The 125,572-nt window shown below is 44.1% G+C and overlaps 1 protein-coding gene across 7 annotated transcripts; it reads right to left on the bottom strand.

Moving 5' to 3' along the window:
* Nucleotides 1–19,801: 19,801 nt before the first annotated feature.
* Nucleotides 19,802–122,061, bottom strand: PRDM1 (PR/SET domain 1). 7 transcript variants are annotated; one of them, XM_049818069.1, is made up of 9 exons: nucleotides 85,043–85,118; nucleotides 84,356–84,472; nucleotides 82,225–82,297; nucleotides 43,184–43,432; nucleotides 36,208–36,327; nucleotides 32,763–33,015; nucleotides 23,803–24,911; nucleotides 23,367–23,495; nucleotides 19,802–22,951 (listed from the first exon to the last, which is right to left on the bottom strand). In XM_049818069.1, exons 4-9 carry the CDS (start codon nucleotides 43,364–43,366, stop codon nucleotides 22,376–22,378), a joined length of 2,370 nt encoding a protein of 789 aa, XP_049674026.1. In that variant the 5' UTR covers nucleotides 43,367–43,432; nucleotides 82,225–82,297; nucleotides 84,356–84,472; nucleotides 85,043–85,118; the 3' UTR covers nucleotides 19,802–22,375. The 7 variants fall into 7 exon arrangements, with proteins under 7 accessions (XP_049674026.1, XP_049674028.1, XP_049674024.1 ...); XM_049818071.1 differs by lacking the exons at nucleotides 82,225–82,297; nucleotides 84,356–84,472; nucleotides 85,043–85,118 and adding exons at nucleotides 121,180–121,218; nucleotides 121,974–122,061; XM_049818067.1 differs by lacking the exons at nucleotides 82,225–82,297; nucleotides 84,356–84,472 and having other exon boundaries at nucleotides 85,043–85,139.
* Between the last annotated feature and the right edge of the window lie 3,511 nt (nucleotides 122,062–125,572).

Here is a 125,572-nt window from a genome sequence, read left to right as displayed (position 1 = left end):
TGGTACTCCATTAACATTAGAAGTATTGTTTTCATTATCTCAGCTGATGTTCTTCTGAAACTGCTCAGTGGGTAATTTTAATGGACACGGTATGGAAATCATTGCACCAGCAGGTACAATATCTGTTCATCTTATTTGCTTACAAATGTTCCAAGCAATCACATATGACACCTTCCTGCAAATGAGGTAATTCCCACTTGGCACTTAGGCCTCTAAAGAAGAAAACTTTTATATTGTAACATTAAAGGCAGACACTTTGTTTTAATCACTTGCCAAAACAGCTGAAAACAATTATTAATTAATAGGAAACATTGACTTTTAACTTCGCAAGCTCTCCAAAGAAGTGTCTGTGACAACTTGCATCTGGATTTATGGATTATTTGGATATAGTGAAACTGGGCATCGTACTGCAAAGGTTGACTGCTTTAAATTCATTTTAAGTGTACACATAGCGCTCTTAAAATTAATATGTTTATAAACGTAAATTGGTTCAGCTGAATGCCTTTTGTTCTCTTTCTGGCTTCATTTGAAGCAGCAACAAAAAGCTGTGCTTGTTTGTGTGTTTAACCAAAATGTTAAATGCAATTAATCTACCAAAAGCACACAAATATTTTTTGAATAATAGAGGCGCCCCTTTCACAGTGTCTTTGGTATTTAGCACTATGGTTTGGAGAGTAGAAGGCAACTTTTTCACATCTCATAAATAAAATCTTTAAAATCTTTTGCTTGGCGTGTTTAATTTGAACCAACACAATGCAGCACCCTCAGATTTTCTTGACTGCTTTGATAAGGATGAGGTTAGTATGTATGGTTAGGGGGAAGCGGCATTCCTAGTATTTTAGATTCTGGATCTCACTTTTGCTTCTGGAAAATGTTGTGTCTGGCAAATGCAGCTCCCAGTAAATAAGGGGCGGGGGGGGGGGGAGAGGTGAATATTGCAGTCTGAGACAAAGCTCCTCTTTGATCTGACTTGGAGGGTGATTATATGGGGATTCATCATGCAGATCTACTGGTTTTGCCTCTTTTGTCAAACAAAATAATAGAATTCCTTGGACTGTCAGAAACAGAGAATATCCAAAATATTTCAACAAGATCAGACCACAAGAGTTGGTTTGTTATCTTAATTGACAATCTTGAGACATCCCAATTATTTTAACAATGGGAGAGTGCCTGCCTAGCCTGTCTGCTTCTAGCCAGTCCACTTCTCAGTTATTGAGAAATTCATGGCCAATACTGTGACAAGTTTAGTAACTGCAGATTTTTCATCAGTTAAAATCTCTTTTCTAGCAAACATGAGAGCTTTGCTTTATGTGTTTGCTACTGAGACTCTTCTCTTAAAAAAAGTGTGTGATCTCATCTTCTATTTAAAATTCTGCTAGTCCTGCTAAACCAGCAACTTGCTCTTTGCCAGGTAACTCGATCTGAGCTCATCTTTTGGGCATGGGACTGAGTCTTAACTGCTGAGGATTGGCTGGTCACACCATGTAGCTTGGGTGACTGACAATTTGGGTGCATCCAGAGTCTATGCCTGGCTAGAGAGAGCCAGGTACCAGACTTCATTCATGTCATTTGAAGAAAGGTCATCTGTTTCCCTCTTCAGCATGCTTACTTCTCAAGGGTTTATAATGATTGGGAATCCGCTTAGTTGTCCTTTTAATCAAGATACAACATTCATAGCTAATCGCCAAGCTATGGAAGACAGAGATGGTTCTATGTAGTCCTATATTTATGGTTAAGAAAATTGTTACGCTGTTCAAAGGTTAAGTTGTGCCTTCAGGTAATAACGCTTTGCTTTTCCTGGAGTGTTTTGCAGAAGTTGATCATAAAGAGATTGAACTTGTCCTGGTTTTATCAAATAGGGCTTAAAAGGCTACAGAAATGTTGCCTACAGCTAGTTTCCCTTTCCCTTCTCCTCCCCGCCCAACACTGTGCTCCTCTTGGAAGTGGGGGTGGATAGTGCAGACCTGTGGATGCAGCAGCTTTAAAGTCAGATGTATAGGAATGAGGGGGGGTGCTGGTGCATTGATGGAGTGACATCTCTGCTCTTGTCCATAGTGGTCAATAATCTCAATATCGGTGACTGGATAAACATCTGGGGATTTTGTGGGCTGAACTATGGCAACTGCCCTACTTGAATTGATGTTTGTACCTACTGAAGTCCTACATGTTTATCCTGAAATTACTTTTTATTACACACAGTGGCTGTTTGCACAAAGAACTTCATAATCTTAAAGCAGTTGTCTTTCTGCAAGTAGTTAATTGGGTCACTACCAGCTTTTCCTCAAAAGAAGGGGGAAAATTGACTAGTCTAATACTTTTCAACTGCAGACTGAAAGGAAAGAGTAATTTCTACAATGGGTCAGCGTTTTATGTACTTCTGCTCTCTACCACCTGTTGCTTGATATGCTAGGCAGTCTGGAGACCAGGACTGAACATTCACCCTACGAGGCATAGCAGAACAGTGAACTGCACTTTTGGCATCTCAAGAACATTGTGACCATTCACAAAAGCAAGCAGTAGGTTGCTTCTGGCTACTCACTGATATATTAGATTTCTACTAGCAGAAAAATTTCAGGTTCCTGGGTTGTGTGTGGCAGATGGAAATAATTGCTTTCAGTATGCTCTGGGGTATTGCTATGTGAACAAGAAAAAGACAGTGTGGCTTCCCTCTCCCAACACCCAGGGTTTAGGATATGCCTGGTTGGAGTGCAAAGAGGATCTGGGTTGATTCCAGAGTTTAATTTTGGTGTTCTTGATTATTTCCACAGAAGCAGTTGAGGGATAAATGTAAATGTCAAATGTCAGTTCTCAAGGAAGGTGTGGATCTAATCTGTGATGGCACTTGTTGGGAATGAACTCAGAGTACTTTTACCTATAATGCTTGGTTTTTTCATGGGCTGCAATGTTTCGGGATTTGTCCAGACCAGTGAGGTTCCTTTACACCAGCATTGGTTTGTTCCTTTTGAGCAATGTACTTTCCAAAGGCTGTGCCTCAGTGCCTAATCCCAGGCATAAGACCTACGAAGCAGAAACCTCCCCCAGCTCTTGAGTTTCCTAAACACATTCTGGGATTGCGGCATCCTCTGATGCTTCTGCTTGTAAGAAGTTATTTTGATTTGGTCTGTTCCTCTCCAACTCTTTTTGGATCTGCCAGCTCTGTGAAAATAATGGGATGATAAAATTTTAAAATTAAAAAACAAAACATGAGGAAATTATTAGATATGCCAACTTCGGAAGACAACTGCTGATTACAGTACACCTTTCTGTACTGCCCTCTTTTTGACTGCTGTTTTCTCTTACTGTGGTAGAATAAAGTTTGTGTTACCCTCAGCATTATCCTATGCTTATGAGAAATGGCAACCAGCAGATATTTAGGTATATAAATCCAGCATTAAACAAACGATTTGTTCATTTTCTGCAGTTGTCCGGAAGGTAAAATGCATTGTACTACTGCAGAGGAGTACAGCACTCCTTTAAATCAACAAGCTGTTTCTTTTTGTTTGGCTGTCTCGCTAAAGATGCAAAAGTGACCTCTGAGTCTCATTCATGGCTTTTGTCTGTATTTGTGGAGTATCTTGCAAATGAAAGCTGGGGGTTTTGCCATTCTTGTAAACAGTATTGCAAACCCCAATTCCAGAGCAGAGAAATGCCTCCCTGTCCACACAGGCAGAATTCAACAGATGCTGAATTTTGCAGTTGTTCTATGTCTCACAGCATAAAAGCCACAGTACAAACATCGAAGAAAGGCCTTTTTCCCATCAAAACTCTCAAGCAATCTTACCAGCGAAGCAAAGCTGCTCCTCCTGTCTTGAAGAGAACATCAGTTAGAGGCAGGGACTTGCAGCAATGAATGAGGAGGTTTGGTCTAACTGGTCTTTTTCTTTCCGTAAATTCAGCAGAATACTCTTTGCCACGGCATGTTGTTGAAATCTTCAGTTGTTATGAATCAGAGCTAAAAGAAGCACCAATGCTTGTTCTTTTTTTATAAAGAAAGAAAGGCTGATTTGAAAAAAAATCAACGGAAAAGAATGCAGGAAGCTGCTGATGTGGAAAATTTTCACACCATGCCAAGACAACCTTTTTATCAAGTTTTATTCTTTAAGGTGTCACTTTGCAAGACTCTTGCCTGTTGCATGCTGATGATAATGTTTTGCTGCTAAAGCTGGAGGAAATGAGGCTGATGAAAATTTTCTGTGTGAAAACTTGTAGAAGTTGACTTCAAACAGAGAAATGTCCGTACAACGCAAACATGGCAGAGATGTTGCACAGGAATGTTTCAGCTATCAGGAATATGAACTGCATTGTGAGCATTTCCCCTCTCAGATTTGCATAGATGGAGATGCGTTGATTCAAAACAGAAGGATTTTGATCAACAGATATTAGCTTCAGCCATAGCTGAGTAAAGAGGAAAAAAGGTAGGTCACATTCAAAACAACGGAAACTCAACAGCTTAATTACACACTACGAATGGTCCTACTTCTTCACTCAGCAAAGATGGAAAAGTCCTTTGTTAAATGTTATTAGTACACACGAAACTGCGGTCTTTAAGCCAATGCCAACTGCTTCTGAAATCACAACAGCAAACACTGCAAGCTATGCTGCAATTTCTTTTCCTGAAATCATGTGGTTTAGCCTACAAGTGAAACTTAATTAGGTCAAATGAAAAGGTTTGGATTTGATAAATGAGTTGGTATATATTTTGTGAACTTTCATTGCTGTTCTGCCTTTTCAGTCAAGAAATACTAAAAACTTTGGACAAGTTAGTGAAAGTAATGCAACAGCTTAGATAATGTAACTTTCATGGTGGCTAAAGGATGGCTCAACATCAATTATACATGATCAGTAACAAGAGTAAGCTAAAATTATAGCCTGACAGTGCTTAGGAGATGACTTGGAGGATGTGTGTAATATATTTCCCTCCTTCCAAAACTTGTTGGACTACCAACCTGACTACAGGAAAATCATTGTAATTTAGCTTTTGTTGGCAGTATTGGCAGTGGAATCTAGGGCATAAATACATTGCTTTGTATATATCTCAGCCCAGATCTAACATGGGAGTAAGTGAATATGGGAGAGTTTGTGCTGTTGTCTCTTCTCCTTTACTTAAACAGGAACAGTTCAGGTTTGGTCATGCTGGAAAGCAGACGTGTGCTTAAAAACCTTACATCCCAAATATCCTACCGAATGGAGAGATGAGCCCACGTTTTATCCCGTCTAATGCAGGGACGCTCTGGCAGACAGCAGGGCTGCTCTCAAGTTGCCTCGAAGGAGGCACGTGGGGAAACTCACAGTTAAGGTTTCAGGCTGGGCACAGGAAGGCAGCTCCCATTGCATCCAGCCCCTGCCTGGGAGGAAAGCAATAATCGCCGCTCTCCAGACTGTCCCCATGCCTCACGTCTGACACAAACATTCCCATTTCCTTCAGCCCAGTCACTGGGAAACATCTGACGCAGCTCATGAGCTTTGCTTTGTGGTGTGTCTCTGGCAGAATTTGTTTCTTACAGTAGGTAGAAACTACAGACAAGGAGTACTCTGGGTCTTGGGTTTAGATTTTGGAAGAGCAGGGTAGCCAAGCTGTATACTGGATGCATTCAGTTCTGGCTCCTGTGAGCTAAGGAAGCACTCATGGTGACATATTTTGCCAAATAAATTAGCATAAGCAGACTCAGGCCAGCCCCAAGTGTGTCACTGGCTGCTTTGATGGCCCTTTTTGCCCCACTTGTAAGAAACCAAGAAATTGCTGTAATCCGAAGAGCCAATCGTTTGAGTTTGTGCCAGCACGCACCTGTTAACAGGGCTTTGTTGAGGTCTGACCTCCAAGCATAGATAAGCCGCTCTTGTGGGTTAGGAGATTTGAAACTGCTGGGCTGAAATCCAGCACGTTACAACCCAAGCTCTTTAACTTTTCCTTGGTTAATAGGTGCTTGAACTATTTGGCAGGGAGCCAGCGAGGTCTGCTAGGCCTGTGATGGGGCAAGGAGTTACATTAAAGACCCAGTTTCTAATTAATCCAGGGCCTTTGTAACTCTTTAAGTGGCTTGCCCAGAGTCACGCCGGTGCAGGGTCACCCTTTGTCTTTGGAGTGCGAGACAGGGTAGATGAGGCCTCCATTTCTTCTAAACACTGAACTTGGGTACAGATCATTAGCATTTTGAAATTATCCATTAAAAATTGCTAGAAAATTATTTGTGTGATTATATGTTGAGGGGCAGAAGCCAGAGCAGGGGTAACTGGCTGATGTTTCTCTCTTCGACTGGAGTTCAGCATTGCCCCGTGCTCTCTGCTGAGGCTGTTTTTTTAAATAAAACAGAGCTTTGCATGGAGCTGTTCTTGGCGTAGCTTGCATTTAGAGGAGAAGAGTATGAGGGAGAGCTCATAACCACAGTTTAGCCTAATGTTTTTTCTTCTTTCTGCATTTCTGATGGTGGGTACTGGATGTGGCAAAATTGCTTTGCTACGCCAGTCTGGAAGCATTAGTATAGCTTTGTCCAGGATTGCAGGAGATGGTCCTAACTGCAGGTGTGCCTTGGTTTTACTAAGCCATGTGATTGTTTTTGATATGGTCTTAGTTCGTGGCAAGTATCTTTCAAAGGTAATATGTACCCTCTGGCACTGAGGGATGTCGTGAAAATATGGTGACCTGGTAACTCTTAATATACGACAGAGCTTTTTGGTGTAGTAGTATCACAGTGAATACCCCTTTTCAGCAACTGGGATGGGGTTTACTAGCAAAAGGCCTGATTAACATGATACTTGTAGGGTCAACTGATCAACAGATTCAAAGCCGTGATTAGCAGCACAATGCTGGCAGTGCAGATTCCTCTGCTGCTGGTTACAACTGAAATAGTGATCATCTGCAATAAATGGCGATTCAGTGCAGACCCTTGATATACCTGCGCCTTGCTTTAACAATTCACCCTTACAGGGGATTTCAGGTCCCTCCAATTTTACTTGCTCAAAGAGAATTCATTTAAAAAAACCCAAGCCTATAACAAGCCTCACACAGAAAAGCTTGTTTTGTTTATTAATATAGCCTTTGTAAATATAGTGTGTTTGTTAATATGGTATAAGTTGAGTTGAGGTAAAAGATCTAAGAAACGGAACTCGGGTTGCCCAAGTCCTGTGTGGTGTATGTTTAATGAATTTTCACTTAATCATCCATTAATATGTATGATAAAAATAAACATGGTAATTGAACAGCACAGTACTAAATACTGTTCTGAAAGAAAACCACATTGGGTAAACTAAACCAACTGCATTTCTTACTAATCTACACAGTGCATTTCATTTAAGAGGAGAATTTATAGTATTTCAAATATCCTACCACATACTGAAACTTTTAGTGTAAACTGCCACTTTCTGACTATCACATATTGAAATACTTGTGGCGCATAGTGAAATTTATGTTACATAGTGTAAAATATATAGTGAAACCGAACTGATGTATAATGAGACACACATGTGCCTGCAATGACTTATCAGTTCCATTATTTTCTAGCTAACATTATTTTCACGATCAAGTTTTTCTGGGTAAGAGGAAGACAATGGTGAAGGCCAGGACTGGCGCTACAATGGAAAGTGTAGACCCAAACTTGCACAAAAACCCCATCGAGACGAGTTATCCTTTGTCCTTTCCTGAGATAAATTCTAAATGTGAAGTCTGCTAATCGTTACAACATGTCTCTTTTTCTCTGCCAAAGCTTCATTACGAACATCAACATCACCCAGCCAGAGAAATACCGCCAGCCACAAGTGGAGAGGCCGAGTGCCCAATTCTCAGCAGTTTTTACCAGTACGGGGCTGCCACATGAGAGACCCCGGTGAGGTTTGTGGGGCCTTGCAGGAGCACCCAAGCACAGGTTGGGTCGTTCAGACCCATTCAGGTCTTGCAGCCGGGGCAGCCGGGCGTCTCAGACCTGACCTCCTTCATCCACCCATGCCGTGGACCTCCTGTGAAGGCTCAGGGTGGATGGGCAGCACCGGTGGGGGCTGCGACCTGCAAAACTTCCTTCTCTGCTGCTTACATTTGTTTTTCTTACTTAAGCCAGGTCCTGACTATGCAGCCAAGCATCCCTGCCGGGCAGGGCGGGCAGGCTGGCCGCTGGGTGTGCCCTGCTGCCGGCCAAGGAGGGCTGTGGCACCTGGTCCGGCAGCTGGTGGCCTCCCAGCAACCTGGGCTTGCTCCTCTGTGGGGCTGGCATTCGCAACGTGCGCTTGCGCTTCCATCTCGGCGAAGGTTTGGGCTGAGGATGTCGTCTCCTGGGCTGGCTGGCTCAGGAGGCGGTTTTGTCCCTGTCCCGGTGGACTGCAGTCTTGCAGGTCCCGCGCGGCGCAAGGCGGCAGGACTTGTCTGGCCCTGCCAGCTCCCACCCAGAGCTTCCCACTGGACTTGGACCACAAACAAAGCGCTGTCTCTGAGAACTGGCCAAAAAAGAAACCGAGATCCGAATGCTGCTCAACCAAAAGAGGGGGAAATAAACCACAAATCAGAGAGGCCTACTCCAAGCTCCATCAGAGGGGTTTCTTTTATGGGTTATCTTTTACCTGGTTTTGCACCAGTGCCAATATGAGCAAAGCATTTAATGCTTGGAAAATGGTAACAGCAATGAAGTTCCCTCTTGGTGATCTGCCTCGACAGCACTCACGTTGAGGTGTGTTTGTCCCATCGTAGTCATTGGACTACTGGCCTTTTACTAAACCAAAACAATCCAGGCCATACTGAAATTGAAAGAAGACCTTCCTACTTCACAGCTGTTGTGCAATCGATGCTCATCAAGGATGGTTGAAGGCACAAGGCAAAACACACCCTGCATTTGAGGGTAAGGTATATTAACCTTTCCACTTGGAATGCCTAATTGCTCAAATATTGCCAACATTGTTCAAACTGCCAGATATGTTAGGGAACAGGCAGAACTGGAGGGACAACTCTATATAAGGGGTATGACAAATTTGTTGGGTAAATTGTATGGGAGTGCTTAACCCTTCTCTCTGTTCTGTTTTTTGTAAGGACAACTGCCAAGGAGAGTTGATCATGACTAATTCATGTGAGGAAATAGCACAGAGAAGTTAAACAGCAACAACCAGTTTGATTTCACTTGTTACCAATAAGGCCTAACTTAAGTTTCAAAAGGAGATGAAAGGTAAATCTGCCATTTGCTCTCTATGTTTTAAAAGCTGCAAGAGAGCTTGAAGAGAGATGTACTCTGCATTGTTAATGCCACCTCTGTCTTTAGAGCAGGGAGAGGAGACAAACACAATTTAATTCCTATGTGTACCAGGACAAAAGGTCTCCAAAGCATCTCATTTGGCTTTTGTTTTTGTTCTTCCCTGTTCCTGGCTTTTTGAAATCATTCTAGAGAGGGAGGTTAGTTATCCCTGAAACACGGCAGAGCATATACGGGCTCCTACATGTGTCAGTGCCAAAACTGACCAAGATGATACAGGAAGGATAAAGAAGAAATTGCCTTGAGGGAGAAAGAGAAGTAATCAGGAAACATATCTTAAGTATCTGAGCATCAACTCTGGCAAACAACATATTAGGCATGAATATTTCACAGGTGGTACAATCACCTGCTACCTCTTTTTTGACCTATCTTCTTACCTCCCCTGAATCAAAGGTGCGACAATTGTGACAGCAAGTGGATAAGGTACTACGTATTTAGACAACATTGTAGAAGATGATCTGTCAACAGGGAAACGGAAACCTTTCATAATGCTAGGAGGAAAATTCATACAGTAATCCCAGAATAATAGATTTTTAATCCTTGATTGTTTCCTTGTATGATACAAACTACTGAGTGTCCTCCACTCCTTTGAACCCCTCTGCAACTTAATTGAGGTAGACCATTTCCTTTTGAAAGATGCTCGGTCCAGACTGAAACATTTACCGATTCCTTCATCTCTGTGGTTAGATTGGTTTTTTACTAAAGCAGAATAGAGCAAAACCACTGCATCTTTTCAAAGGCAGAATATAGAATTATTATCCTTTTGCACTAACTTCAGTAAGTCAAGCATGTGACTGAGCTTTCATAAGATCATGCTTAAACACAGTTCTCCACATTTAAAATTCTTCTACATAAACCAATCTTGATTTAAATGTCCACTACGTGGGTTGTAGATGAAGACTGTCCAAAATCAGGCTGCCAAACTGGATCTCCCCTCTGCTGACATAGGTGAGTCCCTATGAGGAGGCTGAAGGCAGATGGCTCCTGTATACATTAGTGGCCTAGCAATTTTCTCAGCATCCACGGGAAAGCTGGGGGTGATCACTTGCCAGTAAACGGGATACTTTGCTAGTGTGGGCCCAGTTATTTTCTTCCCTGGCTGCCTGTGTCCAGCCATGGAGATGTCACTGTGCTAACAAGAGCACCAGCTCCACATCACCGGATTTTCAGCTCCAGGGAGAAGTATTAGCAAAGAAAGATGTGTCAAAATAAGGAAAACCCTAAAAAAGGGAGTAATTTGGCAATATCAACCCAGGAAAACACTGAAGATGAGCTTTGGCAGGGTGGCAGCAGGCTTCTGAGGAGCCACAAAGCATTGTGGATGTTATAGTTTGTCAAGTCATGGGTGAAATTTCATGCCTCAGAGTAAAGTCAGAGATGAGAAACTCTGGGCCTTTCAACGTGGGAGAGCTGAATTTATCAAAATAGTTTCACTTTGCATCTACGGACTGTGACAAGATGTTCTTTTTTGTTCTTTTTTTTTTTTTTTTTTCCTCTTAGTGTTTCATCTCACCCTTGCCCTTAATTGCATAGGTCCCCTCACACAGAAGGCACCAAGTTTTCCAAAGAGAAGACAGCGTTTCACTGCTTCCCTCCACCAGACAGTCTCCCTCTGGGGCAGCTGAAGAAGCCAGTGGCCACCTTCCCCTGTGGCCAGCGTTCTGGCAGGGCTGGCAGCAGCAGCAGGGAGCTGGGAGCCCCACAGACACTCACCAAGAAGGCAAGAGGACAGGGCTGAGCACAGGGAAGGGGAGGATGAGAAAGGTAACAGAGATGGAGAGAAAGAGCGTGGGGCTCACCACCTGCCCATGCTAGTCTACATAATGGGTGACAGGCTGCTCCTGGCAGCAGAGCTGGTGGCTTGATTCATGGAAAACGCCGATCCTGCTGCACTGTACTGACGTACCTCAGGCCAGCCATGGAGCAGGACAAATCTTGCCAGTGCATGTGCGTTCCAAAACCCGGGAGCTTGCCCAGGCAGCCTGTGAGAACAGCACCAAGGTGGCAAGATCGGACACTCGGAGGTTGAGAAAAGCCAGAATTAAGGCTGAGTCGGGCCCCTGTGGATGCGCATAACAATGTGGTCTTTACAGGATGCATGCTACCTTTCCCCATGGCCTTTGGCACTGAGAACCAAAGGAGACTCTAATCTCTAAACCCCACACCTTGGTGGTGGTCTCTGTTGAAAGGGGTGGGGTAGAGGGATGGGTCGTCTCAGCCAGGGAGCTGGGTGCTGCTTGGGGGAAACATGTTTTTCACTGGCTGTTACCCAAGGACTTGTGCATAGCATGGAGCAAGTCACTTAATCCGACTTTTCACAGGCTGTGAAGTATAGTACTCTCAGGTTTCAGGTGCTCGGCTTGAAGGTGTTGAGGATCCACAACGACCCCTGATGTTAGGATAAACTATGCTATAGTCAAATTACGCTTCAGTTGGGATAAACTGCCCTGGAAAATCTGGGCACCCAAACAGAATATTTGACTTGCAGCTCCTGAATTTTGTTTCTTTTTCTGTCATGCATAGGGATACCACCTTCCTCCCCCACAAGGATGCTGAGTGACACAGGTGAAGGCTTCAGCCGTCCTTCCGATGGGCCCATCAAAAGCACTGAGGAGCAACTGGCCCCAGCTGGAGAGTGGGGTGGGAGCACAAAGGCCAGAGCCGTGCGGCCAGCAATGGAGTCAGGAGGAGAGGGAGGGCATCCCTGCCCCATCCTGTGCAGGACAGACATCTCCCACCTTGTGTGTTGAGCGAGGTAAAAGTCCCGTGGGAAAACCAGTGTGTGATCCTGCAAGCAAGGACTGCTCCTGAAGCTTACGTGTGGACAAGCTTAATTAATTCTGGCATTTCATAACTTTTTGGTGCTTGACATTGCAACCTTGCTTGCGTTGTATTAATGCAGGGAGAGAGGTGTGCGTATGCGAGCAAGTGAGAGTAGCATCAGTGTTTTGATTAGAACAAGGTTTCCATCAGATACAGACACATGTCCAACCTGATACCTGTTTGTTTCCAGGCAATGTGAAGTGAAGGCCCACTCAGTTTCAGCACACTTCTGGGTCCTGGGCTTTTACTAGCGTGTAATGTTTCTGGCAACAGATGAGAGCTAATACATTGTGTTTAAATCTGGGATGAGTTGTTGACCAGCTGTGGTCTATGTGCAGAGATATCAAATGCTTTTCTTTGGATAATGTCAGTTCTAGCCTGCAACCCACATGTGGGTCAGAGGCAGGACCCAAGACCAGCAAAAACAACCCATCTAATCTCATGAAGCCATGTCTCTCCTGCAGAGTGTTTGGTGCAGTTCTCCTCTAACGATTTAAACATTTCAGAAAGTTCTGGGTGAACTGGCTCCTTTTCAGTGTTGCACATCGGTCGATGCTGGTGGGAGGTTTCTGCCCTTCTGTCTGCACTGGAGAGGTAAATTAGTTAAGCAGAGGCACGAATTATTTGCATGCAGCTGAGGTGGCGAATGTGTTATCTTAACAGCAGAAAAGGAAATGGTTCTCTATAGATTATTAGTTACTGAAAAAGCAAAGGCATGTCTTTTGTTGCCACCACACCACTGGTCTGACTGTTGAGTAGATACGGATCAATATCCCCCCTTCCTCCTCACCCCCCTTGCTCTTCACATTTTCACTTAGGCTGAGGTGAAGAGGTTTCACTTTACTTTATGTCATTCTTGTATTGCCAAATGGCATGCCAGAGCAACTGAACCGGGCGTGATCTGACTCTCTGTTGTGTGCTCTCACATGCAATCCCCTCGTGGGAAAATGCTGAGAGAAAATGGAAATTTAAGCTCTGCACCTAGCCACTGTGGTTTTTTGGGTTTTTAATAGTGCTTCGTTTGTAAGCTCCTTGGGGCAGAGAGAGTTTTTGTTGTGTTCAGGGTAGTCGTAGCCCATAAGTGAGGACTTCTAAATATTACGATATTGCAGATAGGACTACAAACAACTTGTTCTCTCTACGAACAACAAAAATACATGCTGTTACATATCAGAGGATCTCAAAACAAGGTACAAATATTAGTCTTACACCACAACTTGCACCAGTCTTGTACCTATTCTATGAATGAGTTGGGCGTTGTATGGGAAGGTCAACTGACTTGTTCCAGACTTTGCTACCAGTTAGTGGAGGTACCAAAACCAGAACCCAGCTGTCTTGGCTCCTGGGTCCCTGTCCTTGCCGCAAAACTTAGCTCTGGCCTTGAAGTACTGAAATTTCTAGATTAAAAAAAAAAAAAAGTCGTTTTTTTAAGATAAGCTTAAACTTGGATACCTTCCTCTGTGTTGATGCACACCACTGCCTTAGTGTTTAGATCAATCTAAACAATTTCATTGAAAATTAGTTTCAAAAAAGGAAATCCATTAGGAATGGCATCAACAGTCTGGGGGAAATGAGAACCTGTAGCTGAACTCTGTGGCTGGGTCCATCCCTGAGTGTATTTTTGGAGTCAGACCCACATGGGGTTGAGGTGTTCCCTTGCAGCTAACAGGTGCAGAGGGAGTTGGCGGGCAGGAGACCAGTGGCAAAGGGCTGAGATTTGGGATGTTCATATCTGACAAGGCTCTTAGAGTGTTTTGCAGGGGTGCATGCTGCTTCAGGAGGGTGAATTTGAGGGTCAGGGAGGGCCCTTGTTTTCTGGCCTCCTTAATTTGGACAAGTAGCTGAGATTTTGAAGGAGATTGGAAAGCACCGTGCCTCCAGTGTGGTCTGCACCCTTCACTCCTCAGCCTGCCTCTCTGTCGGATGCTTGCTAGCAGAATAGGGATGATCCTGCTCTAGACAGCAGAAGGGCCTCTACTGCGTTGCCCCTGCCCCAGAGGAGCCTGGACCCCTGGTGTGTGGCCGGGCAGAGGGAGCTCTACCTCCAGCCACTGTTCTACCTTGTCTCCTGGGCTCCTTTTTGAGCTCAAGCAAGACAAGTGACTGTGCAGCAAAACAACACAGTCATTCCTGAATGTTGTATCTGGGGGGGGGGATTAAAAACCTCAAGCAGATCTGAGGGAGGGAGGAAATATGCACGTCGCTCTTAGCTGCTATGTAGGTCATAACTTCATTTGAGATATACTCAGTTGTTTTACGAACAAGGGTCCCAGTGAATTGCAGCACGTGGCACCCAAGGAGGGTGAGAGGAACCCGGGTGGCCCTGGGGAACTGAGCTGAACTCCTCACAAATGGCTCCAGATTCGGGGGGGGTCATTTTTCTGCAGATTTCAGCAGTAACTGCTAAGGCTGCTGTAGGGTCTCTCTATGCAGGGAACAGGTTTTTCTCAAGGGTGATGGAACACCAGGGCTGCTGCTGTGGGACCAGTGGCCACACAGGACCCCCAGGCAGGAGGCACAGGGATGGAGGACCTGGAGCACCTCTCAGTCACAGCCCATCTGGGGACAGCAGGACAGGCAGCATGGATATTGGTGTGTAGTCTAAAAGGTGGGCGTTTTTAGCAAACAGATGTAAGGATAGCAGCACTCATTTGGAAATCAGCTGCATGGCTGGGCACAGGGCTTACTGTTGAGGCCATGAGTCTTTGGAGCCAAACTAGAGCCGCTTCCCAAGGGCCGTGGAAGTACCTGCCCTGCCCCACCCTTGCTGCCATCTCTAATTATGGGCACAATTTTGGTCAGTGGCTCGCGGCCAGTCTTGCTCAGGGCCAGCCCAGGGAGGAATGGGGACAGGCAAGCACCTCCTGCACCTGCCCAGTTTGCAGCGGCCAGTCTGGGCCCCCAGTGCTGGGGCATTGGTGCAAAGGGCCGGAGGGGGTTTGCAGGGTTTTTAGGGCAGTGGGGATGTAGGAAAAGAGCCCCAGCCCTGAGGTTCTGGCTCTGCTCCCCGGAGTCCTGGCCGGGGCCTCTCAGGGCGGTGCCGAAGTTGCGGCTCTCGAGGCGGCTTATTGCCCTGCTGATCAGGGCATGAGGGTTTTGTCAGGTTGGGATGCTCTGATGAGAAAAAGCCCTCCGGTCGTCACCTCACTCGCTTTTCTGTGCTTAAAGTGTATTTTCTCAGTTTGCAGTGTCAGGGGGCCAGGCACGCTGTGAAGCTATTTGGATTCTGCATTGATAAGGCTAGTGCAAACTGTCCCTGCAGCTCTCGAGAGCAGAATCAAACTGAAACTTACCACTCAGAGTAGAAAGCACATAACACCCACAGCTACAGACATGCACAAATTGCTGCAATATAGGTTAGAAAAGGAGCCCCATTCTGCACCCTCTGGTCTCATTAAAAACACACACACATGCACACACGCACATACAGAATCTTCTCCGAATGACTATAAGCACCAGCGCGTGTTCCCTCCTAAACACCCAACTAACTTGTAACGGCTTATTAAAAAGGCAAATTTTCACTTTTCATGTATCCTTGCTCCCTTTCGCACCTGGTTGCAGTTTCTACAACATTTTTAACTTTTGGTTTTTCACGACCGGTTGTGAGTAAAGTGAGACCTCTCGAGGACGCCACCCAGCCTGGTTAACTAGGTCCCCGCCTGGGGACATGGCCCCAGCGAGGCCAGAAGGAACCAAGCCTTCCCTGCTTACTAAAGAACTTCTGCACGGGGCTTTGAGGCAGACAAGAAGAGCAGATCTTGTCTGTAAAGACTCACAGGACCTGTCCTTTAAAAAAACAACAGGCCATCTGAATACACAATGTAGACTAAGGACAGGGTAAAGCAAATGTTTCCTGTGGTTCACAGAGGGACAGTCCTCATTCAGAAAGTTTTGCCCTAGGAAAGCTGTAGGGAAGCTGGGAACTGAGACTATAATATCCAAGAAATCCTGTACGGGCTGCTGCCTGCCGCACTCTTCTTCCTGCCCAAAAGCTAATTCTCCACTTTGCTCATTTAAGTTAGGATTTACCATATAAAACTCAACTGGTAAAGGCAGAAACATTGGGGTCTCCCTAACCCTCAGCCTGGTATCACACTGTGACAGCGAAGTCCTCAGCGCGGGCGAACCGGGAAAGAGGTTTTCAGCCTTTGATTTTGCTGTGCGTGGTTTCAATATTGCAGGAATTGCTTCTCTTCCCAGCGCCGTGCAGCCACTTTGGGGCAGGAATGCTGTAAGGAATCTCACTCAGTCCTTGGATAAGGAAATGATCAAGGACTTGCCTATTCACAATTAATGGAAAAAAAAGAGCTGAAGGCCTTTATTAATCATTGCACAATAAGGAAGTCATACTGGTTTGGCTCCCTTCAATAGGACTATTTGGTCACACCTACCTAAGTGGTTTGGCATCCCAACCATCTCCCCGCACGAAGCCAGAGAGGAGGAGGAGGGAAGGCCCACCGCAACCACGTGCCACCAAGGTGCCTGGCCACCAGCTCATGGGGCAGGGAGACCCGAGCGCCCGTCTCCCTTTCCCAGAGGGTCAGGCAGCTCTTTTTGGAGATCTCTGCTCAATGCACACACCAGTGCCACCCATCCCCATGCTCTGGGCACAGGTTTCTGCCCCAAGCCTTGGCACCAGAAAGGAGCAGAAGTCCACACGTGCCCTGTGCTGGAGTTCCCCCCTGCCAGCTGCAGGGGTTCCCTGCTGGGGAGGTTCTCCTCACCCACCCAGTGACTGCAGCTTTTTGCCCCACTGCTGGGCTTCTGCTTTGGGGCGCTGGCTTACCTCTCGTGGCAGCCAGTCGTGTTTAATCCCCAGCTCCAGAAAGCAGTTTGTGGCCAGAAGCGATGGCTGGCGGGTGCCTCTGAAGCACCAGGAGACGGATGTTTGGGCCTTGGGCTTTGGCTGGCACACAGGGCTGCGTCGCCCTGCCCTAGGAGAGGGTGCTAGGCAGAATTTTATAGTGAGTGGTGGGACAACATCAGCACGGGATGAGAGACAACACTTCAGGAGCCCAGGCTAAGTCTCGGGTGCCTTTCCTGGGTGAGCTTGTGCTGGCTGAAGTTTGCAGAGCTGAACGGCGCGAGCCAGCCCTGGAGGTAGAAAGCATCACCTAATCTTCCTTGCGCCAGGTTCTCCTGCACAGAGCGCCATTCGACCTATGACAGCTTGCAGCTTGGCACGGTGGAGGTAAGGAGGCTTGGCTTTGAAGCGGAAGGTGATGTCTGCTTGCATGCATCTCTAAGCAATTGACATCTGACCCCTCTAGCATAGGACAAGAATACAACTTTGTGTCTGAAGTAGGCACCGAGGCAGCAGGGGCTCGGCAAGGATTAGTGGCTCCTCACCCCTTCAGCCTCTACTGTGAATTGCTGGGAAATCTTCCCTGACCTCTTTTAAAAAATGAGGGACAGCAGTGTGTTGGAACCTCTCAAGCCTTCTCCCGTTGACTGCGGTTATTGCCAACATAGCCTCGATGCATGTGCAAATGTGCTATTTGCCAGTACTTCCACACACCGCTTGTGAGAACAGGAATGGCAGCAGCCATGCTGGTTGCAGGATGGCCCTTTTTCAACCCCTGCTGAAAAATTAAGCACCTGTGTTTTTGGGAAGTGTCGCATCTTTGACAAAAAGTTATGTTTTCCCACTGTTCAGGCAGGCCTGGTTAGTGCTGAAGTTGCCAAAATTTCCATCTGTGCCCCTTCACGTCCCGGCGCAGGCAGCTGCCTTTTCCCTGCCAGTCTACCCTCACCCCACGCGGAGGATTGAGACCTCCGTCTCAGTGCCAGGGTGGCTACCTCGATGCCATCGGTGAGTTTTTCTTAGGCCACCATGATGGCTTGTGTTTTGCAGATACCTGCCCCGTGACGGGCACATTCCTCGGCCGCACCGCATCCACTCAGCCCTGGCTCACGCAGTAATTAGCCAAGTGTTTCCTGGCTGCCTTTAATTACAGCCGCAACTATTTCCCTCACTCTAACGTAACACCTCTGAATGACAGCAAAGGTTTTGGGCTGCATCCCGCGCGGAGCGCAGTCCCAGCACGTGTTGGGACGCAGCTGTGCACCGGCAGCCGCCGATTTGAACCTGAAGGGCTCATACCCACTCGGTGAGTCACGTTTTTAGTTTTTGACCTCAAGGTCGTAATTGCCCAGGCTGGGAATTAGCGGTGTCTCCCCCAGCCCGCAGCTGAGAGACATGGGGCTTTCTAAACCAGCCAGAAGGGCAGGATCCTCCTTAAATCTGTGTTTGAGTCTATCTCGGCTGTAATTTGCCCCATGGCAACACAGCTCAGCTGACAAAGCCATGGAAGGAGAGTGCACGTCACCTCCCTGGCCACATCACACTCGGTCCCCCAACGTTTTCACACTGACGGCAGCAAGGTGGGCATCGAGCCCACCTGCCCGCAGACAGCCCATGGCTCTGTGCTGGGGGCACACGGCCTTGCAGGGCTGCGTTCAATGGCAGCACCCAAAAGGGCGAGCTTTTCCCCCACCCGCACCGTGCTAACGCTGTTGCCGTTAGCCGACCTGGTGGTGGTGGTGTTGCCATGGCTGAAACCTGCTGTATTTCTGGTCGCAATACACGCCTTCAGCGGCTTCCAACCAGCTCCGGGGCTGCCAGAAACCAACGCAGCAGCTGCCGGGCTCAGCCTCGCGAGGCTGTGATCTATAACGTGCATTGTCTTTTTATGTAATGTGTTTTATTAAACATCTTCTAAAGCTTACAAGTGTCCCCAGGACATAACTCTCCAGTGCAACGTAACGCTTTGCCAAGTAATGAAGTATGATTTATGGTGGTAACGGTTATCCTATGGTTTTTTTAAAAAAATTATTACAGCAATAGCTCTGTCGAATATAGGAATATAACATGCTGCATTTGGCACGTTTATGACAACAGTGCTCTGGTTTTCTTAACTCCACAGTTCAGTGTTGGCAGTATTTCAAATTCTTGAGACAGATGTTTAAATGAATTTTTTAAGAGGACAGTGAAATACTTTTAAAACATCATACGGCGCTGAGTGTCTCAATATGAGCAGGAACATTATTTCTTTAACGTTCAGGTAGGGCAGGGCAGCACATGGCCTCTCTGGTTTAGATCTCACGGTAAATGATGGAAGTAGCAAATGTTGAATTAGCTTTCTGGGGCATCCTGGCCTGTTGTTAACTTTTTAGCTGGGGGGGGGGACGGGACGGGGGACGGGGGACGGACGGACACACTTGACCGTCTCCTGGATTTAGTTCGTATTCGCATCTCCTTTGTGAGCAGTGAAAACGGATCCACATTTGTTTTGAATGCAGTTCCCACCACACTGATACAGGACTAAGTGGTCTCACGCTGACATTTTGAGTGTGTCATTGTGGTCCCAGTGGTTAGGGTTTCAGGCCAGAAATGACAACCATTTGGAAAAATGTAAATGAGAACCCTGGTCACATATCTGTGAGGCAGATAGATAGCATTCAAGTATTTCCAGCGAAACACTGAAAATTCTTGGGTTTAAAAATAAACAAACAAAAAATTCCTTTTTTAAAGCTATTGGCTAAAAGTGACGAGAGCCCTGTAATTAAAAGCCAGGGTATTCGGCGCTGGCATTGCTGTTTGTGACTTTCAGTCATGGAAAATCGGAGCCCACAAAGGCAGAAGTCGGCATTGTTGGAGACATCATCGCCCTCGGCGTAGCGTGTGTTTGCGGCTGGGAAGGGAAGACGCCCCGCAACGAGGATGCGCACGCAGTCAGTGCAGAGAGATTGAAGACAAGGGAAGCATCAGTAAAGCAATGAACACTTATATTTAATTTACATTTGACAATTTGCACATAAATAATGATGTAAACCAATACGTAAACATATGATAGTTTGTTGTTCTAGCAAAGTAAAAAGCCTGTTAACTTTGGTCAGAGTCTTTCTTAAGAGAGACAAAAAAAAACCCCCAAACACTGTTGATTGTTGCTACATTCACATGTAAAACTTCTAAGGGGAGGGGGAAACAGTAAAGAGAAGTAACAATTCTTAAAGCTGATGCATATAAACTCTTGTAAAATTTGTATCAAATACAAGAAAGCACTACAGGCAAATAATAGGAGAAGTGTGTGTCCAGTGACAGAGTAGTGATACTTTGGTTCATCCTACAAGTAAGTACTATATTTATGAACTATTGCTACATTTAAAAGATGTCAGCCTCACAATTTGCAGGAGTGGAAATGTAATGAACTGTAGTCCTTCAAAAGCTCTGTTGAGAGACTTGTATTTCAGGATTGTTTGTTTTTTTAACAGAAGGCATTAAAATGAAATTTGCTGAAAAAAAATCAATGAATCCTGGATTGCTGGAGTTAAGTAAGTGGGCTATTTTAAAATTTCTAAGAATATAACCAGACAAAAAGATATACATGGAGGAAAGGTGTGTAATAATGCTACTTATGTGAGTTGACCGTGCAACGAGACAAGGGCCTTATCCCAACTAACTTCCATCCTGCCCTTCTGTGTTTTGTGAACACACCATGCACGGGTCACATTTGGCTTCAAGTTCTTTCAGTTACATTTTCTGGCTGTTTGTTCACTGACCACCCACCTTCTTCCCCCCAGGACACACTGCTGGGAGAGCAGGGGTCCGATGACCCCCGCCCTGCAAACAGGGTCATTCCCACCAAATTTGCTGAGACGCCACGTGTGGGTGACGTCATTCACATCAGGTGTTTGCAAGTTCAGGCTTTGCCTGGACAGCTGTGCACGCGTACTTGCAAGTGATAAATGCCTTAGTACAACCTTCTGGTTTTGAGGTCATTGGTAATATGCAAAACTGGATAACATCTGATTTTCACACTTAGATGAAAAATAGGTTTTATTACATGGTTTGGCTCACAACTTAAGTGGTATAAATATATATACATATACATATATAGTATAGTGGTATAAATATATCTATAAATATACATGTATTCTTTGCTACACCTCAAACGTCACCATATCATCTTTGGGCTTAGCAAAACAAAAAGATAAAAGGACGTGCATTCTATCTTTCCCTGTGCACATTTTGGTTTCTTCTCTAAAGTAGCAAAGCATTTAGATAAAACAGCATTGTCTGCACCACTGGACACAAGCACTGAGGTAATTGTTGTTCAACAACTTTGCAATGCCCTTTTCTTCTTTAATTAAATTAACCACAAAATGTACAAACACAAATACTGAGAAAAATCTGAGTCGTACAGGAAGGAAGAAAAAAAATGTATGTGCCAGGAAAGGACTTTGTTCCCCACTTCTACCCACACAAAGTGGGAGACGAAAATACAAGTAAAACCGAACCCCCTTCTTCCTCAGGGAATCTGACTGTGGTTTTTTTTTTTTATCCCTGGAAGGCTCTGGCCAAATTAAAAAAAAGAAAAAAAAAGAAAAAAAAGAGAAGAAAGTCATCTGCCAAAAATCTCCTTTTAGGCAGAATATTAAGAATATGTGTGTTTGCTTTTAAATTGCTTTTGGAAATGAAAGAATGTAAGTGAGATTTATTTTGGAAGAGCCACTTCAAGCCGATGCATTCCTTTGGTCATAAAGTTACATGACAATAATGTGTGGGGCTATAGCTGTTTTCTAGAAACCTGTGGTATTGTCCATGGCAGGTAGGGGTTTGCTGTGCCACATCTGTTTCGGGTAGAGCTGCAGGTAAAAGAATCTCTCTCCTCTCCTCAGAGAGGCAGAGGTAGCAGTTTCTTCCCTGCTTGCTGCTACTCTGGGTTTTTTGGGTTATTTTTCCTTTTCAATTCCCAGTGGGGTGATTTGCACATAAAAGTACACAGCATTTTTTTCAAACCAACAGATCTAGGATTCTGTATGTCAAATGTCCAACTTTGGCAATACGAAAAACCACATTTGTTTAAAAGACATCGGTACATAAAACACATTTACTGAAACCCCAATCTTAGGTTCTTAAAACAGATGTGCAGAAAAAATATCTACAAAGAATGGCCATAAAACAAAAAATAAAAACATTTAAAGTAAAAATTACAATGAATTTTCCAGTCATTGTAAACATTTTCCTAATTATTGCTTTTAGAATGATTAATTGCATAATAAATTATGAAGTACTATCATTGAAAAAATAATTATGGATAGATGATTGTCTTTTAGTAACTGGCGAGGCAATGCACAGTCCTTTGCCCCTTTTTATGCCCTGAGAAAAAGTAACTTTGGAGTTCCTTCTTTCAGCTGGAGAGCGTAGGGAAACTACTGTAAGCCAAGATTGCTTTGCAGCATTGAAACTATGTACAAGCAACTGCTACAGGCACCCTGACTTGCCAAGTCATAAATAAAAAAAAAAATCATTTTGCCAAAAAGTCTTAAGGGTCCATTGGTTCAACTGTTTCTTGCTTGACCTTTACAGGTAACAGAGGTAGTGGGTGACCGTGAGGCAACTTCATAATTGACATATCTGACGACTCGTAAAGGTTGCATCCTGAGGAGATAAGTCCATTTCCCAGGTTCCTCTGCAGAGATACTTTCAGATTAGCTCCTTCCATTTCCCTCCTGAGCATGGTCAGTATATCCTTCTCCACGATCGATGTTAAGTCGATATTGTCCTCCACTTCTTCCAACTTGTCGGCATTGTCACTGATGTCAAACTTCTCGATCTCCTCGTTGATTCGATTCAGGTCCTCCATGGAGAGGCCGGAGGCAGGGGCGACGGGGCAGTTGCCCTTCAGGTGGACCTGGAGGCTGCAGAGGTGAATGTAGCTCTTGTGGCAGTGGATGCATTTATGGGGACGTTCCCGGGTGTGGAGACGCTTGTGCAGCTTCAGGTGCACAAATTGGGTGAATTTGGCTGGGCAGAGCTTGCACTGGTAAGGCTTCTCTCCAGAGTGGAGCCGCAGGTGGGTTTTGAGATTGCTGGTGCTGCTGAACCGCTTGTGACAAACCTAATGTGGGGGGTGGCAGAGAAACAGTGAATGAGTGGGAGGGGATTTTATGGTTTAAATCGCAGACGCCTAGGAGGAGATGGCAGGATGAAGCGGCAGCTTTTTTGTGTCTTCACACTTTCTCACAGAGGGAAAAAAATCCCCACCTTTTTTATTTAAATATTGCTGAACAGCAATCTGTATACGGTCGATGGCAAAACTGTACCGGGCAGACGTTGCTCTAGCAGGCTAAAGGCAACCCTGCTGTCTCACAGACGCTGCTGCACCAGGGCTGGAAACGACTGTGATACGGACTCCAGCCCTGAGCAGCCACGGGTTTGTCACACAGCCCTCCCCGCATGCCGTACGGGGAGTGCACGAGCCCTGCCGTCCCTTCAGCCTCCAAGGGAAGTTGTCTCTGTGGTGTGTTACATACCTGACACTCGTGGGGTTTTTCTCCCGTGTGTACCAGATAGTGCTTCTGGAGGTGAGCCAGCTGCGTGAAGCCTTTATTGCAAGTCTGGCATTTAAATGGTCTCTCTCCACTGTGTACTCGGAGGTGCACCTAGGGAGAAACAAAGCAATTAACAATTTGCAGTTTTCAGTACTGTAACAGAAGTTCTTTCAGATGTTTCCTAAAGTTAGCGGAAGACTCCCATTGCCAAAAGACAATGTTATCTAGTTAATTAGGTGGCGTCAGCATTAAAACACTCTCTTTACAACCATGCTTTCTTGCCGGGGGGTGCCATATTAAGCCCAGACTGATAAATAGCCTAAAAGCAAGGGAGGCCTGTCCCTACTTTTCCTAGATAACCTACAGGGAGAAACCAGAGCCTTCCAAGAAGGCTCGTGTCTTATTCTCCACTGCCTACCTTCAGATTGGAGAGCTGGCCAAAGGTCTTGGAGCAAACATTGCATTCATACTTGATCTTCCCGTTCTGCTTCTTCAGTGGGTATGGGAGCGTTTTGTAACCGGTCACATTCCTCTTACTTTTAATGAGATTCATGGCTTCTTCACTGCCAGTGGCAGCCAACACCACTGAGGTAGGTTTAGGTTGCATTATGTGTTCTGAACTGGCTGCTGTACCAGCTGTGGGTGACCCGCTGGTAGGGCTGCATGGCTTGTCCTTCATGCTGGCAGCAGCGCCCGTGATAGAGAAGGCACTGTTAGGTGCTGGTATGAGGAAGTCTCTCGGATGATCAGGCTGCAGCAATCGACGGCCTCCTTCACTGGGCAACGAACTGGGGAGCGTGGTGGGGTTCAACATGTGGTGGGAAAGGCTACCTCCGCTGAGCAGGTTGCCATAAAGAGGATACATCCTTGGGAAGAGATTGAAATTGTTGATGCCATTGATATTGTTCAAAGCGCTCAGGTTATTACAGCTCATATTGAATGGAGGTAACAGGAATTTGGGGTAGTGGGGGTTATAGGATGGTAGAAAGGCAGGTGGGAGGTGGCCAGGGGGTGTATATCCAGGATAAGACCCCAATCCTTCTGAGCTGTACGATCCATTCAAGTAAGAGTAGGGCTCTCTGTGCTCTTGGGAAGTAGGTGCCAGAGGTGAAACCGTGACCCCTGGACTGCTGTGAGGGCTTGAACTTTTTAAACTTTGGTCTGGGCTGCTCCTCCCGGAAGGACTTGGCGTAGTAGAAGTCTGGATGGGCGAGTGAGTAATGTAGCTGGGTCTGTCCATCCCGTATGCTAAGGAAGCTTTCAGATAGTCTTCTGGAATGTGAGGTCGGATCGGGTAGACAACTCGAGGGAAGAAACACCTCTCCGGGCTATAGTTCTTACGTAAATCATCCAAATCTTTTTCTGGAGTAACTGGTGAAATGTTGGTCTGGAAGAAGTCTTTTCCTTTTGGGGGATTGGATTCCATTTTCAGGATTTCTTTCACACTGTGCTCCTTCTTTGGGATGCTTTTCTGATAGAGCTCATCTTTATCAGCACTGTGCTGCTTTGGATTAGCATGGGTTTGTGCTGAAATACAAAGACAAGGTAATGATTATTTAGATATGCCACTAGCATTATCTCTTTTCAAAACACAATCTAACTCCTCCAAGTTTAGTGGGAAGGAAGGGCCACTCTCAGATACGAGCAATTATTTAACTCGCCAAAAAACTAATTTCTGTGTGAAGAAATGCCTGCTGGTATTAAGTGTTAATAAAACGCATTGTTAATTTAAGGGATACCAGCCAGTAAACACAGATCTGGATGATGATTCATTTGCAGAGTGCTAGTCTGCACTTTGCAAACTCCTTTCACCTTCCTTTCCCCTTAAATTTGACTAGCTTTGCTGTTGAATGTCTATTTAAGCAGTATTTCTAATAAATGCAGTAACAAGCGTTTGTTCACAGTATAGGTTTAACAGAAGGACTTTGCAGAACGTAAGCTCCCAGAAATGTTCCTCAGTAAAATAACAAGGCATGACAAATCGGCTTTTGCCAAACCACAGCAGTCACTTCACCAGCCAGTTCAATTACTTACAGTACCAAAAAAACCATGGCTGGCTAGGATGAAAGCCGCCTTCAAAGAGAAGGTATTCTCCATCAGTAAACAGATCATTACTCATTAAATATACTGCTTAGGAACATCTACAACAAAGCAGACTATTTACTGCAGATTTCTGTGGCATTCAGTCTATGCAAAACTCCTCTGCTTACAGCTGTACTTTATAAAAAAAAAAAAAAAAAATGCTGAAGCAAAGCAAAAGAAAGCAAGACTAGTTGGCTCCAGCTTAAGTTGAAATGTACTTTAAAAAAAAAAGGAAAGGAAAAAGAAGTATGTATTTAGAAGGAAATACAAGCTAGCATCCATTCAGCTCAGTTCAGCGCATACACTGTTTATTTGTATTCAAAGACACTATCTTGTTATCTGGACGTAATACAATATAAACCGTATAATGAATGATGTCCCCAATAGAAAAAGAAATCTGCTTTTATCTAATCTCCCAAAGTTAATAGTTATATAATCTTGAAATGATGACTTGCAAGATATTTTATTATAGGGGGAAAAACTACAAGAAGGTTTCATATTTATGGTTAGTTATGTGCAAGGTTTTCCATCAAAAGGTACAAGTCAACGCCGATAGGTAAGTGACTCGAAAGTATTGCAGCCCTTTAGCCAAGTTTCTACTTTTGTGACTGACTGTTCTTACGTCACTAACTGAGGTGAGAAACAGTTACTTCTGATTTTTGGAGGACCAGATGAACCCAGTGAGGAAGATGGGAACAGGCAATGACCACGCCATTTTCAACACGGATTCTTTGCTATGCTATTCACTGCCCTGATGGAATCTATTATTTGGCAACATTACCCTATAAGGCAAAGAAACAGCCATTTATTAAACGTATCCAAGAAAACGGCTTCTTTCAAAGCACGCTCCTCCTCACAGCAACCCCCTTTTACAGTAGCATCCTTTTTCAAATGGCATTAGACTAGTAGCAAGCAAATTTAGTTTGAGATATGCAAGCAGTTTGTGTATTTTCAAGTTGCAATGAAACGCAATTGAACGCAGTTATGTTCAATTAAAATACTTATGATAAAACATAGGGTGTGATGCACAGCAAGCACGTACACATGTAAGTGCACAGATAGCTTCGCAATTACTTCTCTCAATGTTAAAAGTTTAATGCAGAGCTGTTTCAAAAATAAATTAGTAGCGTGTCATGTTGTCTGGCATTAAAAAGCATCTACTTTCTTTGGTCATTTTGTCTGTACTCGTGGACTGGTAACTCATTTTCTAAATGTCCACCCAGATTTTGGGGTATAACATAGCCTACTAGGTTCATGAAGCTCCACAATGGCACTGTGGAGAATATTATCTACATCTTCTTATCAGCTGCCTGTCACCACACCAGCATCTCAGAGCAAACATTCCTGGTGACACTATCAGCATCGGGAAGTATCGAGACCGGGAAGTACTGAAAGCTGGGGGGAGGAACCTGGACTTGTGAAGCCTCGCAGCAGAAAAAATAAATAAATACCACCTTATCAGCCCCATATCAGTTTCTCAGCGGGGTCGGTCGAGCAGGAAGTTCAAATTGACACTTTTCTCTTTTAAAGAAAAAAAATCCGGGGGGGGGGAGGGGAAGAGGAAGGAGAAGTGCTGGCGCTGCTGGAAAAGCAATAGAAAAAACCAGGGCCACTTCAGCTGGAGGAACAGCTCCTACTGTCACAAGGTTAAACATCAGGGTGGGGGCGTACGTGCCTTATGTGCCAGAGCAAGCCCTTGAGTGACGGAAAGGAAGCTCACACCGAGGACGTAACTTTTTTTGTGCAACAGGCCCATATCCCCACTTGACAGACTAAAGATAATTGCTCTTTCCTCCCCTTCAAAGTTTTCCCAGTAAAGCCTTCCCTCCTACTAATTTCCATGTGTAGACAGAAGTTGCAATATTTAAAGATTATTTTTCAAGTCCAACTGTGACAGCTCTCTTTAGTTTGCAAGCTATCTTTGGTCCATAAATCCCTTCTTGGCTTTTTCCCCTATTACCTGAGCACAAGGGACACTTGGGAACACCAGAGAGATCAAAACATAAACAAGTGTGTCAGCACTGTGTAAAATAAGAGAAGGTAATGTCGGGGGCCAAGAAGAGGTTCTTATGTTTTATACTGAACATGGATTTAAACCAGGGCTGAAACTGATTGCGAGGTTTACAGCGTTTCTTGTTGCTCTTGAAGGAGCCATACTTCAAAGTTAGAGAGATATATTTCTTATAAATGAATTTTTTTTTAAACTTGTGATTTTAGATTTAAGTTCTTACCTATCACAATGTCTCCCTCTTGATCTTGAAATGCGTTTCTCCCTCCCACCCCCATATACATATATATATATATACACTAAATATAGGCACATACTCTTCCAAGATCTGTCTAGTTTCTGTGGTCAGAGACACACACAGAAAAGAGGTTCATGACAAAACAAGAACACTGCAGCTGCATTTGTAAGTTACTGATCTGAGGGGAGGGGGAGGAATAAGAAAGAAAAAAACCCAGACGTGCCTCTTTAGGAGACTGATCCACTTTTAACCAAGGTCAACAGATTATTTGCTCAGATCTGAGATTAGTGAGTGTGTGCAAGAGGAAAATGGACAAAACTCTGTTACTTTTAAGTATTAATAAAACTTGAGTGGAGGGGCTGCCTGAAGTCACTCCAATGTGGGTGTTCCAGCTACAGACTGCTGCATAGCCGTAGGCTTTGCTCTCATTTCTTGTGCTCCAAGCTGTAGCCTGAGAAAGACTTCATAAAAACAATGATTTGGTTTTTCTAAAAACTTGAAAAACGGTTGTAGGCAGACAGTAATTTCAATAGTAATTTCAGGAGTGACATGGTACTGAACACTTCGAGTGGTGGAGCTTAATTATGCCGATTCACATTTTCGATCTAAATTAAGCACCTCTTTTGCTAGTAGAAAGAGAACCTCGAAGTTGTGAAGCAGGCAAAACAAAGAATGTTTCCACTCAAAATGAGAACGGAGACCAACATTTAGAAGTATATAATTTGATCATCTGTTTTCTAAATGTGTCCAAGGCAAGGTGACATGCCTTTGAAAACATTTTGCTCAGAGAAGGTCTTTAAGGGAGCCTTCAAATAATCCTCAATATTAAGTCAACTTTATCCCCCAAATTCTGGTTTTGTGAAGACAACCTTTCATATAATTTCAAAACTATTTTCCTGAACCCTTTTGAAGATTCCAGGAGGCATTTTTTTTAAGCAAGTGCAGATGTTTCCTCTCAACCCAAACAGAAAAGCTTCAAAACCTGAAAGTGAAACTGCCCATAAACAAAAGGGAAAGCGAGCAGCAGGGCTTAGCTAATGGCCAGCGTTGTCAGGGCCAGCAGGAAGAAGAAAAGAATCAATCACATTTAAGAAACAAGCATTAAGAAGTTAATCTTCACAGAATCCGTAAGATTTTAAATAATACCGCGTTAAACCTGTTAATGAAACAAAAGGATTGCCAAATGTTTTTATAAATATGCAAATTGTCTTCCCCCAACTCAGACTTTTTTTCTGAAGCTTGACCAAAAGAAGCTGTCACCTGCCCATACTTGACTGAGGAGACAAACACGACATGAGCAGCAGGAAGTTGCATCATATGATTGCAATACATGAACATTATTATCAAGTAGTCATGTCCTGAGTCAATGCAATTGTTTGGGGTTCTTGTTTTTTGGTTTTTTTGGTTTTGGTGGTTTTGTTTTTTTTTTCAAACTGTTACCCTCTCCACCCTCCATCCCAAAAATCCTCCTGCGATGAGGTAGGAATGAAATGTTAAATGATGTGGGACCCCCAAAGCAAATTCCCTCAGTCTGTTCACTAGTCAAAAAAAAAACCAAACCACCACAGACTAACCGACAATCTGAGGGCCCAGTTGAATGAGGGTAAGCACATTTAACAAATTACTGAAAATTGATTTTTTTTTGGCCAGCAGAATATAGAAATCTTGTGCCATCGCACTTAAAACTATTTCCTGGACAACAGCACGATCTGAAGTTGACGTATCTCGAATCTCAACAGAAAACAACATCAATGGCCTCAAAACAGGCAGAAAGGAAAACGGGATCGTTTGAAAAAAAGAGTGAGTTTCCACCACTGGGATAACGCAGTCTTGCGTCTACCACTGTTGTGCAATTCCTTGCAGGCACTTCAACATCCACTCAAAATTACGTAGCTCCACTCAGAGCTAATCATGGCCGTGAACGTAGGTGTGTGCTTCAGCGTCTCAAGGACTGGGTCAAAGGCCCCAATTCAAGAAAACACAGAGGACAGGGTTAAACCCATAACTAAGTACACGCCTAATTGCTGTCTTGAATCTGGATGCTTTCCTTCTATGGCACAAATGAACTAACGCTAGAGAAGTTACCTTTAATTTGAAAGTTTGCTGTTACAGAGGCAAGTAGATGTTATATGTGGATGTGTAAATATATTTATGCTCTAAAGTGGTAGTTCTCTCATTTTTGAGGTCACTAATTATGGGAAATAAAGCCAGAGAAATTCTCTGATACATTTTTCCTGGAGGCCCATCCTGCTCGGGTGCTTAAAGAGGAACTGATGTGCTGAACTCCGAAGACCATGATCCCCAAACCCCTAAGGCACCTAAAGCAGTTGCCTATATTTTAAGTTGGCAAGACTGGAAGCTTTCCTTAGGTGTGTGTCCCAGGTGGCCTCTCCTGTGCTGGGCTGGGCAGCCAGCCAAGACACAGCTCTTCCAAAGCCTCCTGCGGGCACCAGCATGCTTTGCACACCCAAGACGCAGTGGAGGGAGGGAACTGGGCACAACACACCATGGCCATGGGCTGGCACTGCTGCTGCACCACACTCGCACCAACATGTGTCCCAGCAGGAGGAGCCCTGACTTCAGCCTGTGGTGGGACCTGGACCCCAACTTTCCCTCCCTCTTCCTCAAAGGGTGACAAAACCAGCAGCCAGGAACTGGGAGAAGCAGCAATGCTTGCCTGCTCCTCTGAGGGAAGCCATGCCACTTTTAACACCAAATTATTAGTGATCCTTTTGGCCAGAGATGGCTTTCCTGACTTTCTAGGAGGTGTAGGAGGTGACCAGTGGGGGGTCTCCCCAAGCAAGATTGTGTTAAGATGTTCTGATGGGGCAAAGCCCCACATCTGCAGCAGGTGCAGGATAGTAGCAATTTGGGGACATGCCTTCTGCACTTTATTCGTAGACGAACGCAGTGCAAGGGCACCTTGGCCAGGCTTGCAATAGAGAGAGGTTGGCAAGGCAGCAGGATGCTCGCTAATTTTAGATTTTACTAGAAGTGGCCTGGGAGGAAGGGGAAGAAGAAAACTGAACGGTGCTGACATTCACTTTCAACTCATCTGGTTCCAGTACTAACGCTGGAAAAACCATCCCTGCTTGCACTGTTACTACAGGACCTTCAGCAAATAAGCATCTTTGGGAGACCTCTGGATTTTTTTCCGTACTTTTCAAAAAAGGGCACTGAAACATTAGAAAACCTCAATCCTTATGGTACCTGTAGGTTTCTGGCCCAACTGCAAGCTTTAAGCCTGAATGTGTGTGTTTGTCACAAAGATAAGGGGAAAAAAAGAAAAAAGTGAGAACATTTTCTCATTTTTCTGAACTGCTGTTTTCTTTAGGTGGAGGGGGCTAACATAAAATTTCTAAATGGTTTAAACAGAATTATCTTTACAAAGAAGAAAGGATATTTCAATCTCAGCATCCGGAAAGATTGCTCTTTCAAATGTTAAGGCTGAACTACACAATTGTTGCTCAAGATCCCATCTCTCTAAATTCATACATTGATCCTACTTTTACTAAAATGGATTATTCTGTACATGTCCAGAGACCCCTAGTTTTAACCTGAGTAACCAGGTAATTAGTTGACACGTTACAAGTACATTCCTCACTACTTCTGCAAGGCAACCTGAGATGCCTGCAGATGCAGGAAACTGAGGCTACGTTTGTGTATGCTCCTAGCTAGTGGCCAAATGTGTTCTGGCTGGATCTTTGCAAACTCCTCATCCACAGGAACCCTTAATGCTATTGTCTCATCCTACCTGCAGGTTCAACTGCAAAGCCAACAGTTCATCATATCAGGAAATAAAACTGCACAGTGAGTGCTGAAATGACATATGTGCAAAGATGACAGAATCAGTGAGATATTTTTTTAAGAGGGAATATAGCAGCATAGGATATCCCCTCCCTCTCCTCCCTCTGCCATTAACAGAAAGCAAATTTTCTTCTATAATTTGTAGGGAAAGACCAAAAACTGGTGAAAGGATGACATCCATGGAGGACAGATATACTTTTGATTAATCTGAATGTGTGACATCATTTTCATGATTCGGGGTTACATTTTAGCTCTAATGATCCCCGAAGTAACACTGATATTTTATAATCCATTATTTGTTGCCAAATAACAGCAAATAGTCCTTTTCATAAAAAAACCTGCTTGCATTTTTTCCTTCACATTTCAGTGTAGGTGCTGGCAGAAGGACAAAAGAATGCTCTGCTCTATCTCAGAGCAGCTAGCAGGAGGGGAGACAGCCTAAGAGTCGAATCAGAAGTCAGCAAGAATCTCTCCCTCTCTTCAAGGGGCCCTGAGTGAGGTGCTAGGCAGTGATTAAACTATGAGTAAAGCGCTGAGGCTGGAAATGGTCAGAAACCACAGAGGAGCGCAGAGATAAACTCCTGGAAATACCTCTTTCCCCTGCTACCAGTGCTATTATTTTTGAACAGAAAACGAAAGTTGCGATATACAGCCAAGAAACGGGGACAAAATACACTGAGCTTAAAAAACAAGTAACCAGATGAGAAGACCACAGGAGGTTTGCTCCCATAAGATAAGTAAGCGTAGATGCAAGGCTCAAAGAGCATTATGTAGTCAACATATATTTTGTCAGACACCTAGACAGTCATGGCACATGGCTACTTCCTTGTACAGTGAGGACAGCCCTTTGGGGGCATGACTGGACAGCCTTTAGTTATATGCTATCAAAGCAGACTTTTGCTCAACACGCTACAACATCTGGACTTGGAAAGCCTGAGAGTGAACCGACATCTATGGCTCTGAAGGCATAGGATAGATTCAGGTTGTCTGTCCAGAATTTCATCAGATAAGACTCAGATTGTAAACCACTAACTGTTCAGATTTTTTATAATCTGTTTACATTTGAACGGGCACAGGGAACTCGTTCTGTTGTGTTGGGTTTTTTAATTCCCCTTTTCCACTCCGAGCTACCTACTGTGACACAACAAGATGATGCAGCTGTGTAATTATACAACTTATTATTAGATCATATAGGCAGAAGAAACATTGCTAGCATTCCTTGTTTATACTGTAATCCACTTACTGAGGTTCATCATTGTCAGCTCTCTGGAGGATGGATAGTGCAGCCTCTCTGCAAAGTCTCGGCAATACCACACAAGCAGCTCTTGGTTGGCAGGGATAGGCTTGATGGTGTAGAAGTAGATGTTCATTCCATTCTGACAAGCAGCCAAGTTCTGTTCCTGAACAGAGTAGCCAGGGTTTACATAACGCATCCAGTTGCTCTTGTCCTCGTTAAATCCATCAATGAAGTGGTGAAGCTCACCACTTGAATAGATCTGGAATAGAGAGGAAGTGCTTATGAATATATATATATATGCACAATACACCCATATATATGCACAATACACCCACAGAGTCCAGAGGAGAAAAATGATAAGCTTTTTTTTTTTTTTTTTTTTTAAACAAGCAGATATTACTGAAGTAAGAATCCAAGCTGGGTTCCCCCCTTTCCAACTATGATATCCTCTGTGTTAAGAAAAGACATGCTTATTCAAAGGTAAGTCCACAGTCACCTTTTCCATTTCTGCTTACTGTGTCTCTGCTAGTATGGACAAACCAGACCCAAAATCTGAAATGCAGAGTACTCTACTTGCATGAACAGTCTACCTTAGAGTCCTTTTCCTGGTGCTATGATCAAGAAGTGGGTGATGCTAATGACTGCAGGTCTGAGTGCATGCTTGCCTTAATGCTTTGAGTCACCTGTGTATAAGACTGACTGGCTGTGCTACGTCAGTCTTTCTCGACTTTTTCTATGGCCTCTGTACTTGCAGTTTCCTACCACCTCCACCCAAAGGTTTAAACTATGCAAACATCCTCCACCTCCCCAGAGTCCTAAAGCAACACTTGCTCATAGTTGGACTGTAACCCTTTTGTAGAAAGGCTGGGTGAGGCAAAGATGAACTTCACCTGCCATAACTTAACGAAGACCTGGAGAGGGGCCAGCTGATGAGAAGTCACTTTTCCTATTGAGGGACATGTTCTGGCTTGCCCACAGAGGGGAAAGAAAGCATGAATCTGAAAACTGCTCAGCGGCTTGGGGGGAAAGAAGTCCCAATCACTGACAGAAGCTACTGTTTCTTAAAGTGGTGAATAAGAGAATTATTTAAAAAAAAAAAAAAAAAAATTAAAAAAATCAAGAAAAATCCAGGAGACACATTTCTTAAAGACACATCCCTTACTCTCAGGGGGAACTAGCTCCATGCTGGATAAAATGGGGTTCCTGGGTTTTGCAGAACAGATGACCAGCCAAAAGCCAGACCTTGAAGCAGGAGCAGCTTGCACCAGTGACGCACCTCGCTGAGCAGGAAATGCCTTTTCGAAGGGGAGACCGAGCTTATCTCAGGGGGAAAACACTCCACTGCCTTTGTGTTCACGCCACTGTCATTCCCACCTACCTGGCCGGGCAGCGCGTCCTGCGAGCGCCTGCCGGCCGGCTGGAACCTCTCCTCTTCTCCCAGAAAGAGCCGCCAGCGGAGGGGCGAGACAGCCTGGCCCTTTAACGCGGGCCGTAAACACCAGAATCACTTTCTTTAAGAGTAACTTCCTGTAAACTGAGAAGGGGGAAATACATGTGGCCTCATCAAAGCAGCTTGCGAGAGATTTTGCGGTGTGTTTGTTATGAGAAAATGGAAGGGAGCCGGGCGAGTTGTGCTGCATCAATAGGAGCCTTTGGGTTTCTCTGCTCACCCCGGCTCGCAAACTTCCAGGAATGCGGGGCTCCGGCCCTCGACCCCTGCCACTGCTTCCCAAACTGGCCCTCCACCACTCCCATGGCAGGGCCACGGATGCTGCAGGTCACCATGCTCCGGGTCCAGGGTGAAGGCGCCCCACGGGGCTCCCACCTCTTCTGGGGAAGGCGAGACCAGATGTGCTGAGTCACGGCACGGTTCCCAGAAATGACGTTGGCCCCGGGCGGCCCTACTCCCCTCGTGCGGGCAAGGAGCAGGCAGCATCCCCCTGCGCGCATAGCAGATGTTCCCGCTCCTGCCAGCAAGCCCAGGATGCCTTTAATAACATGTGGGAAGTTATCTGCCACAATTTCCTTCGCATATGCAAGCCTGTGTCAGACCCCTAGGAAGGAATTCATTTTTGGTGCAGCAGCCTGTCTTGAATGAATCAAGAGATTATAACAGGGAATTTAACGATGCTTAGATGGCTCCTAGGATATTATTTCTGAGGATCCCTCCACATTAAGGCTTAAAATCACATCACAAGAATGATGTCATCTTTCTCGCTGCAATATACAAACAAAGTCCTGCAAGATGGTTAGCAGCCCCTCTTCCCAACGTTTGCTGTCTTATTAACAACTGGCAGGGCTAAGGGTGGTGTACCAGTCTCTTCCTCTGCTGGACACAAGCTCCTGAAAAACTCAGCTAGAAGAAACATTTTGTAGCTTTGTGAATGGGAAAACAGTTGCCTGCTTTGTAAAAATGCTCATGCAAAATAACTGCCTGTGCAATGCTGTATTACATCGCATGAAGACAATCTGAGAAAACCAAAATGATGCCATTAGGTAGGAAGAAAGGGGTGTGGGTTCGGAACGCTAGTGCTTGCCCTGGGTTTCACCTGGATATGAGGTCGGGATATTGCTAAGGCAGGCAGGCACCTGGGCACAGAGGCTTGGATATACTCCCAAATCCACTGATTTAGACACAACCTAAATGGCTAGAAGGCAGCAAAACAAATCCATGGAAGGAAATGGGGCTGAAGGAATGTTCTCTAACCATTAATAATGGGTCTGCAAAGAAAACTGAGGATTATTTCAATTGATAAACTGGAAGCACAGACTTCCTAAGCCAAAACAAATTGGCTGGTGCTCCCTTCCAGCTTATAGTACGGAGTACAAATTAGGCATCGCCTCTAGTGTTTGTCTGCCATTAATGGATTTTTCCCTTCACTAAGATCCGTGGGCTGCTCTTTTAGCACTTTCTGAAGTGGACTAGAAAAGCTTATGACTTGAATGACATATGCTGAAGACCACCACCACTGTGTTATAGCAGTTCTATTCAAAACCCAGGAAAAATGTCACAAAATGTATCATAATTCCAGAGTAAAAGATTATGCAGTACTTTCACAGCTTCTTCATAGCTGGAAAAATCAAGGATATGTGACATTTGCGTAAATAAGAATGACTTTCCACTGTGAAGAAATGCAAAACAACCTGCCCCTACAGCAAGCAGCAGAACTATTTCTTTACACAGTCAAGCACTGATCCATTTCGGAAGACAAGAGCTGGGAAGGGCTGTGCATCTCCCCCGCTCTCTCCACCCACACAGTCCCTACATCCAAGACAGCCAGGCTTCTGCTCAGCTTAGTTCATCCCACTGGCTCTGTTCATGCCTGGCAACATACAGAAATTGCCCCCTGCATTCACACAGGTCTGAAGCAGGAAGTGACCCAGCTTCTCAGCCGTACTCATTTAGCAATCTGCTTACTGCAACAACATGGTGCTGTTTTTTCCTGCTTACCCGCCAAAAGTATTTTCTGTTTGCATTCTTGGGAACCGTATCGCTGGTATAGATCTCTCCTACCAGGGGTCCAAAGCGCGTTCCTTTTGGGATGTACTCTTTGCTTATAACTCCAGTGACCTACAAGAAGAGCAGCACAGGATCAGTCCATCACCAACAGAAATCAAGAAGTCTTCCTTCCTCTCCCTTGTCCCCCAAACTTAACAAGGTAAAGCAACTGATGCAAGAAATTTGTAGTGACAGCTCAGCAAAACAGAAATAAATTAATAACCGTGCTGGATACGATACAACCAACTTTGCTAGATACTAGCATCTTACTGAGACATATGGAAGCCAAAGAAGAACACCACCTGAAAAATGGGTTTTGTGGAAATATATTTACATGAAGGAACAGCAAGCGAAATGTACAGAGACTGTCAAATATCTTCAGAAGTTCTTTCTCCTATCAAAGGCAACCCCCAAAAGTCTAGTTCCAGCAAACAAAAATATTCAATAGCTATCAATCACTTCACTGCTACAGAGCTTGCTTTTCTACTAAGTTAGGAACTGGAATGACAGCTCCTCCAGATCAAAATGAAACCTTCCCCCCCACCCCCACCCACCCCCACCTTCTTCGCTCTATACCCATCCTGATAGCTAAAATGACAACAACAAAAAAAAAGACAATCTACAATTCTCTCACCAGCACACAGTGGCATACAAAACAGAATATGAAATGGCTTTGGGACATGTACTCACAGATCACCCTCTTTTATAAAAAGGAGGCAACAGTTCCGGTAACATATGTCAAGTGGGTTTGGTCAAAAAGGCGTAAGGGTTTTGATGAAAATGCTCCACTATGCTAGGTCTAAAAAATGTACTCTAGTTGTTCAGCTTCCTTCTTGACAGTAATTATACCAAAAAAAGTCACTGACCACAAATCAGGAAGCAATTCATCATTATTCAGAAGAACGTGCCTTGGAGTAACCCTTTGCAAAACACTGCTGAGTTATTGGTTTTGTCTCTCTCTGTTCCTCACCAATCTTCTTAAATTTAATGTATCCAAACAATGTTAGAAAACCAACAATTTTGTAAAACAAAACCCCCAAGCTTTTGCAAGATTGATCCTGCTGCTCAGATAGTGGGAAAAAAAGAAGGTAAAAAACCCCATTAATTTTATATTATAACCAAATTTTCATGGCAAAATGTATTAATTGTATCCCCTTCATACATCCTGCCACTTGTCTTTTTGCTCACCAGGACTTCAGAACAATACAGGAACAGCAGAAGTGGTTGACAACACTGAGAGTTGGGATTACTGCTGTCTGTATCCTGCAAGGAATCAATGTTCGTACCAAAGCATATTAGCACTCATCAGACCCTGCAGATAGCTCACTTCAGTGAGCATTTCTTTGTAACAGTCCTTCACAGCAAAGGATGGTAAAAACCTGGACTGTGGACAGCACTTAAAACTACCTAAGCCTTGTAACTTTCTCATGCTACATTTTCTTCTGTTTTATCACCCATGGTGTGAGAGAGGGAGACAGACAGACAAATACTTGCTTGTGTATTGGTCAAGATTAAAAATCCCAGCAAACAACCAACACCTAGCATAATTTCATGTTAAATGTCAAAATAAAGGGGACAAATAACAGCCACAGAATCAAGCAGGTAATCCACCCGGAAACAGATTGCTGGGTGTATGTGGTGGGTGTTTGCGCTCATCTGTGTTTCAACATGTGTTTCAGCACACTACAAAAAAAATTAAACATCAACAGTAGAGGTAGTTAAATGCTCCATTGATCTGTGCATCTGGACTGAAGAGAGAGAAAAGGGACTTCCAGAAATTTTCCTACACCTACCACAAGCTGAAACAAGCTCAGTGGCTCAGTTTTATTTTTGTCTTGCTTGTACATTTCTCATAGAGAGCTGAAAAAGGCAGATGTTCTTCTCATCTTCCCCATATATCTTCATTTACATCCATCTGCCCTCTCATGAAAAGTTCACAACCAAGCTACAGCACACCCTACCAGTTTTACTGCATGATAGCTTGAGTTTTTTCACGGTTTTAAAATATTTTGGCCTTAATTAAAATGACTTTAATGAAATTCTCCGAATCTCTAGAAATCACTCCTCGAACTAGTCAACTTGAAACACTCACTCAAGTGGTGTCTGACACAGCAGATACTTTTTGATATCTACCTTACATGCAGTGTTTGCTTCTCCCCTGGCACAGCTGAACATGAAGACGATTTCTCACCCTGCACCCATCAGAAGGTTATTTCGGCAGAGGATGTTTTGCACATCCGTGTGTGCCCACTGAAGTTTTGCTACACCAGACTAAAGCTGTCCAGACGACTTTTAACCGAGGGTGGCCTTCTGGTCAGCAATTCCTGGCCTCCGTTGTGCCCCCACGAGCTCAGCTGCTGTGGTTCAGGAGGGGTACCCCCCACGAGAGGGGTTCCAGCAGTGCCAGGACAGGCTGGCTCCAGGCTGTCCGCAGCCCCCCCCCCCCCCTCCCCGCTGCAGCCAAAAGGGGCTCCTGCCCTGCCGTAGCTTACTTAAGTGGGGGGCAGCTTAACAAGAGGCCACGAAGCACAGAGCTGCGGAGGGCTTGTAGGTGAAAGAGCGAAGGAACTCCACATCCAGAGCTGAGGGGAAGCCGTCTCCAGGCTGCCGAAAAGCTGTGGCAGAGAGGCATTTCAGACTTGTGTCCACCAGGTGTCCTTCAGCACGCTGCTGCATCTCGGCGATGAGACCTTCCGAAACAGCCTCGTGGCAGGGAACCACAGCGGAGCATGACCTGAGCTCGCCCCCCACAAATAAAAGCCTAACTGCCCTTGCGCAGCCTTCGGGGTCTGAAGCATGCCGTAAGGGAGCAACGTGCTATTTTCAGAACAATTTCCTCTCTACAGACACTTACCCCCTCTCCCTTCAAAGCTCCAACTTTAAACGCTCCTGCAAGCCGGCTGCTACCACATTTCTCCTTTCAGTAAAAGAGCATTTCCAGCACGAAGTCCAACGTTAGCCTGAAGCCGCGAGGAGGGTTCTCGGCCCTGCGGGCAAGATGTGCGGCTCCTGCCGAGGCCGGGCTGAGCTAACCCGCTCTCCCCTCGGTCGGAGCGGGACAGGACGGGACGGGACGGGACGGGACGCGCCGAGAGGAGCCGGCCGGCGAGCGGGGGCCAGCCGCAACCTGGCGGCGCTGCAGCGGCGGCGCCCAGCCGGGCTGGCGGGGAGAGCCCGGCCGCCCGCGGGCTGGCACGGCGCGGGGAGCCCGGGGCCGGGCCCGGGCCCGGGAGCAGCCCGGGACGACGGCGGCGGCGGCTGCCCTGGAACTGACCAGGGTCCTAATGCGGCGCCGGGGGCCGGCGGCGGCCAGGAGCTGGGCGGCGGGCACGGGCACGCCCGGAGCCCGCCAGGCCTGGTCGGCAGTCCGGGTGGCAGAGCGCATCCCGCCCTGCCCGCGGCCCCCGGACAGGAGACGGAGGGGCTCGGCTTCCAAACCTGGTATTCCAAGGCGCTTTCAAAGAAAGACCGACGCGCTTGCACCTTTGTGTGGGGAGGGAGGGGGCACTGGAGGTAAACAATGACCCTGGCTAATTCTGCAAGGGGAGGGTATTCTGCAATGGGACCTCCAAACTGCTTTAAAAATAATAATAATTAAAAAAAAAATAAATCCACCAGACTCTTACTGGCTTCAATGACATAACAGGAGTCTCCAAACGCAAACAGGGAAGGCCATCATGTGTCCTGGAATAACACTGATTTTTTTTTTTATATTTTTTTTTTAACTACTAGTTCTACAGTTACACAAGCCCCCATAAATTTTACCCCTTCATTCAGTGACCAGTTTTCTAAAAGAGATGCCATGAAATAAAATGCTTTCTGACCACTTCCTCGGTGATCGCATATAAAAGAAATAAAATAAAAGGAGCAGGGAAGAGCAAGTGTCTGAGGTCAGTGAGACACACTTCGTAACAGCTCAATATCACTGCTTGATTCAGGGCCTGTCTCTAAGAAACTGCCTTATCAGAGAAATGCAACAAGTAATGGCTTTCCTGAGGTACATTTCTCTCTGTCAAGCCCACAGACCAAGGTGAGGCACTAGTCATGTTCAAGACAGCAGAATAACTGGCACTTTGTATCAAGAAGGGCTGCTCGGGCTTTAAGGACTAAGACCAAGGGAAAAATTATTGAAAAATATGTTTTTAAACATCTGCATGAAAAAGATTATTCACATATGGCCTTCTAGAGCATGATTTTGGCACTACATTTCACCATTTTTGTCAATTGCTAAACCTGGAAGAAAGGATAAATAATTCACGCATAGAAATAAATAAATGACTTCATGTAAATCTAGCAGCCTAAAATGTTACGAGCAGTAGTAATTCATTTTTTAAAATGCTGACACATACTGTGAACTCATAATGAAAAATGTGTCCTTCAGAAAAATCCCCGATCAAGATCCAAGAATAAACAAGAGTATGACGTGTCATGGACTCCCTTGCAAATTCAATAAACCTTTAAAGAGGAGCTACTCACTTCACAAAGCATGCAAGGAAAAGAAACACAAAAAACCAACTCTCCCCAAACAACAGCGGTTGTACTTCCTCCCTCCTAAGCAGGCACGCAGTACTTTTCCTACTCCAAGTGGAGATATAAGACTAATCATGACAGCACTAGGATTTAATGATCTAATCATGACAGTATTAGCATTTCACAAGCGATGTATTATGTATGTTTTTGTCAATAAACTGACTCAGCATTTAAAACTCTCAACCAGATGAAGCCACAGCTCTCCCCAAAGTTAACAATGAAGACAGCTCACATCTGAAACCCACTGGCAAACACGCATGCATGCATCCCCCGAAGTCTTACCTCATCCTTTCGCAAGTGAAAAAAACCCACCCTATCGAGCTGTCAGGACTCCAGTGGTTTTCCATGAGGTTCAAACCAGAATCAGACTCCCTCGCTGACCCCACAAACACTGATGTGCAAGAGCAACACACACGCGGTCCTGACCCCAATGAACAAAATCAAACTTGGAAGGCAGACAGAAAAAAATGTTTCATGTCAGAAGTTGCTAGAATGCAAGCGGATTATGCCATTTACAACTATCTCACCCTGCAGACAAGCAGCAAAGGAGTGACCTGTCCGTACATTCACAGGACTGTAGCTTTCACAGAACATGGGGAAAAAAAGGAACAGATCGGCCCTTTCTTTCAGAGCTACCTTCGAAATACTCAGGGTTCGAAAGTTCCTATTGCTCCTTACGGTAGGTGCTATTCAGTGCAAATAAAAGACCGGGGGAACTTTGGAGAACAAAAGGAGGATGTCCTATATTCAGACTCCCACTAGCAGGGAGCTGCACGGGTCACATTTTACAAGGAAGAACCAGGAATCTTTCAACAACTTCACTCTCCCCACACCTCTTACACAGAGATGGCAGCAATCCTCCTATCCTGATTCACTGACCTGAGCTATAGCGTAAGGAAATTACACCTCGCTGTTTCCAAACACAGCGCTGGGAATTCTGAAAGCTCTTTGGACGTCTCCTACCACGGCAGCAGGACTAAACAGGGGCAGAGAGAGCAAGCAGCCTGAGCAGCCCATCAGTCACCAGCCGGCTGCTGAGGATCTGCCCGAGCTGTTGCGCTCTAAGTTCATCCTTCAACCAAGAAATCCTCCTGTATCACACAGTGGAGTCGCAGCTTTACCTCCCCCCTCCCGCCAAAGTAAGACCTACCTAACAATGCAATAACACAAAGCAAGGTTTCACACTTTTTTTTCTGGAGTGTGTCCTTTCTCTGCCAAAGTTCTGCAGGGCAGGGCAGGGCATATGGGAAGAGAAGAGTGATTTTAAGGAGAATTTTGCTTTAACCTCTTACCAAACCTACTAGGCACTGTATTAGGCACTGCCAAGTTAAATTCCACGGTGCCAATACCCTCCAGCTGGGGGTCCAGCCCCATTTCTGTATGCAGGATTAAACAAGTACCTACTTTGGAAGGAAATATTTGATAGGCACAGATGAGTGTACCTCTTCTTTTCAGCTCTGTGGTCAGTATGTTTAGCCAAAGTAGAAGCACAGGTAATAGCTGCTATACCACAAGTCTCAGCACAAGGAGAAATGAAGGGTTGTCCCTTGGTTATTACCCTGCCGAACATCACACCTAGCTATAATAGCTACTCTATATGAAGGAGTAAACACAAAACCAAATTGCTCATCCGGGCTCATTTCTTTCCAGCCCTTCTGAAACAACAACAAAGAATGTACCCACTCCAGGGACAAGGATAGGACAGACTCGCACGGCTAGCTACCAGTGAAGATACTGTCCCAGATAAACAAAAGTTAATTTAAGCTACGGCCACCCTTCTGTCAAGCTTGCTACAGTTCTACCATCACTTCCTTAACCGACATGCCGGAGTTTTTAAGAATTTAGGAAGTCAGGAATACAGCAAGCTCGCGAAAAGAATAAAGCAATTTCATAACCAAAGGGAAAACAAAAAGAAATAATTAAACACATTTCCAGGAATTTGTTGGGGTTTTTTTTTCCCCTCTACTTTTTTTAAAGCTATTTATTGGACAACCGAGGCACTTTAATCTCTGAGCCAGAGGCAATGAATGGTCCTGGCAAACAGCAGTCTAGAAATTGGCACAGAGAACTACCCCACAGTTTAAATATGCTTATTCAGATGCTGTTCAAATTGTGTGAAAATTTAACTGTTTGCGAATTGGTACAGAACCAGTTTCAGGGATAGGCTGGCTACGATTTCCAGTGAAAATATTACATGACAGATGACCAGCTCACAGTTTTTTAAAAGAGCTATTAGGGTCCCATCTTAAAAGCCAGGAGGCAGCATTTGTTGTTGTTGGGGTGTGTGTGTGTGTGTGTGTGTGTGTCAAAGAATGGAAGCCAGGGTGAGCACACACTTTCCAAAGCGCTGTGATTTGGCTTGCCTGACTCCAACCTTCCCCAGAGCGTTGCCGCTTACCTCTTTGCAGTTAGATGCGTATTTGAAAGTCAAGTTCCTTGGCAAGGAAGCCTCTGCCTGAGTTAAGGTGCCTCCATCGGCACTGGGATCCAACGGGTGATCGTTTACAATGTATGTGCACTTCTCTTCAAAATCGGCTTCCGTCCACAGAGTCATGTCAGCATCCTCCATGTCCATTTTCATTGTCCACTCTCTCCCTTTCACCAGATTCTTGAAACTCACAGCGTCCGAGCTACACTGTGTAGCAGCCTGGAAAATAAGAAAACAGCCTTTAATCCTCATTGTCCTTCAGTGTTGTGGTTTCCGTTGAGACAGCGTGACTAATACAGTAGTCTGTGACACTTTAAAAGCGTATGCAGGATAGTTGGTACAGTTGAGTAATAGCCAAAAAGGAGTGTAAACGAAGCTGCTCTGACTGAAGCAGCGCCTTAAAACGCCTGCCTCAGTAATAATGAGGAGGGAACAAAAACAAAGAGGAAAAAATCCCTAGGCTGACAACCGCTTTACCTTTTTCAGACCCTTTCCTTAATTCCTCAGAGAGAAAAAAAATATTCTATGCCGAAGAAAATGTGGGGTCATGGCCGTGAGACCATTTAGTTGCCTGTGGAAAAGCTGCCTCAGAAAAGTGTCACAAACAAGGAGAGGAAGAGGAAAGGAGCTGCTGTCTGCGTCTGAATGAAGCTAAAAATGGAAAGCGCATGTTGGAAGAGCGGAACCCAGCCTTGCCTCTTCCAAATGGGGAAGCCTGAACTTTCCCACCGGCTTTCAACACACAAACAACTTTCAAAACAACCTGCCCCCCCCGCCTCCTCCTGACGTCCCCTTATCCTTTGGCATGGAAGGCTGAGAAAGCCGACATCCTGCCAGCATCACTGCAGCGGCAGCAGCAGCAGCCCTTCACAAAGCACTGCAACACGTTCTCGGGGCCAAAAAAGAAAAGGCGCAGGGGAAAGAAAGAAAGAAATAATAATAAAAAAGTTTTCCTATCCCTTCTGATGTTGATGGTACGTCCAAGAGTTACTGTCTCAAAGCACTGGATAGGAGCCTCGCAGGACAATTCCACCAAGTCCTTCAGCCCCTCTATTCAGGGCAGAAGCACTGTTATCAAACCTATCCCCACACAGGTACTACTAGGTCAGGCTCTTCCCATAAGGTTCATTAGGGGCCAAAATCTGTGCCTACACCGGTAGATGGGATTGACGTTCAAGCCCGGCGTAAAATCCCTTCATTTTTCCATTTCGGATACGCAGCTACCGTGAAATTCACACCCCTCCTCCGGGAAAAGCGAAACGCGAAGACTGAAAGAGCACGATCCTCCGAGGAAGAGGTTAAGGGCTGACTGACTCCGGGTTAAGAGGAGACCCCCGGCGCCCCCCCCGGGACCGCCCCGCCCGCGCCGGGGGCGGGGGGGGGGGGGGGGGGGCACGGCCGGGCCGCCCGCAGCCGCCGGCAACCGCTCGGGGAGGCTGAGGCGGGGGGTCGCGGCGGGCAGCTCCCCCTCAGCCGCCTCGGGGCCAGCCCCCGCGCCCCGTCCCGTCCCGGCGGCAGTCGAGGCCGGCGGTGCGGCAGCTGCCGACTCCCGGTATTCGAAGGGGCAGAGGAGACTTCGCAGCGAAACTCGGGGCGGTGGCAGTTGCGCGGCGGAGCGAAAGGGTTAACGCCGATCAGAGGAGCGCTCCCGACCCGGGAGAGGCGACGAGGAGAACTTTTGCCGCGTCCTCCGGGCGCCGGGGCCGGCGAGAAAGACGGAGCCGGGGAGGTGGGTGAGGGGAGGGGTGCGGGGGGGGGTCATCGCGCCGCTTACCGGGGCAGAGTCCGCGCGCGTTTCCACAGCGAAGCCCACCGTCGTCGGCAAACTTGGCTCATCTCTACCGAGTAAACATTTCTCCTTCCTTCCAGCGGCTGGGTCCCCGGGAGACTGACTCACACCTCCAGCCGCCGCTCCCCTCCCGCTCCTCCCCCGCTGTCAGACAGGTGCTGCCGCGCGCCCTTGCTCTTGCCGCTGGGAAACGCTGGGGGGCCGCCTGCCACAGCCGCGCGCTCGCTCGGGCCGCCCGCCCGCCGCTCGCGCGCAGCCCGCCCGCCGCTCGCGCTCGCCCACCGGCCCGGCCCCTCCCTCCCTCCCTCTCCTCACAGAGCGGGAGGTGGGGCTCTACCTGCCGGTGTCTGCCCTGCGCCGAGCCCCCACGCCACCCACCGGGGGGGGGAGGGGGGGGAAGGGGGCTTTTTGGGTTTATTTTTTATTATGATTGTTAATTTTTTCCTCCCCTGTCGACCAAGATGGGACGGCCTCTGCGTAAGCGAGGGAGAGCCGCGGCGCTGCCCAGCCGCCTGGGTCTGGCGGGCGGGGGCAGGCACCTCCGCGCTTCAGGAGAAGTACGCGTGAGACAGCTTTTACTAGAAATCTGCCTTCCGTGCTATTTTAAGCCCCAGAGGTCTACACGTACCCACTTTCGTTCTCCCTCGATTTGACTAGATAGAACAGTATATAAATAACAATTAAAGTGACTCACGGGTCCCAGAAAATCGATTAAAACCCGATTTAAAGTGCTTACTCCCAAACCTTAACCGCTGTACCGCTTTACTTGATAGGACCAATATCGGGAGTTGCGGAGTTGTGATTTTATCCCTTGCCAGAGTCTCCTCCTAATCGGCGCTTGTAAAGGGAATAATCGGAAACACTCTTCTGTTTCCTCCTTCACATAAAATCTTCCCCTTCTCCCTAAGTAAGAGCAGGGAAGCTCACAAGAGCAGGGCAAGGCAGGCAGCGTTCCCTAACTCGATTCGCAGCGCGGTAAGAAAACGGGCGCTGATCTTGCGCTGGGCGACCATCCAGGAGCACACTGGTTGATGGAAGGAGGATTGTTGGTATAGCAATTAGCGGACCCTGCACCCCATTTTTTTTTTCTTCGGATCCAAGTCAGCATGCTGGCTGAAGGAAGGACATCCTGTGATGATGGCATACAATGTCCTGTTTGTTTATTATTAAGAGCATTCCTGCTTCTCATTACAAAACAACCAGATGCCTTACTTCCTTCAGTGGTCCTGTCTCTTCAGCGAGGCGTCCTCGGGCTCAGAGGAACAGTGATGCACAATTCCATTTATAGCCATCTACAGCCCAGCGCGAACGCTAGCTGCTTCACTGCGAAGCCACTCTACTACTTTTCCTTCTTCTCACACGTCTGCAAGCGTATTTCTCATCGCTTTCCCAGCACTTCACGTGGCAGCTAGTTTCACATTCTTATTCTAAACACACACACACAGTTATAGTTTGGGGTGATCTGGGTGTTACACAGTTCTTCACAGGAAAAAGGGAGGAAGAAAAAAAGCATGGTTTATGCAATTGGGTGCCTGTCTCTGACACACATCCCTTTCCCTTAACCTGCTCCTCCGCGCTCTGATAAAAAGATGTGTGGAAAGGATTACTTGCCATTTTCAGTCTGAGATGCTCAGAATAGTTTATCTCTGTAAAGACCTTCCGTATGCGCTAACACAGGAGGGCTTGTGGCAGCAGACATAAGTAGGGCAACTGCTTGCAAGTGAGTGTCCTGGCTTAACTTCCACCACAGCATAATTCCACACGAGAGGTGGCCCGAGCACCGGGCTGAAGGATATAAATGTAATTGGATATACCCAGTAAAACTGAGGCACATCCAAAATGAGGTCTAGGAAGGCTCTGAAGTAGGAAGAACCATTCATTAAAGGAGAGAAATCCGGCCTACTTGATTGGGTTAATTAAGTGATGCTGAGTCACACCGCATAGAACAGAAAAACAATGTAGTCATACTGAAGGTGATTATTTTACCGAAAAATAGTCTCACTCTGAGAGGCAGCTGTTTTAGAGCTTTTCACTTCCCTGTTAGCTTGAAAGTAAAAAAAAAAAAAAAAAAAAGAAAAGAAAAAAAAAGGTCAGGGGGAGGGGGAGACAAGAAAAAAGGGTTGATATGTTTCCTTCAGGGGCTGGTCGTCTTAATGTGAAGGAGACCAGAAGAAAAGCAAATCTGCCTTTCAAGGAACTGAGAATGCTTTTGGGCTGGAGAAGAAGAAGCAGCAGCAGCAGAGATTAGATTAGATCGGATCGGATGAGGTGAAATATTTGTCAGGACAACAGGAGGATGCCAATATCCCAGATCAGGGCAGCTCTCTCCCTGGAGCCTGGGGAGGCAAGTACAGCCTATGAAGCCTACAGACTTCAAATAACTTCGTGGCACACTCCGAGGCTATCCTGAAATTAGCTCCAGGTGTCTCAGTGAAGCTGAGCCCAGCACTACTGTAGCGCAGGAGAAGGGATTTCAGTGGTGTGCAGGTCTAGCCTAACGGTGCCTGATCTGGAATAAAACTAAGTTTATCAAGAAAGAAGAGACAGAAACAAATTGTTAAGAATGTGTACTAAAGTAAGAATCACAAAGGAAACTCTGCCATTAAAGAAATATATAGACTGACCTTCTGACCTTCCTCCTTAATAGAGAAACATAAAAAGATGCCCTGTTCAACCAGAAGTTTTCTGCTCTTTTATAGAAATCTTTCATACCAGTAGCCACTATTGTCTGGAATGTGCAATCTCAAAATGTTGTTCATTTCAAAAAGAACATTTTTAGTCATATTTTCATTTTTTCCTTCTCGCTCATAGAAAACCTCAATTACTGTATTAATCAGCATTTCTCAGGCAGCTCTCTCTGCAGCAGCTTTCAGCCTGGCAACAAATCATGAATGGCCCTAACAGCTCTGATCTCAGAAATCCCCATCCATTTCCTTTGATGCTATCGCCACTTCAGCTCAACAACAAGCCTGTGCAACTCGGCCTCAGCTGCCGCTGCCGCTGCTGCTGTTCTCCCTGTGCCTGCTGTAATTCTAAGGGGAAGAAGGAGGGAAGGGAGCTGGCTCTAATAGATGAAACTTCTTTAGAAAGTTGGAGGGGAGATAAAATGCACAAGAGATTAAAGCAGAGTCTCATTTTCACATCCTCCCCTTCCCCTTACCCAAACAAGGTCAGTGGCAGATTGACCACATCAAGAGTAACTACCAGACCCACCCCCATTTCCCACTTCCTGCATGTAGGCATCCTTGTGCTGGTAAACATTTGGGGACCAGTTGTGGTCATTACTCGGAGAAGGTACATGATGTAGTTGCACGACTGCACATCTTTTAAAAGCCAACTGAGAAATCAAACTCAAAGAAGAACTTGCTTTCAAGTTCTGCTGAGATACACTCCTGTTTTGGGGCCATGTTTCTGAAAACGTGGTTGCTGTCAGATTCAAGGGAAAGAGGGAGATCCAGCACGCTCTAGTGACTGTGCAACAGGAAAAGTTACAGCCGCCTTCTCACAGACTGGCCTGACCTTTGCAAAGCACAGCCTATAGGCTTCAGATACGATCTCAGAGGCTTTGTATGCCCTGGACGACTTCAGCATGGTATTGCCTATAAGGAGAGAAATTAAAATTGCACTTGAATCTACATGAAGGTTTTTGGAAGGGCATTTGGGGTGGTGTATGTTGTAGCCAGGAGGCTTTTGAATTAACACATGCAGCTTTCAGGGACTGCCTTTAATTACAGAGCACCCTGGTCACTGCCTCGTAGCACTTCCAAATGCCTTTACGTTTATTTTTGTCTCAGCTGTGCAATACCAAGAGCAGATCTTTTGGCTGCACTCTCAGCTACTGCCTAGTGCAAGCCTTAACATCTCTTTTGATTTCTGTTGTTTTATCCTCTCAAGAAATTTTCCTTAAAAAGAGAAAAAAGGAGTCAAACTAAAATACCATATCCCTTTTTGTTTCCAGCTAGGCCTTATTAAAATACTGCTCAGATGACTTATGAATAAGCCAAAACCAACCCTCCTCCAATGGAAAAAACATTCTTGCAGCACACAGAAGCAAGAACTAAGCTTCAGCCGTTTCCTCTTGTTGAGGCTTGAGTTTGAGAAGGAGCCGAGGCTGTGTGGGTCTGCTATCAGGAGGGCAAGAAGTCACTGTGAGAAGTTAGGCTTCTCTTCGCTGTGAAAGCAGCTGAGCAGCAAAGGCGAAACAGGCTGAAGCCACTCGCTCTTGTTTCCCAGGAAGCAAGCTGGGGTGAAGGTATTGAGAAAGCAGCAGCAGCAGCAGAGGCTTTGTCACTACACTTCTTTTCATTGTGGGAAAAGGCAGCAGACTTCAGGGTCTGGACTAAACGTACAGAGTCATCTCCTCCTCTCTTATGAGAAGGGAAGTGCCTCACAGTGAAGACCACAGCTGTTCCCCCCTTGGCTACCATCAGCCTTCCCATCACACTTTTGAGCGATGGTGGTCTTGGGAAAGGTTGGGATGATAGCCAGGAGCCCATACAACAGCGCTTGTATTGTCTTTGCATGTTTCTGCCAACCCAAGTTTATACCGGACAAGAAAACCTGAGCACAAAAATCAGCCTGCCACATCTCAAACACAGACTTTTGCATATTCTGACCATAGCAACTGAGTCTGAGGAAAAATGAACGAAAACCAGGCCAACCCATTCCAACCTTACTGGTGACAGAGGACTGACAAAAGGGTGTTCTTTGGGAAATCTTCCTTTAAAATAGGCTGATTTGCAGATTGTTATGGAGGAGGGATGGGACGGTATACATATGTTAGAAGGCTGACTCCTGTTAATATTTCAAAGACATCGGCCCCACAACAAGCTCACAACAATCTGAAATAATGAAGCCACCTCAGAATTAATTGCATTAATTCAACTTTCATGTCTCTTCCCAACTTGGCAGTCATGACACTTTTTTGGGGTATTCTCTCCTCAGCCTGCCTGGTTAAGTCACAGTGATATGAACCATGGTGGAACTTCGGACTCTGTTCCTGTACAATTCAGTTTTCATTTCAGATACTCTCCAGGCCACCCAATCTCGTGGAGCTGATGAACACAGCAGAAGGAGGATGAGACCCATGGGTGGAACCACGCCACTTTTCTCAAAGAACTGGCCACAGAGTGCATTTCAAAACAGATTAACAAAAACAACAGCTACACACCATGACAAAGCGCATATGGTGGAAACGAAAATATTTACCCACAGATTATCACAGATGCAGCAATGCACTACCGTGCATCTAGGACCACAGGATTCGAAACAGTGACTGTATGTTTAGAGCTGATTAGGCAATCTGGCAGGGGAGGGCCGAAGGACCACTTTTTAAGCTTCTAAGAGTAGAGTTGTCATTTCTCCACCTTTCCTACTCCAGGGTGGTGAAATAACAGTCTTTTCATACCTGTGTGTTGGCTGGGGGAGGGAAGAATTCCTCTGCTATTAAACACAACTTCTCATTAAATAGTTGACACCTTATCCTTCTTTAAATGTTGTAATGTTTACTTTGCAAAACCCAGGAAAGCTTTTAAAATAAAGATAGTTGAGAGATTCTTAAGCCGGGTGTCCTTCCTTATCTGCTCTTTATCAACCAGCTATTGTTTCTGGAGGAGCTCGTTGGGGAAGGTGGAGCAAAGGGGGTTAATGTTCAATAGGTATCTATCAGTTCCCCTGAAGGAATAGCGCTGCTGACAGAATGGCAACACTGGGCTCTCAGCTACTTCCTGCAGAATGTGACAAACCAGAGAAAAAAAACGAGGGCTGCAGCTACTACTTTTTTTTTTTTTTCCTCCTTTTTTTTTCTCCCTCTCCCAAAACAACTAGTTTTAAGAAAGACATTGTCCTTAGGAGAGATAATCCCACAATAGAGAGTCCATTAGAGGTATTAAAGCATTGGCAGCGCCTGATCTACAAGAAGGGCTCTGTCCTGACAATAGACAATTAAAGCTGATAAATCTGCACTACTTGTTGCCGTTCTAATTCCTCGTAATTGTATGCTACTTGTCCCTGCCTCCTGCGTCCAGGGATGAAGCATGCTTCTTTAATCTCCAGAGTACCTGACCTAGTTCCTATATGGTCTTTTCAGGACCTGTTTTCTTCCCATCTGGACTTCTTCCCTCCTACTCTCCTTTCCTGCTTCCCTCCCCTAAGCATTAAGAAGAGGTTACGATAGAGGGCACGGAAAACACCAGAGCACAGCACCCGGATCAATAATTCTGGAGCCCCAGACAATGCACTAATCTGCAATAACAGCTAATCATGGTCAATTTGGCACACCAGTGATTAAACTGTACTTTTCATTAGGCTCAACAAGTAGAGCAGACGCACGCTGACAATTCACATTGCCCTATCAGTAAGAGCTGCCAAACTCGTGTGCACTTCTGCATTTGTAGCTGCTGCATCACCAGTCTTGCCAGACTAGGTGCTTTGTGGGGGCTTGTCTTTTTTCTTTTGACATTTTACAGACTGGGACTCTTAGTTGTGTTTTCTGTAAAAAGCAAGCCCCTGCCTCACTTTACTACCATGAGTTCTCCTAGTTAAAGGGCTCAGTGGGTGAAATTGTGATGTGCTGTGCAGGACACTGAAAAACAATCATTGCAATTACATGTTCCTGGTGCTGACAATATTCTTGGTTTTATTTTACATCTCAAAAGATATTTGGTGTTTTTCCTCAAATTTCTTTTTTTTTTTTTTTTTTTAAGAAAACTTGGAAGCCTGGTGACAGAGCAGAAGCATGAAAATGCGCATCACAGGACTTAAAAGATGGAAAACAAGTAAAAATTACCTTTTATCTGTATTTTTCAAACTGAACTGTTCAGCCAACCTCACAAAACATCTGGAGACTGAAGAATGATTTGGGTTTTCTTTTTTCACCCCTGAACTTGTGAACAAGCCGCTGCTTTGTCCACCTTAGAAATCTACACGGTTATTAACCCCTTCATGCCATTTTGATAGTGACCTTCCCATCACCCTCATAGAACAATTTCTTCCGACAAGAATTTCTTCTGGTTACAATCGCACCTAGCGGACCCGTTTTGCAAACTGCCCTGAAAGCCTCACCCAAGAGTTTACCACAATCTTTCTCTAAAGCACAGCACCAAATTCCAGGACTCCTAGAGACCGACCCCACACACTCAGGGTCTCCTTCTGTTTAACTTTAGCTTATCATCCTTGTATTAACTTGAATAAATGTTAAAACTGCACTCCAGGTTACTCTTAAAAAAAAAAAAAAAAAGGAAAAAAAAACAGCGTGGAAGATGTCAGACAAATGCAGGAAATGTCTATTCTACTATTAATATTAATGAATCCCTAATGCATTTGCAACCCACTTGAGGTAAGTCAGTAGAGTTCTTCTCCTGACAGCTATTCCTCATCAAACTACCACTGCTAAAGATGTTGATGCTTTCCCTTTTGCTTTGTAATCTTTAAACCAACTTTAAATCACACCAGAGCCTACCACAATATAATGTATTTTATGCTAAGTGAACACAAAGCCCTGGAGACAGAGGTTTAAAACAGCGCACATGTCCGCTCAATTTATCATTTTAAGATAGGAAGCTGCCGCAACAAACAAAACACCTCCTTGAAAGTGGGACAGCAGCAGATTGCAGTGCAGAAAGCTCTGGGATCTTTTGTTTTCCTGGAGAGCAACAACGGGGCTTTGCAGAGAAACACAACAGCCTCCCCTTGCTGAAATCTACATCAGTTCATATAGGAAAGCCTGCCAACTGCTAGTTAGATGGTAACAAAATATTGCAGATAATTCACTTTTCACGATAAAGCAGAAACAAGCAGGCATGCAGCACCCAGCAGGGGCTCAACTGATAAAACGGTGTCAAACTCAAACCATTTGTCAATTGGGAGGGAAGAGAGCAAGCTGAAAGATGGACTCAGGAAGTAGATTTATCTAGTGCGACACATTAACTAGTATAAATACTAAGGAAAAAGTAAACACATTTACCCAGCAGTATCTCCAGCCAGCAAAGAAAAGGCTTCTGAGCCTCAGACCCATGCTGGCCATCTAACTCGGCTGTCAGCTACAACAGCAGTAGCATTTTTCTTCTTGTGCAGGATTGCAATGCCATTTAATTCATGGCACTAAAAGGTCTTATTAAAAGCGTACATTATAATTAACCAAAACAAAAGCGTGACTCCTCTGCTGTTCTAGACTCCTCCCTCCACCCAATAGCCAAAACAATAAAACCACCTTGGCAGCAAACAAGTCAGGTAACATACCCCGGAGAAGAGCACAGATTTGTTATATAATCATTTACTTTGCGTCTGGCTTGCTCAAAACTGCCATATCAGAAACTTCTGTCCCGGAGACTCCGGAGGCAACGGAGGGGGCTGACAATGCAGGTCAGGCACAGTAAGTCGCCAGCAGCGTAATGTGGGGCACACAAACAAACTGGAATAACGCAGGGCAGAACGGCTCTTTGGATGTATGCTTTCCATTGGAAAGTCTAAACAAATAACACAGTTCATGGGCAGCACATCTCTGCTGCAAACAGCGGGAAGAAGGAGAACGGTTCAAAGAGATTTAGGATACCAACCCACAGCCACATACACACACCTTGTGCTGGCAACCCGTAGTATCAAAGGATGGCACGTCACATCAGCAAACCATTCTAACACTCAATCTAACACAAATTAACAGCAAAGTAAGTAACCTGCATCATGCCCCCCCAAAAAAGAAAAAGGAGTTAATTCATAAAGCAAAATGCAGCACAGTTCTTTGTTCAGCTGTACCTTCATGTGTCCACACAGCACAGGTCCCCCACCTCCAGCTCATGCATCTCAGGATTTTAGTCCATATGGAAAGTCTGTCACTCACTCTCACACCCTTACACACACACACGCATGCTCGCACACACGCACACCACACCCGCACTCTCGCTCCCCAACACGCACTGCTGGAAGCGCTCCGAGGATTTTAGAATTTCCTCTTGCTAGCAGATTCCTCCCTCCCCTCGCATCCACTCCACCCCGTTCTGTAATTAGGCTTAACAAGAGCAATTAACAAAACAAACTCCTCTCCGCCTGGTGGCCTGATAATTCTGATTGTCATAATGTATTAAGATGTGTAAGCCAGTTTAAAATAAAGGTAAATTACAACATTGCACAAGAGCCATTTTGCACCTATTTTTACTGCTTTTGTCATAGGGATAATGAACATTCAGCCACACCTTCAATTTAAAACACAAAAATGAAAACTCACGTCTGAACAGCAGAACTCAAAATCGTCGCTTTTGGACCAACGAGATATTTTTTTTTCGCTCGTTCATTAAAGGGCAGCTCCCTCCTCCTATGCACAGCAAACTCCACAGAAACGTATTTTTCATTTTGGAATTACTTTGTGACCCTAAAAAAATCTATCTAAAATCAAGTTTAAACGCATCTTCTGGCTTTACAGACATCCATGAATACATGGACTGTAATTGTTCCTTTTGCCCTGCCTAGTGTGTCTAATGGCATGACATGGGAGACAAAAGCCTCAAAAAATTTTTGGATGGTTTGCCCACCCACTTTCAGATCACTTTCCTTCAGCAATCAAATCAAAGAAATTTAGTGTCAGAATCATCAAATCAAAAAACAACAATTGCAAACTAACTGATTTCTGCTGGTCAGTGGAGAAGCTTTGATGTTCTTTGATTTCAGAGAGCTATGGGTCCATCCCACACAGAAAATTTACACAAAGCTTAAATTCACTTGAAAAAGATATCTAGTTCTTCTTCTGCTTACACACTCTGGGACTGTGTAATTAAAACTGTCAACATAAAACTAGTAAACATATTAAAAACATAAGCACACAGAAAATTCATGAGCAGAAGGGAAGACCCCAAAATAAAACCAGTTTGGTACGTGACATGGATTCAGGTTCATATGAACTGAAAAAAACATTCTGCTCCTTCAGATATGTATAGCCTGATTCACAATACCATCTGCCAACTAACCACAAACAATTAAAAAAAAAAGAAGAAAAAAGAAAGGCTGGTGTTGCTAGTGTATGGTTGGAATCCTGCAGTTTCTGATAAGCTACATACATTTTCCTAAGTCAATGATTTCATCTCTGCTGGGTGTCAACATTTGCACAAGAATAATTTTGGGGGTCAGAAAGACATCAGCATATGAGATTTCAAAAGGTTTCATAAGAGCACAGATTGCTCAAACACAGGGAAAGGAGGGTTTCGGCTTCCAGAAGTTCACTCTTCTGCTTCTTCATTCCTCCTTCCCTGAAGCTGAGTCAAAGTTCTGTAAAAACCTACAGTGAACCATCAGATTTGCAAGACAACAGCCTCACATAAAAAGCCACGCTTTGCAGCGAGACAAACACTCCAAAATGAGAGTAATTGGAGACTATTATGGTGCAAAATCAGGCACTCTTTCGCATGGTAGGAGATGCCAGATGTAGAATTGCATACAGAAACTCAGTTCTGCACTCTTGGCATAGGATGCACCATCTTTTCTTCCACCAGATCTCTTCTCTATTCAGTGTTTAGAAGGAAGAGTGCTGACTAAAAAAGTCATTTTCCCAGATTTTTTTTCTCTCCTCTTTCTCCTTGAAAGGCCCAGTGCCTTACTTTTACGACAGACCATTCAAATGGAAGACAAACCAATTTTGTCTTGTATTTTTCCACTTTGCTCATCACAACAGCAGCACTTGAATGCCTCACAAATATCAAATAATGACTAATCTGATTTTCACAATACCTCCCCCGTATGCTCATGAAGGTATTACTGCTATTCTCGCTCTGCAGAAGGGGTATGGAGACACAATGACATTAACATCAAAAGCGTACGTTAATTTGGGGATGCAGAGCAGCTGATTTACTCACCATGTCGTATTACTTTCTATGTTCAAAGCATTTATCTTCCTGGCATCTGTGATGGCTCTGTATTTTGCAGAGCTTCACACTGGGCACCCAAGAAGATGTCAAAATTAATGACCACCTGCAAAAGGCTTTGCTGAGGTGAACTGGCATGAGTCTTATTCAGAATCACAGGCAGAAATAATACCTGGCTCCTCAGAGCGGAGCTCACCTACCCTGAGAAGAGCAACACTTCTTCCTATGGCGGCTGTTTTACTTCCTTACACTGCAGCGAATGAGATGGGGAGAAGAGGTGTCTTTAAAGATAATATTTTATTACACCATCCCAATTCATCTCCCCTAGCAAGCTTGTCTGATGCCTGAATGAGGCAAGTAACCAGCATAAAAAACAGTAATTAAATGAGTAATTAAAGACTGTATCATAATGCATAAGGGGATCAAATTGGGGTTAGGCAAACAACCTAAACTCTGGAGAACTTGAGTTTGCAATTTCAGTAATGTATTTCAAGAGTTTTTGTGCTGATTTTTGAAACTGCCAATAGCAAAACCAGAGATCCCAAGACATGGCATCACACTGATGCCCACACGGATCATCAGCAGAGCTGGGATATTCTGATCTGCCACGGGCAGACCTCTGCAGGGAAGCTAGCAGACCTGGCTGAGAGCAACTAGACGGTTGGTTTTGGCAAGATCAGCACAAGCACTGGACGGGATAGGAGGGACACCTCTGCTGGTGGATTTCCCCAGGTGACGTGCTGGAAGCAGAGGCATGACTGCTTTCAGGCGTCTCGGTTTCACACCGGGTTTGGTGTGGAGTTTGTTCCTCCTCTCCTCCTGTCTCAGCCCATCTTCCAGACCTCGTCTCAGACTTCTGACTGGTTTCCTTGCCCAGCAAGTCCTCACCTCGCTCCTCCTGACCCCTCTTGTAGTTTCCCTTTCCAGTCACTCCCATTTTCCACTCCCACACCCAGGCTCCACGTGCCAAGTCTTCTCATCAAGCTGGTTTCAGTCCCTCCTGGTTCCGCATCTGCACTGCGCTTCCTTCCCCTCCTGACTGAAGCAAACATGGCGCACGCTCTCCATCCCCGCGTGCCCCTTCCCGCCGACCAGCCCGCCCGGCCTCCACGGCCCGAAGAGCAGCCTGGTGTGGCCAAGTCTCCGGGCATCTCCCGGTGCTCCTCTGCAGGCACGTAGCGGTGAGCTCAGTCCACGCGTTGAGCAGACATGGTGTCGAGCCAACTGGAAGTCCTGTGACTATGTTCGTATGGCACTGAGCCCGAGCTAATAAGCCCTGGTGAGAAGCCGGATATATTAGCTTGGGCTTAGCACTGTGCTAATGCAGTCAGGCAGCTTTTGGATCAGAGCTGGCTTACATCCCACCCGCTTTTAACACCGAGCTTGCTCGTCTTCGTCTACAATAACCCATAAAGATAAATCCCTCGGTCTTGTACCAACCTTACTCTCAGTTTCCCTCCTCCCTGACACTGCTGACCTCCAGGCACGGTCCGTCTCTCCGCCTTCATAATCCCCTCCAGGTTCAGCTCTTGTCCACAGGCTTTTGAAAACAGCTCCTTTTGACGACTCTGGCCTCAGGACGGTTTGCAGTAAAGCATGCACCGAACACGCGCTCTTCTGCTCTCAGTTCAGGCGCTCAGTTGTAGACCCAACAGCGTCCACCCACTGAAGCAAGCCGTGATGCCCTCCTACAGCTCCGGGGGGGCTGCCCTGCCAGTCGTCTAGGTTGGCTTCTAGCTCAAAAGCAATTCTCCTGGGCGTGGGGGTCAGGGATGGAGGTGGGGACAGGACTGGTGCGTGTCCTGGTCTTGTTCTGACAGAGACCCGTCATAAACGAAGCACATGTGCAGATCCAGGAACCTGGAAGTGCTCCCGGCAGACGGACGGTGTTTGAGCATCCCCGACAAGAATGGCCACCACCCTGCCCCGCCACATACGCTGTCCCTCCTCAGGCCGCTCAACCTGTCGTTCAAACTTCTGCTCCAAAAAATGGGGACTGTCATGGTGGAGATTGCGTTTCAAAAGAAAAGTCATCACACTCTTAATGTTAGCAACACAATTTTTGACATAGCCAAGTTCTTGGAAACAGCAGAATAGATTTGGGGGAAAAAATATAGCCTGAGGAAAGTAAAACATAAGAAACACTGAGCCACACGTTTAGAATTTGGTAGATTTATGAGCACCTAAATGTGGGATCTCCTAATGCAAATAGTCTGCCTGTCTGAACAACAGGTGATGCTTCCAGCCCTGCTTACATACTAGAGATCAGTTTCCAGAGATTAATTTTAGGGGGATGTTATTGAACGTTCTCCTTTGTATGAGACTGAAAATATTACCATCACACACAAATCATGTGCATAGATTTAAACCCTATTTCCTTAGCCAGCTATTCCTCTTTCAGTGGCTCAGGCCAATGCGTTAGAATTGTATTAATTATACAACATGGCAAGGTTTGATAAAGACAGAGAGGATGCTCCTGTTCCAACAAGTTTACATAAAGTGCTCCTTTTCATATACTAAATCCTAAAGGGCAATGGAGATAACAACAATGCTGATGCTATTTTTCATCACTGTTAAGATTCATAAAATAAACAAGTGACAATCTAATTGCAGTAGTTTGCTCTAATAACACCAGATCCTTAAGTGACTAATCTCATCACCAAAAAAATAATTAAAAGAAAATTTTTTTTTTGAAAGATTGATTTGCACCAGTCTGTCCCGGCATACCCCTCATCTAAAATTATTGGCACTACGTGCACACAAATCAGGCAACAGGGAGTAAGGGAAGCTTGCAATCAGATCTAATGTCTTCCCTTCCTCTCAGCCCCCAGTACAGGACAGCCACTTCCTTTCTACAAACACTTTGCTCAGATCTGTACACAAGACAGGCCACATCTTCCGGGGAGGCTCAAAGTCTTTGCAGACGCACAGTTGCCTTCAAAGCATCACTGGAAATCTGTGTGGGAAGACTCTAAAATATTAAAACCATCCTATACTCTTTTCTTCTAACCAACAACAACCCCCCTCTAAACTTATCTATCGCTCCTCTGTTCAGTTTATTCTGGGCTGCAGAATAAACTTTCTGACTACTGAAAAAGATGCACAAATACATAAGCTGCACCACACGTGGGAAGGAAAACAATAGAGAAAATCTGTATGTTCTTTCCAGAAAGACAGTTCTCTTCCAGAAAATTAAAATTATGCAAAAGCTTTTCCTCTATTACCAAAAGCAGGCATAAAGAAGGCTGGTGTGAAAATACTGTGCTTCAAAATGTAGCTTATCTGTCTTAAACCCGAACTGACTTACCTTTTGGATCAACACCCCATTACCATCTTGCTTGCTTTTCCTCTCCCAAAGCTCACCGCTTGTCCTCTAGCGGATTCACAAGTTATTTAAGCCATGATCTTCAGTCTTAAGAAATCCCCAGCTGAAAGTTTGCTACGGCGCTCGTAACCACAGCCCAGCAGCAAGCAGGACGCGACACTGCTCTTCCTCGCGCAGCACGCAGGCGGCCAGCCCGTGCTTGCTGACTACAGATGAGAGATTGTCATGTTTTCTCAGTTTCCCCATTTCTAACCCGAGAGCTACCTTGTGCAGCAGGATGACTTTCAGAAGACACATCCTTTGTAACCTCTCCTTGCTGCCAGATGTCCTCTGCAGCCAGTTCATAGCTTTTGCTTTGTATTTCACAATAGCTTAACAATTTTGGTAAAAATTCACAGATGACTACTACTACTACTACTACTACTACTACTACTACTACTGAAAAAAGTTATGTATTATTCTTAAAGAAGGTGGAGAGGCCAGAAGATCTGATCTCAGTTAAATCCTCTGAATTTCTCTCATTCCGCATTTCTTTCTGACTGTCAAAGCCAAGCTTTTGCCAGTCCTGTGTATAGATAACTAGATTCCTTTGAAAAATATGGTCAAGCTGACAAGGTGTGGGGCAGTAAGACTGAGATGCTATTTCCTTGAAATACCTGGCATGTTTGCAGTGTGCTAGGACACCAGAAGAGCATAAATTACCACAAGTCACTGCACAGAGAGAAGAGTGCCCTAACAGACCTTCGGAGGCTCATGATCAGTTTCTGAGGATGGATGCTGTAACCCCACAGATAACAGCGAGGGTAGGTAAATTGGTTTAAGTCTAGTGAGGATCTAAAGACAAAGAGGTACCAGAAATTCAGTGTGTGTGCAGACAAGACACATGGAAATATTTTTTCTGATCAATTTACATAAAAACTAAATTTGACTTTTCAATATACAGTAAACATGATTTTGCAAATCACCATGTCGAAGAAATCTAAACAAAATCCATCTGCATGCTTATAAACATGTAAAAGTGTTTAAGGGACACAATATGTTAAAAAAAATCAACAATAATGGCTAGACCATGCTTCCAATTATATTCTTTCTTCAATTAGTCTTGAAGAAACTAACACCTCTATTAATCATTTCAATTAACTCCACGCACCACATGACATCCGCACCAGCAGCCCATATGTTGCGTTCCAATCACCCAAATATTAAAGCCTTTTTAATTGATTGATCTAAAGAACATTCAACAGGCTCAAGGTGGCAGCCAGCCAGGAAATCCCAAAAGAAGATGACAAAAAGGTGGGGGTGCTAAACCAGCTTCCCAATTTGTTTTTCCTCTTCCTCCAGGGTTCACTAAGTTAATCCAATCACAGCCCATAAAGCCCCTTTTTAATAAAATAAATAAATAGATAAGAGAACACACATGTTGGCTTTCCCCCAGAGAAGCCCCCTCCACTAAAGCCGGAGAGCCATCCTGTTAAGAAAGTGCCGCATACGAGGGTGCATTTTTTATCCAGCAGAAATATTTAGCTTGGCCACCCGCCAGGGAATGCTGAAAGAATAGACTGAATTAGGGGATTTACCTTCCACGTGTTTGGCACGCGTCATTAGAGGCTCTGAAGAGCTTGACTCTTTCGCTCTCTCACTCTCTGTTTTTTCTTCCCCCCCCCCCCCCCCCCGAGCTTTGATGCAGAGAATAAAGTATGAGCTATAAGAGCAGTTCATGTGTTGCATTTCTAAGTGTTGGCACGGTGGCTTTTGTTCTGTTGAAGAAAACTGATGTCCAGTTTCTGAAGGTAATTTTTTTTTTTCTTTAAATTCCAGTCACGTATGGGGTGATATGTTTCAAAAGCATTCACTTTAATGCAGAAAAAAAGCATGCTATTTTTCTTCCTCTTTTCCTAAAAAAAAAAAAAAAGTTTTTGAAGTTTTCTGTAGACAGATTTAAACTTGGAGAAAGTGGCTTAAAAGTAAATTCCTTAAGTGAAACTCCAACCACAGAGTATTTTAGGAGCTTATTTGAAAGGTTAGTTTTGTAACAATAATCGTTAATTGCTCTGTCATTTGACTTTTATATGCTGTCATGTGGACTTATGGTATTTTAAAAAACACTTCTTTACATAAGTACTTTTGTCCTGCAAATACCTCTTAAGATCTATAACCAGAACACCTTAGTTGAGATGGTTGGTCCATACCTCAAGTAACCCATGCACCTTCCCAGAGTTTCTAATTTGTGAAGGGAAAGACAATATTGTAAGTTAGCCTCTGCCCCCCTTAACTTACAGAGGGGAAAAAAAAATCCAAGGGAAAAAAAACCCCAACAACAAAACAGTTTCCAGCTGAGTAAAAACATGGAGGTCCTTAAAACAACAGTAAATGCAAATGTCCGCGGCTGGCACACATGCCAACCCTGTTTACAGGGCAGAGTTTTGCAGAACAACTCCCAGTGCCGCTAACACCCATCCACTGAACTGGTGTGAGCACCGGGAGAGCCCTGCTGCAGCTGCCTCTGCCGTACTGTCCCGTCACAGTATAAGATAAATATAGGCCCGATTCATACACGGGTTTTGTCGTTATTGATTCAAGCAAATCCGTTTGTTAACATGCTTACTCAAAGCAAGGTCCAAGCAGAGTTTCTGAACTGATGCTGGCTGTATCTATATCCTGTCTTCGCTTGCAAATAAATCTGGGTCTGACTTTGGTTCGGCTAAACTCATGTCACCAGATGACAGCACGTGATTTTTCATCTCTCCTTCAGTAAAACTAGTTCATTGTGCCTTGCATATCAGGAGATCCTGGGGGCTACAGAAAAGCAACTGAAGGGATGGCTACTGGCTGAAATACAACTGCAAATACAAGAAATTAGCTCCAATGTTGGAAGGATGCTGAGGCCCATCTCCTTGCTGAACGTAAAACACATCAGCTGTAGGGACCTCCTCATAGCTGAAGGGCAGGCCCATAGTTTATCACTTCTTAAATAAATCATTCATAATTCATAGCCAGGTTGAAAACCACACAAATAATGAGCTCTCAGTATTACTCAGCGGAAAGTGAGAACGGGAGTTTTCCACCCAAACCCGTAAAAGCCGACAAGCTCAGACATGTTTTTGTGATCTCTTTCCCGGACCCCACGTTTTTAATTCAATTTAAAGAAAGCTAGGCAGCCACTTCCCCCCTGGCTTTTAGGTAAAGATGTTAACATCCGTGCTAATAATACAACCACCCCTTCTTTCATCAAAGGCTTCAGCAATCGCAGAGGCTTTCTTTTCATCACAAGGAAAAACTGCAAAAATAAAGCCGCCTAGTTCTGCTGCTAACAGGGCAGGTTTGGCTCTAAACACTGCACGGATGCCAGCCGGTGGTTGAAGCACTGCTTTATGCTTCTAGGAGAGCATCTTTGCTGCTAATTGAATCTCCAAACGACTGGCCGTGCAGCACTTGACTACTGCACGCCAGTAGCAGTAGGAACTGCAACAGATAATTCCCCACTGGTTGTTTCCACTTTATCAGAAAATGGAGTAAGTGTTCTGGACTGACAGTCCCAAATGGGATAATTCCTCTGCAGAAAGACCGCAGCTTTAATAGAAAATAATTGGGAATTGAGGTGCGGGTGCTGCAGGCTTGCATTTCACGACGAAGCACCACGGGGCAGCACGTGCTTTTCCGTGCAAACCTGTAAGCGAAGGCGTTCGGTGTTCCCCGCTCCCCCGGACAGGGCTGCCTTCCTGCAAAACGCCTGCCGCCAACACAAAAGGTGCTTTTCTGGCCTCAGTCATGTACAGTCACAGGAATATGCAGGTGTCCGCGCCTGTGACTGGCGACTGCCCGCCTGCTTTGCCTCTTCAGTGGTTGCAGTGAGGACAAGCGTATTTCAGTATTGTGACTGATATTTTGAAACTTAGGTCAAATAACAGAGAGCATTGGCCTGACAATACCAGTTCAGTGGCAAATTGCTTGATGTATTTGTCTTCACTGCAACAAACTTGTGTTTAAACACAGTCTGCTATGCTTATCATATTTACAGATTAAAAATATGACCCTTACAAGTGAAATAAAAGAGCTCTTCCCCCCCCTACATCTCCTCCCTCTGTGTTCTTAATTAAAACCACGAACCAACACATGTATCCACTCTTCTTTCTGTAATAGTTCGGGATTCCACTTTCAAATACTATACAGATAAAATGAACCTTTATGTGTTAGCAATTCGCAATGCAGTAAATTCTCCTTTCCAAACCTGCCGTCTTCATTAAAATCTTATTTGCTTGGTAATCTCCTTTGATCGCTAAAGTTATAAGAAGCCCCCTCCTCTTCTTCTGATACTATCAGTGTAGCTTTTGACCAGAGAGCGTGATGAATTAAATGTATGACAGATATGACAGGTGAGGAGTGCTTGGAGGGGGCTTAAACAGCAGGGATAAGACAAAGCCCCCATTTAAGAACAAAACCCCTACCCGATGGCTAGCCCGTTAATGACCAACCACTCTATTTGTCCTGGTGGATGAGGAGCAAGCTGATACTACAGACAAAGCTTTGTTAGCCACGGCGCTGTTCTTCAATCAGGCCACACAACCCACTAATTGAAATGCCCAGTTTTCCCCCCTCGGGATTTGATATACAAGCTAGACGTTTTGTAGGTATACTCTTCAAACCCCCCCCCCCCCCTTTTTTTTTTCCCCTATAATGTATTAATTCAGCCACCACAAGTTTACAGCTGGACTAAGTGGAATTACAGCATATAAACCTGAAAATCTATCTGCAGGGATCCAGCTAAGCCCTGGAGAGAAACAAGTCCAGCAATACAAATCCAAGGAATTTTGGAAGGCAATCCATTAGGATTACTAGGCCTTTGATTTTGGAAGTTGCAGGCTCAAAATATGGAAGCGATGAACTCTCAATCTTCCTTCATTTTAGCCTCTTTTCAGAGGACTTACTGACCCCATTTTTTTCTATTAAAACACACTGATAAACGTGGACAGAATTATATTGTTTTTCTAGTATATTCACAACGAAGGAAGGCAGGAAAATACCTGCTGTCCTGAATTAATGGTTAACACACCCTTTAAAATTTCATATGTATTTTTGACGTATCTGGAATTGCCACAAGCAAATTCATCACCCTTCTTGTCAACTAAAGACTGCTCTCCCCCTCTTTAAAGTTCATGTCAATTTTCAGCATGCTGTGTCATACCTAAATGAGGAGTTGCAGGGTCTAGTTACTTTAAACTACAGGCTGCCTCCCAGAGGTGAAGAAATCTCTGTGCCCCCTGCAGACCAGGATTATATTCTCAATGGGCAGTCTCTCATTTTAGCCTACTAATCTGTGGTTAGCAGAAGGCCAGCAGTTTCCCGAGGTAGGTGCCAAAGCGATATTCATTGTTAAACCCAACTGTAAATGAAAAGAAAAATTAGATTATAGGGATGCAGCAATGAATCTGATTTTATCATTGCTCTGGATAGAATCGAAAACACTAACTGAAGTGAGTCTTCACTTTCAGAAGAAATTCAATTTTTATCTCTTTGTTCCTTCCTGTACTGCCCTTGCAGCGTGCTGTAGCTGAATCACAGGTGCTGGTATCAGGAAACCTGGGTTCTGTTCTTAGCTCTGCCATGGGCTTCTTACGTGGCTTCTGGCACGCCTTGTACCCTCTCCGTGCCTCAGTTTCCTTATATAAAAATGCAAATATTCCTACCTATTTCAGAAAGAGTGTGGTCTAGTGGTTTAACCACAGAATCAAGACATCCGAATTCTCAAACTGAATACGGTATCAATTTCTGCTGTGGCTTTGAAGCAACTACCCTTACCTTCCCAAGGGGGTCAGCTTCCCCTGGAAAATGTAGAATGGCCAAACCCCAGGCTTCCTGGTAGAATATGCGTGCTACTTTTCAAGCGAGTGGTATTTCTGGCTGGGTGAGAGCTCAGCCTCACCTTGCAGTGAGACCGCTTACCTGGAGCGCAAAAGAAAAGATGCTCCGAGCTACGGCCAGCAAAGCTTTTGGGAGCTGCTCTCACTAGCAGGCTATGGCGAGTGCCTCTCAGAGTGCTTGTCCCCAGGACACCCAGCAGAGCTGGCCTGACCCTGGCCCAGCCATTACGGTCCTAATTCAGCATGTGGAGGCGTAAGGCTCAAGTCCTGAATCTTCACCAGGCAGGACACAGGGCTGAAATGATAGCTTTCGCCTTCCCCAGGGAGCACTCTGTAACTTTTGGTCACTTTGCAGCAGACCCAGTTGGTCTCTCACGCTCTCTCCTCCTCCACTTTTCCTCCATGAAAAAGTCCCCAAAGTTTTGAGGCTGTTCCACTCAGAATAAGTAGCAAATCGAAATGTTCACAAGGCAGAAAAAGCATTTCCTGCCTGGCTCTGTCTCATGGCTGCCTGGACACTTGCAAAGGTTAATTAAATGATGCTTAGATGTTCGTAATATGCAAAGTCCCAGACAAGTGAGAAGTGTTAACCTTATGAAGCACAAAAGGGTCATTCAGAGAAAATAACCTTACAGAAATCTAGAGGAAAATATTGTTAACCTCACAGAAACACGTTTCTTCACTATGGCCTCCAGTAAAGCTAGGCAAAGTTACCAGTATCCTCACTAACCTCATACTGAACAAGACAGACTGATTTTTATTAAGAAAAGACCATAGGACTCAGATCAATAAATTAATTAAGGGGGAGGACGGGGGACCCAAAAAGTGTTAATCTGGGGTGTTCTGTTTTTGAACACGCAGATCTGAACAGAAGCTGTGTTTTTTTAGACAGCTTTCCAATCTCCCTATTAGATATAATGTTATAGTCTTATTACACATGTTGCCTACTAGATGTGCTCTGACTTTTATAGATGTCAACCCCATTTCTTAATTCAAGACATTTGTCTCTTGTGATCTCTGCGCCTCTGGGTTAGAGTTCCAGCCAAAGAGGTGAAGCCAGCTCGTATCTGCAATGCAGCCATAAAATCCTCCAGCGCTACATCCCCGAAAGCTGCTGCTGCCCTGCGAAAAGGCCTGGATTTTGTCTGTCTGCAGCTCAGCACCCAGAAAGGACATTTTGCAGAAGGGCTCGGTGGACATCCAGGAAAACTGCTTTCAGGACCTTATCTGAAGGACAATACTTAACTTTCACCACCTGGGCCTGGCCCCTGAAAGGAAACAGTCACACTCAATTATTGTCTTTTTCTAGACAATTACTATTTAATCAAACCTCCAGCTGATATTAACTGGTGGAAAAAAGGCTATTTTTAGTCAGGACAGTGATTCCCCCTCACTCCTTTCATCTATGAGTAATGTATTTCCTTTTGCTCTCAGTACCACAAACCAGTCCACACCAGATGCTCAGTATTAGGTAAAATTAAAAATGTGGGCATCATACCCTTTGAAAGATGCTTTGAACTCAAATTAATATACCTAAACCCGCTATTTAAATTAAAGATATCCTGTCTCTCCGCTGTGTAGTTTTCCCTTTTATCAGAACTGGAATTTTAGTCCATTTCAAGGTTTTTTGGTTCAGCTCCACAGACCACACTTTGACTTAACAACACATTGTAATTTCCTTTTAGCCACAAGAATAAAGGAAATGTATAGAAGCAACACCATAATCTTGTCAAGCACCCTCCTTTGTTTCCCTGAACAAGCCTGTTCAAGAAAATGTGAAGCCTAAGATTTTTAAGATGTTTAGATCATGGAATACTTTTATTGAAAACAGACACAGTATTTTTATGCATCTACTGATGTACCCACACACATAAAAGATAGGCCTACTAAATTCTTTTATGGACAAGAACAGAGCAGTCTGCAACCTGCAGAGGTTTTGCAGAGTTTGACCCCCTTGCCTCAGCATTTTACCCTTTCCAGACTTTTGCTCAGAATCCACGTGGATACTCGAGAAAGCCCCACCGATTCTCACACCCAGGCAAGTAACAACCAGGGAGCGCCTGCACCCAGACTCACCTGTGAGCAGGGCTCTAACTGCTGTCAGAAGCAAAAACGTGGGAGCAACGTAAAATACACCAATTTCTCATGTACCTCTATGCCTATATAAGAAATGGGTTCCTGCGCTACTTGTGCCATTTAATTGCATCTTTAATCTTTTTTCAAAACACAGTGATTTAAATGCAACTGCCCTGCTCCTGGAGAGCCACAGGACTCGACGCAGTTTGCGGAACGTACTCAGACTTTACATTTTATAAGCAAACACGGTCGACCTTCACATTCAGTCTACCCGCTCTCGATGCCACCACTGACGACACTCCGGGCAGGCAGAGAGAGGTACAAGAGCTGCCTCCTCCCTCCGGCACCGAGCCACGGAGCCGTGAGGGCCACGGCAATGGGGACCTGGCCTTGTTTCAGGTCCCGGGGGACCGTGAGGCGTGCCCCGACGCCCACGCGTGCTCTGGGGGGCACCCACGCGTCCTCGGGGGTCACCCACACGTGCACAGGATGGTGCCGCCTCTGCAGACCCCCCAGGTCTCGCTCGGCCCCTGGCAGCTTTGCCCCGGTGCCGGTGAGGGGCTGGGGGGCAGCCCAGCCCTGGCCGCAGCAGAGGGAGAGGGACCTGCCAGGAGAAAACCCAACCACCGGGCTGGAGAAACCAAGGCTGGACCCGCCGCACTGAGCCAGGGGAGAGGCGTTAGCCGGCGGCGCTAACGATGCCAAGAGAACTTCGTACTTGGGGACGCGGCAAAGGGGCGAGTCAAGCTTCTGCGAGTTCTGTGGGTGCGGGTCGGACGGCGATAGTAAGGCAGTTTATCCCCGAGAGCTTTCTCCTGGCTGGAGGTGTTGAGTTAACGGGCAGTGACCTCCCACTGACCCACCGGCAGCATCTGCAAGCGGTGCGCGGCGGTGGCAGCGGCCAGGAAGCACTTCTCCCAAACGGCGTCCTTTCAAAACACCACTCCGAAAAGCAACAGCTGAGGTGACCCAGGAGTCAGCCGCCCAGCCCCATCCAGCATGGAGGACGTCTCCCTTCACCCTCCTGGGGTTTCATCCATCTTCATTTGCTTTTTCTTGCTGCCATTTCCTCTGACTTTTCAAACTTGGGACACTGGTAGCTATTATTCATTCTCCTGTTTCTTACCAGCCGCACAGCGAAGGGCTGCAGCTTTCTATCAATAAATACCACACCAGTGCTTTAGCCATTTAGCCATTATTTTAATGGCTGATTTTTTTCTGCTCGGGTACCTCTTGAGCAAAAGCAGGTTTTACTGCGTTATTACAGTTTAGACTTCTAAGAGAGAAACATCTCAGTGCAACTATTAAACATCACTCTGGGTAGCCGCAAAATAACTCTCTAATGAACGCTCTGAATAGGAACGAATATCTAACTGAGGCATGAAGAAGCTAGCTGTCCAAACCATTTGAGGATAAGCAACATCTACATTGTGCACCCTTTTTGTCTATAAAATGGGTGAAGAGGTGAGGCAGCAGGACTGATCCCTCCCACCACGAACAATGGTGTAAACACGAGAGGGTCTCCAATTTCCAGCTATAACAAATCATTTAGCTCTGGGTAATTCCAATAACTTTAGTCAGCAACTTGCAAAACTGCTAAACTTGTACTCAGTTGACATCAATTTGAGTAATATTGTTCCCACATCTGGTTAAGAGGAGACTGATAAGAAGTTATTTTGGCTTCACAGTGGGGAGGGGGAAAGCTAGCGCTTCTCTTCCTCTCCACATGTGGGTGGTTCAGGAGGGACGGGGGAGAAGAGGAGGTGCTGGGAGGGGGAGAGTCGGGGGAGAGATGGGAAAGCGAGCAGGAGTCCTGGTAGCAGATTTGGGCGTGGGATCACGTTCTCTGTTCTAAGAATGGACTCCAGAACTCTCATACGTGAACCCTCCTCCCCAAACGCGAGAAGGCAGGCTGTCCAGCTTGCATTAGTGGACAACGATGGCGGGGAAGGCATACAAACACGCAGCCGGTGACAAGAATCTCTCAGCTCAATAGAAAAGACAGAACAAGTCAGAGACTTTGCGTAAGAGGAAGAGATCGAAGGACTTCCCCAAGGTTTCACTGAAAGCAGACAGCAGGGACAGGAGCTGAACCCACACATCCTGAATCACAGCCCTTCGTCTCAATCACAAGATCCTCCTTCCTCTTGTATGTTTTGCACTATTTAGGGTAATCAAGGAAAAGACTGCCCTGCCCTCCTAAATCAGGAATTGAATAGTAAACCTATAAATCACCTAGAAAACTCAGATGTCTTGACGGAAAGGCAATGGGTTCCAAAGAAATGACAAACCTTGCTATTGCTCCAGAAAGAGGGTGTCATTTCCTATGCTGGTCATCCGTGTTGAATCAAGATCAATTTAGATGGCAATAGGCCAGAAAATGCAGGGGCTTTCTTAGAAAAGATGCAAAAGAGCATGTCTACGCCAAGCAGCATGCTCTGCTGCAAAGCCCACGGAGCCAGCTCCAAGCCTGCTGACCGTGGATGACTGTAGTGTTGTGAGGGGCATCACCGCATCAAGACAGCGATGCAGATACATTCACAGCAAAGTTAACAAGCCTTACAGCTCAGAAAGGCACACAAATTTAAGTCCAGGGACACACACTGTTTCTGAGGCTACCTCAATCACTGCTCATACTCTCGAAGGCTGCTGAACCTTGTTCCATTATGCAACACAAGCATCATCTTTCTTGTTTTCTGGCTTTGCCAAGGTTGGGAAAGGTTATGGTTGTGCTCTGTAAATATGTCATGGGGTGAACAGCAAGGAGCTATTTCTTGAGCTTCTTCAGCTGAAGATCTTCACAGAAGAACGAAACTGACCTGAGCAAGTTTGGGCCAGAAGTTCTTCAGTCTGAGAAGGGCTTTTCTGTCACAGGGGAGGGGCAAAAATCCTTGGTAAGACAGACCTAGTTCATTAGTAAAATGATTTTTTTTTATTAATTTGTCTTTCCCGTCAGGGAACTGGGCTGAGTGACCAGGGAGACCTTCTCTAGACCTGTCTTTTCTAGGAAATCTTCCAAGCTATTTCTAAGAAATATCACAGTGGTCTAGGCATTCAGATATTTCCGGAAGGATGAACTAGTAAACCATTACGCATACATTTTTCAGAGCAGACCATACATAATAAACCAAACCAAACCAGAATTTTCCACCTTTGGAGAAAATTCTAGCTGACTGAGCAGTATACATGCATGTGCATGCCCATGAACACACACTATTTTCAGTATCAAGACCATCTTCAACCAATTTCTCACTCTTATAATGCATTTATTTTATGTAGAACAGACGCATGTGTCTTTGGGGTAGGCTTTGTCTTTTAGTCTTATATTGTGAACACCCCTTTTAATTAAAATGGGAAATACGAATTTCCTCATCTAGTTCCAAGCCTGAAGCCCACTAACACAAGCAGCCATCTGCAGATTCATCTGGAACCCTTCCAGCATCCCACAATAAGTCTGCTGGTTGAATTCAGGATCTTCGGACACGTATATATCAGTGCAGCTCCACTGAGCTGTGCCAGTTTACAACAGCCGTAAAGAAGCTTAACTACTAGTCATGTATCCGGCCTGAATTTCTTAAAGTCCTGAAACTCCATCACAGATTGTTACACTAGTACTATCTAATACCTGCACAGCTGATGAGAATGCCACCCTTGGTGGCACCACCTTTTAAAGTCACTGCCATGTGCTGTGCCTAGTGGGATGAAGAACAACTAAATGAAAAAAAGCAGCAAACATTACAAATGGAGATTATCAAACTGCACTAGAAGTGAAGGGGGGGACGGGACACACACACGGAATGATCCTTAATGCAAAATAATTCAGACCTATCTTTCTAATTAAAATATATTTTTTTTAAAAAAGTCGTCCCATTTCTTCCCATACCCAAATGAAGGCAGAAGCAAGTATTTCCCTTCCTGATACTGGCAGTGATGTTAGTATGATGTTAGTATTAAGTGAACTTCCTCCCATCCATTTCTGCTGAGTTAATGTCGTCTGACTCAAATGCGATTAATAAAAGCGGGCTCTTCAGTTCCAACAAACTAAAGCCTTGCAAGTTTATAGACACAATTGCTTCAGGCTCCTCCTACGGTTGATCAGATAGGGTGTCTTTTGAAAGAACTCAAAGAAACACATTTTCACACCTGTCAGGCCTAGATTAATATCCCCGCTAATTGCACTTTAAGAACGGCCAATTAGTTCTAGTTATAGAAGCTTTCATGGGTAAGGGGGTGAAGCTGCTTGTTATGGCCATCAGGACTCATTGTTCCCCTGAGCAGATTTGTGTCCCAAACTGCCTGTGCCTCAGCGGCTTGACTGGAAGCCCTGCTGCACGCCACTGCAACGACGCCTTTATCCTAGCCCCCAACCCACTTCAATGATGATGGAGACGGCAGAGGTGACCATGATCGTAAAAGGAAAATAAACCAGCGCTGCGCTGAGATTACGAAGCCTAACACCCATTTTCAAGCCAGGAACGGTTTGCTGAAATTTCCCCGATTACCCCAATTTATTTTTTGTCTCAGATAAAATCTCCTTTTTGCTCTAAAGGGACAAGTACATGATTTGTAATAAAACACTTGCTCCTGCAAGGAAAAAAAAAAAAAGCCCAATAATGTTGCTGAATTTGCAGAAGGAGGAATAAGTAAAGTTCTGGCCTTGAAGCAGCAGCCCGAAGAGCGACAACCGCAGTGCCAACACCACCGGTGGGATGCTTGAAAACAAGTCAGGGACCAAGGGTTAGTCCAGCCATTCGAACGTGACAGGAAGGCTAGTTAATAAACACCAGCTAACCCCTTCAATTACAGCAATAAATTGTTCAATTGGGTAAATGTCCACAGGTTCTGCCCCAAACACCACTGTGAACTGTTTAATTAGCAAACTCTTGCATCACTGGACAAACAGACCTGGGTGAGCGCGGGGGGACGGACGCCCGGCCCCTGGGGAGCGAGGGGCACTGGTGCCCCGCGCAGCTCGCCTTCATACCACGCAACCCGCAATGGTTTAACAGCTCTGAAGATTATTCATTCGTTGCTGCCTATTTTTTAAAACAGAATTAAGACCGTACGGGCCAACTACAGCTTAATTGCCATTCTTTCCACATCAGTTTTCTGTATTTCGATAAGACGCCCCACAAATTACAACTTCTCACCTGCCGCAAGATTAGATAGCCGTGCACGCGATAGGGGTTGCACAGCACAAGAGATACCGAGTACCTGAAAACTGCATGCTGTACAAAACAGACCTGCAGATTAAACGTCAGTGCGCCTATTCCTTGGAAACATTTATCACGCTAAATTTGGGGTTATTTCACTAAGAGTTAAGAACGTTTGAAGCCTTGTAAAATGACTGAACATCGAGATCACTGCTGGCTGTGAAGACTACTTAGAGTCTACCCACGAGGCATATGCCACCATAACATTAAAAAATTCTGATACAAAAAAAGTTTTTTGTAAAACCTATTTTACGAAACCAAAAAATTTATTTCTGGTGAATAAAGCGACAAGTTGAAGTTGATCACTGAGGATCAATTCAGAGTTAAAGACTCACATAAGTTGCTTTCATTGGACCTCTGATCACTTTGATGAACCACTGATTCTACATGCTCTGTTACTAACTAAAAACCACACACTGATGCAGGGGAAAAAATGTGTGGTTTTTAAAAATTTTTATATTAATTAGATTCATTTACCAGGAATTTCATATCTGAAAAACAATGAGTCAAAGGAGGCAAGTACTATTTGTTACGTTTACACAATGAGGAGAAATTGCATTTCCCTGCTGAAGTTTTCGTAGTGAAGTAAAACAGAGGTAGATTTATCACAGTTGGGAGTAAAATACATACAGTGTTTGCTTGTGGAAAGCTGTAAGTGATCACTCCCTGTCTCTCTAGCAAAAGTATTTCTTAGGAAAAGGGCTTTAGGCAGAAATGTTCATTTGGAACCGAATTTTTTTATAACATTGAGGAAATCTACCATTTTGCACTTATTCCTGAAAGGTCGAGCCTGGATCCTCAAAGGATATCCCAAGCACGGACAGGCAAGTCAGTTTATTGGGGGAGGCTGGGTTGGACTACATCTCATCCTCCACTTCGCAAAAATGCACAAATTATACTGTTGAACTGCACTCAAGATGCTTCTGGCTGAGCTTGCTGGCTCCTGGGAGTCCTCTCCTGAGCACTGTCTTCTCCCAGTGGGCCACCTGGAAAGCCTCAGCACCTAACTCCAGCTTGAGGATTCTCCTCCAGGTACCTACCACAAGGGTCCACATCCACTCTGGGAAACCTGTAGGTTAAGCAGTGTGTTACTGCCTCACGTTTAAGGACATAAATGGTCTTACTTGATTTAGCATGCACATCTTACAGAGCTAAGCAAAGCAAACTCTTCAATTCGGATTCACCAGAAAACTTCTCTTGACTTCAGCAGTCACTGGGTCAATCTTCTACAGAGTATTTTGAATGCAAATTTTAATCTTTGTGTTGCCAGACCCAACAGAGCAAAAATGCTGCAAAGAGACCCTGTACTGCTAACAAATTACATCAGTTACCTCATGTTTGTACGTGGTGCTTGATATTACAAGAAAATAGTTTTGTTAAATCAGTACCATTAAAAGCTGTGTACTCACTTAAAGAGCTTGCTGAACCCTGGGATTTGATGTCTGTGCCTCAGGAGTGGACAATTTAGAACTACTCTTTTTTTTTAGTTTTGTAGTACTAAGCGAATTAACATCTGTGAAAAGTCTCGAGAGTCTCAGGACAGGCTTTCAGTTGACACCGATTAGCATAGCCTCGCTGAATTAAATAGACTGAAGCAATTCAGGCCATTGAGAATCCACAGGGGCAGGGTGGGGAGAAACTGCAAATTAGGAAAAGAATAGAGAACACAATACCAGCACTGATGTCCTGGCACACAGGCTTTTATTCTGGAGATAGTTTACAAGCAGTTCGTAACCTTTGGACTCCAGACAGTCTGTAGAACCAACACGAGGAGGTTCAAGATTTGGTCTGAACTTTCCATCCAGCCCCGGCACTGTCAATATTTGGAAGGTGCACTGGAACTCATAAAGTCTCCAGAAAATGGATGTTAGTGAAACAAAACAACCCCCCCTGAAACTTGCATTCATAAAGTCATTTTAGACTGCATTACTTTAATCCAAAAAGGTACTACGGAGATAAATATTTGTAACTTTGCTATGCTTAAAAGAGGAAATTCCCAGCGAAACAGCTAATGCATTTTTGTTTAACAAACATGGAGTCCAAAACCAGCCTCTCTCCTTCCAGATTCCTAATTTCAGATTCACTTCAAAAATTTTCATTTATAATCTTAAACTTTCTGTAGTTAATAGAATAACTCATAGAAATGGTTCAAGTCTGATTTTTCTGCCTAAGAAAAAAGTGACTGGAGAATTCACAAAACAAAAGCATGTGTGTTTCAGGCCTGTCAATATTTCATTGATCTGTTTAAAATATCTTCACTTTTATTTCATTCTCCATTATAAATCAATTCAGTTATCATTCCAAACCATACTCATGCATGAATAAGTCTGTCAAGAAAAAATTATTTGAACAAAGTAACTTCAGGCTACAAATTAAGGTTTTGTTCTTTGATAGTCATTTTAAAAGACTAAGTAAGAAAAGATTTATGGCTGTGTATTTTATTTTGTGAATGAAAGAGTCTTAAAATAATCATTATGCACTCTAGAAGCTTTCATGACACGTTAACTAGAAAGTGACATTTACTGTTAACTTAATTGACAGAGCTTTTGTGCAACCAAAGTCAAATGAAGTACAGTGTTAATAAACAACACAAAAATACAAGAGAAAGAGTTATCTTTTAATTCTCTCATAATTTTGTTTCTTGTCACTTGTTCAATGCTTTAAGTCACAGGGAACTTCACTGAATTAAATGTACTTACACCAATGTAAGGATAACCTAAATGAAGAGGGAGTTGAATGCCCAACAATGTTTTAACAAAGAATTTTTATCTGGTCAATAAAAATACCTTAAATGCATCAAATTCTAAACTTCTGTCCTGAACAGAGGCTTCTATTGTGAGCAGTAGATGCTATACAGTTATAAAGCCATTACTTTATTCAAAGCTAACAATGTCATTTGTTTGTAGAGGTAGGTCACTTAATTCATCAAGGGAGGAAAAGTTAGTCTGAAAAAATAATCACAAAGAGACAATTTCTTAAGTACTTAATCTATCTCCTACCAGCCACAGTTAAAAAACTGAAATACCAACTTACTCTGCCCATAACTGTGAAAAAACAAAAGACATTGGTTTTGCTCTAGATGGGCTTTTGAAGCCTTCCATGCTGAGTTCTGGGTTTCTACCTGTAGGAATGAATCCTTATGCTCAACAAAACCCTAATTTTCTTATTTCAAATGCATAGAGAGGATTTGTGTTTGCCATTTAAAAAAAAAAAAAAAAAAAAAAAAAGACAATTACAACTCATCCAGAACCATCGTTTTTCTTTTTCTAACAGTTCAAGAACTCTTCAGATTAAAGATACTAACTCAACCCATTTATAAACCAAGATGATTAATCAAGCCGACCATGTAATGCTATCACTGCAAGAACTGTGCTTGGGTGAGAGGTCTCTCCCATATATAAAATGTAAATTTTTGCCTTGGTAAAAGTTCAGAAAACAAGATTGTTATACCACATGCCTTATGACAAGCAATTTCCACAAAGTTTTCAAAGACCCCGGCATACAAGCAAGATCCACAGAGTTTTGACTCACCTGATCTATTAGGTTTTTGGCTTGTACAGAAAGCTCAAAATTTCAGCACTATCTTGCCCCTTCATTCACCGCACAGAGTATTTCCACACAGTAACCTCCTGTGTAAAGCATGATCTTGCTTATTTCTCTTCCCCTTTCTCAAAGCGTGAAAGCAAAGTTACGCCAACTATCCTGAGAAGCTTTATATTGCATCAAGCACCTGTTCAGACAACAGTCAGCCAAAAAATCAAAGTAACAGCTGAGTTGAGGTCAGCCACCCTACGAACTTCAGGACATACTCAAGAGACCCCACTACCCTCATCCCTCCCATCTTTATTTGAAAATAGCAGCTCTAGTAATGTGATGCCTGCCTTCCCTTCCCTGTTTGAGCAGGCAGTGAAAGCCCTCCTGCTGCCTTCTACTCCCAAGAAGAAAGCATTAGTCTCCAACCTGCACTACACTACGTCTGCCTGCAGAAATAAGACAACTCATCCAACACTGATAGCGTTTGTTTAAGGAGCACAGGTTCAACAGAGCCGGTTAACCATTAGCTAGCACCCATACAGATTGTATTACACTCACTACGCATACTTGCTAAGGTATTCTTAAATGAAGTGCAGTTTAAGAGGAGCACTTGGGTCAGTCAGTCTTCTCTGAGGATCGCTAAAGGGTAACACCGACTGCCTGCCTCAACACAGAACGTCATGATGCACACTGAGCCAGCCTTGGGCACGAGCTCCATGTTTGTGGAAACGATGGTCGTCAAATACTTCCCTTAACACAACTCAGATGTTTATTACCGATACAAAAGAAGTGCCTGCTCAGAAGGAATTCACAGGCACTAAAAACTCATACTAGATGTTTGCAGACTTAACGAACGTCCCTAAAACCAGTCCATGCAAACGTTCCCCTACACTCATCCATAAGCTGCTCAACTCGAGGCTGAAAACAGCAGCTGTCTTCCTAGAAAATAGTGGAAAGTTAACCACGCTTCTTCAAATCTTTTCTTCTGGAGTCTCACAAGTTACTCATGCTGGCCAGCAAACTACTTCATGCTGCCTTTTGTTTTGTATTAACCTAAATCTTGACAAAAACTTTAGCTGCAATGATACTGTCACATCACGCGAATTACTTTGTCAAGCCCAAAGCTCAAGATTTATTGTTATGGACTTTTATTATGAAACTATGTAGAAGCCACAAACAAGAGCACTGTGCCAGGCATCATGTAAACACATAGAAAGAAACCTCACCACCTCAAAGAGTTTGCTATCAGATAGAGAAGGGAGACACTAAGTGAAAGAAGGGAAGTGGCATTACCTTCACTTCACAGGACAAACAGAGTATGTATTGAGGCTTAGAAAGATCAAGCCCCTTCTCCTACAACTTTAGACTTAGCATGGCAGCTATTAAAGTTGTAGGGCTTTTTATGCATGCCAGGGCTCACCAGTGCCAGGACTGAAGCACAAGGGATTGTCAATCTCCAGTAATTTAGTCTAAAACAGATGCAGGAACTCAATGTGTATCTCTCGTATGTCCTACCCACAATTTTAACAACCCCTGCTTTACCCCATTTTTACACCTATGCACCCTTCTTGTGACAGTTGGTGCTACCCTGTTCCTGGTTTATATTAATTCAAGATCCAAATCTAGTGCCTAGCTTTTCAATCTTTGTAGCACAAATAAGATTAATTTTTAATTTTAAGGCCCTGATTCAGCAAAACATTCAACTACGTGCTTAATTCTATCCCTATTCAGTAAAGTACTTAAGTATTTGCTTAATTCTCATTTACTCTGCTGAGACTTGAACATGTGCTTAAAGATAAGCCTCTTCTTAAGTACTTTGCTGAACTAGGGCCTAAACTGTGACCTAGGAAAAGAAAGAAAAGAAAAAAAAATAGATCAATAATGTCCAGTGTTATTTCCTCACAACTATTAGGCTAGCTGAAAGGAAAAGATGAAGAAAAATAAAACTAAAAATCACTTTGATTCAAGTATTATATACAGTTAGCACAGTTGTTTTATGAGAAGAGACAAATTTTATAAAATCCTACTAAGAAATAGCTCTTTAAAAATTCCTTCTTGTTGCCCATTTATATCTACAAACACGCACTACAGCTATATGTTGAACCAACCACTCACTCTCAGTTATATGACTTGAAGTTTTTCAAGCCAGGTACCTGATGATTAAGCATAAAATAAAATATAGACCAGAATCCAACTTAATGAGTACAGTTGAATAGAATTCAGTTTTGCATTATCTTAAGACAAAAATAATGGAGCAATTGGGAAGATAACAGGGAAGGGACGCCATGGTAAAAGCAAGAAATAAAAAAAGATAGACTGGTACTCCACTAGGAAGCTTAGTCTAGAGTTAGTCATCATCAACAGAAACCATGTAGACACTGTAATACATTCCCTTGCGAAAAGGTCTCATCATGGGTGGATCCTCGCGCCAGCATGGAGACAATACAAGATCAGGATCAAAGAAGCCCTTGGCAGGTAGGGGAAAATATGTCTACACATCTAAACTTACTAGGCTTAGATAGCAGAGAAGGCAAAATATTACTTTATTTCAAAAAAGACAAATACATTGGCGCTTATTTTCTTAGGTATTTGTCTGCCCTACCCTTGTGACCCTGAATCATTCCAGAAAGCATGCTTCTCCAGTGGTAAGATCCTAAACTGACAAAACATACCCTTTTTACTGCAGGCTCACTGTTCAAACTAAAGCTACCTTGCCTGTTTCAAGGATACCGGTATCAGTTCAACTGACACGGCCAGAAAACATTGGGAAGCTGCAAGACAGGAAAAATATCTGCAGATGAAACTTATGTTCTATTTCTTCCAACAGTGCATCTCTATCATTTCACTGGCAAAAAGTGTGGTCAAGCCCAAGTACTAAAATTGAATACATACTGCTGAACTGTAGAAAGACGCTTTCACTATGTGTGTGCCCATGCAACTGGAACTGGATGCCCCAGATGACTTCCACCCTCGGAGAAAATGGCCCATTAGCATTTTGCCAGGAGAAGGGCCTTTTCACAAATGAAGACCAAACGCGTGTCCCTGGCAGGTCTTCTGTTGGCAAGTCTTTCATGTCAGCTGCTGCTGCTGCTGCTGCTCTTCCTTCAGGAACTGCTGTTCCTCTGTAGCTGGGGTCACTGTTTTCATCTACCTTTTGATTTCCAGCAAACAGGAATGCTGTTTAATCTTTGCAATTCCTAACTTACACATATGCTTAACTTCATGCACTGTGAATGGTTCCACTGAAGCCTGAATACATAAAGCTAAAACATATGCCTAAGCGCCTGCAGGATTGGGGCGTAAAAACCTGAGCATTTACTAGCTATTACCCTTTTGATGGATCCATCCCACAATAACAACGGATAAAAGTGTTTATAAAAAAAGCTTTGAAGATGAGAGATACTCTGTAAGTACACATGTGGGGTAGGGGAAGCGGAAAGGGCTAGAGACACAGATTGCATTGGCTGTCCTGATGTTTGCCATAGAAACCACACATCATTATTATTAGCAGCAGTAGGATTAAGAAGCCTACGTGGCTGAGGTAGTTCCTCACATTTAGGACGAGCACAGCCAGATAGCACCGGGTGCCGTTCCTCAGCTCCCACCTCAGCCTCACGCAGACACACCGGTGGTTCCTTGGAAGGCTCGGTAGTACCCACGCTCACCATCAACATGCACAGCCAACCCTGTCAACGTGGCCTTTGTCTCTCTCCTGCCCGCGAGGCAGTGGTCATGGCCAACGGCTAAGACGGAGGATGGCGAAGGGATGAAAAATGTTTAATCTGTATTCCCGTTGTCAGAAGGGCAGGAAAGGTCACCCGGCGCTCCCCTTCAATCACACGCAGAGCCAGGTACCTGCCGTCCCCTCCTAAGCTGCCAGGGCTGTGGAGGTATAAAATATTTTCTAACAAAAAGAAACTGGATCACTTGCCTGGGGGAGCCGTAACATTTATTCCGATGACAATGAAAGACGGCTTTGATCACTGCGTCGGCCATACGTCTCTGATTGCAGACAGCAAGTCCACCTCAACACAGTTACACCGCGTGTACCGGCCTCCTTCCTCCCGCCAGGCTGGAGGTCAGGCTAATCAGTTTGATCTGACAGATTTTAATTAAATTAATTAAGACCTTTCTGAATGGACTTGATTAGTGTTCCACAGAGGAATCCCTCGTGAAAAGAAACGCTGTCAGGAAAGGCACTAATATTTTTCTCCTCTCACAATGAGAAGTTTCCTGGGTTGTTATTGGGTCTTTTACATCATTAATAAAAGTACTTTATAAATACATAGCGTATGATGGTTTTTGAAGCTTGACACCCAATTATATTATACTAACAATAGCCTTCTACAAATAAACAGATTTTCATGTCCTCCTCCAAGCAATTTTGTTACTCTGCAGTTACTGCCAACTTCAGCATTTCCAATACAAACGCTTACACTGATTTAAACAGAAATACGCAAAATCAAGATGCAAAACAATCCTGATCACTTCCAATCGACCTTCTTGGAGTGGCTTCTTCTACAAATATTGGAAACTCAGCATGTGTAGAAATGCGGTGTTGTTGCCAACACTGTGAGAGGTCACCTTGTTCCCCACATTGGTTTGTGCAAGAACAAAGACCATTTTTGTTCCACAGGACTTGACTGAGATTGTGTTGGCATCATTTTGAAAGGGTTCAACATGGACAACCCCCCGCCCTTGTCGGCACAGATGCAACAGCACAACCGAGTTAGAAGGCATCATCTTGCTTCCCGTACCACATTTGTGATCTGCAAAAGCGCTGAAGCTGGAAATCCCCTGGTGCTGGTAAATGACAAGTGGTCACAGTCAAACTGTCCACAAGAGATGTCCCACCACCCAAGACAGGCACAGCTAGCGCAAGCTAAGTGGCAGGTCCTGCAGCTAGTAATGACCACTGCTGTAACAGAGCTAGTAAAATGGATATGTGCTTCAGAAGCCTATTAAAAAGTGCTGTGAAATCCTAAGTTTGCAAATAGAAAAGCTTGTTGTACTGTATTTACAGTAAGAGCATCCTTGACTAGATGGTAACCACAAAAATCCAGGTAATTCTTAAAGCTAGTTTAAATTAAATGTACTTTAAAAAATAAACTCCCCTCTAAATCTTTAGTTTTTCCTTGTATACCAGGCAGAATGTGGACCCCTCTACCCACTTTTCCTATCTCCCCACTTCGCAGGTTTAATGTAATAATAAATGAAGCTTCCCAAGAGTTGCAAAGGATTTTGAATTCAACCTGAGAGGAAGTACCAGTGACCTTGTTGTGACTGAAAGGATGCTAAGAGCTCAGGTGGTGAAAAAACACTACTTCATCTACCAACACTTCCTTTTCCTCTGAAGCCAGAGTGGTCATTTGGAACACTTGATCTTCAAGTGTCAAATGATGGTGAGCCCTACACATTTTTTTCTGACACAAACTGAACAGGGGGAGGGAACTCTGAGGTGGGAAGATACTGCATTGGAAATGGCAGTCAAAATGAAAGGGGGGGGGGGGGGGGGCGGGAAGGAAGCAATAGGGAAAGGATAGAAAAAGGAGGCAAAAAGGGTGGAGCAATAAGCTAGAGAGAGACAATTAAGACACAAGGTACTCTGAGGGAGAGAGGGAATGAGATAAAACAAGAGGTAAAGCTGATGTCTTCCAAAGAAAGAAAAGACCCTGAAAAAGAGAAAATAGTGTTAACAGGCACTTACTTTATTAAATAAGAAAGAGGAAAGAAGAAAAAGAAAAGGCCATTGTAATTTTTATTCCATGCCCCTCTCTTTGTATTTTTTTCAATGTATCTGTTTTACTACATGTCACAAGAAAACCCTGTGTTTTGCTAAGTCAGCACCCACTTACTATAGTGTTTCAATAAACAATAGCTATTCTAGTTTATCTGCTGGTTAGTCTGAATCCAGCAGACCCAAATGCACTTTCTGGTCCTATTTGGATTAAAGTCTCATGGTTTTCTGAAGTTCACATTCATTTATTCTGAGCTTGCACCAGTAACTAAAGTCTTCTCATAGTACTGAGATTAGATTTACATGTCAATGCACAAATTCCACTCTCAAAAACATACCTGGTTGCAGCATCTGTTGCAGTTTTATTCTCACAACCACACTCAGATAAGAAATATAAATTGGCTAGAGTGTAATTCTGTCTAGTAATTCCAACACAAACATCTATTTTGAGGCTTTTGGGGCTATTTTATAAATGCTTCAAGGAAAGAAAGAAGGCAGATAAACAAAGAGGGATAGATTTGCCTTTGCAGGAAACAAGAAAGGGCTTTGTTTAATAAATTATACAAAGCAAAAGAGGTTGCAATAAAAAAGACACATCCAGGAAGAAAAAAAAAGAATTCAGTACAACTGACCTTCAAGTTCCCTCTACTCTTTCATTAACTGTCCACTGAGGTGATCCCTGGCCAAATACGGGCAATTCAGAGCCTGTCATAGAATTACAAGATGAATTAGGGACTGCTGCCACAAATTTACAGCTACCAAGGCCTCTGCTGATTAAATTTTCCCAGACTTGAAAGTAATTTCACTGGAAACACTCTTAATGTGGCCCCAAGATCAGCATCACGACAAATGAGGAAGGGGAATAACACTTTTCCCTTCCAATTATCAGGTGATTTTTTTCTCCTGTGTGATTTGTAAGCAAATAGACATTATTTAAGCCAGCATGCCATGAAAGTGTCAGATCTAACATGGATTGTTTGCATCCTAAAAAAACTTCCCAGAAAAATCTCAGTTTTCAGTTCCCTTAAGGAAAGGTGACTCCTGTATTTTCTTTTAACTTCTGACTTGCAGAGCTTATTAAATAACTTCAATTATCACACTAAAGGATTACTGACACACCGCGGAATCAATCGAAAAGCTAATGTAGTTGAAACTGTACACAGATATGCTCACTACAGGTGAATAACTTCACATGCATGAGTAGTGTCACTGTACTCGGTGGCATAACTCATGTGCATAACTATTTGCAAAACCAGGGCCTCAGATTGTAAACTCACTGAAGCAGAAACCAGATCTTATCTGCCTGTAAAGCACCTGGCAGTGCACCTATCTTTGCCACTACATAAATTAATTATCATTAGCATCTGAATTTTGTCTGCTCCAGCATTCTCCCCTAACCTCAAACACCAAGTTTCTTCCCAGAGCAGTGTTTGTGCACAGTGGATGATAATACGTACATGGATATTTAACTATTCTGGGATTTAATGTAGAGTTGTTTCAAAAATTTCAATACAAGATAAACATGTGTAAGACATCTGAAAACCTTCTAAGGTCCGAGGTCTGGGTGGGACAAGGGAAAACTTTAAAGGTAAAAAATATACTGCATTGAAATCCTGAAACACTTTGACCTTTAAATGAAACCTTCCTCCCCCCCTGAGGTTTAAGATAAGTTCAGCAAACAAAATTTCACCCTGGGTTTGACACATAATCTGCTAAATTACTGAAGAAATAAACAAACACTTTTTCCTTTAAAAAATCTCAACATAATTTTAGGGCAAAGACAGACCCTACTTCTTATGAGTACTGGTGATGGTTTCTACATACAAGCTTACATACAAGGTAAAGCACTCTTAAGATTTTAACAGGAAATATATAAACTTAGAAAGACAGAAATAGTTGTGAAATAGCAGCTCGAACTCTGAACTCTGAACAGGATGACTTTTGGTCATCTGAAGAAAAGAATAGCCATCTTCCTTAATCATTTCAGGCTGATTGCTTCAGTTTGATAATCTCACATTTCCATAGGTTTTTACTGCTGAACCTACAGAAATGGGGAGGGGGGACGGGAGAGGACGGGACTGCAAGTGCCGGTCCTCAGCTAACATTTTTTAAAAGTTCTCCAGTTCTTCATTCAGAATGCTAGCTGATTTAATCTCCAGTGGCAAAAAAACAACCATGAGCAAGTAAGTCAAAAGGAAAAAAAAATGAACTCTAGTGGTATACAGTTCTTTTTTTTTCCCCTCAGGAAAAAAAAAAAACATATTTGAAGGGAACATTTCCATGTTTGATGATTTGCTGTTAAGCAAATCTTACTCATCAAGACAGCAGATAGCTTTGATGCATTTATGGGAATTCAGTGCCACTCTTTTTCTGCCTCTGCGTTCTCTTCCGAGGTCTAGCCCTTGCTAGTGGACTATTTAGACAGCTCCTTCAAGACGCATAAAATACTCCAGTGAATAGTGAAAACTACTATGTGTTCACCAGACCAAAACTAAACTGAAATAGAGAAAAATAAACAAAAACAGTAAAAAATAAGAAATAGGAGTAAACTCTTCACTCATTCGTTTAGGTAAGACAGAAATCCTAACTTACTAATCACATGCCTGCAAGACGTGAATTTTAACTGTACTCACATAGACTCTGATTAAATTACATAGTACACAAAAAGACTGACTCATTAAAATGAAGGGAGGGTGAAAGCACATTGTTTTTCATTCTTGTCTGAGACCTACTTGGATATGTATGCACACAAGAACTCTTTACCTGCTACCTTATGACACCACTGTCTAAAAGCTATTTTTCTTTTACTGTTCCATAAATCACAAAAGCTCCACAAGTCAGTTTCTGGTAACACATCTTTCTTCAAATTCTTAGCTGGGTCTGTAAAAAAGAACACTTGATTAAGTTTTATTTGTGTTTACCATTTCTGTAGGCAGTGTGATGCCAAGTTCTAAAGTGTAGGGCTATACTACTGCTTCTTAAGCTTTAAGTCAAAGCAAGCAGCATGTTTTTCAAGCCTATGATAAAAAAGAAGGGAATGTCAGGTTAAATCTGCCACAAAAATAATTACAGAAATAACTATGATTAAAATACAAACAACGACCATGAAATCTAAGCTACTCTGAATCTTCACGTCTCTCCCAGCTTGTGCCATGTAACAGAAACCTTGAGTACACTCACAATATCCCACCCCAGAGAGACGAGTCTCTCTTCACACAACACACACCACTTTGCATCTAATAACTAGGTACATTAAAAAAAAAAGAAAAAAAAGTAATTTAACTCAGAAGAGTGACAAAAAGTACATCTGATACTTGAGTACATCAGCACTTCCTTAAGTTGTACATCATCTTGGGCGCTGCGTCCACCTCGAGAAGTAAGCCTTGGTGGCAGCTACTTACTCACAGCTCTTTCTTTCTTCGGATCGAAAACACAAAGTGGAAACCTCACCTTGGATATAGGTCAGAACATAAGGTGCAGTCTGCTGGCCAGTGCCTAGGGCAGGCGTGAACACGGGCCGGCCGACCGCTTTCACACTGAGACCCGCGCCAGCAGTTCAGAGTCTTTATGAAGTGAGAAAGTAGAGCAGAAGCTAAGAGAGTACATCTTTTAAGCAGGATATTTAGGAGCCTCTGCAATCCCTTTACCAGACACACAAATGCAACCTGGCTGCTTTTTTTTCCCCCCCCACCACTCTAAAAATACTAACCCTTCTCCTGAACTAGTTGGAAGGGACTCGTGAAGGGGTGGAGTAAGGGAAATCAGTGCAGCAAGTCACCTTTCAGCCACCTATGACATCAGCCTGCTGCCCTGATTCCTTCATTAATACCTTTGAGCTGAAAACAATGGGCCTGCCATTAAGCACCACACAGTTCGAGATAAGAAAGCCCTAAGCAGATAATAATGGTGCATTTAGCTGGATTTCAAACATTCAGCTGCTTAATCATTTCTTCCTCACTGCATGCTACCCAAACACACGGGGAATGCTTTGGATGCCTTGGGCTAAGGAAGAAGGAGCTGGGGTGTGGGGAAGAGGAGGGAGAGAGCGCAGCCAGAGGACGGGGATTGCGGGGGAGAGGGGGATTTCATTGGCAATCCTCTCCCTGGGAAATGAAAACATTTCTTAATTGCCATTAGGGAAATAGGTTAAATACAGGCTTGGTAAGCTGCTAAGGGCTGGCTAACAGATTAGAGCGGATGGCTGTTGAAGTATACTCATTTCCATTATATGACAGAGCAGGGAATTTTTATTTTCTTAATAGTCTTCAACGACTGTTCCTGTCAGGCACTGGGTGTGAAACTGCTAGTTAGATTTTAACTAGTCACCTTCCAGCTGACGAAACGAGGCCAAATTCGCTGGCCCTGAAGCGACTGCTTTACTGCTTCATCCAAGGAAATAAAAACTGCAGGACGTGCTGCTGAGGAAGGTATCGTGACATCCGCCTGCTTTGCTCACGCGAAATAACAGTAAGTAATTGCAGAATCAGAGAAACTAAAGGCACGATGCAGCATACCTGCCACACCAGGAAAGGAGAGGAAAAAAGCATCTCGGGATCCCCAAACGCTGAACAGACTCACGGACTGAGCTTGGGCTTAACAGCAGTCCTGCCAGGGCTGGGGAACTCCTCACCTCTGAAACCTTGGGGCCCATGTGGGTGGGAGTATGGCCAACCTACGGAACTCAAATGCCCGCCGCTTGTCTGCTCAGATCTTCAAAGCCCTCTCCTTCCCCACATTCACCCAAGGCACCTCCTTCTGGTGGGTGCCCTTCCTCTTCACCTGTAGGTTCCCCAAAAGCCCCACCTCCAGCCTACAAAGAGGATGGTAAAAAAAGTTTCCAGCCAATTGAGCAGGAGCAAACAGAAACCAAGTTTCCCTCTAAATGAGCACAGTCTTACTCATCCACAAAACTTAAAAAGTGGCTACAAGCAGTACACACTGCAAAGCTGAGACACCATCCCGTAATCCTTGGTCATGCAAAACTCCCTGGGGCATGAGCGGGAGTTTTATCTGAGTAAGGTCTGAGTTTTTTGAGGAAAGAAAGCCTTTGTTCTGGGGCTCCCTGAAGCCAATATACTGAGCTATGCAAACGATCATGGATTGGCAGGTAAAGTCAACAGGGGGTCATTTGAAGAGCAAGTTTCTAGCAGCAATGCTGGTTTCAAGCAGTTGCTGCCGCCCCCCCCTTCTTTCTACCTGCAGACACATTTACCTTCCCCCACCCCAGTCTTCCCCAATGATAAAGACAGAAGCATTTGTACAGCTGTATGCAAAATGGATCAAGGAACTGCTTGGGACGTAAACTACCCTGGCTGGGCGTTCTTCCACGAGCTTTAACTTACGGTCATAAACAACTCTGAGGCAGGGAATGCTATGGCCATGATTTAATAAACAAGGAACAGGAACACACAGGCTACAGCCACGGCTGCAACAACTCTACAGCCCTGCAGATCACTCACCCAGAGGGGCCTATGTCCACCCTACCAGCATCTTTTAGCCTCTACAACAAGGCTGCATCCAAGCCACCTACCAGCAAGCACCCCTGGTCTGTCTTTAATACCCGAACTGTGCCCAGGAATTGTCCAAAAAAGTGTTGGCTGAGTCACGCCAAACTGCTAGCAACCATCCCCACCAGTTAGCAGTATAGATTTCCAGCATCTAGGGCTCCTGTGCCCAAGTAGGCTAGCATCATTAACCCAGAGGCTCAGAGAATTTGTCTCCTCAGGGAACAGAGAACAGCCTAGAGTGATCTCCACCATCTTTTGATATGTCCAGCGTGTATCCATCTGCATCATCGGACTTAACGCATTTTAAAATCTGCTGCTAAGTCTTGCTTTCATCTGACTGAATCTAAGCTTCTCCGCTGCAGGTGTCTGAAAGAGATTGACAAACGTGTTGTAAATGTGGGCTGGTTTTCTCCATGGATAGTAAAGGGACCTCTGAGAGAAATTACTCAAAGTCAGGCATGTGAAGCTGGGTGAAAAATAAGCCACACCAGCTCCCTGCCCAGAATCACACTGGAGCCAAAGGCAGACCATGAAATTCAGTTCGGATGTTCTCTCTTCTAAGTCAGTATGCTTGCCACAAGATGAGACTTAAGGCGTGCCTACCTGTGTGTGTATAGACAGGTACAAGATCACTGGGAAACAACCACCTCATTGGTAACAAATGCTGGTGAAGGGTGTTTGCTCAGCTGTTCTGCTATCACAGACAGCCAGCATGAGCAAAAAGCCCATTCATTTACATAGCACTATCCTGTGTTTTTCACTTGGCTAGTAATTCCATGCACTTCATTTGCGTGGAGTGTATTTCCGAAGAACGCACTGGGTCTTGATCTGAAGTCAACAAGAAATGGAAAATCCAGAACTTTCCTTGGTTCTTGCTTCCCTTTATCACCTCTCATTCGGACAAATTCCAGTACGCATAAAGCATCTGTGAACCAACATAAATCCCTGGGCTATGGATAGGTATTCTTCCTGGATGATCCAACAACTGACAGGAATATACAGAGGGCAACTAGGGAACGAAAGTTACAGTATGCTTGTTTTAAAGAGCCTGGGACAGATCCTTTGCATCTGCCAATCACTTCAGGTCAGAAGTTCTTATGCATGTTTTTCCTGTGACCACATACTTAGCCACAGCCAATCTAAACTAGCCACAGCACTGCCAGAAAGACAACTGAGTAACAAAAGTATGCTTTTGCATGGTGGCTGTACGATACCCTTAGCAGCTGAATGCCGCCACGCTGGCTGGGTGTTAGAAACACTGACTTAGGTCCACGGAAATCAGTGGCGATGCACCGAGTTAGACAAGCCGAGAATGTGCATTTTGTATGAACTTCTGTAATAACACTGAAATCTCTTTTTTAAAAAAGAATTATTAATACAGTGTTCATTTATGCTGTGTTTCCTTTTTTGGTAGAGAGAGAACAGTGGGGAAATAACAGAGGTGTCTACTGTTATCTCAGCCTTCTTGTCAAGACTGATTTTTTTTTCCAGCACAGATACAGTTCAAGACTGTGCACCCTTTAAACTATTTACATCTGGACATGCAAGCATACGCCTTACATGCAAGTGTAAGCCTTTTCAAACACATGACTGTGCTATGGTTCAACCCCTTTTAGCAAACAGCATGCATTTATTCATGTTCAAGACCATCCAAGTACCTCTGAAAGGCACCACGTGCTAAGCCAGCACAGTCCTGGTTCCCAATTAAGAAAAAAGATGCTGTTCTAAATGTAATAGAAGGTCAGTTAATGTGGTTTTTCTGTCACTAAGGAAAGGAGGGGTACTGTTTTGAAGTACTAGTACAGTGGCAAAGCAGTGGACACACTGTGCTTTACATCAAGTACTTTCCTTGACAACATAAGTAGTATACAGATAAATTGGCTCTTTCTGCAAGTTACAACAAGTCCAATTACTCTGAACCCTATCTTTGGTTTAAGGCACTCGAATTCTCATTCCATAAACCCTCCAGCATGCACATTCCTTTAATAGAACAAATTCCTTTTCCCTGCTTATTGCATAAACATTTATACTATATTTAAATATAGAAATAATGTATCTATATTAATGAAGTCTTCAGAGTAGTATCATGACATCAGATGATTATCCCTTGGTGGCGTAAAATTAGTAAGGTCAGTGGAAGAAGCAGCTTTATGGCAAGGATGGGGACTGTTGCTGCAAACAGGGCTCCTGATTTCTATATACTAAATACACATAACTCAGGACTTTTTCCCCCAATTTTCTTTTTTCTTTTTTTTTTTCCTTTTTTTTTTACATATTACTTATCTAAAGAGCATCTCTATTACAATATCATATTGTACAAGAAGGAAAATTAATCTCATTAGCCATTCTGGAATCCTCCACGTTATGAATTAAATCTCAAACCACACTTGGCAAACCAAAAACGCTTTGAGGAATCCCGGACAAGTAGTTGGACAGTAGTCTACTTATAATTACGTAAATATGTTGTGCTGAGAAACAAGTTGCTTGTGAATTAACTATTAAGGACAGACCATTTTTCATCAAGATGTTACTTGCATCCAGTAGCTTTACACCAAAGGAAAATGAGGAACAAATGAACCACATTCTACAATGGGTGAAAATCATCTTCTCAACTACACTAGAGCAGCTCCACTGCAGCCTAGTACAGACACAATAGCAAGAAACTGAAACTAGATGAAGTTATGGACAAATAAAATGGAATTTTAAAGATTAAGTTTTATTTTAAATAAATAATAACAGTGAACAACCTGACGGGGGGGTGGGGTGTTCTGCATTCCTTAAATCAAGATTAGCTGGCTTCCTAAAAACAAGCTTTAGCACATTCATTTAGGACATGAGATCTGTGCAGGAATAACTGGGTGAATTTCTATAACTGATGTTCTGCTGAAGATAAAACTACCTGATCATAACAAATTTAGGCTTTAAATTCTATAAACTTGGGAACGTGACCCACCATTACTTGCGATGTGACAAAAGAGCTGCCTCAACTATTTATTAGAAAAGGAAAATTAATTTTAAAGACTATTAACTGAGCTTTTCATTATCCAAGTACAATTTTTTTTGCTGTCACCCACCTCTCCCCCCTTTTATTCAAAACACAAATATACAAGCCTATTTGAAGACAAGACCAAATTAATGTGGGACTGACTTTGTACATGAAAGGAAAAGAAGCCTGAGTTCCTATAAACCTTTCAAACTTTCATTTCACCTCCCTTCCCAGTTTGCACGGAGGAGTCTACTTTACAACTTTATCCATGTAATGGTCCTGCAGACCGCTTCTTCATGCCAAAATTTCTCTTTGAAGTTTGCTCTCCCATTAGTGTTTCAGTGTAGGTATTCAAACTGATCGCACAAGCACAGCAGAACTCCAGAACTGTCCACGTTCTGTTGAATACAGTTGTTTCATGTCGCCTGTGATTTACAGTCTTAATTAATGCTCAAAAGAAGAAGAGCACATCTTTGGTGGAGCGTCCCCCCTCCACCCACACGCATACCCCCCTCGTCCTTTTTTTTTTTTTTTTTTTTTGGTACAAACCAGCACTCTCAGGGTTTTGTTGGACATTGTGCAGGATGGCTTTGCCAAGCAGAATGGAACACACTTAATACTTTTCCTTTATAACCTTTGCAATAAATCAGCTACCACTCCACTTGCATGAGAACGGCCATTAGTGTCCTGTCCCCTCCCCCAGCACTTCCCGAATTTTAAACAAAGTAGGAATAAACTGAAGCTGAGCAGAGCCAGCGAGCCCAGTAAATCAGTTTAATGAGAACTGAATCACTCGTATGAAGTCCACTACTGAACAAATAAGGTGGACAGGAGAGGCTGAGCTTTCTATGGAGGTACTGGGGATGGGGAAGCAGGAAAGCAGTGCTCACATACTTGATCTTCAGCAGTGACGCATGTCTGTTGTGAACACTCTGTTCTTTAAAATCACATTTGCTGCAGCTTGCTGCTGCAATTCATTGTTTAGATTTGGCTGTTTCCTCTCCTGTTTGTGGTTTTGTTCCTCCATGTTTTCCCACAAAAGTAGAGTTTTCTGTTTACCCATTTTCACCACATCTCCTCTGAGATTCACTTTGACTCTTCATTTATTCTTCTCAGGTCTCCCCTATTTCCACATTTACTATAAGTGAACATATCTACACATAAATGTACATACTACTGTTCTGTTCAAAAGCTAGAAAGCAAATAATCCTGTATTTGCAGGAATGCAGAGTACCAAAGAATACACATCAAATTTTGTACATGACAGCATGTAGGGTCTGGGCATTCAGCATTAGAAAGGTCTTCTCAAAAGTGTAAACACCCTACCCTCCTCACCCCCCCCCAAAAAACCCCAACCCAACGCAACCCAAAGTACACTGGTTCAACCATTTCTTCAAACCAGAGGCAGTAGCTTGCACAAGTGAGGCCAAGTATGGCTTTTCTTGGTCCAAGGGGTCTAAGAGGCATTTTACCTCCCACACATCAGTCCCCATCTTGGTCCCACGGCTTCTTGTTTGCTCAGTCTCATGCACTCAGAAAAAGGAGCTGGTAAGATGTACTGATGAGCGAAATCAGGAATTAGTATGTCCCCTTCACACAGCACTGCACTGTTGTCCTACTCCAGCCACAAAAACTGGTGGACAAGCGAGGGCATGGCCCAGCCATTCAGATCACCTCTGTCTCTTCCTTGGGACTGCCCAGCCTCCTTCACCTGGGACTCAGTAAACAACCTCATCCTATCCCAGGTGCCCCGACCCCAGCTATAACCCTTCTCTACCTGAAACAGTCATCCCTTTTCAAAATTAAGGGCAGAAATATGGATCACCTTTTATCTTTTGCCTTCTTACCTCCTCTAGAAGGAGCAACCAGAGCCCACTTGTGAGATGCTGCTATCACATGAGTCCCAAAGTTTGGACCAAGACATGCCCGTAGCGCTTATTTGTAAATCTGGTCCTGTTTCCAGAGCAATGCTGTCTTCACTGTGAGCCTAACAGAAGAGTGGAATTTGATTCACCTCTCTGAAACACTTTAACGTCATACAGCCGTGCTTTTAATCCTAGCAGGCTGGTCAACGAAACCTACCAGCGTATCCTGTGCTGCTTCTCTGCCAGTGATCTGCAGCTTCTCAGATGCACTATTGCCTGGTCTTCTGGATGACCCCAAAAATTTCAGTCTCTATTGAATTTCCAGACTTGTCAATAGGAAAACCTATTATTACAGACACCCCTCCACCATCTCCATAGCTTCTGGGAAAAGACAACTAATTAGAGCTGCGAATTGGAGAGACAGACAGAGCCCACTTTGCACCCTCTTGCCCCCTGCTTTCTCCTTTCTCAGTACCAAGGAGAGAAGAGGACACACCTGGAGGTGCCAACCTGTCCTGGGAGATGGAGAACCTCTGCCGCTGCAGGCACAGCAGAGACTATTCTGTACTGCTGAGGGCAGCAGGTGCTCCTTAAGAGTTTATGAACACAATATTTAAGGATGTTAAAATTATATTTATCAGATGAGGTGAAGAACAGAAAGTATTTATTAGTTAGTTTGGAGACCCTGCCACCTACCATCAGCTTATGCTTGACCAGTGCTGTAAGCTCTTAAGAATTCTACTGTGGGTCTTACAAGACAGGGGTTTTTTAAAACCTTGTATTAAAAAAAATCATGTGATTTTGTGGGCATCTCAGCCTTCATGAGAGAAAGAAATTAAGTGTCTAGTCTTTTTGGTGACAAAGAAAAGCCAGAAACTGAAATCTAATAGCACCAAACCCAGAAGGCTAATTAAAGAACTCAAAATATACTTTCATAACCTGCAATTTTTAAGCCAACCTCATGACCTTAGAGCCTGACTTACAGTTCTTGGAAGCTGGGGTTTGATTATATTACAAGTGATAATCTAAAGACCCCATATTCTCTGCACTGATTTAAATTTTTTTTCTTGTTTTTTTTCTGCAGGTAAAATATTCTGTCTTGATACCCTAACTCATCATAAACACCCTTCTCCAACCTCTAGACCAATGCTTTGCTCTTCATTGCATTTAGCAACTCTCTTCTAGTGAAGTCTGTGGTTTTCTGACAAAGCAAGTGCACTGTGTCCATTCTTCTCAGCTAGAAAACCCCGAACCCAAATGATTAAAAAAAAGGATGCAAAGCAAATGATACTAACAAATAAGCAGTTTAAAGCTTCTGTTCTGCAAAAGCACATTGAAGAACTCAATACATAGCGCATCAGTCAGGACAAACTTTGAATTTTTCTTTCAGTCCCTGCTGTTCTCTCTGTCTCTTCTTCTGTGTCACTGGTATTTAAACTACCTGGGATGACCTATGGATTCAGATAATCCAACAAACTGAGCAGTTAAGGAAAACAAAAAAAAGGAAATGAAAAGCATTGGAAGTTCTTGGCACAGCTAATTCACTCCTCATTCTAAATTGTTACATATATCTCAAATCTTTGTAAAAAGAGAGAATAAAAGGTACTACATTCAAAGTAGAATAATAAGAGAGTCCATAAATTACAGTTCCGAATAGTTTGGAAAAGAGAAGGAGATTTCACTGGAAGTCAACTGAAGGTTGTTCTTTTCTTTCTCCTCTCACCAAAACTTTGCAGGCATCTGTAAAACAGGAATCTACAAGTGATTTATTGTAACAGACCATCATTCTGGTCATAGCCACCAATGGGCCAGATCCAAAGCCCTCTGTAATGTGAGTCTCCCTGTTGATTTCACGGCTTTGGATCGAGACCAATGTTTGTGCATTGCTTTCAAGGAGCAATTTTTCCAAATAAGCTGGGGTTTATTTGGAATTATTCCAAGGGCTACGTGACACTTTCAAGAGTTTATATTCATCCAAGTGACTTTTAGGAGCCAGTTCTCTGGTTTTTTACATGGAAAAAGCTTGGGGGAGGAGAGGAGGGAAAGAGCAACATTGTACAAGTCCATCTAGGCTTTTCTAGATCCTTCTCCAGAAGGCATCCCTCAGGTCTGGTGGCACAGGCAGGGCAGGCAGCAGCACACAATCCCATCCCATCCCCTCCCCTCCCCTCCCATCCCTTCCTGTCAGTCTTTCCTGAGGAGCAACCACAACCTACTGAAGCAGTTGTGCCCAGGAGTGGTTACAAGGATGGAATTAGTCGCACTGCCCTCCCTAGACGTTTTTAGGGCTGGGGACTTGGCTAGCGCTACATTCGCTTCATGTGTCCAGAGTGGGGCAGGTGGGAGTTTGCCTGCCACGGAGCGTCCTCCCGGTGGGGTGAGCCCAGCGTCTTGCTGTCCTTTCTGCCTACAGGCCAATGTAGGGAACACCCAGCACTGGGGGCACTGGTTTAGTCTGGCGCCGTACTTCTCCAGAGCTGCAAGTCATCCACTCTTCCAGTTGGCTTCTGGTGCCCAATTTTTCAAAAGTGCTGAGCGGCTTAGGCAGGACTGGTCCTATGGCTGCTGTAACTCACATGGTAGGCTGAACCAGCCCGCAGCCACTGCCAAGGGAGGAAGAGGAGGGAGAGGAGGAAGAAAGGTGACGTGACATCTCCCCGGTCTTTCACTTCCCCTGCATGCCAGGACATCAGAGGCTCAGAGCATCCACTGTGGAGCACGCTGTCTCAGCACAGAAAAACTCTTATAACTGCGCTTTGATCAGTTATCTCCCTCTTTACTGGAAATAAGGACCATCACATGTCTCACCATCTTCAGAAGAAATATAAAGGGCTAAAGTCATTACATTTGCCTCCCCACAACAATATCAAAGCAATCTGGTAACTGCTCTAAAGCATGAACAAGCAAAAATGAAACACCCTTTCTCACAGTCACGGGGTACAATTAGAGGTAAGGCTGAAGAACAGAAGTCCCACTGACTAACTGCGAACACGATTTTTTTTTTAGTGCTTAGAAACCCTTGTGATATGTTTAAAATAAATACCCAGCTACAAAAATACTGTTAACATTAAAATTATGTGAAAAATTCCTTGGCAGACCTCCGGGATCTACCCAACCAACATTCAGTACCAGAGCACTTACAGATATATAATTAACACAGCTTGAACCATTCAGTACAAATGTTAAGCAGCCTGAAAATTTACAGTTTTACAGCAGTACTGCACAGATGGGGTAATACCATGATTTGTTACAGCAGCAGCCTGATAGAATAGCAGTGAAGACATCTTTATTTATTAAATCACTAACTTCTGCACTCCATTTTTCCTTCAGTGAACACAGAAAGGTATTCAGGCCCTTCAGTGCTGGAAGAGTATTCAGGTGGTCTTTAGGGCCAATATCCTGAGGTAGTTAGGTGCTTAACCTCCCTTGAAATCAAACAGTTTTGTTAGTATGTGAGGGACTATATTTTGACTCTTTAGCAGCTTTTTATAGTATTCATTTAAGAAACTTTCTGCCAAAATCTTAGCTACTCTGAGCAGAAAATACTGTGTCCATAAAAAAATTAAAAACATCTCAATTCAACAGGAGCTGTTGTATAGACCTGCTCTTATTCACTTTGTGATTTTGACTGCCTCTTGCAAGCACTACTGTGAAAACTCAAAAGCACTTTTTCAAATGAAAGAAAATCAGAGTATCTAGTGTCGGCAAGCCTTGTAAAGTCCATACATGTTTACACTTGGCATCAGATTACACACATTTGACTTCTTGATTTAGTGTGTGCACTTGTGTTTTCCCTTCTTTTGTCAGAAATAAAATACAGCTATTCTTAAGAGAAGTCTTTGTTTTTAAAAAGACTTAATTTGTACTGTATGTTAGGAGAGTTCACTTTTTGCCCCACCCAGAGAGAAGCCTGATCCAAATACGGGGGGCGGGAAAGCAAAACTCAGAAGAGGTTAATTTGGGTAACGGTGATGTCTGTCTGCAAGACGTAAAAAAGAAAGACAGAGAGAGAGGACAAACAGTGGAATCCTTGGACAGGTTTGGGTTTTTTTTGCTGCATCACAAAAGCAATTCTGCTGAAATCTTACTCGGAACATTGCCTGAGTAAAAAAGAGAAACACAGTTCTTAAATTATTTTGTACTTTCCATGTATAGAGGAACAGTCAGAACTGTATGGGGTTTTACGCCTTCTTAGTAGCCAGCTTATAAACAGCGTAGCTACCAGTCTTTCCATAGGAAAAACAATGTTCTGTGGATAATAATAACATAACTACTCCAGCTTCAGGGGCAAAGAAAGCCTTCTACCTAAATAACGTGTGGTATCTGGCCATCTATTAAGTAACAGACAACTGGTAGGTAATAAAAATAATCAAAAAGAAACATTAGACCAGAGTCAGGAATTGGGGAACAGTCATACAACTGAAAAGTTCGTGCAAGTTGACCTTTCTCTCTCTTATGTCATTCTCCAAGAAGAATATTGCATTAAAATTAGATTAAATGGAGGGGTTTTTATTTGTACAACGCGTGTTAACAGGCCATCAAGTGGAACATTGATACATAAGCGTTTGTAGAATCAAACTCATAAAGACAGCAGTAGCCACAACAAAGCAATAAGTAGGTGAGACCTGAATTTTCAACATGTTGTTATGGATATTTATATGCAGGAAAAGGAAACTCATCCAAATGTACAAATCAGGTCAAATAAAAACAGTTGTATGATTTCCAAGATAATTCAGACATTAACCTATCATTGATCATTATGTAAATAAAAAGCAAGTTAAATCAAACACCATTTATGCCTGTTAATAATTTGAGGGGAACCCGTAATCCAAACCATTTTTTCCAAATGTAACAAAGCAGGTTTGCCTCAGAACATGGCTTGATGCCCTCTGCACACAGCCAACCTAAGATCTGCCCAAAATAAACCATTTATGAGCAAGCAAACAAACAAAACACTCTGTTATGAATCCTACTATCTCTCTAAATTGCCTATCTGACAAATGAGTATACTTAGCTTTGCTGCCATGGGCAATCCTACTGAATGTTTGCAGAACTGGAGCCTTACTTATATTCCCCCTGTCATCTAAACACACAATATATTAATCTGGGGGGGGGAGGGGGGAGAAAATAATGCTGTGTATATGTGCAATACATGGAACCCATATTTTTTTCGAAAGTGTGTTAACCCCACTGCGTTTCTCATACATTTCCTGCAGTACCTCATATAGAAATAAATAGTGCTTCTTACACATAGCTTCTTTCATAAATCTATCCCAGCTCAGTATCAAATTAACAGTGACAGAGAAATGTATATTTTCTTACTTCCATGACACTTAATGTCAGAGGCTGTGCTCTTCAGAGCTACCATGAGTCCATGAAACAAATTCAGGCCCACACAAAAAAACTTTCCTGACAACGCTGCAAGTGATTTTTTGCATGATTTTTGTGTGTGCTGTGAAATTGCCAATAGCTTAAAAATTCGCATTAATTCATGATCTTGCCTTGAAATCTCATGACTGAAAACAAAATTCAAGGTCTTCATACAAATCCACGTTAAAAATGTATTCTTCCTGATTGCAATTTTGCCATTTGTTCAGAGCCAGAACCTAGGACCAAATTTCTAAGAGAGAACACAGACATCACCTGAATACATTATTTGCAGAAACCCATGGAAAAGAAAACTTTGGAGTTTTGTTTTCAGCTGAGATGTGAAATATCCTCCTGAGAATTGGTATGAGGCAGAAATTTGGGACCTCTATGTTCAATTTGCAGAGTTATTATTTAGGCTCAGAGACTACCACAATAAATAGCAGCCTTACACCTTCTCAGGAATTCTCTTTGTGTTAGTAGAAATCTCCGCTCGGGCAGTCACCCCTACGCTGGGGAAAGCTGCAGCTTTGTTATTCATCACTCTTTCCTCATCTAAGAGGTCTTAAACCAGTAGTATAGCATAGCATGCAAACAGCTTGTAGAAACAGAGAAACCACATTTTAAATTATATATATTAGGGTTCATTTTAATGAGTTTCAAAGAATTTTTCCCATCCATTTTACTAGATTTTGGAAAATAGACTGTGTGACGTACTGCCGAAATCCAAAATAGGAAGGTAGCTACAGTTGCCTTGTTTACATGAAGAACGTTTCTCTTTAGATTAGCAAAAGAGAAAACGGAATTTATTGTATAGGAATTTATTTTTTAATTGCTGATGTGCAATCATTTTAGCAACTGAACTGTGTGCTTGAATTTAGAGAGACTGCTTGTCTGTTTTAATAACCATATTAATTATAGTTTTATGCTGAATTCTCCGGAAAGTAGAGATGTTACAACAGCAGAAGAGCACACTTCCTAAAGTGGCCTTCCTCATGGGGAATTTTGATGGGGCATGCAGAGGCTGCTCACAGACCCTGGCACAAAATCCCAAACTACTTTAAAATTTTGTTTAAACATTTTCAAACGGAAGTGCACTAACTGGGACCTCCTGCAAACGTGGACCCAACTGCTTACAAACCAGAGCTGCCATGATACACATTCCTGTGGTGGCTACTGCTTGGCCAACACCAGGCGTCATTCTGTAATCGAGCACTGTCTGAGATGGTTTGCCATTTTGGTCACAGCTTCTGCAAGGAAGCACGTTGGAAAGAGGAAGCTGTGTAAGTCAATGCACACCAGGCGAGGATGAGTGTCTGTCTACCCTCCAGAAAACAACTCATGAGAAGCTCGCTACCATCTACTTGGCACTTCTGCTGCTTGTGATACTACAGCGCTGCATGAGCTGACCACCTGTGAAGCTTTTTCGCTCATGTTTTTTCCCTTTTAACAATCTTAATTTTCCAATGTCTGTTGTCATCTTTTTAAACTAAATAGCAAGGGTATTTCCAGTTTCTTTGTCATCAGGATACGAAGATGAAGCTGCGTACGTGCGAGACCCTCCCCAAAAGCTCATATGCAATAGGTGCTGTAAGAAATAGCCCGTGTTTAAGCACTACAAGGGTCTGCAGGAGACACTATTTAAAAGCGTGCTATGTGTCTTGAGATTGTTCACCTATGGTTCCAGTTAAGAGCTGTACGCTTTTAAAGTATTACAGCTTTCTATGCTGGGCAGGATGGAAGAGGAATAACTAGAATGCGAGATCTGAAAGTGTAACCAGAGAGCTTTGCACAATTGACACAGTGTTTGTGGTTCAGATATTAAATTACAATTTGATTAACCTACTTTGCAAAGTTCAGATGATAAATGTGACTTTGGTGAAATTATTTTGCTGGAAACAAAAACTTCTTTAGACTACTTAAAAGACATGAGGATGTTAAATACTGTTACTACAGTGATTTAATGAGTATTTGGTTTCACTGCGACACTGGAAAAATCAAACAAGAGGCTGTCAGTTTGAGCTTGAGTAGATTCTGATCAAAGTCTTTCAGTATTTTCAGTTTTATTTTAACAAATTTTATAATTTTTGTGCTGCTGAATTTGTTGAAATTATTAATGAAAAGTATCTGTATAGTACAAAGTCTGTGTCACTTTCTTTTTCTAACACGCTGCGCGGATGCCAGCTGCCAAGCCTGTCCTGCACAGCTCACACAAGGATGCGTAGGGTGCGTTTGGCAACTGAGATCACCTGAGCTTCCTCAGCTTATGCTGAGCAGCACCACGCTTCACACAGCAGGCTTTCAGACTGTGCCTCTACAGAAAAAATACTTGAGTCTTTGTACCTCCCTCCTAACCACCTGCTAAGCACAGGCCATGGGGCCAGTTCTTTTTGTTCTAGCATTTGACTCTTTTTGATTAGCTTGTGCCTGCAAGACCTCCACCTTCCAGCCAGCTCCCTGCTGATGTACAGTGCAGGCCTGTGCCTGTGGCTTTTGGAGAGCAGCTGCTTTTAGCCCATTATGGCCAAGGCCCTTTGTGCAGTGATTTATTTCTCAGTGCTGTGTGACAAGGACTGTGTAGCTCCACTGACTGTTTTGGTAAGCACGGTCTCACCTGGAACCTCCGAGCTCCAATACAAAGAAAAGTAACTGAGGCAAAAAAGAAATACACCAATTAGTAAAACTAATTTCAGGAAAACTTTGAGGCAATTGAGAATGCCTAAAAAAAAAAAAAAAAAAACAAAAACCAAAAAACAACAAAACCAAGAAAAACCTTATAGATAAAATTAGCAATTGTACAGAATACCTCCGTCATGGTAGCCAGACGACAATGAGAAACAGGAAATCTCACTTACTTGCCTAAGTGAGAAAGGCTGGAGACCTTTAATAGTCTAACTATAATTTCCAGTATTTTGTACTGCTCACTTTATGGAGCCAGAAATAGACAAGAGACCCCATATAAACATGAAGCAGTATTACAGGAAACATACGATTTTCTTAATTTTAGGGAGGTGCTTGCCACATTGTTTATGGAATCACTCATTCTGTTTACAGGGACATTAACTGCATGAGTATCATTTTTCCTTTCTGTGATTTTTATACACTGTGCAGTCATTCTGAAAGTAAGTCGTGGACCCTTTTTTATGCAGTTCAAGCCTAGCACTGCAACATAGTCATTATGGTGCTTCCTACATAGATTAGTGATTGAAAGGGCTGACCCCAAAATAAAACGATGCAAATCACATTAGCGCTCAAACCGAATGCCACTGTGCTGGGAGAAGTGGAACGGCACGAGCGCGTCTCCGGCACCACAACAGCAGCAGGGGCTGCTCAGCCAAGCTGCAAAGTCCTCGGTTGGGGCTGGGCAGGAGGAAGCAAGCCCAGGGCTGGCAGCTCGGAAAGGAGGAGAGGGGGGACCAGGGGATCTGCGATAATCACAAAGCAGAAATGAAAAGCAAAAGGCAGAACAAGAGAAAATATGTGCTAAGACTTGAAGGAAGCCAGAGTGAAAGAAAACAGGTGTGGACAAGTAGATAAACGATGAGGGGAGAAAACAATCAGTCATCATTCTTATTTTCAAAAATAAAAGAGTAGATGAGAAGGGAGGAGCAAGCCCACCCTTTAGACAGGACACAGGAAAAGGAGAGGTGAGAAGGAAGGTCAACATGAAAAATGGAAAAGGAAAGAGGGAAAAGGGAGAAAAACCTCAAGAAAAATGAGAAAATTGTGACGCTCCCCCCCCCCCCCCCCCCCAAACAAAAGTTCTCCCTTGTCTTGTTTTTCTCTTGGCAAAAAAAATGCAGACTGAAAGAAAGCAAAAGGATTATTACAGTCTCACAGTAAGGAGATAAAGGAGGGGAGCAAATTGGATATCAACCGTATTCATCAGAGGATATGTAAGGGAGTAGCTGAATTCAAGAACACTGCAATGCAAAAAGAACATTTCTTCAAGGAGGAAACCTATCTGTCCAGCAGAATTCCTGAAATATTACTGCAAGCCCACAACGTTGTCCAAAAAAACAGTAAATAAAACTTCTGTCTGAAACTTTTCCCACCATTCCAAGACAGTTGGTATTTAATCTAAATAACCTCCTGCTGAGTGTTGATCGCAGCCTGTAGCTCTGCAATCCAGCCTCATCATGGCCCAGTCTAAATAGAGCTTTAATAAATACTCAGCTTAAATTCACTCAAATTCCAACTTGCTTAGAGCATGATCTCTATTTCTGAACCCATAATGGCTGAACTGAAAACTGGAACTTCGTGATGTTTGGGGAATGCTGGATTGCCGTGTTGGGTCTCCAGCTTTAGGACTGTTGTGAAGCCACTGCTGTTTGGTGTATCAGCAATTTTGGCTGGAAAAAACAGGATGTGTTTTCAAATATACGGTAAGTCTACAGCTATGGCCAGACTACAGTATTGCAAATGCTTCGATGGCAGGCCCACCGGCACTGCATCTCAGGTAGGGACTGAGAAGGAAGACCAGTATTGTATTTGTTTCAGCCCAGGTTCTTCCCACCTCACGCCAAACGCTGCTTTTGCAACTGGTTTGCTTCCACCCCTCCGTATTCATTTTAATGGCATAGGCCCCTCACTGCCTGTTCTGTGCCTACCTTGAATTCCACCGAGCCACCCTCCATCAGAGCAAATCCTCACTGAACAATAATGGATTTATTGACATGCACAGGGGTCCAAACATGAGAAAATCAGATTTGTTCAAATCCAAACTTCACAGGGAACTGGAGCCTAAAAAACTGCAGGCACCATTTCTAATTACACGGGCATTTTTAAGCTCCCTAGAGACCCTACCGTCCCGCTGATAAGGTATTTTTTCCTGGAGGAAAAGAAGGGAGGGTGCCTGTTTGCAAGCAAATGAGAAAGCCTCACCCAGTCCTCACTTAAATGCAAAGCACTTGCTGCTGTAAGAGAGCTGGGACTGCAGTTGCTCATTCAGCCAGATACCTCATCCAAAATAGCCCCTTCCCACCTGCCAGATCCAGTCAGCGACCCAGAGGAGGGCTTTTATGGAGTCCAGCTATCGTTTCCTCCTGCTTTAGATCCAGTGACCCAACGCTAACACCATTCCCTGCTCCAGCATTACTGCACTGACTGACAGGGTCAGTCCTTGCTAGATGTCACTAAATCAACATCCCTCCGGGGTCTCTTTCCAAAGGGAGAATACGCTCTCTTGGGTGACCTTCGGAGTTCACAAGTGACTGACACAGAAGCCCTGCACCATTCATCACTCCGGCAGGAGGGGACATTTGCAGAGGGTCAGAATGGCACGGGACTGCCGTGAACTTCCTGCACCCTGCTTCCCCGCATACCGTGCCCCGCTGCTTCCAGTGATTCATTTATCAGGAGAAGGGAATAGAAGCTGAAGTCAATGAAGCCGCAGTGCGCGCAGCAGAGGTCAGACCCAGGAGGGAACCCGGAGCGCGCGCACACGCATACACAAGAGACAACAGAGAGAGGGCAAGCGTGTTTTCTATTAGCTGCCTGCTATAAATATTACCTTTCAGGTCAAATATTTTGTTTTGAAAATAGCCAAATCCCAAGGACTGCTTCCACCCATCAATCTAAAAGGAGGGGAAAGAAATGTCAATGCTTTCTTCATCCGAAAACTAGCTCAAAACAAACAAGGTCACGGCTGCTTCATGGCTAACAGCGATCAGCAACTTCTATCAGCTCTTCTTTTGTTCCTTACCCGGCTACAAGAAAAGCCAGATTTCTGGTGCATGCAGAAGCAACTCCCAGGACGATACCTGGATGAGCAGTCCCTCATGTGAGCTGTGATCTGAAGTGCCTATACAGCAGATCTACAGTCCAAACTGATTTGCAACATGAACATGTGATATAGCTAATGCTCTACTATACGAAGATATTAAACCATGTAACAAAAGTAAAAGATTACAGGGTGGATTAATTTGCCAGGAGATATACATCTACTTTGATTAATACCTCCTTTACAACTAGTAATTGCCTTGTTAGGAAAAAAAAAAAAAAAAAGAAAACTACACAGCCTCCTTCACTGTATGTGACGCTCTCCGAGGAATATTTGGGGAAAGCCAACTGCTTGGCTGACAAGTGACACCTGAGGCCTGAAAAACAGCCCCATTTTCCTTAATGCAGCCCTTGTCAGGGATAGGAGGAGTCTGGGGGACACAAATCAAGAGACTGCCTTCTGAATTCCCTCATCAGGTCCCGTTTCGGTAGCTGTAACAGCTCACCACCCCAGCTGCGGGGGCTGTCACTGGGAGCACACCTGCTGCCCACCTGCCAGTGTGGGAACCACACTGGTCACCTTTACCACTGGGGTCCACTCTCTCCATTTGCTGAGCAAATGACGGAGGGGGGGGAGGCCTGGTAACTCCACTCACAGCCAGGCAGCGTGATGGGGTCTGGACACAACGAGTATCTCAGGTTCACGATTCTGACTTACGAGCCCCTGTTTGAAGGCATTCCTCGGAGAGCTGAATTTTCACTCGTTTAGACTAGGAGCTCAAGCGTGCTGCGCTGAGTTTTGTAAGGTAGCATGGAAACATCACAACATCAAAACCCAAAGCAACTCACTCCCCTCTAAATACGCTATCACCAGCTTCATGAAGATTACTTTTTTCATTCTGGCAGCTGCAATTATATATAGTAACTCCCCATAGTGTATTTTTTACAGTCAGGTACATACTTTGCAGTATGTTTCAAAAAATAAGAGAAGGTTACTAACAGGCGACCACATTCCAGCCCAGGAGCGGAGTGCCCTACCTGGCATGCTAGCTCTGCCCCGTGAGTCCGTGAGGTGGAGGAGGGGGCTCCAGGAACACCTCACCCATCGCTTCTCATTCTCGTACTCCCCACGGTGACAGTGTTAACAGGCAGCTCAGCGCTCAAGCTCCTTCCTCAAGTCCAGATATATGCATTTTCCTCAACCACAGCCATGCTAGCAGTTACACTGATGATTTTTATACACCGGTGCAGCCAGCGCTGTATGGGCAGCACTGCAAATCTCAGTACTTTCTGGGATGGAGAGGCAAGGAGCGGGACAGCAGAAATAGCTATTACCACCAGTTCGCCTGGGCCACACGTTAGTAACTTGGCAGTTGAAACACCGTTCCGCCCTAACCGGACTCCCAGACTTTGGAGCCAATGGAGGAGTTTTTCCAGCGTGAGCCTGACGCCCGGCTGCGCTGTGCTCCGGCTCCGGGTGCAGCGGGGATGGGGGAAGGCAGGGCTCAAGGGGCCACCCCTCCGTCCCGCAGCACCGAGACAGCACACCGATGGCTGTTCTGCTGTGATCACCTGTGGGACCCCTTTAATTTTCAATAACCAAGTTGAGCATGTCCTTAACTAACTGCTAAATGCCATTTTCTGCCATCTTTATGGACAGCCGGAATTCTGAAGGAAGCGAAAACCCTCCCGTATGCATCCCTGACCGGCTGCCCTAACGCAAGCGGTACCCTACGCAGGAGCCGAGCATTTCTTCTCAAACCGGCCAACACTGTTTCATGGCTGAAGTACGAGGACCAATGAGCCATGTAACAGCTTAATTACATTAATGTGACTGGAAGGCCATTTCTTACCTAGCAGAATACCTAACCCCTTTTTTCCAAAACGTAAAGCTACTTGAAAGGCAGTGGTAGTGTGAAAAGCATATAGCAGAAGGGCAGTGAAGTTGCCCCACTTGAGGCTCTTAGCTATTTCATCCTTTACCATTTTCCTACCACGTCCACCGTCTACAATACAGTACTAGAAGATTTACCACATTCACATCCTGATGTACAGAAATCTAAATTGTAAATAATTATGACTGAAAGAGGGACACTGTCCTGTCTTAGGCTGGTATACCAAAACTAGCTCCTTTACAGTGACAAAGGAGGACTGTGCAAGAGGAAAGGATGAAAGAGGGACCCTTAAGTACTTACGATGAAGGTCTTGCCCCAGGCACAGAAAGGGGTTGGAGTAGCAACGGGGTGAAAGGCAAGGCTAATATTAAGAAGGGGTACACATTCAGCAAAAGTACGAATTGTTGTAGGTACAGAAGATGCTACGTCTGCTGGGAAGCGGAGGGACGGACCGAGGCATCGTTTGCCACCTGAGGCACTGCTCTCTGGGCAGCAGCGTTTGAGGTCCCCCTGCCTCCCCAGGCATCTCCAGTGGGTGTACGTCTGCAATAAGCAGCTGCTATGCAATTGTTTACCGCTGTTATGGCTGCTCTGGTTTACGCACTGGAATGGGATTATCCGGGGGTTTTAGGTGACTGGGCTGGGATGACGACTAGCTGGCTGAGACTCAAGCCAGCCAAAACAGAGATCACCAGAGAGGTGCAGAAGGCGGATGGGGGTGGAGATGACAGGAAGGATAAGCCTGTATCAGCCCTTCCACCCAACAGTACAGCCTTTTATACACAAATCAAGTTTGAAGGCAGAGGTCTTGTTAGAGACAAAGCTGATACTACACTAGAGCCACATCAAAGAGCCTTTTTTCTTTGTCTGAGCTTGGTAAAGAGCGTGTGACCTCTTATTTCAGATGTGGATTTCTGACATTTACCATATTCTGGTCACCTCAAGAACAGGCTACTGTCGTGGCTTTACTTGCTGAGGTCCTTAAGATTACTCAGAAGCTGAAGTGAAATCCAACACACAACAGCCTTAAGTGTGGCTTTATGATTACTTATGCGTGAAGGTTTGCAGGTTGAATTTATCGCATCAGTATGGGTTTTTAACTGTAAATGCTTTCAGTTTCCCCAAGATAATGTCTGCCTATGCTGCCACAATAGAATTCAATGGCAGTATACATCTGCATCAGATTATTGATATGCAAGAAGCAGCATGATCTAAATGCTAGTCTTCGGTTTATAATCAACTCACTGGGGAGGCAGACTTTTCTTCCTGAGATGACTTGTGCTATTTTTGTACTCTCTCAATTCTTCCTGGTTTTGCTTGATTATTGAGACTGTTGGCTTTATATTTCTTAGTAGAGGTAAATTTTACATTAAATATAACCAGGAAGAAGGAGGACTGCTAGTCTGTGCATCTCATAGTAACACACACGAATCTCTTATAAACTGTTAGGCACTGAATACTGCAATTCAGTACTCCGACTTCAGCGGTTATGCTGTACACACCTATTATATACAAAAGTTACACTGTATGATCATACAACTTTCACAGTTCCCTCTACAGTGAGATGAGATTCAGGAAGACAACTGCTTCTCACACAAAATTCATGCCTAGGAATTATGCATGTTTAAATATACAAAGCTCTATCACAGTCCCCAAGACACATCTCACTGTAAACCAAACTCAACATTTCTCCTCAATATAAAATAATGCAGAAGATATTACCTCTACCACCATAAAATGTTTTTTCTCCTTCCTAATGTCATCATTCTAAAATGGAAAGTGCTGAAATATTTAGTTTTTCTGAGAGGAGTTTTCCAAAACACAACAGTTTACAAACTTCTAAAAAGTTCAGTAAACATGCTCATGGAAACAAAGACCTCTGCCAGGTTTCCAACATAAATGATGCAGCAAGGTGCTGGTGTATGAGAACTACAAAGACAGGAGTTAAAATGAGTAACTTCAGTGAGATGTTCTCAATTGAGAAACACCTGAGAAATAAGCTAAAAGCCTAAGTAACTAAAGAAGTAACAAACTTCATTTTATTCCAAGAAGAAATACACTTTTGTAAAACAGATATGCAGTTTATTATTAATTTACTACCAGCTCCAAATGCACGTTACGTATCTGCTCTTGGCAAGCTGACCAGTGCCGAGTGCAGCACTATAAACAAGTTTCCTTTTTCAAGTCAGGAGACATTCTGCTATGTTGCTTCTCTTTATTTTTTTCAAAACTCTGGAAAGCTTGCTTCAGTAACTCCAAGCCACGCTGAGATACCAGAAGCTCTACTACTCAGATCCAAGAAAGGGACATAGAAAAGGGGGTGGAAGGGAAGAGAAGGAGAATTGTCTCAAAAGCGGTTAAGAAGGCAGGAGGCTTTTTTTTTTTCTGCACAGTGAAAAGTTTTGGTTTGGGACAAATGAATAATGTTAAGCAATGTGAAACAAAATATGTCTCATCCAGGCTTCCCAAAGAAAGTCTGCGTATTTTAAAAGATACATGTTTTATTTTGAAAGGGACGCTCTGAGATGCTGCGCTTTGAGAATGATTAAAGAAATTAAAAGCTTAAAAAAGTTTCAACTGAAAACTCTCCAACTCTTAACCAGAACAACAAACTGAATTCATAACCAACCAAGTTAATTGCTTTGCTTTCCAGAACAGCACATATTGGCAAACACAGTTATTAGTCACAAAAACCTCTTTTACCCAACTCTAGCTAAAGAGCACAGGACTGCTTCCCCAAATTTAAGGGATAAAAGAGCTGCTGCGATTTGATTCAGATCACAGTATGCTTCTCTGGTTGCCAAAGGCAGCTGGTGCTCTGCAGAGCTCCAACTACACCTTCTTTTCCGTCAGTTCCCTTTGGAGATAGGATAGCCAAGAGATAAGAGAGGCGCAGTTCCCACCCCAAGGGGAGGAAGGCTGGAGGGGAGGGAAGCATGCCGGGAATTTCCTTCACAGGAGGTGAATTTCCTGGGAGCCCTGCAGGCTGGGGCGTTTGCAGAGAGCCATATTCCGTGGCTGTCTGCAGAACACGGTATTGGCCTTATTTCCATGAAGGGGAACAGGTAACATCACTGCATCAATCAAATCTGATTCTGTGTGTACTTCACCCGCAATGTGTGTTATTAAGTTACCTAATTTTCGTGCATACTTCTCAAGTTATCTTCCCCCAGCAGCCTTACATCCAGAACTTCAAACCACTGGCCAGGCAGCCTCACTGATCGTGGCTGCCTCTTGATCTCCCTCTGCCTAAACACACGCTGCTCCCAGTACCAGTTTTTTAAAGCTCCACTTAAACAGGAGTCTCCTCCAGGTTAAGAGCTGAGGACTACTATCACTTGCCTCCTGGTTTTTTTCACCTGTTTCAATTCATGACAGGACTTTACCCCTACACGTACTTTAGCACCTTTGTGAAAGATTATATCAGAAGAATAACCAAGGGTTTAAATTTTTGTTTTCATGCATTTCTTTTCCCCAATTTTTACTTCAGGAGATTCCAGAATGCCCAGCAGCATTGCGCACCTTACAAAACCTGTGCTACTACTCAGTGTCTATTACACGTCCTCCTTTTACTTACTAGTTACCATCAGTTAGTGGGAGCAGAGATTCATTATGCTGTTGAATAATTCTTAGGAACATTCTTCGTGAATCTTGGGGGGGAAAAAGTATAACTTATATTAAATGTCTATTGCTCCCCGTGTTAATGCTTTACAGGAGAACTGAAAGTGACTACTCTTACACCTACCACAGCCATTTAAGTTGCTCTTACTTTCTTCAGAAGTCTCCACAAAAAAAAAAAAAAAAAAAAAAAAAAAAAAAAAATCCAAACTTGGATATGTTTCAATGTACTTTGCAAAAGCTTTTTCATTTCATTCTTTGGGGGAAGGAAAAAGGGGAAATTTGTTGCCTTTTTTCCAATTCCTCAACTTCATAACTTGCAGTGAGCAACTCCCAGATGGTTATTTCCCTCCACCATCCACTGTGGTGAGGCTGACACAGTAATTCCTAGCATACAGTTGCTAGGAAAACCCCCACAACGTGTTAATTTTCATTATACAGTGCTAAAAGTACACGCAACTACAGCTAAGGAGCTATCGTGTAAAGCATTGAACACTTAGGTCCTGTTTCAGCCAAGCACTAAGTAAAAGCTTAGTTTCAAGCGAACGAATGATTAAATCACAACCTCTCGTGGAAGTAAAGCTGAGGATGCCGGGGGGGGGGGGGGGGTGCCAGCACCGAAGAGCGCCCGAGCTGAACACACAGTTCTGCATCGGCAGCAGCACGACACGGCTATCAACAATACTTGCCTCTACCATCTGACTGTCAGTCACAAACGCACCTGCGCTTTTAAGCTCGAACAAACGATAGCAAACGTTTAAACTCCGCGTCGCCCATCTTGAGGACAGCCAGAGTTTACCAGAGTACAAACCTGCTGCTGCTCAGGCTGAGGATTTCAGAGCTCACATCGCACTCCGTGATGCAAAGGAAATTCAGGGGAAGGAAAAAAAAAACCCAACAAACAAAACCAAAACCAACCCTTCACGTATTTTCAGCATATAAAGTTGTTGCAAGAGGTGCTAAACGAAATAATTTCGAGCCAAACAGTTGGTTTGATGGCTGCGCTAATTACAGGCCAGGGCTGTTCCCGCTGCGCTGAAGAAGGCCAAGGCTTGTTGGCACGCAGACAGATTAGCCACAGTTGCCCATTAAGACCACCGCTTGAGTGTAGACAGAGACGTGGAAGGAAACATAAGAAGGCAGCATGTGCATAACCAAACAGGCTACCTTGCTGAAAAGAAACCCCCTAAAGCCACATTCTGCTTCATTAGCACATGAAAATAAGGTAATTGAATACTTCATTCTCCCATCCAGAGCCAAGATCCATCACTCATGGAAATGGAGTTTTGATAAGGTGGGGTGTTTAAATGAGGCAGAAAGAGCCTTTTGAGTGTGTGTTACTTTGTTTATCTGAGAGAAATCCCACTTACATTTAAGCGAAAAAGACATGAAAATCACTTTATCCTCTGAATCACTGGAACACAACAAAGCTCCACTGAGGATGAAACTTAAACATTTTAACATTATTCCGAGGACAGAAGGCATTATACTTGTTGCTGCATTTATTTTTGTATCAAAATCCATTTTTCTCTCGTGTGTTTTTTTTTTCTTCCTCTCCTTGAACTCTCCACCTCACTAGCTATTTTCGCTGGCTTTTAACATCACATATCTCAAGAGACAAAAACTTAAGCAACTGGCAGGGCAAGGTATGTTAATCAGACTTTTGTTGTTTTTTTTAAGTTATGCATGCCATACACTCAGGTTTTGGGGTTTGGGGTTTTTTTCAACACTTCAGCTGATAACCAAAATAAGAAAATAAATTTAATAAAAGATTTATCAATCCCAATTCCAGACTCAGGTCCCACTTTAGTTTTTCAGCCTTGTTTTAGGGAAACAAAACAAAACAAAACAGGGAAGATAAAAATTTCTGATATTTAAAAGGCAAAAACATAAGCAGAAAGTGTTTTATCTTCTTCAGCAAGCTAAACAGCAACAAGCTCATTTTCTCCCATTGGCTGATCACCTTAAGTATGAAGTGCAGTGAGTGGCATTTCCTCCAGAAAAAAATATTTACGTAAACACTGCAAATAGACTCCTTGCCTCAGCCAAAAATGCCTGCTATGGTATTGCCAAGTCTTTTGCAGAAAGCAGGAATTAGAGAGGCATAGAGCTGGACAGATTGCACCCTTGTTCCTTGGGTTTAAGTTAAAGTGGTATAGTTTCCTAGTTTGGAAATTGTTACGCTGATACATGATCTCCAAACAAAGAACAAAAATATGACAATACAGACCAGCTCTCAGTCACTGGCAACCACAAGGATTTTGATAACATTTAAAACAAACACCACCAGCCCCAGGCCCTTTAACAGGGATGCATAAAATATCCCTAGCTTTTGTCTTGCTCTCTCATGCGTACAGACGTGTGCTAAAACAATGAAAAGGCTTTCCTGCTTAGAAATAATGTGTAATAACCACAGTGCTAGGAAAGAGCTGGATTTTTCCAGCACTTTCAAGGTAACTAAACTGTGTTGGTGCTAGGACCGTGCTACCATTCCCCCGTGCCCAGGCTGTCTGCTCCTACCGAAACTTTGCTGCTGGCAGTGGAGCATGTCTGCTCCCGTGAAAAGCCAGTCTGGGGAGATAACCCTGCAGAAAGATACTCGATTTTCTGTGGCTCAGTCTGCAGGTTGGGTAGTGGTGGCTCGTACAGGATCACCTGTACGCCAGCTCTAGAGCGAGGGAGAAGGCAGGAGCTGGAAGGAGAGAGAGCGAGCTTAAACTGTTGTGGACCTGCACCTTTTGGAACAATGGCCAAAGATGGACTAGGGGTAAATCTGAAGGGCTGCAGTAGGGTCCAGCAGATAAACATTTCACCGTCCCTCCGCATACCCAATGTTAACAGTGGGAAAATCAAATAGGTTAGCGTCTGAAGGCAAACATCCTTCAGACCAAAGCTCCAGGAAGCGATCTTTAAGGTAACGAGCTCCTACCACGTAGCTTTGAAATACATATAGCAGCAGCACCTTCAAGTCAAGTCACTATTTCGTAGCTTGCCAACACAAAAAAAAATAGAGGGCTGAAACAGCAAGCACACAGTACCACCGGCTGACAAGCAACCACGCTGCTGCTTTCCGAAGAAGCAGTGGGCAAGCGAAGGAGAGAGAAGCCGGGCTGAAGGCTTCACTGCGAGGGAGCTACAACAGCCCAGCCTCGTGATCGTGATCGCAGCAGCACGTGCTGCTGTTGTACCACAGCAGCCATAGGCAACAGCAAGGCTGGTAACCCTTTTTTGTGCTGATGGCTGAATAGACCTTCTAAGCAAAATTAGCAGGCCACGAATTAACACCTCTTTTAGTGCCTGCCAACAGAAAGCAAAAATAAAATAAACCCATGTGGCCAGAGGCTTGTGTGAAATGGTGTCGAAGGCCTTACTGAATATTTTCCCCACCCTTCAACTGGGAGAACACACTGTGAAAACTGTGCAATTAAAGCAAACATTTGCAAATTATACCCAGCTTGTGATTTTCTGTGGAATAAATCCCGATAAATCAAAATGAGAACTGATCTGACTCTGTATCTTGGAAAGACTATCTTAAATCAAACTGTCCAAACAACAGTCTTTATCGCCTAGGAAGATACTGATTTCCCAGGCCTGAGTACAGTTAGCAAACAATGTGCCCCAGGAATTCATCCAGAGCAAACTGGAACTGCAGAGCCCACAGGGAAAGAGAAAAATGTGTATTATCAAAATGCTAATAACGTTCCACAACATGAAAAAAGATTGCAAGAGGTCTTACGCACACTAAGCACGTACAGCAAGCTAAGTTCTTGATGACCATGGTTACCCAACACCCCAGCTTACTACTACTTACCAAACGTGCCCCAAAATCAGACACACGAGTAGTTTCCCTTAGGCCATGTCTACACTCAGATTTCCATGTAAAATTCTCACAGTGCTGCTGCTGGCTTCGTTGAGCCAATGGAAAATTCTTCCTGAAATTCCCTGTTGCTGACAAAGCCTCCGCACTGAAGCAACATGATAAATTACATCACAAGCTGCCAAGACCGTCTATCATGATCAAAATGTTAATGCAACAGAAGCAGAAAACCACAGAAGACTCTGGTGAGGACAGTGTTGACTCTCATGTAAAACACCTCTGTCATACAGAAATCAAGTCGGATGTGTTACGGAAGCAAGCAGAAATTTAACAGTAAAAGTCTTTCTCCCTTAATAAATAAAAAAATCTAGTATTTCTGATTTAAGCAAATTCAGTTAAAGAAGATGAGAATTACTGCCAGGTGTAGTATAATACGTTATTATGACATAAATATGTACCAGCAGAAATCCCACATAACCTACATAAAAAGAAAGCAAGCACGGTTCTACTTATTCTGCATATCTAAAATTAAATCTAAATCTTTTTCTTTTTCTTTTAACTGTGCTTAACAATAGAGGAAGATTTAACAGGTGTCATTGTTTCTCCCAGGTGTAATCATCTTTTTCATTTGCCCCTGTGAGAAAAGAAAAGCCATTTAATGAGCAGGCTGAAAGTGATGATTAATTAAACAACTTCCAGGGCCTGAGGGATTCTCCTCCATTTGGGATACATTTCCTTTAGCTGTAAGCAAGCTGGAAGGCAAGAGACAGACGACTCCTCACTTTTTTGTTTTAGCTGGCATGTAGTTGTAAAGGGTCGAAGATGCTTAAGCTGCTATGTGTTTGTAAAGGCTTGAAGCTGTTTCTCAGCTTACTTGTCAGCCTTTCTGGCATCAGTCATCCAGGAGTAACACTCACTGCCTCAAAAACACAATGGGGTTTTTTAAGTGATTGTGACAATATCCCAGCACCGTCCAGTGCAAGATTGGGGATCGGTTTTGATATTTGAGCAGCAGCACTTGCTGATAGTATTTCTTCTTTTAATCACTGAGACCTGAATCTGCTGCTTTTTGAAGTGAATATCCATATGCACTAAGGGAACCCCTGAAAGTAAGTCACCTCATCGAAGCAGGCTCATGACTGATTTTCTAGTGAAAACTTGCAAACAACGAGCAAGACAACAGGTCAGAGTTGGTAAGACATGTGGCCCCTTTCCCTTTTTCTTACTACAATAATACCTAGGGGACCTTTGATCTGAATGTCAGCAGTGAAAATACACAAACAGATAGCCTCTTATTATATACTCACAGGTGTACATTCCTAAAACTGTTACATTCCATTACTTTCAGCTGTGCTGGAAAACAATACCTTCAGAAGTTGACCCCTTCTCTCCTCTGATCGCACCGGTATCCAAGTACAAAGCATCACAGCAAGCACGGTATTCTAAACACCGGCAACGATCATGCCAACAAATTCAAGCAGCACATGTAAGGACAGGGCGAAAGTGCTGGCTGACATTTGTCTGTATTAGTTACAGCCTTGCAACTCGCAGAGAAAGGGTGCTTCTCATCCCCAGCAGGAACACTTCTGGGCCAGGCAGCTGGAGTTTTGATGCTGAAAAGGCTGGATTTTAAGGCTAACTCGACTCGATTTTGCCAGTGCAGCAAGAATCAGAAATCTTGTTGAAATAGATAGAGCCCCTGTGGATGCTCAGATCACTACCCATAACAGCATGCAACAAATCATTTGTTTGGACTGGGGCTATTGAATGCAAAAGCACATCCCATCCTCGTAGAAATAATGTTCCTACTTTTTAAAAATCAGTCTCCAGCTTTGGCAGCTTAACATAGGAGGCAGTGCTCTTCTGTTAAAAATAAGCCAGTATGCTTCAGTAACTGGAAAGGAGGAAAAAACCGTGAGGAATTTTTCCATTTTTCTCTCCAATTGTTCTGCACGGTGTTTATCAGCAGGCTGGTACTGCATCTCCTTTTGTTAGAAAATTAAAAGTTGAACTGCAAGCATAAAAGCCACCATGAACCATGCAATAACCTTCAGGCATTTTAAGAGCAGCAGAGGTTAGAAGGGCAGCTCCTGACTCTAAACAGCACCTATTGTTGCTCTTTCTTCTTGAATAACAAAAGCAGAGCTGAAAGCTATTTACCTGGTTTTACCTCAGTCAGATCTCATTTCCCCCTTTATTTTCAGTAGATGATCTTATCAAATAGTGTCATTTCTAACAATTGCTTTGATCAGATTATGTATTGTTTTTTATTTTGTTAGTAAGTTCTATAATAGCATACGAAGTCACAGCAGAAGAGCACTTAGAAAACTTTAGGATTCCATCAGTGCGTATTTAAATTAAGGATAACTATTTTTAAACTTATAGGTTAATATGCTTTCGTTTGGAAATCATGAGGGCCAACTTACAGTACAAGGCTCTGATCTTGCAATCACTCCCACGCGAACAACTTTGTCTGCACCATCCCATGTGTTCCCCTCCCGCTGCAATCAGATTCATATAACTGGACACTTGCACAAACACTACTGCAGAGCAAGGGTGGAAGGATAAAACTCCCCATCCGCCAAACTTTTGGGTGTGCTGCTATTCAATGTAGCATGTCCAATATATTACTTAAATTGTTTATAATGCAGAAGCAAAAAAAAAGTTTGATTTCCAAACAAAAATCTTACATGAGTAGGCATCATGCAGAGTTTTTGTGACTGGCTGGGAGTGATCTGTAGTTAATATATAAAATCCTCTGAGATCTTGCCTTAAAAAAATCCTTGCTACAAACAAAAGCAATCCACAACATATGATTTCTTCTACTGTTCTACAATATGTGTAAAACTTTAAAAGAAAAAATATTTGGGGGATGTTTTTCTCCATAGGAACAAAGTTCACACAAAAGCAATCATTTCTAGCTTTACTGATCTTCACTTAAAATAATTTCTTTTTTTTACTTTCTCTAAATCACTTCCCAACATCCAGCTCTTGTCTTCTGTACATTTCTGCAATTTCATTAAAAAGATAACAACAAAAAAAAATTACTTGAAAATATTTAACACAAATCATTCTCTAATTCATAAGCTGCTGTTACAATCTTATGGAACCGAACAGAGAAATTCTTTTATTTTAGCTATAAATTAAATGCCAGTTTAGTATATGCAACCCTAAAAATACCATTAGACATAGCAATCTACAACGCAAGTTTATGACATCTGATTCTTCATCATTAGCTGGAGTTTGTAAATACCATACAGAAGTTTAAGAAAACCATTAAAAACAGTGAAATAAGAGGACTTCCCTCTCCTATGAAAGCATCTTATAAATTTGTATTTTAAGGAAATTCTTGGATAAAAATCTAGAAGTTCAATTTTCCTTACGATAACACGCTATCTATGAAATCTGACTTCATTGCATGTTACATCAGCAGGACCAGGCTCTTAAGTCGGTATTATATTAGATCGTCAGCTGCTATAAACTGTCATAACTCAGCTGGAGCTGATGTCCCACCAGGACTAATTTAAGACCTGCAAAGTGTTTCTGACAATAAAATAAGATACAAAAAAAGACTGAAAGCATGTCTTCTTGCACAAGCTGGAAGTATATTGAAGAGACACACATTTTTGAAAATGGCTAACTCTTATAGCCTTAGTCGAGTTCAGAGTTTTGTTGGAATATTTTCACTTTCTGCAAAGACTGTATCACCGATAGAAAATAAAAATCAAGACAGGCTCTGAAACTTGCTTTACTTTTTTGGCATCAACTCTTGCCCTTTTGCAGCCCCATTTCCATCCAAAGTTTTTCCTAACTACAAACAAAAAGGAAATCGACATCTGAGTGCCTGTAAGCACTAAAATTATTGCATATATTATTGGTTTTCTACATATCTTTTTTGAGTCACTTGAAATGTTGTAATTACATATATTTCCTGTTTTAATAAAATGTTGGTGAAAGGCTTAGTTACTACAGTCCTTTATAGCTCTGGAAGAACTGGCAAGCTGGAAAGTAACTTTCCAGTCAGTTCAAAGGAAATGGAGTATGCTCATTTCCACTTGCAGAATCCACTATTTATCAGGCTCTACAGACATTTCTATGTGACCTTCTGCAGTACAGCATCTGGGCACAATATTTTCATCTTATTGCTTTTTTTTCCACTGGAGATACTATTAGTTTATAAAGCTCAGAAAAAAACTGGGTACAGTGTGAGAAGACGTTTGAGCAAAAACGTATGATTAGGCAGTTAATCACGTTCTCGTTATAGCTGGTCTGTGTGTGTGTATTAGGATTTATGATTTCTCCATTGCTTCCAAATCTGAACTCACACATGCACACTCATAAGTATCCCGACTTTCTTCAAAACCAGCAATTTTGGGCAATCATCTAACGAACTTGATTACTTGTCTGCATTAGTTAAAGCAAGTTTTGTTAAAAATATTTATGCTAAAATTCTAAAAATGGCATTATACTTCAGTAGGAAAGAACAAGACTTAGCCTGAACTTTTGAAAATGAGTGCGTCTCTACTCAAACACAGTTTTCCCATCTCTAACAAGCTTACTAACACTGCCTTCAAAAATGTTTATTAGAGACTTGGAAGATAAAGAAAAATAATTTATTTCTCCTCTTTACTACCAAAATATCATTGGAATCTTCCCACCACACAAGATGTACACACTCAGCATTTTCAATTACTTCACATGGATGATGCAGTTTAGTAACTAAAACACGAAGACACTTGGTAGACACGATAAAATTATTCTGGGAAATAGATGTGGGGGGCAACGTTTCTAAACTTCACATGACACAAATTGCTAATAAGAGGGTTACTAACAACAGCATTTATGAACTTTTAATCACAAATACAGTATAATCAGGAAGCTATTTACAATACACCTGCATCTGACAAGCTAAACAAGACCGGAGTGTTTCTGAATATAATGACACTCCTTTTCAGTTGTGATTTTGAGGAGGACAGCTACCTTCACAGGCCTGAAGTGGAGACTAGAGCATGTATCACTAATAAAGCATACATCGTCATGCAAAAGAAAAGCCACCAAAGGCTTAAAGGAGGAGGAAAGTAAGGAAACGTTATCCCATCTTCATTCCACACTTCTGGAATGTGGACAGATCATAGTAAAAGTTTAAGTGGCAAGAAGATTAAAGGAAAACTGTTAAAGCCAAAAAGGACGCTCACATCATCTGGTGTAAGTCAGCCGTGTCTCTACAGACTTCAGTGGAGATACACTGATTTACGCCAGTTGATGTTTTGGCCCGACAGCTTCACAGAAGATACTATCGATTGAATGTGTGCTCTATTTCGATTAAAAGCTTCTCTCGCCGTCAGAGCACATCTTGCCCCAGCTGGAAGCCACTCTGGCATTTTTCTTTTTGCTAGAAAGTACCCTATAGGCAAATTCCAAAATAATAATAATAAAAAAAGTCTACATAAATTGTCCACTACTGTTTGTTATTATTTATCATTTTTTGGCGCACACAGACATGCCAGGCACTTTACAGAAAATACTTCTAAGACAATTCCCTGCCCTGCGGAGCTTAAAAGACAAGGGCTATTCCTTTCTGCAAACACAGGGCACTACTTTACCAAAAATTATTCCAATTACTTCAGTGGCACTCCTCACGATGGTAGGATTGTGCTTATTAAACATGCTAGCAATTTCAGGTCCTAAGCGATGAACATGGCAAACAAGGGAAAATAAAAGACAAAGATATTTTAGAGAGAAATGGTTCAGACGCACTACATTTGTAAATCTCTCTGAACCGGAACACTTTCTGTGCATTTAACGTGCTCAGTTTTCACCAAAAAAAACCCCCAAGTCTTCAAGGCCTTATCTTTCAAAACGTCATTATGCAAGTATATGATGCTTAGCGTGTGGTTTCTAATGCGATACATTGCTAATGAAGAGATCCTTAACATTGGTTTTAATAAGGAGGAGGAATTGAGAAAGGTGGCAACAATTCTTGAAGAGTAACACCCATATGCTTTCAAGCACAGCCACCCAGTCCTGCACAGAGCAGCACAACTGCAAACCCTGACAAGCCTCCTGCCCAGACTCCAAAGCGAAAAGAAAAGTAGAACATGAGGCCAACTGTGAAACTGAAAGAGCTATCAGGTTTGGGGAGGGCTGCAGGGAAAAAACTTCATAAATTACAAGGCTTAACAACAAAGATCACTTTTAACTTCACATCCTGAGTATCAGAAAGCCACTATCATAATTTCAGAGCATCCAAAAAGGAGTGACCTATCAACTATCAAAAACGTTTCTAGAAATACTGTGCCTTGACATCATCGAGTATCTTTCCAAATGTTACTTTGAACCAACAAATATTTAATGAATGGGCAGATCCATACTGTCAAGGACTAACTGAAATTAACATATCTAATATATAGTGAATATATACAAAAAGGCACATTCCCTTCTTTGCCCCATTCTCTGGGCCATAGGAGTTTCACGATAAGATTTCAGTACTATCCCAGATTGGGTCTCTCACTTTTACAAAAGCTAATACTTAAATAACTTTTGCTGTGGCTATAATATGATTTGTGACACAGTAAAAAAAAAAAAAAAGTCTGTCAGACTTCTTCATTTGTACAAGGCTTTTAAGAAAGTAATTGATGATTTTTATTATTTATCTATTGTTACTTTTAAGACATAGGTAGAATCTAGCTAGGTTTCACTAGTCTCAAAGGAGTGAATTTTGGAAACAAAGCCACAAGAAGTCAAACCTGTGACATCAGAGAATCTGCATTCACGTATTAATTTTCAAAAATACAATCTTGGCCAGTAAGAAGAACATTTCCAAACTTACCAGTTAAGCACACAGCACTGTATTTCAATCACAGCCACAAGACATGAAACACATTATTATTAAGCGCTTCAGCAAGCTCTTAACAGCTGCTGAGAACATGAGCATTTCTACGGCTTCTGGCAAGATTTAGCAGGTTTGGAAATCAGGAAGATGAGATCTAGCAGAGACATTTTTAGGACCAAATCTCTCAAAAAATAAAAATCACAATCTAAGCAATCATACATGCAATTTGCAGTTAAACTGTCAATTGTACTACTCTGCCTCTTCTGTAGTTTCATATTGTGTCGTTATCTTTTAATTCTACAAGGGGAAGTCAGTATGAGTACTAGAGGTACTCAAAAAACTTTAAAACTCCCACTGTGAAACAGCCTACTGTTTGCCGGTGTGCGTACTTCTGAAATTATATTAGCTGCTTTTTAAAGGTTACCTATTTCAAATTGAAATTGATGGAACAATCATTTTCACTTCCATCCAAAATGCTTTACAGGAATTACAGAGTGGTTTAATTTGTTAGACATATTAATACTGGCTTACCTACTTCAGGTAAAATTATTTCCTCTTTTGAAATGTTTGATAAGGATTCATTTGAAGGATGCAGTGTCCCACAAATTTATTACTACAGAAAAATTTAAGAAAATCACTTTGCCAGCAGTAGAATCCATGGGAACACTTTAGCATTAGAAATTCTTTCAGATAATCTATTTGGCTCTTATTTGCCTAAATAGATCACATATTTAGCGGAGAGAGGTATTTTTTGCAAATTGTGATAGTTCATCTGGAATTAGCATTTAATATTTATCAATGAGAGCAAAACAGAGTTCATATGAACAGGAGAGCTAGGACTCGAGTTAATTTGTCATCCACGATTACCACCTGGAAGTTCACTGAGTTTATTAAAGACAACTACTGTGCGATAAGGACAGCAGAGACACTATTAACCATGTCATTTAAATTGCTTGAGTTGGCATTGTGCCCAAGTCCTTCAGATCAGCATATCAACACACTTGTTGCGGGCAGGGACTCATTTAAAGGGGGGGGAGAGGAACTCCCTCAGAACTGAGTGTGCTGTACAGATTTCCACAGTAATTCACGAGAATAAGCAGTATTACTCGGCCTTTGTCTTTTTGATTCCTAGACAAGAGAATGACAAAATACTGACGATCAAGTGAAAGACTCTGTCCTTCCTAAGAAAAAAATAACGGGAAAGCATTTTTACAATATTCATTTGAAATCACTTGAATTTGCATTTACTGGAACAGCATATTTTGCTTGTAAGTGCAGTGCTGACAAACTAACAAAGACAGCCCCCCAATCACTTGCTCTGCCAAACTTTATGATCCCGTATCTCTCCCACCCTTGCCTCCTCCCCAAGATCTCCTGCTTTCACTTCATTAAGCCTGTAGGAAGGAGAAAAGTTCTGGTGGCTGGACACAGTTTATTTTCAGAAGCAGTAAGAGTCATTTTATTTCACTTCAGACAAGAATCGTGCCACAAAGTAACACAACAACACATTTGGGAAGATGCAATTAAGAAGGTACAAAGATTCCCCCCCCCCCCCCCCGCCAATTCATACTGAAATTAATACTAACATCTTTGTTGGAAACAACCTACATGTTAAGTTAGGCATATTACTTCCACATGTAGAAAACAGTTGGAACAGAAACTTTTTCATTGTACTCTTCATCTCCTGTTTTCCTAAGCTATGTCCTGATTAAGAAAAGAAAGGGTATCCCTTTTTTTGGAAGGGAGGAATTCATCAGCTTAACAAGCATCTTGGTACGCAAAAGCAGCTTATCGTTTTGCTAAAAAATGCTGTACTTCCCAATATGCACACCATGGCCAGCAACAGCTCGGCATTCTCCTATTTATCACTTCCCAGCACGAATGTGCTGGCACTGTGGGCCTGAGCAGTAGGCAAATACTCAGGTATGCACAGTACGTGGCCCCGGAGAACGTAATTGTTGGGGAAAAGGCTCTCTTACCTTCCACAAATCGTCCTCCGGCGTCTTCAAGTGAACGATCTGGAAACACAAAACCAAAACCCCCTGAAGTAACAGCACAACCCGCAGCCAGCGCTGCTGCTTTGCCATCCATCCCCCCGACTCCCCCACACCCTCCAGACCACTTTCCCACCGCTTGCACTACAAACAGCAATTTTCCCGTGGCATTTATTTTTTTACTGGTGAGCCATAAAATCGCCTGGTTGTCCAATTAATGCAAGCATCATCGTTTTCATTTACCTTTCACCATCTCCAGGGAAGGAAAGCAGAGGGGGGGAAACAGAAAAGCAAATGCATAAAAAGAAGCTTCAGAAACACAAGTTTCAACTCATTTACGATCCCAGATAAAGGTTAATAGTTAAACTCCTTCCTCTCCCTCCCACCCTCACAATTATTGATGCCCTTCAAGAAATGAAATGTTTTTTGTTCTCGTTTACCAGAGGCTAGACAAACTGTCAACATCTCCACTTTATTTACGGGTTGAGCAAGAGCAGTTCCTCAAACATCAACATTTTTTACGTTAATCCTGGAGAGAATCCACTTCTCTAAAACTACAAAATTTGCCAACTTCTGTAGTATTTATTTTTAACGAACGAGAGTGAGAGCCTTGAGCTATCCTCCCTGCCCTCGGAGGAGAGGAAGGGGGAAAGCGCAGCTCCACTCTCCCAACTTTAAAGCCCTTTTCGCCTCCTTCCCACACCACTCAGCCCCTGGTCACTCTCCACCCCACCACCCTCTCCCACCCCCCAAAAATCTCTCCCCTCCCGATCCCCCACCTGCTCCACGTCCAGTGGGATTTCAAGGGAGGAAACAAAATCTGCCAAGTGGTTCCTTTCGGGCGATTTCTTCAACCCGTCTGGAGGTTTAAACCTGAAAAACAAACACCTCTATTGAATGCAAACTAAGCTTTGGGGGTTGCCGAGTTAATTCCTCGGCAGACAGCTACTCTCAGTGTCTGGTTACACAAACATACCTACAGACAGGTTGGAGGGGAGTCCCTCACAAACCAACGGGGGGAGAGGAAATAAAAAAAAAAAAAAAAAAAAAGTCGAAATAGGCACAAAGGTTGGGGGGGGGGGGGGCGGCAGCGGGGGGGGCACGCTGGAGAGAGGGATGATACGCAGCCGGAGACAGGTTTAATATGGGGAAGGGATGGGGAAAGTTAAAGCAAGGGGCAATCCGGGAGGGGGCTAAGACCCCAGAGGTCTCAACCGGGGATGGGGGGAAGGGGGGGGGGTGTCCTTTTGGGTGGCGGCGATAACAAGTTTTTAGACACGGCCTAAATAAAACAAAGGAAGGAAGAAACCCGGCCGGCCGCGGCGGCGCGGGTGAGGAGCGGGCTGCTCCGGGGGCGGGGGGGGGGGGGCCGGCATCGGGTGTCACTGCGCACAGCCGCCCCGCTCCGCGCCCTCCCCGCCGCGGCCGAGGCTGCCCTCGGCACCGACCGGCACCTCGCCCGGTGCAGACAGCGGCCGCCCTGCCTCCGCCTGCCCCCCGCCCGCCCCCTCGCCGCCGCCCCGCTTACCTGCCGCTGCCCCCGGGCGCCGCGGGCCGGCCGCGCCCGCCGGCCGCCGGCCCCTCGCCTCATCGCGCCGGGCACAAAGGGGGCGGCGGGGCAGGGCCGCGCCGGGAGCCCCGGGAAGAGCGGTGGTAAGAGTAACGGTGAGAGCAGTGACAGCCGCGGCGGCGGCGAGGAGGAAAAATTACAAATAATAACCAAAAGGAAAAAAAAAAAAAAAAAACAACAACCAAAAACAAACACCAAAAACCCAGAGGGAGACGACCACCCTAATAAGCCGCCGTGACCATGCCGGGGAGGCGAGTCCCTCCTCCCGGGGGCAGCGCTGCGGGGCGCGCTCCTGCCCTGCCCCGCCTGAGGGGGACGCGGCGGAGGGGAGGGGAGAGGAGAGGAGGGAGGGGAGGGGAGCCGCCCGCCCTGCCCTGCCCTGCCCTGCCCTGCCCCGCCGCCCTGACCGGCCTCCCGCGCCGCCGCCTCCGGGGACGGCCGCCAGTGCGGCCGCGGCGGTGCGGGACCGCGGGGGAGGGAGAGGGAGCGGCGGCGCGGGGCCGCTCGGCGCTCCTGCCGCGGCGGGAGGGGGGGGGGGGGCACCGCAGCCGTTAGAAATCATCCCCACACACACACCACCACCACCGCCACCCCCCCACACACGCCTCCCGGTAATCGCCCTCCGCAGCCCCGTGCGGCCGGGCTGCTTCCCGGCTGTCACATGGCTCCTGCCGTCAACCCCAAAGGGTTTCGGGAGTCGCTTCACTTTCACTTTGGCCCCGCCGAGGGGCTCCCGGGGGGCCGCGGCGCCTGACAGGAGCCCCCGCAGCGAGGGGCTCACCCGCTGCCCCGCTCCGGGGGTGGGGGGGGGCCCAGGGGCAGAGCGGCGGCCCCCCACCCCTCCTCAGGGCGCGGGGCCGCGCAGGGGCAGCGGCCTCCCCTCAGGCCCGGCGGGGTGCGGGGACGCCCCTGGGCCCGCTGCGGGGGCGGCGGCGGTAACGGCACTGCTCGCCCAGCGCTGTCAGCCCTTCTCTCGCTGTTAAGGAGGAAAAAATAAGGAGAATAATAAAAAGCGGGTCCGTGGGACCTCCGGCCTGGGGAAGCGCAGGTCACGCTGCAGCGGAGGAGTGCGATGGGGGAAACTGGTAGGAGCGGGGTGTCTCAGAGCCGCGGGCAGGGACGCTTGCCCCGGCTTCTGGTGGGGCTGATCTCATGTACGTCCCGTGCCCCCTCGACTTGCTTGGTCCCTTCAGTCGGTTTACCTACAGGGGTCGGTGAAAATCCCACTGGAGAGCCAGCGCCATGCCTTGCGCAGGGCAGGCCGCCTCAGGCGATCCCCGGTGTGGGGACCTGGGGGGCCTCCGCGGGGCCTCTCCCCACCTCCCACCCAAACAGTCTGCGCCCACACCCACGGACACAGACTGCTGGGGTCCAGCAGGATACCCCACCGACAGCAAGTCCAGCATCCCATGTTTATGCCAGGGACGCATCTAGCCCAGCATTGTGGGTTTTTGAGCTCGGAATAAACGCTTCCAGGGTGGGAGGCGTACTCAGTACAAGTGTATCAAATGCCATGGCCTCCCTGCTTCAATTTGAAAGAGCAATTAAATAGGAAAAGCGAGTTACGACTTCTGTCTTCCTCTCTTTTACTATAGGCACCCCACTCTCACGCACCTAGCCCTCCTCATGAAGAATGAGATTTTCCATGAGCGCCACTGGTCTAAACATTGGTACCATTCAAAATGGAGGGGAGAGAGCCAGAAAAGAGCAGTAGCCTTCTCCAGAGGGGCTCTCCATGTGCCTCCTCTGAAACCCCCATCACCTGCACGGCGCCTGTGGGCAGGTGGTCATTAACCACATAACTAACGGAGCTGGTGGCTACCAACAGTTCCCAGAAGACGCGGCAACACTTACTTCAGTAATTGTGGCTTCACATGCTCTGTGCAGAGACAACGTTGTGCTGAGTGAGTCAACTGGCATTATGTCCTTGTTAATGCTTTTATGTAAGCTCTTTCACTCTGGCCTTCTCTCAACAGTCATCAAACACTGCGCAACACGCGTTCATCGTCTTTAGTGAGCTGGCCTGTAACCACCTTCACCGAAGCCCTCGTCACAAGCAGAGCAGCAATCCCTCAGGTTTCATCAAAGCTCGGCTGATGCTGGTGCCAACCTTCAGGCTGCGCACACTGTGAAGCACTAGCACACATGCTGGTGTTTGGTTGTTCATGCTCATGCTCGGTTCCTCCGCACCTCAGCCTGCTCTCCCAAAATGTCTGGCGTGTTTTACTCAGCATGAACAAGAAAAACATAGTTACAGTGGGTTTTGTTTGGGGTTTTTTATTTTCAAAGCGCAGTTAGATAAAAGCTAACCACCCAAAATATACATTCCAGTGACAACAAAGAAAGTCCCAGCACCACACATTTTAGTATTCTGTCCTGAGCTTTCTGCTTCTGAACTACAACCATTAGCCTTGAGATTCACTGTTAAACGGCACAAAAATGACCGTGACATTTGTGTTTGTGTTTCCTCCTTTTTTTTAGTGTTTATCATGAGGCAACGAGAAGCACTGATAAATCAGACTGTGAACAAATGCTCTCTTGAAAGCCATCCAGTGCATGGCCTGTTATTCTGAGTATTTGCTAACTTCAGAATTAAGTTGCCATTTGAGACTATTCCATATTCCATATTATTAATTGTCTTTCCCTAATTTTCCCATCAATTACAAGGCCGAATTTGACCCCTTTTATCCATGTTTTTTTTCTGCTAGAAACCCCCACGAAATCAAGCGCACTGGACAGCAAGCTACTAACTAGCAAAATAGGGCAGAATCTGTCCCCAATTATATACTTCCCTCTTCGCATCCCCTC

Source organism: Accipiter gentilis, chromosome 15, assembly GCF_929443795.1.
Source record: "Accipiter gentilis chromosome 15, bAccGen1.1, whole genome shotgun sequence".
Lineage (NCBI taxonomy): Eukaryota > Metazoa > Chordata > Aves > Accipitriformes > Accipitridae > Astur > Astur gentilis.
This window is presented reverse-complemented; position numbering and strand designations above follow the sequence as displayed.

Excerpts from the sequence above, each read along its gene's own strand:
- PRDM1 (XM_049818065.1), bottom strand. The coding sequence starts at position 43,465 with ATGAGGATTAAAGGCTGTTTTCTTATTTTCCAGGCTGCTACACAGTGT. Across the intron at positions 24,912-32,762 it reads GCTGACAATGATGAACCTCA|CACAAACCCATGCTAATCCA; the intron begins GTAAGTGGATTA and ends TTTGTATTTCAG. Across the intron at positions 23,496-23,802 it reads GCCAGCTCTCCAATCTGAAG|GTGCACCTCCGAGTACACAG; the intron begins GTAGGCAGTGGA and ends GTTTCTCCCTAG.